Source organism: Miniopterus schreibersii (genome assembly GCF_964146895.1).
Source record: "Miniopterus schreibersii genome assembly, chromosome: 12".
NCBI classification, from domain to species: domain Eukaryota; kingdom Metazoa; phylum Chordata; class Mammalia; order Chiroptera; family Miniopteridae; genus Miniopterus; species Miniopterus schreibersii.
In genome coordinates, this window is record NC_138112.1 from 70377306 (window position 1) to 70478264 (window position 100959).

Genomic DNA, 100959 nt, shown 5'->3' on the forward strand with positions numbered 1-100959 from the left:
ACTGAAGGGACTGACTGGGGCGGTTGCAGGGGAACCGAGCGCTTCTCCCCACTGCTGGGGGGTTGTTTGCTTTGTGGGGGGTCGGGGGTCACCACCCTCCCAGGAGAGGTGGGGGAGGGCCGCCGGCACAGCTGGCCGGCGAGAGGCGGGGTCACAGAGACGAAGTGTACGTGTGTGAGTGAGTGTGTTCGAACAAGGGCGCGGGGCGGGGGGGGACGCGCGCGGAGGAGGAACCTTGGCCTGCGCGCAGGCGCGAGCAGCGGGCCGGGCCGGAGCTCTGGAAGGAAGCCCGCGGGGAGTGGGGGCGGAGGGCCTGCGGGAGGGCCAGCAGCTTGACGCGAGGGGGGGCGGGGAGCCGCGTCGGCGTCGCCGGGCGCGGGCGTTTCGAGGCCGACGCTTCCTCGCGTGCGCGCGCCGGCGGAGTGTCCGCGTTGAGGCAAGTGACGCGTGCGCGTTCACGTGCGACCGGGAGAGCGGTAAGAAGCATAGGGAGGCCTGAAGGGGAGTGGGGGGTGGATAGGCGAGCCGGAGGAGGGGTGGGGAGGCGGCGCCTGCGCAGTGCGCCGCGGAGGAGCTGTGTGTATGTGAGAGTCTGACGGGTTCAAAATGGCGGCGGCTGCTTCAGCGGCTCCTCCTGTGTGAGGGAAACAACACCCCTCCCCGGCAGCGGCGGCGGCAGCGGCGGCTGCGGCTCTCAGAGCACCTTCCCAGCGGCTGGGCCTGTCGCCGCTCTGTCTATTCTGGGCAGGGGGCGCTCTGGGAGGAGGGGCAACGCCAGGGGGCCCATCCTCCGGAATCCCTCCTCTGCGACTGGGGAGTAGCCGGGGGCTCGTCCCGCAGCGCGGAGCCCGGGCTGAGGGGGAGACGCGAGGGGAGCCCGGGCCCCCATCCCGGCGCGCCGCGCCGCTCCCGCCCTCTCTGCCCCCCGGGGCCGGGGCCCGCGTTCCGGGGGGCCGGGGCGGCGCGGGGATCCTCGGGCCGGCCGGTCTCAGCTGATCGGCCGCCGATCTCGGGTTCCAGAGGCGGCCGGGCGACTGCTGGCCGAGGGCACGGCGAGGAGGGCGCTCCCCGCGGCCGGGGCTGGCCCGGGGTTCGGGCTCGGGCTGCTGACCGCTGGCCCGGGGGAGGCGGGGGCGCCCCGGGCTCGGCGCCGAGGGGTCGCGCTCCCCTCTCCTGACGCCTCCGACTCCCGGTCTCCAAAGCCAGAAGAGGAGATTTTGATTCAGCAACTGTTTCCTCTTTCCCGGGTCGCTCTGACCCTCTCTGGATACTGGGTTGATCCACGGAAAAACCCGAAGACGTTTGGGATTTAATTTTTCCTCTCAGTTTTGGGAGTCTTTTACTTCTCACTTGGTCAAGAACTCAGGAGCAAAATCCCCGGTGAGATTTCCCCCTCTACCCTCCCCCCCTTTGGAAGTTTGGTTCGCGGCGTTATCTAAAGACTTAATGTAAAGTTTCTATTTCTTTTTCCGATGGGCGAACCATTGAAACTCCGTTCCCAGGGGGAGCCCGGCTCGACTTGCGGTTCTCGCTCTCCGGCCCTGGCTGTTCTCAAGCCCGGGCCGTCCTCGCCGGCGAGGGCTTCCTTCAGGAGGGCTCTGCCGCGAACTGTTCTTGAAAACTGTGTCATGGGGTCCTCTGGTCTCGTAGCAGTTCTGAAAGGATGCTATTAACGTGGCGGTAGTGTAGTTAGAAAAAAGGAAAACAAATCTGCATTTCCTATGGAAGCCACTATCTATAAAAATATTTAGAAAAAAAGAAAAACCTTTCTTGGGATTATGGATCCGTCGCGCAAAGCTGTCTTTATTTAATTTTTGGAAAATACGTATTTTACTTATATCTATAGGTAGAACCGTTTATTTTTTTAAAAATTTACCCAGAAGGATCTCGTGGAATTTTTGTCCCTGATTTGCAACTCTCTCGAATTTGTTTCAGAGTTGTACACATCTTGGGTTGGGGTGGAGGGTTGGTTTGGGAATGAAAAGATCCCGGGAGTCTAGGAAGGAAGGAGACCATTGTCGCCTTCTAGAGGGGTATGGGAAATTGTCTTGAAGTCTCTCTTCAAATCCAAATTTCTTGTCCTCTTACTGTATGGTTAGTCTGCCCTTTCCTTTAGTTTCTAATTACCAGTGTGAGAGATCTAATTTGGTTAGGATCTGAATTACCTCAGGGCCTTCCTCACCTGGTCAGGACCCACCCCCCCAATTATTTATTTATTTATTTACTTACTTACTTACTTATTTGCTAATGCTGCCATGAAGGGGATCCTTGCTATTTGTATCCTGTGGGGAGAAACAAGTGGTGTGGCTCCACCACGGGGAACTGAAACTAGCATCTCCTTTGGTTTAGGCCTGGGACTGTTGTAATGCGATTAATGTTGGTCATGACATTGCCCAAGAGCAGAAAGGTCCCAAACTGATGAAGAGGAACCAGATTTCTCAAAGAGCCTTTAACTTACACATATTTTAAACACTTTTTCCCCCCCGTGAAAGGAAAGCTTGAGTTTGAGTTCTTATCTCTGCTCATATCATTCATTATCCTTTAGTGTTGCAATCAGTCTGGTTCCTAAGGAAGAAGAAGGCAGCCCTGGAGTGGTTTCTTGACAGTAATTTCAACAGAAGAGTGAGAGATGGAACCCGAAGAAGAAAGGATTCGTTACAGTCAGAGATTGGTTAGTATTTTCTTGTTTGTTTGTCGTTGTCCCCCCCCCCCAGTTTTGAAGTAGAATAACTGTACTATTTCCATTTGTGAACATACTGTGATTATAACTTTCCAGGTGGCTTTTCTGTGCACCAGGGGAGGAGAAGGTGTATCTCGATATTTCATTTGGGTTTTATGCCAAGTGGTTAGAGCCTTATTCTTCCTGTTTGGAAATGGAGTTATTATGTAGCCTTTAACTTCTATAAAACCATTGTAAATCCAGGGATTTTGTGGATTACAACGTGACGAGGATTCCTAATTTTGCAATACTGACATTGTAATAATTCAAATTAAGTTAGATTAGAATGTAAATCTCAGAGGCAAAACTGTTTGAGGAAGGATAGTTTGATATAATTTTGTTAAAGATTATGGTGTGCCAGGATTTGTGGCCTTGAGCTGGGGAGTAGAACTATGGAGCCTTTTTTTTTTTTTTTTAAACAAATTAATGCTTTGATAGGTTTGGAAGGTAGGTTGGGGGGGCAGTTGATTGAGAAAAGGTAGAATACTGGATGTTGATGAAATTCTGTATTTTATATTTTGGGAGGAATGTATGACATCTTGTTGAAAGAAATTTTTACTTAGTAATGATTTGGAGGGAATTAGCTTGTATGTGCATATGAATACATGTTCCTTTTAGGCCCTGCCTTCCTCTCAAGGTTTCCCTATTGCAGTTAAGAACTTGATTTTGTTTCCCTAGTCAAAGAGAGCATTATTAATATTCTCACCATATATTTATTTCAGAAATTTGAATTTGTGTTTGTAGAGTGGGGTATGAGGAAAGCCACAAACTTGTATGTATGATGTGAAATTTGGTGAACTGAAAGACCTAGAAAATCACTGAAGGAATTTATGGTGGTTTATTTGGCTCTGCATTTTTTAGACTTAGTTTGGAGGGAAAAAATAGTAATTCTTTAACCCGTTTTCTGATCATCTCCACTCCCCCTTGATGCGACTGGTAAAAAGGTGTGGAGTGTATTGGCAAGTATATCGAGCAGGCATGTGTTCTGGCAAGCCTTATTTCAGAGACTTGCTTCTTGTCTCCCAATCCAGGTGTTGAGATTATAATTCTTTATATCTGACTTTTAGGAATAAAGTGTATCAGTAGTGTGGAATTTTGTACATTGAGGAATTATTTTGTTTTGACCGTTCTTGATTAAACTTTGGGATAAAAGAAAGATTACGCTTACATGTCAAGTTTGTAGAATTGTTGACCTGTTACATTAATATCTGAGGGATCTTGGGATCCAGTCTTTCAAAGGAAGAGCCTTTCATCAAACAAAAGTTTTCACATTTTTTAACAAGGTAGTTGTGGGAAGATACAAGGAATCTGATTTTTGTCCTGGTAAGATTTTTTTGTTGTTGTTAATTACAGTGATTGCTACCTGTTGCACACCTTAACCCTTTCCTTATCTAACCTGTTTTTCTCTTGGTTCATGTTCAGTTGTAGCCATGTTATGTAAGAAGGAATATCAGATATTTGGGGGGATCATTCTTAGAATTTTGGATAATTGGAAGTTTAGGGTGACTGACATTTGTTTTCCTAAGATTATATGATAAAGTTCTATCTGAAGTGTAAATCCCTTCCATAGCATAACTTTTGATATGAGAGCATATTGGTGGCTTATTTATGTGGCAGTTTGCTTACTAAATAAACTTTTTAATATCTCTTCAGTGAGTACTCATATTACAGAATTCTCTACTGATTAAGTTAGATCTTACTTGAACAATTTTAAGACTAACATAAAGGTATAAAGGCTAATCTTTATAGTAGTTTATATATATTTTTTTAACACCTTGACTATATTTAAAGTAGGTCATAGTATAGAACTTAGGTTTGTTTTGCAGTAATTGGACATGGAACACAAAGTTTGAAAGACAAAATGAGAGGTTTACCAATTTGGCTTAGTGATGAAAGTGTACGTTGGTCTCATATGGTATATGTTTGTCAAATTGAATTGAATCATGTAGTACATTTACTATATTGGTATTTACTGTTACTTCATGTTATTTTGGGGGACAGAACCTAAATGCTCATCCCTCTTTAAAATACCTTCAAAATAGCCTCTTGGGAAAGAAAAATAGTACTATTAAAACTATTAAAAGTCTTGAGTCTAAACTCGTTTTGGAACTAGAATGGCTTTTGTATTCAAGATCCTTTACCTATCTTTATTTTATGTTATTTTTTATTTTAGAGAGGGAGGAAGAAAGAGAAACATTGATGTGAGAGAGACACATCAATTGGTTGCCTCCCCTATGCCCTCCCCATCCCCTAGGGGATCGAACCCACAATCCAAGTATGTGCCCTGACTGGGAATCAAACTTGTGACCTTCCAGTACTTGGGACAATGCTCCAACCAACTGAGCCACACCGCCTGGGGCGACCTTTTACCTATCTTTAAAAAAACCGTCTATTCGTACTAATAAGAATGCTATACTATAGTCATGATTGAATAGTTCCTTTTAATGCCTTTTACTGACATAGTAAATTTTGATAAGTTTATATCATCTTTATGACAAGTCATTTTTTTAAATATCAGAAATAGCTAATTTTAAAAAATTGGTTTGTCATTTACCAAACTATTATTTATTACATGTGGAAGAGAATTGTACCTTTGAAGATGATGTGTATGTGTAGATTTGAGCATAAACTCTACTTTCTGGAACCAGAAAACATTTTGCAGTATAGGAAATTACATGGGAGGGTAAATACTGTGTGGCTTTTTTAAAGCAAAGCATAGATTTTTTTTTTTTAATGAAAAGGTTAGTAGTAGCCAGGTAGATCTCCAAGTCAAATTGATATACCTGAGGAGAGGAACAGAAGCTTCAGTTTTGGTGATGGGTGTATCTTTGGTTGTCTGGAGGTAATGATTTATTTTTGTATTTTAATAAATTTAGATGTAGGACCTTATTGAAAAACATTGACAGGTACTAAAGATGGAACCTTTTTTTCCTTCATTTGATTTCAGAAGCCAAAGTATTGGAGTAGTTTTGGATGTTTGTGACTCTCCATTTATATTTAAGTATTCATTTATAGGGAATGTTTAGCGTAATATCTTACAGTTTCTTAATCTGAAATGTAGTTAAATCCTTAGCAATTACAATTGATGATCTTTTAGAGTCTTGAAGTCACACCAATTCTGAGTTATCCTTATTGCATAGAAAATCAAGGACAAAATAATGTGTGTTTAAAGTAAATACTTAACATTTCTATGCTATGTAATATGATGACCTTCACTTTAACTTGAGACTTTTTTCATTTTTATTGGAAAAGATGACCTTTGTTATACAGGATTATAATACCTGCCATCAACCTGTATAGTATAATTCCCTAGCCCCTGCCAAAGGCAATTGTAGAAACAAATGAACATCTAAGTCAGTGTCAAAGAACATGAAGATAGTGTATTTCAGTGTAAAAGAAGTTATATAATCTGAATAATTTTTTCTCTTGAATTCATTTAAGCCTGTGGTATTATCTGAAGGGGAGATGTTGATTTACATGAGAATTCATTTTACTTTTCAGTTTTGATGATGAGATTAAGAGATTTTTCTAAAGGATGTTATTACACCATTGGATGTTCACTCCTGTTAATATGTCGTACATATGATTTCTCTGAAATAGTTAAATCATTATCTTTGCAAGAAACGGGGGACACTGAAGCCATGATGATATTTTCCTTTCTTTGGGTTACCCTTGAAATTGTCTCTCTGTATTCAGCGATTACCAGATTATCCCTTTTACAAACAGTCCCACTTTGAATGACCCCACTCCAAGGTCTTTTTTTTATTATTATTATTGATTTGAGAGAGAGAGAGAGAAACATCAGATTATTGTTCCACTTATGCATTTTTTGGTTGATTTTTGTATGTGCCCAGACGGGGATCAAACCCGCAACATTGGCGTGTCAGGACGATGCTCTAACTAACTGTGGGCTACCTGGCAGTGCCCCCACTCTAAGGTCTTTTGACCAGGACTGGACTAGGCAAAATAAAATCCTAATTTTAAGGCATTTTTTTTACCTAGCATGAAAGTGTCATATTGTTAACAACTAGAGAAAAAATCATAGATGGTCTGAAATGTTGAATTTGCTTATTTATAATTACTTAATTATAAAATTATAATTATTTTTCAGTCTGTTTGTGGAGGACTACGTTGTTCTGAAAGTGTCAGCCTCCTTCTTGATGATACAGGAAAAACTTGTCCATTTTCGGGTGATTCGAAATGAGGGAGCTAATTATTTATTCTTATGTATAAGTCTTCCACAGTGAGCTGTATTTTGGGGATCCGGAGTAAGGACTATATTTAAGCTCTGTCATTTTCTCATGTTTTATTTTGCTGAGCATTGATCACTCCCTACCATTCTTAAATTTGTGCACATCTCTCCATTAGTGTAAGCTCCTTGAGAGTTGAGACTTTGTTTTTATGTTGTATATTGAATGCTTTGAATAGTGCCTGACACACAGAAAGTGTTCAATAAGTAGCCTTAAAGCCCGGCTGGGCGTGGCTCAGCGGTTGAGCATTGACCTCTAGGATCCAGGTGATCTGGCTTCGATTCCCGGTCAGGGCACATGCCCGGGTTGCCTGCTCGATCCCCAGTCGGGGCATTGCAGGAGGCAGCCAATCAATGACTCTCTCATCATTGATGTTTCTATCTTTCTCTCTCTCTCTCCTTTCCTCTCTCTGAAATCAATAAAGATTTTTTTTTTTTTAAAAAAAGGTACTCAGTCTACAACATAGAAAGTGCTCAATAAGTATTTGTTTATGTTGTTGGAAGCCTTAATACTTTTTTGTACTACCAGTTTTCTTGAGTGCTAGGAATAGGCCACTAGAATTGAGGAGAGTTTGGTGCACAGGGATGAGCAAAATCTCTGAGTAGTGGGTCTTGTAGTGTACGTAAGAACCAGAAGGTCTAAGCTGTAGCAGATAAAGACTTACGCATGATACACATGCCAGATGAACACATTTATAATGTTTGGGTCATTAGAACAAGTAAGAAAATGTCTAGTTAAACTTTAAAAGCTCAGTCTGAATTTAAGTTCTCCTGCCTCTAATCCTGTCCTAAGCTCTGTGTGTCAAAAGCCTTTGCTGACTTTTAGACAACCTTAAAGTTGTGAGGTTGCAAGTGATGGAGTTTGTGTTATTTTCAAGTGTTGATTTTGGCCATTATGTCAGGGAATTGATACATTTACTGTATACCATGCTGAGGGACTTACATTCTTTATTTTATATCCTTAAAATTTTTTTTTCTTGGGAAATAGACATCCTTAATCAGGTTTCATTAATTTGCTCTGTTTATCTTATTTTTGTAATAATACTGTATTTTTGCATTGTGCTTTCACATTAACAAAAGTTAAAATTCAATAAATGCTTATCACCTGCCAAGTACTAGATTAGGTTCTTTCATATACATTATCTTATTTAACCCTCAAAGCAAACCTGTAAGGTAGACTGTATAGTTTTAAACCTTAATTTGTCTTATTATGGAAATGGAGGCTTGGGGGAACCTTGCTTGACTTGCCCAAGATCATGGTTGGAAGTAGAACCAGACCTTGAACCCCGTGTTTCTTTTTTTTTTTTTAATCCTCACCAGAGGATATTTTTTTCCATTGCTTTTCAGAGACAGAGAGGGGGAGAGAGGGAAATATCGATGTGGCAAAACACATCAACTGGTTGCCTCCCGCATGAACCCCGACCGGGGCCAGGGATCGAGCCTGCAACCGACGTAGTGCCCTTGGCTGGAATCTAACTGGGACCCTTCAGTCCGCAGGCCGATGCTCTATCCACTGAGCAAAACCGGCCAGGGCTCATATTCCTTCTCTCACACCATTTCATACAGAAAACAAATGATACCCACTTTTTTTTTGTTACTCTTCACCCAAGGAGTGAGGATATTTTTTCCATTGATTTTCAGAGAGAGTGGAAGGGAGGGGGGAGGGAATAAGGGGGAGAGAGAGGAGAGAGAGAGAAACATTGATGTGAGAGGGACACATCAGTTGGTTGCCTTCTGCATGCACCCCAACCATACCTGGACCAGGGTGGGGATCAGACCTGCAACCCAGGTACGTGCCCTTGCCCGGGAATCAAACTCGAGACCCTTCAGTGAGCCACACTGGCCAGGACAATACCTACTTCTGTTGTAGGAAGTTGTAGACTAAGTACTTTCTCTACTTTAAAATTTTCTTCTCTAACAGATGCTTGCTAATATTCTAAATGAAATAGCTGTAAATATTTGACAGCCAGTGTTTAATCATATGTGAAAAAAGATTGGCACATTCTTTTTGTGAACTTTGCATTTATTGCACTTAATCTCTTAAAACACCAGTATTTGTATAGTTTGTGTGTATGTCAGGCCTTTTATTTATGCATGTCACTCATATCATTGTTTTCTGTTTTAAATTTTAGGTTCTTGGGGGTTTTCTCTATCTGTGAGTACTTGGTAAAAACTTAAAACCATAAAGATAAAGGCAGCAGATAGTGACCAAACGTGGTTTTGACAAAGACAGTGGTGAAGGCCTCCTTCAGGTAGGTAGAGAGGAGGAGGGGAGAGGGTGGCCTTGTAGGAGGTAAAGACAGCATAAAGCTGTACTATGAGTGGGAAGCCTATAAGGTGTATTCCGAAGACATCCATTAGATTAGTAGGATTAAAGTGGAAGATTTGTTTTGGGAGGGAAGCACTGTTGATAACGTTGGGCACACATTTTAAACAATTATGAAAGCCAGGTATGGAAAATAGAGAGCCGTAAGTTGTGGTATATTTTGAATAGAACAGTAATTTGATCACAGCTTTAGAAATAATAGTTTTGTGGTTATGGGGCTGGGAGGTGTCTGGAAGAATACTGAAATAAGTTACCTCTTAAAGTGAAAGGTACCCGAACTCTAGGCCAGTGGTTCTCAAAGTGTTGTCCTCTCACCATCAGCATAAGCATTATCTGGGTATCTGGGAACATGTTAGCAGTGCATATTTTTGGGCCCTGCCTCATTCTTACTAAGTCAGAATCGCTGGGCTTAGGGTCCAGCAAAATGTGTTTTAACAAGCGAGGTGATTCTGATGCATGCAGAAGTTTAAGAACCACTGCTCTGGGGTATAAATAGTAGAATTGGAAAGTAAGGGATGTAAGCAAGACATGTTGGCAGAGAAGGACTGCTAAAACTTGGTGACTGATGAATAGCAATGTGTTATGATGGAAAAGAGTGCTTGATTAGGATCATGAACCCTGAGTACTAGTATCAGCTCTATCACCAGCTATGGTTTTGAATAACAGAACTGACATGGAGGAAGTTCTAATTGAGGGAGTTCTAATAATTGATTTCTGAAGATTTTGTAGGTGAAGGCAATTGAAGAATTGAGGTAGACTTGGGTTAAATCTGGGTTACCAGGAAGATCAGAAGGAGGGAGTTTTGAAAGGGGGAAGAGAGAACTTGGGTCCTTATCTGGGTGTGATTTTTGTTCAGTCAAAAGAGTTTGGCAATATGTGGAGACATTTAAAAAATTTTTTTTTAGTCCTCACCCAAGGATGTTTTTACCATTGCTTTTCAGAGAGAGTAGAAAGGGGTTGGGGAGGAGAGAGAAACATTGATGTGAGAGAGAGACATCCTCACATTGATTGATTGGTTGCCTCCCGCATGACCAGGGCCGGAATCAAGCCTGCAACCAAGGTACGTGGTGCCCTTGGTCGGAATTGAACCCGTGACCCTTCAGTCCATGGGCCAACCCTCTAACAACTGAGCCAAACCGGCGAGGGCTGGAGACATTTTTGATTGTCAGATTAGGGGAGCACTACTGGTATTTTAGTGAATAGAGTCTAGGGATGCTGTTAATACATCCTAAATGCATAGGTTAGCTACCCACAACAATGGATTATCTGACTCAAAATGCCAATAGTGTAAAGACTGAGAATCAGTAGATAGGTTTTATGTATGTTATCCTGATTAGTTGCTGTTCATTTTAGAATTTTAAGTCTTATCACAAAACATCTTGAAAGCGCTCTCAGATTGTTTCTCAGGGCTTTGCCAAAGTAAGCATGAAGCATTTTTATTTGTTGAATTTTCACAAAACTTACTTCATGGTTAGTTTTTTCTAAGATCAACCTATTTGGGTAACTAAAGTAAGTATTCACTGTCTTGAGATCAATAATTAAGTTTCAACAGCCTGGCCAGGCATGGCTCAGCGGTTGAGCATCGACCTAGGATCCAGGAGATTGTGGTTCGGTTCCCAGTCAGGGCACATACCCGGGTGGTGGGCTCGATCCCCAGTGTGGGATTTGTAGGAGGCAGCTGATCAGTGACTACTCTCTCATCTTTGCTGTTTCTGTCTCTCCCTCTCTCTGAAATCAATAAAGATATATATATTTTTTAAAAAATTAAGTTTCAAGAAGAAATTTCCTTTTGATATTCTCTTTGAAGGATAGAAAAATGAGATAAGAGCTGCAGTGTTGATGTAAGCAAATATTGACATATTATGAATTTCCCTACAGCTGAATACCCCATGACCATTTCTGAAAAACAACCTCAAGGTAGTTGTAGTCCTCAGTGTGAATTCTAGGTAGCCTGACCGTTATTCCATCTCTTTATATCCCTGGATCACAGAGCAGTAATCTGGCCAACCTTTCTTACAGTGATCTTAAGAGAATGTAGATTCGTAAATATAGTGATCATTTTATAGTCTTTTTTTTTTTTTTTTTTTTTGCTTGGAAATTTTGCTTTATTTACAAATGTCCTATAAACAAAGATGTCATTCCACCCCTTTTAAAATATTATAACTGATAATTTTCAGAAAAACCATTTACGTAGTTTTAATCTTTCTGCATTACAGTACTTTTTAAGTTTCCAAAGTGCTTCCCTGTTTCTTGTGCCTTTTGATCATCTTAACCTTTAGATCATCACAAGCGGTTGCTAGAACTTGGAGATGGTGCTACCATGCCGCACAATACCAGAAGGTGCCCTTCACATACCTTAATCTATGTGAAAGATGCCCTTGGAATTGCTCCGTGTACAAAAATAATGGTGGCCCTTTTAGGGTGGGAGAGATAAAGGAAAAGTCACCCTGTGCATTTGAAACATTTGGAGGAAAAGCCTGATCTGATGGGTAATAGTACACATTGAATGTATACTATGTGCTTGGTACTGGCACTTTAATGTATTAACTAATTTAATTCTCAGCAACCCTTTGAGGTAGATTCTAATTCCCATTTTACTCGTTTAGAAACAGGTATAGTAAGTAACTTGTCCAAGGTTTTCCAGTTAATAAGGGAAAGAGCCAGGATTCAAAATAGGCAGTCAGGCTTTCAAGCCTGCTGAGCTATACTGCCACTTTTTCAACTTTGTTGGAGCAGCTTTTAAATGTTTTGCTGATGAATTTGGGGTGTTCCCATGTCATCTTTTTTCATTCAGGAGATTCAGTCACTTAAGTGTTTGTTGAATGCTTACGCTGTGTCAGGCACTTGCTTGGGTCTTGCTTTGTTAGATTTCTAAATGCTGTACTGTGGTTTCAGATGTGCTGACTGCTTTGAAGAAATTAAGAGGGTGGTGAAATTGTTGTATGATGGGAATAACTTCTTGAGATTGGGTGATCAGTAAAGGCTTCCTTTGAAGATGGCATTTTATAACTGAGACTGGAGTGAGGAGGAGCCAATTTTGTGAAGTTCAAGGACTTAGGGGACCAGATTTGGGTCAGTAGAGCTCTAGGTAGAGGGACCAGCATTAAAGCTCTATGGTAGGGATGAGAAAACGTTGCAAGCACTTAACCATGTGTCAGATGCCATGCAAGGCTCTTGGGATATAGTGATGAGCAAAACAGGCATGGTCCCTCTGTCATGAAGCTTACAGTCTGGTGGGGAAGTCAGACATTAAATAACTTACACTAATAATGTTAATTATAGTTAAACAAAGGACAGCAAATGTAAATACAGGATGCAGTGAGTGTGTAATAGGGTAACCTAATCTAAACTTTAGGAGTGGGAGAAGGCATCAGAGAACACTTTTCCTGAGAAAGCCTTTAAAGCTGAGACCTGAAGGGTAAGAGGTAACCAGCTTTAAAAGAGAAGTGACTAGCATATGCAAGAACCCTGAGGTTGGAAGGAATCTGATATATTTGAAGAACCTACCAACAAAACGAAACCAAAAAGTCCAGTGTAACTGGAGAGAAGAGAGTGGAGGAAAGAGTTAAAGGCTTGACAAGGTTGTTAGGGGTCAGTCCAGGTAGGGCTTTATCGTGAAGGCAGCAGGGAAGGTGAATGTTCAGCAGAGGAATAATATGCTTGGACTAATATCAACTGGCTGCAGTATAAAGGATCAGGGAGAGCGTAAGAATGGATTTGGTGAAACCAATTAGGAAGCTACTGCAGAGGTTCAGCTAAGATACGATGGTGTGGTTGAGAGTACTGACAGTAAAATTAGAGAGGTTTTGAGAAATATTTAGGAACTAGAATCATGGGATTTTGGTTCATTGGATGTGTGGAGGGTGAGGTTAAAGGGGTACATGTAAGCACAACTCCCAGATTATTTTCATGTTGGTGACTTGTGGTGCAGTCCTTTTATTGAGATAGTGCACACTGAAGGAAGAGTAGGTTTAGAGATTGAGGAAAATAGCATAAATCCATTTTGAGTAAGTTTGGGCAGGTTGAATATGAGGTGCCTGTAGAATTGTTGAGTAGGTAACTATGATTCTGGGCCTAAGGAAGGACTTAGTGGGATAGAGCTGGGTCTCATTGGCATATGTATGGTAACTGAAGTTGGGTAGATATGGAATGGCTTACTAAAGGAATGAGAAGGAGGGGCCAGAGAGGTATGAGTAAAATCAAGGTAGTTGCATTTTAGGTAGTTGTTTGTCTGGCTCCAATTTATATTCTTTTTTAAATATATCTTTATTGATTTCAGAGAGAGGAAAGGAGAGAGAGAGAGAGAGAGAGAGAGAGAAACATCAATGATGAGAGAGTCATTGATCGGCTGCCTCCTGCATGCCCCCGACTGGGGAGGGATGGAGCCCGCAACCCAGGCATGTGCCCTGACCGGGAATTGAACCCCGACCCCCTGGATCCTAGGTCAATGCTCAACCACTGGGCCATGCCCGGCCGGGCTCCAATTTATATTCTTAAACATCACTTTATACTGATAGTGTTTCAAAGAGGAGGGAGTGGTCAGCTGCTCAGACACTGAGTATATTGAAGACTGAGATTGCCATGGATGTGGTAACATAGAGGTTATTGGTGACTTTAAATAGGAGTTTTAGTGGCATTTAGGGGCAGAAGACGTTCTTCAAAATAAATGTGAGGTTACACAGAGACAGTAAATGAAGAGAAGTTTAGCCAAGTTTGGCTGTGAAGAGAGAAGCAGTACAAATCGTGTTCAGATGCAGAATCCAGAGAAGGTTCTCTTGGGTTTTTGTTCGTTTTGTTTTGTTTTAAGATGGGAGTGACTACGACATTTTTTTGTTAATGGCTTACTTCTTTCTGTTATCCTCCATTTAATCAGTTGCTAAGACCTGCTGGATTTTCATATGCAACTCTTTGTAATTCCCGCTACCAGTCCTAGTTCTGACTCAGTCTGCACTCTTGTAGTAGCTTCCTTCTTAGATTTTTTTCTGGGTATCTTTACCATCATTTCTTACTTTGTGCATCCAGGGTTCTAATTAGGTGGTTCCCATCCTCTGTGACATTCCCACTCTTAAGTCATCGTGGTGTGGGATGGACACTGGACTTTGGTTCATGAGATGTGGCTTTGAATTTTACCTTATATTCTGTGTAGTCTTGGGCAAGTTACTTAACCTTGATGAACTTTAATTTTTCACAAGTGGAATAGTGAAAACAAAATTTACCTTTTGAAAATCATTTATAAGTGCTTGGTTAGCTTTAAGGTTTTGCCATTGTAGGCATAAACTCCTTAGACTGGTATTCAGGCCCCAGTTGACTGTTAGTTTTATTATCTACTCTTTTATTATTTATTTTTAATCCTTACCTGAGGATATATTTGTTGATTTTTAGAGAAAGAAACATCGACGTGAGAGAGAAACATCACTTGGTTGCCTCTTGTATGAACCCTGACCTCCGACTGAACCTGCAAACTAGGTACATGACGATGCTCCAACCACTGAGCCCCCGGCCAGGGCTTATCTACTCTTAACTTACATATGTTCCAGCCAAACCAAGCTACCTGCTTTCTTGCGATATCCTGTCTCCCTGCCCCTGCCTTGTTTTTTATCCCCTAAAGCCCATTTGCAATACTGTTTACTAATCTCGTGTACTGAAGAAAACCTCTTTCCTGAATCCTCATAATTTTTTCTCTCTACCCCTCATGATATCTAAATGGATACAAGATAGAAAGTTTAATTATGTCAGATTATACGCTCCTTGAGGAAAAATTATGACTTCCTTGGCATATACATAGCACAGTACCATGTATATGTTTGAGACTAACGTTACTGGTTGGTTAACTTTGTCATGAAGACAGAGAGACTGTGCTCTGACAGGTGTGGCTCCATTGGCTGAGCATCATCCTGTACATTGAAAGGTTGCCAGTTCACTTCCGGACAGGGCACACGCCCAGGTTGTGGATTTGGTCCAGTCTCGGTGTGTATGATGTTTCTCTCTCTCTCTTCCTCAGCCTTCCTCTCTCTCTTAAAAAAATTAATAGAAACATATTCTTTTTAAAAATTGCCTTATTATAGTTCACTCCCACAAACAAGGATCTGTCTTTCAAAATGAATAGTAAAGCCCTGGCCAGTTTGGCTCAGTGGTTAGAGTCCCATGTACCAAACGGTCTCGGGTTTGATTCCTGGTCGAGGGCACATACCTGGGTTGCAGGTTTCATCCCCTGCCTGGTTGGGCATGGGCGCAAGGCAGCCAGTCGATGTGTGTCTCAAATGTTGATATTTCTTTCTCTCTCCCTCTCTTTCCCTTCCTCTCTTCCTTCCCCTCCCTTTCACTCTCTAAAAATCAATGGAAAAAATATCCTCAGGTGAGGATTAACAACAACAACAAAATTAATAATTTAAAAGGATAAAGCAGAGCGTAATAAAAGTACTCCATTCTCTGGTGAAGTGCTGACAGTTATCAGGGTGGTGGTGGTCAGAACACAGTCAAAGAAGGGGAGCCAAAGAACAAGAATTTGCCATATCTGATCGCCCCACTTGTTCTAGTCATAAGAGAAAGGAGAAACAGGCTGCTCATGTTCTGAGACCGACCAGTTACCTTTGCTCTTACACTGTGCTCATCAGGCTTCTCTCACGATTAGTTTGGTTCCCCTATTCCTTGATCTGGGAAATGGGTTCCTTGGATAGTGGGCATAAGTATTCAGTCAGTAATAGGCATTGTGAGAAGTTAACTGACAGTTCTTTTGTCTTCTAGAATTGACTATTAGCCTACCAAGATTTCTTCTTTGAACTTTAAAGGAGACAAAAATATTCCTCACCCACATGGCTCGGTTGGGCGTTGTCCTGGGCACCAAGGGGTTGCTGGTTCAGTTCTCCAGGGCACATGTCCTGGTTTCTGGCTTGATCCCTGATTTTAGGCTTAATTCTCCTTGGGGGGTGTGCCTGAGGCAGCTGATGATGTGTCGCTCTGATAACTGATGTTTCTCTTTCTCTCCCCTCCTCTCTCTAAAAATCAGTTTAAAACTTTAAAATAAAGGAAGCAAAGATATCTACTTAACAGTAGTATCTACAAACACTGTTTATGTGCAAAGGTTTGAACATGGTGTGTAGAATGTTAAGATACCATCTTCATACCTTAGCTTAGACCCTTTTCTCAGAGAAGTATTTCTTTGACTAAGTTCTCATGGTATAGAATATCTCTTATGCATAGCACTTATCAAAATTGCCACTTTATATTTACTTCGGTTATTATTTGATTGTTTTTCTTTTAGAGTGTAAGCATCATTAAAGCCTGCTACAATGCCTTTTTCACCAGTTTATCCCATGCTTGGTATAATGCCTGGTCCACAGTAGGTGCTTGATGGATATTTTTTCTGTGAATGTGTATATCTAAAATGCTCTCCATCCCACCCCATTCTGTCTTCTTGGCATGCTCCTAATAGGTATCCTCCAAGGCCCCCAGGTGTTCTTCTCTAGAGTCCTCTTCAGTTATATTCCCAAGGCACTTTATATACACTTCTTTTGTGGAACCAGTCACTTTGTGTTGTAATTATTTGACTGCGAGTCTCTTTCCACATAGGTAGAGTAGTCCCCCCCCCCTTCTTCTTCTAATATGTCTTTATTGACTTCAGAGAGAGGAAAGGGGAGAGAGAGAGAGAGAGAGAGAAACATCAATGATGAGAGAGTCACTGATCAGGGCACATGCACTGGGGATGTGCAGGAGGCAGCTGATCAATGACTCTCTCTCATCTTTGATGTTTCTGTCTCTCCTCCCTTCCTCTCTCTGAAATCAATAAAGACATATAAAAAATTTTTTAAAAACTCTTGTAAAAGTTATGCTGTGATTTCCTATAGTTTGCCCATTTCTCTGGTACTAAACATTAGGTTGTATCCACTTGGGGGGGCATTAAAAATAAAAATGCAGTGAGCTTAGTTATGTATTTATTTTTCTGTGTTTCCATGTATATTCTTATTATTCCTAGAAGTGCAGCAATTGAAGTTACAAACATTTAAAAACTTAGACTGTGGAAAAATTTAAACATATACAAAGTAAACAATAGTGCAGTGAACTCCCTATACCCATCACCAGCTGCAACAATCATCAATACATGGAACTCTTCTTTCATATATATCCTCTACTTTCTCTCTGTTATATTGAAAATAAATTTCAGTGTTTTTTGTGGGGTTTTTTTTTCACCCGAGGATATTTTTTTCATTGCTTTTTCAGAGAGAATGGGGGTGTGGAGAGAAACATCGATGCAAGAGAGAGACATTGATTGGTTGCCTCCCGCACGCACCCTCACCAGGGCCAACCGAGGTACGTGCCCTTGGCTGGAATTGAACCTGGGATCCTTCAGTCTCAGTTTTATTTATTTTATCTGTATATACTTCAGATATATATAGCTAAGTTTGTAGTAAAACTTATATTTGTAAAGTATACTGCACATGCAGAAAGGAATGTAAAACATAAATTTATAGTTCAGTGAATGTAACTACCACTCAATCAAGATTTCGAATTACCACCACAGATACTTCCTCATGCTCCTCCCAATCACCAGTTCATTTTTCTTCCCCAATGGAGATATCTAGCAGTATCACTTAGTTTTACTTGATTTTGAACTTTTAAAAAAATGGAATAATACAGCATGTATCCTTCTTTGTCTGGCTTGTTTTACCTAACATTGTGAGATTCATTCATGTTGCCTTGTAATACAAAGACTTTTTAAAAGCATAACCACATTACTGGTATCACAGGAAAACAATGAACATTTTCCTAATATCTTCATTGTTCTAATTTCCCTAATTTTCTGATTTTTTTTTTAATGGTTGATTGGCTTGAATCATGAGTCAGACAAGGTTCATGCACATGTTGTATCTAGTTGGTATTCGTCTGAAGTCTCTCTTAACCTGTAGGTCACTTCTCCCCTTTTTTGTTTTCTTGTGGAAAAATCTGGTCACTTGTCCCGTACAATTTCCTACTTTATAGATTTTGCTGATTGTATATTCATGGTGTCATTTAAAAGAAAAATTGAGATATATGTTACATACCGTAAAATGCACAGATCTTGTATTTGGGGAGTTTTGACAGTATAATCACTTTCAAAACAAGATACTATAGAGAGCATTTCCATCTCTATGGAAACTTCCCTTGTGCCCCTTTGCGGTTAGTGTCCCTACTTCATCTTTGTATCTGGCTTCTATTGCTATAGATAAGTTGGCCTGTTTGGTTTTCATATATATAAAGAATCACAGCATGTGCTCTTCTATGGGTGCTCCTTTTACTTAATTAACATTACATTTTTGAGATTTGTCTTTGTGTTTCCATAGTTAGTTCCTTTTTATTGTTGAATATATTCCATGTGTACATTCATCACAATTAGTTTATATTTAATTTATTTTTAATCCTCACCCGAGGATATTTTCTAGGGAGAGTAGAAGAGGGGGGAGAGAAACATCTATGTGAAAGAGACATGTCCATTGGTTGCCTCCCGAATGCGCTCCACCCAGGGCTGGGGATTGAACTTGCAACCCAGGAATGTGCCCTTGACTGGGAATTGAACCCAGTCCCTGACCCTTTGGTGCTCAGGCTGACACTCTAATCACAGAGCAACACCAGCGAGGGTATTGTTTGTTCTCTTTTTGATGGACATTTAGCTTGTTTTTAGTTTTTGGCTATTATGAATAAGGCTGTGGTAAATAATTCTTTTTTAAATTTTTTAAAAAAGATTTTTTAATTGATATTTAGAGAGAGAGGAAAGGAGAGGGGGAGGGAGAGAGCAACATCGATATGAGAGCAAAACATTGATCAGCACTGGGAATCGAACCAGCAATCTTTCAATGCAGGGGACGATGCCCAACCAACTGAGCTACACTGGCCAGGGCTGATAAATACTCTTGTACAAGTTTTAAAATTAAAAAGAAATTATTGCCCTGCTGGCATGGCTCAGAGGTTGAGCATGACCTATGATCCAGGAGATCATGGTTCGATTCCGGTCAGGGCACATGCCCAGGTTGTGGGCTTGATCCCCAGTAGGGGGCATGCACGAGGCAGCTGGTCAATGACTCTCTCATCATTGATGTTTCTCTCTCTCTCCCTTTCCCTTCCTTTCTCCGAAATCAATAAATATATATTTAAAAAAGAAACTCCAAAACATTTATTAAAAATAAGATATTATTTATTGATTGATTTTAGAAAGAGAGGAGAGGGGTGGAGAGAGAATGAGAGAGGCACTGATTTTTGTTGTTTCATTTGTTGTGCATTCATTGGTTGATTCTTGTATGTACCCTGATCCAGGGATAGAACCCACAACCTTGGTGTACAGGGGCAGTACTCAAACCAACTGAGCAACCCAGCCAGGGCATCTTGTACAAGTCTTGATGTGTGCATGTTTTTATTTCCCTTGAGAAAATACAAAGGAGTAATTGCTAGGTCATGTGGTAAATGTATGTATAATGTTGTAAGAAATTGCTAAACTATTTAAAAAGGGCTCTATTTTATATTCTCACCAGTGATGTGTGAGAGCTGTTCTTACTCCATATCACTGCCAACATTTGGTTTTGAGATTAGCCATTTTGGTGAGTGTGAAATAGTATCTCACGATTTTAATTTGTATTTCTCTGATGATTAATGATGTTGAGCACCTTTTCATGTGCTTATAGGTCATTTGTATGTCTTTTTTGATGAAGTGCCTGTTCAAGTCTTTTGTCTCTTTTTTTTTATTGGTTTGTTCATCTTTTAATTGTTGGTTTGTAATTCTTAATGTATTTGGATAAAAGTTCTTCATTAGAATATGTGCTGCATATACTTTTCCCCAGTCTGTGACTTTTCACTTTATTTTCTTAATGGTATATTTTAATAAGCAGAGTTTTTAAAATCATTTTTTTATTTTATGGTTTGTTACATGCTTTTAAGAATTTGATCCTTGAGACAACCTTTTGAGGGGGAATATGGTAGTGCCCCCATTTTGCTTATTAGGGAATAGGGACTCAGAGACATAAAATGACTTGTCCTAAACTTACAACAGCTAATATGTGGTGGAGCAAAGCCTAGAAATCAGGTCTTTTAACTTCAGGTTGAATTTCTTTCCATTACATTGTATTCTCCCTTTCTCTTTTCCCACTGCCTGAGAACAGTATTGTACTCACTTTCTCTTTTTTTAAGTTCTATGCTCTTTTTTACTTTGGGGCCTTTGCATATGCATTTCTTTCTGAACTGAACACTTTCCCTCCTCTCTTTATTTTTTAAAGGAAATTTACAGCTTTTTAAAATTTTATTAATATGTTTTTATTGATTTTAAAGAGAGGAAGGAAGAGGGATAGAGAGAGAAAAACATCGATTGGCTGCTTCCTGCATGCCCCCTATTGGGGATTGAGCCAGAAACCTGGACATGTGCCCTGACCCAGAATCAAACCGGTGACCTCTTGGGTCATGGGTCAATGCTCAGTCACTGAGCCACTCTGGCTGGGCTCCCTTCTCTCTTTATTCTATTTATCTTCAGGTTTCAGCTTAGATGTTATATCCTTTGGGAAATTTTTGACATCTCCCTCCTTTTCTGCTAGATAAGGTGCCTCTTCTCCCCATTTCTTTGACATTATATTTTTTCCTGCTCTCATAGGAAATAGCACCCTGATTGCCTTTCTGCTTTATTATCTCTAGATTCTGAGGGCAAGAACCATGACAGTCTTATTTACCAGAATGTTAACACTGTCTGGCACATGGTAGATACTAAAAAATATAATAAATTCAGTTGAATAGAATTCTCTTCCTATCTATTTGTGACAGATTCTTTTTTGTCCTGTGTTCTTAAACCCTGCAGTGTATATGTATTTACTGCTTTTGTAAACTTTATTTTTAAATTTTTTTTCAATTACACTTGACATTCATATTATTTTATATTAGTTTTGGGTGTGGTGTATTGAATTTATTATTTTTGTGTAGCATCATGAAGTTCCATTTGTGATTATTGAATTCCCGAAAGGATTGTAACATATTTCAAAGTGAGGGTTATAAAAATTTATTTTATAGTCCCTGCATACTTAGGAAGTATTAAAAATTATTGAATTGAATATTTTACTGCCTTTCAGAAGTTTTCTTACCCATTTACTTTATTTTTATCCATTTACTTTTACTGTTGATGGTGTCTTAAACTTTAAACTATATAATTGCCTGAAAGATATATCTGAAAAACTAATTTATAATTTTCTTAGCTGCTGTCTTTGATTTGAACAGCAGACTTTAATTCCATCTTTCATTCATAAAGAGTAGGTAGGTAGCCCAGCCGGTGTGGCTCAGAGAGTTTGAGCATCAATCTGTGATCCAGGAGATCGAGGTTTAATTCTGAGTCAGGGTACATGCCTGGGTTGCAGGCTCGATCCCCACCGGGGGGTTGTCAGGAGGCAGCCAATCAATGACTCTCTCTCATCATTGATGTTTCTCCCTCTCCCTTCCTCTTCTCTCTGAAATCAATAAAAATATATATATATGTGTGTGTGTATATATATAAAAAAGTAGATAGGTTCTTAAAAAGTAAGTTACAGAATTTACTAAAGTTGACAACTTTTGTGGTTAGGTTAAAATCCTTATCCTTGCCCAGACGGTGTGGCTCAGTGGTTGAGCGTCGACCTAGGATCCAGGAGATTGTGGTTTGATTCCTGGCCAGGGCACATGCCGGGGTTGCAGGCTCGATCCCCAGTCAGGGCGTGCAGGAGGTAGCCGATCAGTGACTCTTTCATCATTGATGTTTCTCTCTCTTTCTCTCCCTCTCTGTGAAATCAATAAAGATATATTAAATTAAAAAAAATCCTTATCCTTAAGAAATACACTGTTAAGTATTTAGAAGTAAAGAGCCATCATATATGCAACTTGCTCTCAGATGGTTTGGGGGTAAGTGGGAAAAAATACATACATACATACACACGCACACTGGTATATAGCTATATATATATGCAAAGGCAGTTCTCAGTTTGCATGGTAGTGTGGGACTGTAAAAATGACTGCAGACTGAAATCATGCATGATGATCAATGGGAAAAATTATGATGTGATCTTCAAAATATTAAAATCGATTTCATTGGTTATATGTACGAGGAAATTAAAAAAATAAAACATATTTATTTGGTATACTGTAATTTAAAGCATTTGAAACCTTGAATATTAAAGTGTTTTATTTCTTTGTTAAAAACTTACCAAGGGGCCCTGGCGGGGTGGCTCAGTTGGAGCATCATCCCATACACCAAAAGTTTCGGGTTCGATTCTCAGGCAAGGGTTTGATCTCATATTGATATTTCTCTTTCTCTAGAAAACAATAAAAACATACCCTCAAGTGAGGATTAAAAATCCTATCAAAGGTAGTTTCAGAAGTGCTTGCCTTCTTGTCGTATAACTTAAGATACAGAGTAAACGTCTTTTGAGTGCCTTGGCTTCTAAGGCACTATCCTTTGCACTTCCAGTGTTGTGAAATGTCTTTGGGAGTTTCTGTAGGTTTTGCTGGTGGTCCTTCTTTATCCTTCACCCTTTTCCTCATTTATGTTGATAAGCTTGTTCCTCTTTTCTAAGTTCCTCTGATGCATATAATCCCATTTATTTCTCTATTCAGATTTCATTTCCAGTATTATCACTTTTTATTTCTTTGCTTCATTTTTATCTTTGTAGGCCAGTTCCCTCTTTTGGGTATCCATTTTTATAAAATGCCATGTGTTTTATCGCTGGGATACTAGGAGGAAACACCTATGCCTTGCTGTTTGTGAACTGAGTAACATGCCCAGTGACTTGTCACCAACAGGCTTTGAAAGAAGTAATATGATTGGTCACTGATCATGATGCACACCTGTTATTTACAGGGTGATTTGTGGACCAAAAACTAATAGTAAAGTTTGTACTTTGTGGGACTACTCACAGTTCATATACAATGGTAACTGAAATTTGAACTATGTTGTTAGGGGATTGATGTTATTTAAACAAATGTGTGCACATTGGGACCATGCAAAGCAAGTTCTACCAGTGTAAAGAGAGTGTACGAATGAACACAAATGCTTTGATTTTATAATGTTAGAAGATTAATTCCTTGCAGGAAGATTAATGTCACTATATTTTTACTGACTTGTAGCTGTGGTTTATAGGGAGGATCAGATGACGAGATACTGTATGTAAATAAAAGCCCATTGTTAGCCATGACACTTATAGAGAACAAATATGTAGTATGATAGGACGACTAACATGGACAGCTCTAATATGCCAGGTAGTATTTTATTTTGTTTTTTTAAAATACGTTTTTATTTTATTTTGTTTTTAGTTTTTACTGATTTTAGAGAGTGGAAGAGAGAGAGACACACATACACCCCCCCCCCCCCCCCCAATGTGAGAAACATTGATCAGTTGCCTTCCAACCTGACTGGAGACTGAACCTGCAACCTGGGCATGTGCCCTGCCCCGGAATCAAACCAGTGACGTTTTGGTGCACAGGACATCATTCAAATCATTCAACCAACTGAGCCATACTGGCAGTATTATATTTTATGTACAGTAGATATGTCATTTGATCCTTTTGACAATCTCTGAAATTGGTGGTACTTTATACAACCTAATTTTATAGATGAGGAAACTGAGGCTCACGGTTTATGTATGCATAGTAAGTAGCTGATCCAGGATTCCTACTTAGGTCTGTCTGGTTCCAAACCCATACTCATTCTACTGCTATATTTTTTTATAATGGTTGTTGGGGGTCCTCCCAGAAGCCCTTTGATAGTGGCTAAATTGAAATTAAAACGAGAAAGGAGCATTTTAGATATATTTGAGAGTATGGAGCTTTAGATGATTAGATTCAGGTTTAACATTTTGGCAAAAATACTACATAGGTCACCATCTATGCATATTTATTGCATCATACCAGGAGAGAGTGTTAGGTTGTCTTACTCTTGGTGATGCTGGGCTTGGTCGTTTTATTAAGGGTGTGACTGTCAGATCTTTCCTGTAAAAATATTTTTTTGTTTTGTAATTAGAAAGTAATTTGTGGGATAGTACTTTGAGATTCCCCCAACAACTTTTCACTAATCATCTATTTATTTTTCTTGCTCTGATTATACTTTTATCTTTAAAAATTTATTACCAAAAATTTTTTTTTTAATAATATATTTTTTACTGTAGAAAAGAGAATAGGTGATCTTAAAAGCAAAGGTCTAGCCCTGGCTGGGTGACTCAGTTGGTTGGGCGTTGTCCTGGCACCAAAATGATGCAGGTTTGATTCCTGGCAGAGTACATACCTAGGTTGCAGGTTTGATCCCTGGTGTGGGCATGTGAGGGAAGCGGCCAATCATTGTTTCTCTCTCACATCGATGTTTCTCATTCTCTCTCTCTCTCTCTCTCTCTCCCTCTCTCTCTCCCCCTCTCTCTCCCCTCCTCTCTCTAAAGTCAAAAAACATATTCTCGGGTGAAGAGTAAAAAATAAATAAAAAAGAAAAAATCCAAAGGCACCATTGAGCTTTTATTATTTTATAACAACTTTGCAATTCCTAAATTATTTTAGAACTATGTACTCTATGAAGTATGTCAGAGGCATTGTTCTGTATTCTAATTGTTGCATAGCATAACACACACACATTTGTCCTGTTAAAATTTTCTGAGTTTTCTTTTAAAATTGACATCAGTAAGCAGATATATAGCACTCAATTGCAGAAACTTTCAAGAGGACACAGAATTTGGGATCTACTTGGTTGGTCTATATAGTGGCAGAGAGAAGAGAAGAGTTAGTTCGTGGTTATAAGTTCATGGGTATAAACCTGGGTGGATTGTGATGATAGGAATCAGGATTAAGGAATGGCTTCTCTGGAAATGGTGGGTTTTGAACTGGTAAGGGTAAGAAAGCCAAAGAAATCATAATTTTTTTAAAGGAAAGAGGGTTTAGTTGTCTGAGTGAATTTACTGAGACCCAGTGAAAGGGTGAGAAGGTAGCTTGATAATAGGGGTAGGATAAAGAAGAAGGGGATGGCCCAATGTGCTGAGGAAGAAAAACTATAATTCGTAGCTTTTAAGGTTTTCATGTTTTGTATAGAGTGAGTTATAAGGTCATCATTTGTAAGGAGAGGTAGAACTGGGAATAGAGTTTTGGAAAGGAACTTGATACCACATGTGTAGTGTGAACTGAACCCATCAAATACAAAATGAGCAATATTGAAACTGGATGAAAATAACCATTCTCAATTTTTGCTGCAGAAAACTTTTCAGTTTAATATTGGTTATAAATTATAATGCCATGGTCCCCTCCTCCTCATTTGTGTGTTTTATGTAGTTATTCCTTAACTGCAGGATAAAAGTGTTTTATAAAAGTTTTCAAAGCTACATAGCTTTCTGATCTCATTTGGGATCATGTTAATATGTTTGAAACTCCCTCAGAACTGGAGGACTAAAGTTAATTTGTATACTAACAGTAAAGATTTCCTGAACGCAGATATAAATAGCCAAAAAAGCTATGCAAGATGGAAGTTGAAACAGAACTAAGATTTATGAGTGTCTGCTATGTAAGTCCAGAGTGTGTAATTGACTTAAAAACAATGTTGTTGTGGAAGATTTGATATATGAGAGTAGAAACAAGCCTTGTTTGTATTTCATTCAGGCTTAACCACCTCTCTTGTACCATCCTGGGAAAGGTTAGGTTAAAAGATATTCCTTTCACTGGATTTCAGGAGTCAGTGAACCTAGCTAACCCTTATTAAAGAAAGAAGGAAAGAGAATTTCAAGGATCAAGGGCTTCCTCAGAGACTGTGTAGTTCCCAGACATTAGAGATTCTTGTAGCAAGACTTCTAGGAGTAATATAAACTGACTTAGTACATGCATATCTGTTGATTAACTTAGAGTCTTTACTAGATCACTTATAGTTGGTAGAAGTAATTGTCACTATTGCTGTCTTTTCTAATATGGAAAAGTATAATGGACATCTTTATATTCTTTACCTAGAGACTCCACTTGTTGTTTTTCAAATATATCTCTATTGATTTCAGAGAGAGGAAGGGGGAGGGAGAGAGAGAAATATCAATGATGGGAGAGATGCATTGATCAGCTGCCTCCTGAATGCCCCCAACTGGGGATCGAGTCTGCAACCCAGGCATGTGCCCTGACTGTGAATTGAACCATGATCTCCTGGATCCTAGGTCGATGCTCAACTGCTGAACCATGCCCAGCCGGGCGAGACTCCACTTGTTTAAAAAAAAAAAAAAAAGGCCACATTTCTTTATTTCTCTATATACTTTTTTGGGGCTGAATTATATGAAAGTAATTTGCACATCATGACACATTATCCCCTAAATATTTCAGCATGCTTCTCCTAAGAATGAGGACATGACCTTACTGTCTTACCTAAGAAAATGACAATAATTCCATGATACCTAATATTCACATTTCCCCCAAGTGTTATAAATAGCTTTTTTTCCTCACTTTTTCAACCTTGGATTCAATCCAGGTTTATGCATTGCATGTAACTGTGACTCTTTAGTCTTTTTTAATTTGGAATAGAGGTTGGTGTACTACAATCAATGTGCCAAATCTGGCTAGCCAGCTGTTTTTATACAGCCCACCAGATAAGAATAGTTTTTACATTTTTCCCCCTATGTCTGTGGCTGCTTTCATGCTGCAGTGGCAGAATTGAGTAGTTGTGATAGAGACCATATGTCCCACAAAGCTTAAAATACTTATTCTCTGGCCCTGTACAGTAAAAGTTTGCTGGCTCTGAACAGTTCCTCTATCTTTTTGTGACATTGACTTTTTTTTTTAAACTAATAGACTTTATTTTTAAAGCAGCTTAGATTTGCAGAAAAATCAAACAAAATACAGAGAATTCCCTCATCTCTTTCTCTGCCCCCCAGTTTCCCCTGTTTTTAACATCTTGCATTAGTGTGGTAAATTTGTTACAATTAATGAACCAATATTGACACAACATTATCACCCAAAGTCCATACCTTACATTAGGGTTCACTCTTTGTGTTTACAGTTCTGTGGGTCTGACAAATGCATAATGTCATGTATCCACCATTACAGTGTCATACAGAATAGTCTCACTGCCCTGAAAATCTGTGCTTCACTTAGTTTTTCTTTTTTTTCTTTTTTCCCCCCTCACTTAGTTATTCTTCTCCCCCGGCCTCCAGTATAGTTTGCCTGTGTAGCCTTTCAGGGAAACAAACCATTGTTGAGATCTTTGGGTGTCCTGGATTGGGCCCAGGCTGTGGGTGGAGCTTCAGCTGTTGGTGCAGACAGGCTCTGCCTTTCACTATGTGCTCTTTCCATTTGTTACAGTTTGCCAGGTGCAGGCCTGGCTTTGCCAGGATATGGAGAGAGTTCTACAACTTGAATCATTGTTTGAATGTTGCCATTTCAATCCAAGAAATCTTATAGATTCATGATGAGAGCAGTAATTATAATGTTAGCAGCAAAGAGATTGTTGACCAGTTTGCTGTGAAGGCAGGCCCTTCATTTAGGAAGTGAATCCTGTGATTAAGACCAGGAGCTCTATTTAGAGGGAAGGAAAGAACACCTTTATTTGTGGCTGATGGAGCTCGGATAACTTTTGCCTTTCCTTTTTGCCTGAATTGACTGTGGAAGAGAAGGTGGTAGGAAAAGCGTTAATGTGAATGTAGCAACAGCATGATATCATGGTAAGGTGAACTGTGACTTTCTTTAATCTATAGAAATTTTATCCATGTGGAACCTTTAATTGCCTTCATGCTGGAGAATATCCAGTTTATCACAGATTCTGTTTTCAGTCTATATATGTGTGTATAGCCTTTGCTTTGGCAGTAGAATAGAAAATTAATATGTTGTAGAACAGTGTTTTTCAGAGTTTTAATGCAGTAGTAATACATTTTATGTTCTGACCTGTAGTACTATCATACACATGGATATATATAACTATAACAAAACTTTCAGGAATTGGTACTTATCCATACTGTGTTTTCTGATATTTCCCATTTCATTTTATTCTGTCGTCATTATTTTCTAAAATATATAAGCCCTAGTGCAGTGTGGCTTAGTTGTTTGGGGCATCATCCCGTACACTGAAGGGTCGAGGGTTCAATTTTCCTGGTCAGGGCACATACCCAGGCTACGGTTCGATCCACCTCAGGGTGCATATGGAAGGCAGCTGATTGATGTTTCTCTCCCACATTGATGCTTCTCTGTCTGTCTCTCTCCCCCTCTCCCTTCCTCCTTCTCTTAAAAAACAACAACAAAAAATCCACAATAAACAAAATGTATATATGACCTAAATTGATTTTTTATGCCCCAGGGTTTAAAGAAGATCGGTATAGAACTGTGATTCTCAAAATATGGTATATACCCAGGGTTCTTTGATAGGAGTGTCTGTGCAGTCAAAACTATTTTCGTAGTAACACTAAGATATTATCCTTTTCTCTCATTCTCTACTAAGTGAAAATTTTCCAGAAATACAGTAGAATTTTCCAAAACCATATGATGTGTGATAGCATCATTATTAGAGATAATGAAATGTGTATTTGTGTATTCTTGTGATTCCTAGAATTTCCTAAAGTAGTGGGATATAAATTTTGGGGTTCCCCCCCCAGAAATTAACTCAGTTTTTAATACTCATTGTGCTCATGCCAGCTACTTTGCTTATACCCGCTATGACTTCTGTAACTTCATTGTGGTCTAAGGAATCATTATTTTGAAATCCTGAAGTTTTCCTTGAGCCTCTGTAGAAATAACTAGTACAGTAAGTCCTCACTTAACGTAATTGGTAGGTTTTTGGAAACTGCGACTAAGCAACACGACGTATAATGAAACCCATTATACCATAGCCTAGTTGACATAAATAAAAGTTAAGTTCCTACAACGTATTTCTGGTCACAGAAATACTACCAAATGTCTAAATAAAGACCAAAACACTTCTAATATTAAACATTGAAATAAATGTGGGCTATACATACATTTAAGAAAGATGAATAAAGACAAGAAAGATAATTATTTTCCAACCTACTTATTCCATTTCAGAGTTTCAGGTGTCCAGAGCCCATCTCAGTAGCTCAGGGCACAAGGAAGAAATGAAGGAACCAACCCTAGACCAGATGCTCTTCCATCACAGGACGTACACACTCACACTCACACTGAGACAATGTAGACACTTCAGGGTGCACATCTTTGGGATGCAGGAGGAAACGAGTACCCGTAGAAAATCCACTCAAGCGTGAGGAGAACGTGCAAACTTCACACATCTTGGCTGGGAATTGACTTTTTATTCCTCATCAATGTTATAATGAAACGACTTTATTCAAAGGCATGCTGTACAGTTTGTTGTCTTATTTTGCAGTTATATATTAGAAAATTCCTGTTTTTAATTTTTAATGAATAAATATGTATATATATGTATATACACACACACACACACACACATATACAGGTGTATGTATATATATAACTCAAATATACAAAAGCTGGGGTCCTCAGTAATTTTTTGAGTGTAAGGGATTCCTGAGACCAAAAAGTTTGAGAACTTCTGGTGTAGAGGTTAAGAATGTAGACTTATGTTTGTTTGTTTTTGTAGGGAGGATATCACACTCTCTTTAGTGGTAAAAATGTGTGTGTGTGTGTGTGTGTGTGTGTGTGTAGCATGAGATCTATAACAAATTTTTAAGTGTGTTAACTATAAACACAATGTTGTACAGCAGATCTCTAGAACTTTTTCATCTTGTATAACTGAAAGTTTCTACACATTGAACAATAACTCCCCATTTTCTCTACCCCTCGGTCCCTAGCAGCCACCATTTTACTGCCTGCTTCTTTGAGTTTGATTAGAATGTAGGCTTTTTTATAACAATTGGGTCTGGATTTGAATCCCAGCTTGGCCACTGGCTCAAGTTATCCAACCTTTTTGTTTTTTACTTTCTTCATAACTAAAATTGGCATTTACTATCTTACTTTATAGGATTGTTGTGAGGATTAAATGAACTGGAAAAATAGACTTGAAAATTTTTAGCACATTGGAAGCATTCATATGTTAGCTATTATTATAATAGAAGATGTAGAAACATTTAGTCACATTGATAATTAGCTGTAGCATTTCTTAGCAATACTCACCTGTGTGAAACTGGATTGTCTAAACCTTCTATAAGTTCTTATTCTCATTTGCTCTTGTCTATGCCTCTTGACTTTTCTTAATTAAGTGGGCTTTGTTTTCCAAACAAATTGTGAGCTTTTTGAAACTAGTAGCTTGCTTTTATTTCTTTCTGTTGTGTCTTAGACAGTACTCAGCCTATAGGAAGCACTCAAGACTTGTAACTCCTAGTACAAAGGCATGGGACACACAAGCTTGTAATCCCCATGAGGATGATGGTGGAAAAAGAGCTTTTTAGGTCCCTGTTCTTCTGATTCTTTACTCTGTCTCTCTTATGAATTTTCTTTCACTACTGAATATACTTCCTAAGAAGTATAGTGAAGGATGAATTATAATTTATTAAATCAACTTCATTATCTTTGGTTAATCCCATTTCTCTTGACAGTATGAAATTGTAACATAATTGGCATACTTTTCACCAGGGTTTCTCTCATTACATCCCAACAGTACAAGAGAATTGTAGCAACAGCTGCCAAATAATTCATATTAGGACTTTTAATTCTTATTGTCTGTAATTGTATATAATGGTGATTTCTCCTATAGAACCTTCTGAGATTTAGAGAAACACAGGCAAGCAGGTGTGAATATTTTTTAAAGTTAGGAATTGAACTCTGCTTAAACCTATTTTTGTTGGTCATTCTCTCTTTGTGTCTGTCTTCAGCCTTCTGCTCTAGTCTGTTTTAATGTCCAGAATCTTGTCTTTGTAATAAGCACATTGCTACTCTTCTGGGCTCTATACTTCCCAGAAGTTCACGTGGGACTGTTCTTTTAAGCTCCCTCTACCCAGAAATGAACAATAGTAGAATCGACTCTGCCACTTAGAGCAGGGGCTTCTCTCAAGTAACACCTTCTAGAAATGACCCTTCGTATTATGTTGCTGCACTGTGACAGTGGAGAAGATACAGTTACTAGATTTAATCCCTAGAATTAGACATTTGGTGTGAGGAGAGTTAGAGATAGTGGAGTCCTAAGACAAATCCTGAAAGGGATGGACTTGGGAAACTCACCAGAAGCCTACCATTTGGGATGATAAGGAAGGAGAAAATCTTATCTGACGTTTAAGGCTATTGGAGATGAGGCATGCAAAGTGGGACTTGGCTCTGGCCACATAGACCATTCTTTTTGGGAAAGATAGTTGGTTTCCCAATTTGATGTTGATTCATGTTCAAAACCATAATTGCTAATAGTTTTGAGCATGTGCTGGCTACTTTTCATCTTTTATCACATTTAATCCTCATAGAGCCCTGTGCAATGGCTTCTATTATAATCAGTGGTTAAGTAGCTCACTATAGTGGTTAATATAGTGAGAGGATGAACCAGGATTTGAACCCTGGAAACCTGGTCTAGACTCTGCCATTACTTTATACTGCCTCCCTTTTTATGTATAGTGCACTTCACAGTTTGCAGAGTACTTATGCATATATTCTTTTAAAAAATATATATCTTTATTGATTTCAGAGAGAGGAAGGGAGAAGGAGAAATAGAAACATTAATGATGAGAGAGAATCCCCCATTGGCTGCCCCCTACATATCCCCCTTTATCCCCCTTCTGGGAATCAAGCTCGAAACCCAGGCATGTGCCCTGACTGGAATTGAACCATGACCTCCTGGCTCATGGGTTGATGCTGAACCACTGAGCCACACAGACTGGGCTGTACATATGTTCTTATATAAACCTCACAACAATCATTTTCATTAGGTGAAATTCTTCACATTTTCACATGAGAAAATGGAAGCTTAAGGACTATGAAGCTCAAAGGGCAGTACTTAGACTCAGGCCCACATCCACTTCTGACTCCAACTCCTTCTCATTATGTAGTTTTGTTAAAGATAACAAATAATAAATACTGAGAGTCATACCTGTAGGTGAATCTTCTAAAAATTTTAACTTGGTTGAAGGTGATTGGAAATGGTTTAGAGGTGATAATTAAGTCTGGAGAAATGTAGCAATGATGTGGTCATCAACTTGCATTCTTGGTTTCTCTGGTAACTTGACTATAACTGCTCTATTTATTTTAAATATATCTATTGATTTCAGAGAGAGGAAAGGAGAGAGAGAGAGAGAGAAACATCAGTGATGAGAGAGTCATTGATCGGCTGCCTCCTGCACGCCCTAACCGGGGATCAGGCCTGCAACCCGGACATGTGCCCTGACCAGGAATCGAACCACAATCTCCTGGATCCTAGGTGGACACTCAACCGCTGAGCCACACCCGGCCAGGCCTATAACTGCTTTATTAAGTATTCCTTTTGCTATTGGACTTTTTTAAAATTCTCACCCAAGGATTTCCACTGCTTTTCAGGGAGAGTGGAAGGTGGGAGTGGGGGGAAGAGAGGAAGAGGAGAGAGGAGAAAAGAGAAGAGACGAGACATCGATGTGAGAGACACACATTGATTGGTTGCCTCCCGTATGCACCCTGAGTCAGGGCCGGGGATCGGGCCTGCAACTGAGATAGGTGCCCTTGGCCGGAATCGAACCCAGGACCCCTCAGTCCATGGGCTCTAACCAGTGAGCAAAATGGGCCAGGGTGCTATTGGACTTTTTAATGCTGTGGGTCAGTTTACTACTCTTATGCTAATGTTCCTAGTAAATTGAGAAGTGAAGACATAGTTTTGTCTGCTTTAACTTGGCACAGATGGTTGACAGAAAGCTTACAAGAAGAGATCTTACTGGGTTATAATATAGTAATGGTAGTGGAGATAGGAGTAATATATGTGTTTGTGGGGGACAATTTAAAATACCAGCTCTTGATCTTTTGCCAGTTCCTTTTAGAGCTTCTGTTCCTAAATACAAAATTTCATGACTCCTCTCTATCTCAAGTTTGAAAAAGAGGTCATAGTTGATTAAAAGATTGACCTTTGTTTGTGAATCAATACATTAAACACAGAGGTCATGAAGGAAAGGATGTAACAAGGCTGCAGAGAGGTGCATTTAAATAATGTCTTCTAGCTTTGAGTGACTACTTTGCCTTCTCCCTACTCACCTAAGACTCAGGTGAAGCAGCATTTGGTACACATTTCATGGTTTATATCATTTACTGAGCAGATGTCTAGAGTTAGTGTTTTTTAGACAAGCTATGCTTTAAGGTTCACAGTACCTTTCTCAGTGGCAGAAAGGTCACTCTTTCCCTTTAGATTTAAGATAAACTTATAGGGTTTTTTCCTTTTTCTATAAATTGTTCTTGCTTAACAAATGTACTAATCTTTACCTTCTAGAAACTGAAATAGCATGGCTTGCACCGTTGCATCAGTTACAGAAGATGGTGAAAAAACTAGGCATTATCTTTGCTTCTGTGTTCTGTGTCTCTGTTGCTATAGAAACAAACCAAGCAGTAAACAGAAGTGTTCAGGGAGTATTTGAATCTCATTGGATGGATGTACATTGGCTAATGAAAATAAAGTTAAGAAATTGGTTGAGTTGAGGGAGAAACAGTATTTCGGAGTTTATTTTCATTTTTGGTGGGTAGTATTTTTGTTGTGTGTGGGTAATTAAAAAATTATTTCCTAGTGATTAGATCTTCTAAAATTCCGTCTTTTCTGTTGTAAGAGGTAAATAATTAGAAAAAGCAAGCGTTTTATATTCCTTTGGGTTATGATTTCACTACTTTTTAAAGGTGGGAAGATTTGAAAGAGTGGGACAAAAGGTAAAGTGAGGAATTACATACCTCTTTATTTCATAGTTAAGTAGAAGAGTATTTGTATATTTCTAATAAAAACCTTTATTAGAGGAAGAAAATGTGCTTTTGGTATAACATCTGAACTCAGATTTTTTTTCTCTTCAAGATGGTGTTGATATGCTTATCTTCATGAATTTCAGAGAGTAATTTGCCACTTGTAGCCACCTTTTTCCCTTTGCAGAATTGTGGTGATATCATGGTTAAATGTGCAGCGAGCACGCTGAACAGTTGATTATACCAAATGGTTTGTAGAAAAGCAGGCAATGTGCGGGAAAAGATCCGACGCTTGAACTCATTTCTCAGTTGATTGGTTTTGTGGGGGTCACATTTGTGGTTGGGGTAGGTGCATCCTGACTCAGAAATTTTATGGTCATTCTGTATATAGTAGGCATTTTGCACAAGTTTTGAGGGAACTTTTAGGGGAAAGTTTACTTTGTGTTGTATAGTCTTCTTTTGAGCTTTCTGCCTTCTTAGATGCCTTTTTTTTAAATTAAAAAAAAATCAGACTTAGATGTGAATAACCTTACCAAATTTTGTAGATGATGCCTTCCTTTTATGGATTACTCTGTCTTGTTGAAATTACTGTGATCTGCTAAAGAAATGCAAGCTTTTTCAGTTGTGTCAGTTGATCAGAACACATTGTTTATAATGTGTTAAAGCAGTTATGTTAAAACTAAGCATGTATTCTTCCTTTATCTTTGTGCTCAGGTCTCTCATTACTCTAGGGGCAATAAGAGATCAAGAGATAAAAACTTGGGCCTGCCCGGCCGGGCATGGCTCAACAGTTGAGCCTCAACCTGGGATCCAGGCTATCGGGATTCAATTCCCGGTCAGGGCACATGCTCGGGTTGTGGGCTCGATTGATGACTCTCTCATCATTGATGTTTCTATCTCTCTCTCTCCCTCTCCTTTCCTCTCTCTGAAATCAATAAAGATATATTTAAAATAAAATAAAATAAAAACTTGGGCCTGCCCTAGCCAGTTTTGCTCAGTGATTAGAGTGTCGGCCTGTGGACTGAAGTGTCTTGGGTTTGATTCCAGCCAAGGGCACGTACCTCTGTTGCAGGCTCGATCCCCACCCAACGGGTCACATACAGGAAGCAACCAATCAATGTGTCTCTTTCACATTGATGTTTCTCTCCCCTCCCCCCCAAAGCAATGGAAAAAAAATATCTTCAGCTGAGGATTAAAAAAAAACACACAAAAAACCCTCGGGCCCAAGTTCCAATCCCTGTAAGGCACTGATTCCCACTGTTTTTATACCACATTAGGGTGTTCCCATTAAAATCCCTCATGAGGTGTAAGGAAATTATAAAATTTTCTAAACCAAGATCATAAACTTTGTTGTATTATTATTTTTTTAATCCTTACTCGAGGATATTTTTTCCATTGCCTTTCAGAGAGAGTGGAAGGGAAGGGGGGGGGAGAGAGAGAGAGAGAGAGAAAGAGAAAGAGAAAGAGAAATCATCGATGTGAGAGAGAGACATGGATTGGTTGCCTCCCCTACATGCCCTGACCAGGAGTGGGGATTGAGCCTGCAACTGAGGTACGTGCCCTTGGCTGGAATCAAACCCAGGACCTTTCCGTCTGTGGGCCAGTGCTCTAACCATTGAGCAACTGGCCAAGGCTATAACCTTTAATTTTTGAAAAGAGTTGTTTCTCTGTCTCTGTGTCTGTCTGTCTTGTCTGTCTGTGTGTGTGTCTCTCTCATTTATAAGGAGATACGGAGAAATCCAATAAGGGCGAAGGGGGTGCCCAAAAATATTTGAAGAGGTCCACTGCTGTAGAGGAACAACATAGTCTTTATCCATAGTCCTTAGAACTTAAGTGTTCAGTAAAGTTATATTGAATGAACAAACATTTCTTCTTGTGTCACTTCTGTGGAGTGTTTGCCAATTCCTCTGTGTTAGTTTTTCTTCCTCCTGGACTTCCATGACATTTGTCTCTTCTTGTCTTAATGACACAGTGAATTACAATACTATAATTTATTTGCATGTCTGTCTCCCCCTACTGGCCAGAGATATCCTGGAGGGCTAGAACTGTGCCCTTTTATCTTTGTGTGCAGAGCATCTGGCTTTTAATTCCATATTCAGCTTGTCTCTGTTTTATGAATAAGTGTTCAACTAATAATTTTTATAGTACATACACATGGGAGGTGGTAGACAGATATATATGTCTGCCCCAGTGTGTGACCTTGTGGTAATGTTGGGTTTTCAAAAACATGGAAAGAAACATGGAAACACTTCAAAGTTCAGTTGATTAAGGAGATATATATATGTTCATGTTTGTGAAAGGGGCAGGATGAGAGCCTGAGCTTGTTTGTTTTTTAAAGTGTGTATAAATGCGTATTAGTGCTATAAGGTGGGGATTTGGTATATGTTGCAAAGATTCAGATTTAATCCATATAGCTTTATACATTTATAAAAAGATACCCCCAAACTTATTTCTCCATGATGTGGGACATGAAAATCTAGTTGTTACTTGGCTTCTTATCCCATTACCACCAGAGAGGCTCTGTAATTAAAACTTTTCTCTCAGGTAGTGGAATAAGATCAGAATCTTAGAGAAAATTAGAGATGAAATTAATATTGGTAAAAAATATTGACAATTTCATCTTTATAGAAGATTGGTAATGTCAGTTTGATTACAACTATAGAGAATGAGAACAAATTTTAATAGCATACACAATAAATGTATTAATTTCAAAACACTCTAATGTAAAATTATCTCTGGTTAGAAATAGCAGTATTTTTATTTCAGCCAAAATAGCTGAATGACTAGTAAAACAATTTGTCAAATAAAAGTTGGAATTAGAGCCGGGCCAGTATTGGCTCAGTGGTTGACCCACGGACCAGGCAATCACAGTTTGATTCCCCGTCAGGGCTCATGCCCAGGTTGTGGAGCTCCACCCCCAGTAGGGGGCGTGCAAGAGGCAGCTGATGGATGATTCTCTCATCATTTGATGTTTCTCTCTCCCTCTCCCTTCTTCTCTGAAAAATCAATAAAAACATAGTTTTTAAAAAGTTAGAATTAGAAACCGGGAATGGTGGAATGTTAAGTAAACAGTGGCATACTGTCCCTTAGCAAACCTCATAAACTTCCTGCCCTGGGGAAGAGTCTTTGCTAGCTATCTACCTACCAAGCACAGTTTTCTGATTTATAGACAGTCTCCTTTGTTGCCAGCGGGTCCCACCACTTCACCTCCTGTCTGCCAGAGTCATTTCAGCTGTGTGGGGGTCACCTTCCTTTGATAATTACTTCCATCTGCCTCAAGCTACTAGAAGGCTGAAGTTTCACCCTAAAAGGATTTCAGTAGAATAGAGCAGTGGTTAAGACCCTTGGCTATATGAACCAAAGTGCCTGGGTTCCAGTCCCTGTTGTATCAATTAGTAGCTTTCTAATTGGGCATGTTACTTATGTCCTTCATTTTCCTCATTTGTAATGTAGAATAAGAATCTTATAGGGATGTTGGATTTAATGCATTCAGAGTGGTTATTACAGTACATGGCGCATGGTAAGCACTCCGAACGTTAGCTGCTATTAGTACTGTTTTTTTGCCTTGGCATCATACATAGTTCAGAGCAGTAGCTTTTCTGGCTGTCATTAATAAAAACAGTAACAGTCTTTTCATATTTTATACAACTTCTTCATTCTCTGACTCCTTTATGTCCCTGGGAGAACGGGAATTGCCTCAACTCTCCAGAAAGAACTGCCCCTAACATCTGGTTGATCATATACATGGAGATTTGTTTACTGTGGGGGTTGGGGGTGGGAGTATAGCAGGAAGATGTGGAAGTCTCTGTGTGGGCTACCCTGCTGACCTACTGTCAGATCTTTCTCCCAGTGTCTGGTTAGGACAGAGAGGGCTGGGTCTGGAGTTAGATATTCTTTCAGTAAGGACAGACTGACCTGGGGGGCTGGTATGTAGCAAATCTTCAACATGGTATAATGTAAATGGGAGCAAGGCTGAGATTTTACTTGGAATCAGATTGTAGAGAACTTATTTTAGAACACAAATGGACCTTAAATTATTTACATCCAAGGGAAAAATCAGGATCTAGAGAGGTTAGGTGATTCATTTAACTGCCTAAGATCACACAGCGAAGTAGTAATAATAGAATTGACACTAGATAAGTTGTCCATATAGACACTTTTGCTTTCTTGTTTTTCTGCTATTATCTAAAAGGGTTATTTAATATAGGTTAGTTTTACCTATCTTTTTTTTCATTTGTAAAATAATACCATATTTCCTGATTAAGTGCACGGTTCAGTGGCAATAATTATATTTATAATGATATGCACCCTTCACCACTAATTCCAGAACTTTTTAAAAAATATATTTATATTGATTTCAGAGAGAGGAAGGGAGAGAAAGAGGAACATCAATGATGAATCATTGATTGGCTGCCTCTTGCATGTGTCCCCTGTTGGGAATTGAGCTCACAACTCGGGCATGTGCCCTGACTGATACTCAACTACTGAGCCACGCTGGCTGGACATTCCAAAACTTTTTCATTACCCCAAATGGAAATTCTGTAACCATCAATCAGTAACTTCCTATTCTTCCTACCCCCAGCCCCCGGTAAACTCTAATCTACTTATTTTCTCTATGAATTTTCCTATTCTAGGTACCTTATGTAAGTGGAATCATCCAGTATTTATTCTTTTGTTTCTGGCCTATTTCACTTGACGTAATATCTTCAAGGTTATCCATGCTGCAGTGTGTAAGGGACTCCATTCCTTTTTATGGGTGAATATTATTTCAGAGTGTGTGTGTGTGTGTGTGTGTGTGTGTAAATAAGTAGATTAGAGTTTATTTATCCATATATCAGTCACTAGACATTTGAGACTGTTTCTACTTTTTGACTATTATGAATAATGCTGTTATAAAAGTTTCTGTTTGAGTTCCTGCTTTCAGTTCTTTTGGGTGTATACCTAGAATTGGAATTGCTGGATATATGGCAATTCCATTTTTAATTTTTTGAGGAATTGCTGTACTGTTTTCCACGCAGACTGCATCCTTTTACATTCCCACTAGCAGTGCATAGGGTTCCAAATTCTTCACTTCCTTGTTAACACTTGTTATTTTGGCTTTTTGATAATAATGCCTATTATCAAAATGGATGTGAAATAGTATTTCATTGTGATTTTGATTTGCATTTCCCTAATGACTGGTGATGTTGAGCATTTTCACATGTGCTTATTGACCGTTTGTCTATCTTTGGAGAAATGTCTATTTAAGTCTTTGCCTATTTTTGAGTTGGGTTGTTAATTTTGTTGTTGAGTTGTAAAAGTTCTTTATAGTGTATTCTAGATATTTATCCCTTATCAGATATACAGTTTGCAAATATTTTCTACCTCTCTCTATGGTTTGTCTTTTTACTCTCTTGAATAGTGCCCTTTGCACAAATTTTAAAATTTTGATGAAGTTTAAAATTGGACTTTGAAGTCCAAAATTGTTTTTTTCTTTTGCTTTTGATGTCATGTTCAAGAAATCTTTGCTAGATCCAATGCTGTGAAGATTTTCCCCTTGTTCTAAGAATTTTATCATTTTAGTTTTTATGTTTAGGTCTTCAGTTAATTTTTGTATGTGGTGTAAGGTAAGGGTCCAGCTTCATTCTTTTGCATGTAGATATCTAGTTTTCCCTGCATCATTTGCTGAAGATGTATTTAATCTTAATTTCAGTCTTATAGCCACATGTGACTAGTAGCTACCGTACCATATAAGACAGCACAGATCTAGATCATGTGGTTTTTCTCCTTTAATCTGTTGATTTGATGAATTATATCAATAGATGGAGTGGAAAATTTCAGAACTAACAGTGCCTTTGCATTTGTGGCATGGCATATCATAGTAGTTTATTAAATATTTAACTTTTTTAGTCACTTGTCCATGCTTTTCATATAAAATCAACTAAATGACTGTGGAAATTATGTAGAAAAAATATATTGTGCTTTCTGAAAAAAAATGTTATTAAGCAGCCCTAGCCAGGTAGCTTGATTGGTTGCAGCATTGTTCCATACATCAAAAGGTTGGGAGTTCAATTCCTTGTCAGGGAACATGCCTAAATTGCAGGTTTGATCCCCAGTTGGGGCATGTACTGGAGGTAACTGATCGACGTTTTTCACATCAGTGTTTCTCTCTCTTCCTCTCTCTTTAAAATCAATAGAAACATATCTTCAGGTGATGATTTTTAAAAAAGTGTGCCTGGCTAGAGCGGCTCAGTTGGTTGAGCATCATCCTGTGCACTGAAAGGTTGCTGGTTTGATTCCCAGTCGGTACATATGGAAGACAACGGATCGATGTTTCTCTCTCTCTCTCTCTCTCTCTCTCCCTCCCTCTCTCCCTCTCTCTCTCTCTCTTCCTTTCTCCAAGCATATCCTCAGGTGAGGATTTAAAAATAAATAAAATTTTAAAAAATTTTAATGTTATTAAGCAGTGTTTGGTTACACTATATCCATTCATTAGTTGATGGACCTTTGGGTTGTTTCTTTCTTTTGGCTATAATTAATAATGTTGCTATGAATGTTTGTGTACAAGATTTTGTGTGGACATATGTTTTCATTCTCTTGGGTAGATACCTAGGAATGGAATTGCTGGGTTATATGGTAAATCTGTTAAACCACACCGTGGGTTGTACTATTCTACATTGCCACCAGCTGTATGAGGATTTCATTTTCTCTATATCCTCACCAACACTTACTATCTGACTAGTAGGTATGCAGTGGTATTTCATTATGGTTTTTATTTGCATTCTCTTAATGACTAATGCTGAGCTAATGACTAATGATGTTTCATGTATTTATTGGCCAGTTGTATATTTTGAGAAATACTCATTCAAATCCTTTGCCTGTTTTTAAGTTGTAAGAGTTCTTTATATATTCTAGATACTAGACCCTTATGAGATACATGATTTGCAAATATTTCTTGTATTGCATAGGTGCCTTTTATCTTTTTAAAAAAAATATATCTATTGATTTCAGAGAGAGGAAGGGAGAGGGAGAGAAAGAAACATCAATGATGAGAGAGTTGTCATTGATTGGCTGCCTCCCGCACGCCCCTGACTGGGGATCAAGCCTGCAACCTGGGCATGTGCCCTGACTGGGAATCAAACTGTGATCTCCTGGATCCTAGGTCTATGCTCAACTGCTGAGCCACACCTGGCTGGGAGTTTTACCTTTCTTGATGGTGTTTTTTAAAGCACAAAAAGTTTTAATTTTGAGGAAGTCCAGTTAATCTGTTGTTGGTACTTATGCTTTTGGTATCTAAGAAACCACTGCCTAATCCAAAGTCATGAATATTTATACCATGTTTTCTTCTAAGAATTATATAGCTTTAGCCTTTACATTTAAGTCTTTGATCCATTTTAAGTTAGTTTGTTGGTATAAGGTAGAGGTCCACCTTCATTCTTTTACATGTAAATATCCAGTTGTCCCAGTACCATTTCTTTTCTTTTTTTTAAATCCTCACTTGAGGATATTTTTTCCATTGCTTTTCAGAGAAAAGAAAGGAGAGGGGGAGAGAGAGAGAAAGAGAGAGACATTGATGTGAGAGAGAGACATCAATTTGTTGCCTCCCGAACATGCCCCGACCAGGCCTAAGCCTGCAACCCAGGTACATGCCCTTGCCCAGAATTGAACCTGGGACCCTTCAGTCCATGGGCCTGTGCTATAACCACTGAGCAAAACTGGCTAGGGGACCCCTCACCATTTCCTGAAGACTCTTCCCGTTGCATTATGTGGGCATCCTTACTGAAAACCAATTGACCATAAATGTAAAGGTTTATTTCTGGATTCTCAATTCTGTTCTACTGATCTACAGTCTTGATTACTGTACCCTTATAGTAAGTTTGAAATCAGGAAGTATGAGTCCTCCAACTTTGCTCTTCTTTTTCATGGTCATTTTGGTTATTCTGGTTCCCTTGCATTTTCATGCGATTTTAAGATAATTTGCTAATTTCTTAAGAAAAAATGCAGCTATGCCATGGCTGGGTAGCTCAGTTGGTTAACACATTGTCCTGTTACGTCAAGGTTTGTTAATACTGTGTTGAATTTGTAGGCCAATTTAGGGTGTACTGCCATCTTCTATAATGTCTTGTAGTCTATGAACATGGGATGTCTTTCCATTTACTTAAATTTTCTTACTTTCAACAATAGTATGTATTTTTTTAGTATACAGGTCTTGGGCCTCTTTTGTTAAATTTATTTCTTAGTATTATTTTTTTTGTGCTATTGTAAATGGAATTGTTAATTTAATTTTTAGATTTTTTCATTGCTAGTATAGAAATGCAACTGGTTTTATTAGCTCTAAAAGTTTTTTTGTGTGGATTGCTTATAATTTTCTATGTAGAAGATCATGTCATTGTGAATAAAGTTCTATTTTTTCCTTTAAAAAAAATTTTTTTTTAATCCTCACCCGAGGATATTTTTTTCATTGCTTTTCAGAGAGAGTGGAAGGGAGGGAGGGAGGGAGAGATCTGAGAGAGAGACATCAATGTGAGAGATACACATCAATTGATTGCCTTCCACATGTGCCCCGACCGGGGCCAGAGCCTACAACGAAGGTACATGCCCTTGGCTAGAATTGAAGTCAGGACCCTTCAGTCCTTGGGCTGACACTTTAACCACTGAGCCAGAAGGGCCAGGGTTACTTTTTCCTTTTTAAACTTGCACTGTATTTATTTATTTTTGCCTAATTGCCTTAGCCTGCACCTCCAACACAATGTTGAATAGAAGTTAGGAGAGCAGATAACCTTGCCTTGTTTCTGATCTTAGGGAGAAAGCTTTCAGTCTTCTACCATTAAATATGATAATAACTGGGGTTGTGGTAGATTCCCTTTATCAGCTAGAGGAATTTCCCTTCTATTCCTATTTAGTTGAATATCTTTCATCATGAAAGGTGGCTGATTTTTGTCAAATGTTTCTGCATCCTTTGAGATGATTGTATGGTTTTTGTTCTTTATTCTGTTACATTACTTTTAAAATTAAAGAAATGTTAGGTATTGGAAAAAAGCATAATATGAGGAACCTGAAGACCCTTTACCTATCATTGAAAGTTAACAAATATGCCCAGCCAGCTTGGTTCAGTAGTTGAGCTTCCGCCATGATCCAGGAGATAGCGGTTTGATTCCTGGACAGGGCACATGCCCAGGTTCCACACTCCATCCCCTCTAGAGGGCGTGCAGGAGGCAACCAGTCAATGACTCTCTCATCATTGATGTTTCTATCTGTCTCCCTTCTTCTCTCTGAAATCAATAAAGACATATTTTCCTCTCTCTGAAATCAATAAAGACATATTTTTAAAAAATAAAGTTAACAAATATAAACGGTTCTTCTTCCATGTCTTCCAGTGTTTCTTTTCTATGCATGCTTTTTTTTTTTTTTTTAAATCTTCACCTGAGGATATGTTTTTATTGATTTTAGAGAGAGAGGAAGGGAGAGAGAGAAACATCAATTTGTTGCCCTTGTATGTGCCCCAGCCAGGGATGGACCCTGCAACCTGGATATATGCCCTGACCAGAAATCAAACCAGCAACCTTTCGGTGCACAGGATGATGGTCAACCAACTGAGCCACACTGGCCAGGGCCCCGTCATTCTTTTTTACCACATGTTTAAAACAGAGAGTGCCAGAAGTTTTTATGTAATAATTGATAACTCTTTGCATCTAGTCTTGCATCATTGTCCTTTCTTCAGCTAACCATGTAGAAGAGTAATAGTGTAACTAGTATCTATATCCTTCAGCTTGATTTATCTATCAGTACTTAATACTTTAAATATTCCATTTATGTGGCCATTATTACCATTTAATATAGTTAATTACCATTCCACCAGGAGTGGTGATTTTTTTTAAAGACAGTTTAAAATTTCTTTTTATTATTTGGATTCTGGAAAACATGAGTTTGCCATATAGTTTGGTCATCTAAATGGAATAAGCTAGTGATTGGTTATTCAAGAGTACAGGTCATTAACCCTGGAAAGGACAAATTACTTTTGAGTGAAAACATGGTTGGAATAGATTTCAGTATTCAGTTTGTGCTTGCTATTTATTATGATGCTGAGGTTAAGTGAGGGCTTGTATCTGTGGGAGGCGAAAAACATCCTTTAGGCTGCCTAAAATCACCTGTATGAAAAACACCTAGACTAAACAAGCACAGCACACTAGCAAACCATTTGGAATTATTTGTGGGCTGGAGGACATTGGTGATTGTTTTCCTTAGTGTTAAAGCGGGTCTGCCTTTAGGGTTTCACCTGTAATAGATTGTGTCATTGCCTACTGATTTCCAGGTTATTGTGAGGATTGAGTATGGTGGTTTTTTTTTAAAGTATTTTTTTTATTGATTTCAGAAAGAGGAAGGGAGAGGGAGAGAGAGAAACATCAGTGATGAGAGAGAGTCATCAGTTGGCTGCCTCCTTCACGCCCCCTGCTAGGGATCCAGCCCACAATTCTGGCATGTGCCCCGACTGGGAATCAAACCATGACCTTCAGGTTTATGGGTCAGTGCTCAGCCACTGAACCACACCAGCTTGGCAAGGATTGAGTGTTTTTAAAGCACCTAGAGATTTGCTATAGATACTTATTTTTACCAGGGTTACATTAAGATAGATGGGGAGGGGGGCCTTATCCTTAACAGTGTTAAAACTGACACGAATAATTTTCACTTAAGTACTAACTTCCCAATTGCAACAAAAAGAAAACAAGAATTCAAATTCATTTTTCTGTTGTCTTTAAGAAATGGGCATAGTGTGGCTGGGAAAAGAGCCTTCCCTATATCGTTATACTCTACAAATTGAAAGTGCAAATAGAGGGAGGATTCTTCTTGATATAAGATGAAGAAAATCATGTAAAAAAGAAGGAAGGACGGGAACTTCTGGCTACCATGTTAGAAATGTTAGTATAATCAGGAGACTGAAGAAGAATCAGTAGTTGTAAACCTAGGAAAGTTTGAAGTTTGAAAACATGACGGATTTTTTTTTTTGACAAGCATATTACAACTTACAGTGCAAATAACACTGAAAAATATTATTTGAAAAATAAACTAATTGTAAAACAAAATAAAAAAGGGAACTTATAGTGTAAATGAATGCTTTCTAAAAGTGATTATTTTGGGAAACTACATTTATTTTGATGGTATTGCCCTTGCTGTGTGATGTCCTTGGAAATCATCTTTTGGAGTTCTCTTCAGAGGTACATATATGGAATAAGGTGAGGAAGGGAACTGAGTGTTATCTTTCCAAAAAAAACAAACCCATGTAAGAAATTGTCAGTGAAAATAAACTCCCTTCACCTCCCAATAAATAGACCTAAAAGTATTTTGAGCAGTGATGGCATTATTGAAGTAAGTGAAAGGTCTGTTAAAATTAGTCCTTTTTTTGGCTTTTGAGCTGTGGCTTATGGAAAAGATAACAGGTATTCCTCAGTGTTTCTGTCTAAAACAGGTAAGTTGAATCTTTCTCTTCTCTTGTGTGTAACAATTTTATTTCCTTTAATTTTTATTTCTTGTGACCCATTTCTGCCCATTCATTAAGAGACCTGTCTCCACTGTCTCATTTTTGTACGTGTTTATGTAAATTCAGGTGCTATGTAATCAATTTCAGATAATCAATATCTAACTTTAAACCAGTTTTGGTTGTTCTTAGCACTTAGTAGGTTGTGGCTACCTTATCTTGCACCTACCACTCCTACACCAATTATTCCATGTGTATATTTTCAAGAAATACCAGCAAATTTCAACACTGGCTAAGGTAAAATATACCAAAAGGTAAATTTGCAGCATAAGCAACATGTTATCCTTTAAAAGAAACCAAAACAACAAACAGCTAATGAGATATAATTCACATACCATAAAATTCACCAATTTAAAATGTATAATTGACTGGTTTTTAGTATATTCATAGAGTTGTGTAAATATCACCATTACCTAATTTCAGAACATTTTCATAACTCTTGAAAGAAACCCATACCATTAATTGTCACTTCTTTTTTTTTTGTATTTATAGAATGATGTTATCCTATAAATAAGAAAGCCATCTAACAAATTCTGATTCAAAATACTGTTTACCAAAAAACTTCAGGGAGTTTCAGAGAAGGAAAAGTGATTAAAAGAGCTGTAAAAGCCCTTGCTGGTATGGCTCAGTTGGTTGGAGCATTGTCTCATGCACCAAAAGGTCACTGATTTGATTCCTGGTCAGGGCACATACCCAGGTTGTGGGTTCTGTCCCGTCGGGGTACATATGTGAGGCAACTTATCAGTGTTCTCACAGCGATGTTTCTCTCTCTCTCCCTCCCTCCCCCTCTTCCTCTCTCTCAGTTCAATTTTTATAAAAACTTTAAAAAAAAAATCTTTATTGATTTTAGAGAGAGGAAGGGAGAAGGAGAGAGAGAGATAGAAACATCAGTGATGAGAGAGTCATTGATTGGCTGCCTCCTGCACGCCCCCGACTGGGAATCGAACCCACAACCCAGACATATGCCCTTACCAGGAATCAAACCGTGATCTCCTGGAATCTCCTGGATCCTAGGTCGATGCTCAACTTCTGAGCCATGCCTGGCCGGGCTTTATAAAAACTTTAAAAAAAAGAGTTGTAAAAAGAAAATGAAAGAAAATATGGGAAAGCATAATTAATCTTAAGTTTCCCTTAGAACTCTTTCAAGTGAAATGTAATTGTTCTAATAAATGCTGAATGACCGTTATTGCAACCACATAGATTACCATATGATACTTAAATAATTATAAAGAAAACTCCTTTAAGACAATAATTAGAAAATATTTTACAGTGAAAGTTAAGTAAAAGGTTTTGGAAATTATTAGAATGGTTCACTTAAAAAACTAACTCAGGCCCAGCTGGCATGGCTCAGCGGTTGAACATCTGGAAGATCGAGGTTTGATTCCCAGTCTGGGCACATACCTGGGTCGTGGGCTCGATCCCCGGTGGGGGGGGGGGGGTGCAGGAGGCAGCTGATCAATGACTCTCATCATTGATGTTTCTATCTCTCCCTCTTCCCTTCCTCTCTCTGAAATCAATTAAAAAAAAAAAACAAAAAAAACCCCCACTCAACTAATTTAGCAGTTCTGAATTACGTAATTACAGGTTGGTTTTATCTGTGAAAACCACACACAATATTAAGTATTGGTACGTAACCAACAATTATATAGACTGCTATACCAAAGGAAGATGCCTTTCTCAATGGCAAAATAACAGAGAAATGTAAACTGAAATTGCAGAGCACTGAAAGGGAGCCCACCATTATTTCCTCTTATTTAAATCAACTGTCAAAAAGAAAATCTTTTTTCTTTCTATTTTATTTTACTTTAAAAAATTTTTAATTAAATTTTTGGGAGTAACATTGGTTAATAAAATTATATAGGTTTTAAGTGTACCAAGGCTATAATATATCATCAAGAAGAAAATCTTATTGGTCACTTCCTATCCCTCCCTCTCCTCAGCCCCTGGCAATCATTAATCTACTTTCTATCTCTATGGATTTGCCTGTTGTGGACATTTCATGTAAATAAAATTATTCAATATGTGGTCTTTTGTGTTTGGCTTCTTTCGCTTAGCATAGTGTTTTCAAGATTCTTCTGTGTTGTAACACTTACCAACACTTCATTTGTTTCTATGTTTGAATAATATTCCATTATGTAACTATACCATATTTTGTTAATCCATTCATCATTGATTGACATTTGGCTTGCTACCTTTTAGCTATTATGAATGCTGCCATGAACATCTGTACAATTTTTTGTATGGATTTTTTTTTTTAAGCCTCACCTGAGGATATTTTTTCCATTGATTTCTAGAGAGAATGGAAGGGGGGTGGGGGAGAAACATCAGTTTTGTCTCACACGCACCCTGACCACGGATGGGGAACCTGCAACTGAGGTATGCGCCCTTGACCGGGAATCAAACCCACAACCCTTTGGTCCATAGGCCAATGCTTTAACCAGAGAGCTAAACCAGCCAGGGTTTTTTATGGATTTTGTTTAATTTTTTTTATATATATACCTCAAAGTGGAATTATTGGAACCTCCAAACTGTTTTCAAAAGTGGCTGCACCATTTTATATTCAATTAACCAATGTATGAGGGTTTCAGTTTCTCCACATTGTTGCCAACACTTGTTTTTGTTCATCTTTTTCACAATAGCCATCCTAGTGAGTGTAAAGTGGTATCTCATTGTGGTTTTAATTTGCATTTCCCCTAATGACTAATGATATTGAGCATTTTCATGTGCTCATTGGCCATTTGTATATCTTCTTTGGTTAGACATCCTTAAAGCTCAGTAATGGTGGATACTGTTTGGAATGCTATTGTTCCGATTAACTTTCTTCTTTTATCTGATATTAAAGAGTTTTTGCTTCATTAATTAAAATGTTTTAACCTATTCTTGAAGGTTGTTTTAGAAAGCTAATCTAGATACAGTTTTCTTCTATGAAAAAATTATATTTTGTATCCTGATTTGAAATGTCCATAAAGACAGTTTGTCCCCACTCTGATAAGCAATGAAAGACAAGTAAAATGTTTAGTAGACCCTTTTTGGTCCAATTTTTATTGTAAGTTTATATCTCTAGGCTGAAAGAGTTAGCAGAGGGAACAAATCACAAGTAGGGAACGCAATGGCTCATTAAAGCTTTGTTTTGTTCCATACATTTTCTGAAAACACTCACTGACCCTTAGTTAAGAGAAAGGTCTTAAGGAATATTGATCCTTGACATAGCAACTAAAGTTGAAAGCACTTTGCACATACATGTAGGGGAAACTATGACATAGGCATGAAAAAGTACATGATTTCATCCTTAATGTCCTTCTCTCCCCAGCGTGGTACCATGCGACGACGCTATGAAGATGATGGCATTTCAGATGATGAAATTGAAGGGAAAAGAACTTTTGACTTGGAAGAGAAACTTCACACCAACAAATATAATGCAAATTTTGTTACTTTTATGGAGGGAAAAGGTCAGTATTGTTTTAGTTCAGACCTGTAGTCCCTTGATGTAGGAAGTTTGGACTCTGGGAACTAGTCAGCATCTATGAAGCCAGAATATTGCCTGTTGATGCTATGATGCTATTTGTCTTTATTTTCTCTTATTACACAGTGCCACTCACACCACCACTCCCAAATCCTCCCACCCTGTGAATCATTCTCTGCTATATTAGAAGAAGTAAGCATTTATTAGGGCAGGAATGTTGTTGGAATTTTTCCCTAAAGGTCTCTTTTTCTCCTTTCCCTTGGTTTTGGTTTAATTATGAATAGTACAATAAAAGTCCTTTTATGCATGTACCCACCCAACCAAAACTGAGGTGTGTGATTCCCTATGTACCATTGCAGCTTTGCTCGTTGGCAAACTGACAGGGATATCATGGTATGTATTGTAGTGGATGGAATTACATTTTTTGGCTATTAAGAGGGTGATGATAATTTCCACCTAAGATTTATGAGATGACTCGTTAACCCCCTATTGGTTAAATTATGAATTTACTGTGGAAATATAGACTTAGCAAACCCCTGAACCCAGCTTCTCAGTTCTTTTTCCAGCTATACCTCTTGCCTTTCTAACGACTGTTTTCCTTTCATGACAGATTTTAACGTAGAATATATCCAGCGGGGCGGCTTAAGAGACCCTCTTATTTTCAAGAATTCTGATGGACTTGGAATAAAGTAAGTGTTCTTGGCCTTATTAGATATGGTTGTGAAATGACCATGTTACACCGAGGCTGTAGACAATGCAGTATTGTTAATTGATATTGATAATTGAAAATAATTTCCTGCCCAGCTGGGAAATCTCTGGCAGGTGAGCATCGACCTAGGATCCAGGAGATTGAGGTTTGATTCCCAGTCGGGGCATGTGCCTAGGTTGTGGGCTCAATCCCCAGTGGGGGGGGCATGCAGGAGGCAGCCAATCAGTGACTCTCTCATCACTGATGTTTCCAGCTCTCTCCCTCTCCCTTCTTCTCTCTGAAATCAATAAAGATATATTTAAAAAATAATAATAATTTCCCATTTAGTTTTAAAAGGGCATATATTCCTTTTTTCAGCCCAAATAAGATTGATATGTGTCAACTGGGGAGTTCTTAGTACTTTAAGAAAAACTCACACTACCCTGGCTGGTGTGGCTAAGTTGGTTGGGCATCATCCCGTGCACCAAAAGGTTGCTCTTTCAGTTCCCAGTCAGGGCACATGCCCAGGTTGCAGGCTCTATCCCCAGTAGGGCACATTCAGGAGGCAGCCAATCGATGTTTTGTTCTCACATCAATGTTTCTTTCCCCCTCTCCCTTCCTCTCTCTCTCAAAAAAAAAAAATTAAATAAATAAATATATATATATACACACACACACACACACACATATATATAAATTTAAAAAAAAATTACACCAGCCTTGGGCATACATATCTCTCCTCCACATCAAAAATCTCTTTTAGCCTGGCTGGCATGGCTCAGTGGTTGAGCATCAACCTATGATCCAGGAGATCGCAGTTCTATTCCCGGTCAGGGCACATGCCTGAGTTGCAGGCTTGATCCTCAATAGGGGGCCGGCAGGAGGCAGCCGATCATTTACTGTCTCATCATTGATGTTTCTATCTCTCCCTCTCCCTCTCTCAGAAATCAATAAAAACGTATTTTTTTAAAGAAAATCTCTTTAAGAAAAAAACAAAACCTCACACTTACTAGAGAAGTTGTGCTTCTAAATTGTGCTTGTTGGTGTTTGTTTCATAGGATGCCAGATCCAGACTTCACTGTGAATGATGTCAAAATGTGTGTGGGTAAGTATTAAGCTTGTGGCCTTTGTATCTTTGAGGCAGAGATTTTAGACTTAGGACTAAGTCTTAAATTTCTTAGATTTGAGAAGGCTTAGGAACATTGAAGTATATATTTAATCGAAGTAGTTTATTGCTTAGAAACTATTCAGCAACTGAGAATTTTCTCAGAGGGAGTTACAGAGTTGCTTTGTTTAGCACTCATTAAACTGTAGGACATTTGAACCTCTACTTTCCTACCTACGTACCATTTTTATTTCTGTGTGCACACGCACGTGTGTACCCCACACACACCCTTTTCCTCCATGAAGAGCCTGCCTTCCAGGGCAACCTCCCCAGGAAAGTGAAATTTTATATCTTTGAGCCAAGAATGAAGCTTCATATCTGTGATTCTTTTCCCCTGCCTAAAAGCATTAGAGAAATTTCCAGGAAATTTTTTATCAATGCTACATGTGGTAACTAGGCCAAGGTTTGAAAACTTTGTAAACTGAGTAAATACATTATCTTTAATCTGATTAAATTTTATTGTATTCAGAATTAGTAAAAGAAAGCAAATTAGAAGAGTCTAGTTAAAGAAGAAAACTTCCTGTGGTGAGTAAAGGTTCAGGTCAATTTTCCACAGACCATTGTTGAGTGAGACGTGCCAGTGTCCTTAGGAATCCAGAAATGGTCACTCTCTGATACATGATAAGGCAGTAAAATAGATTGGAATCTTTTGGAAATGTTTCCAACAGGACATGAAACAAAAGTTTTCTGATGCTGTCCTACCAATACAGCATTTCCTCTGTGCTGAAACTGCACTGCAGTCTCTCGCTTTACAAATTAAATATTGCAGTACTATCTCTTGGCCACTTGAGGGCCCTTTTTAGACAGCTGGATAACTCCTGTTTATCCAAGAGGTGAAAGCCACAGATAGCCCAGGTAGAGGAAAGTTCTCTTATTCCCTGTATTTTTTACTCCCTTACTGTTTCTATATTAGATTCCAGGTATCTTCCTGTTGCTCTGTATTTTCTAGTACCTAGCATATTATCTGGAGTGTAGTAGATGCTCAGTTAATCTGTTGAGTAATTAAAATGCTTTTCTATTCTACTCTTTCCAAGATAGAGCTCTCTAGGGAGCCTCAGAAAGACCTACTTGAATACTTACCAGTCCATCACTTGACTTCTTTTCCTAATGGACCTCCAGAACAGTAGTTCCTTGGATCTCTAAGTTAATGGACCACCACAGCTTTTCTCTGTTGGTCAAGCATTCTTAAGGGTTTGTGGTCCACAGATGACCTGCATCAGAATCACCTGTGATACTTGTTATAAATACATACTTCTGGATCTCACCGTAGACTTATCCAAATGTCTGAGCTATAAAAATGCAAGGACTCACTAGTCTCCTTTTGGATTTCTTATCACTTTACCATTTTTCATTTCCTCAATAATATATTTACTGCTAATAATGATCTTTGGAAGCCTTTAGTAACTTTGTATTTTCCAACTAGACCTGTGAATAAACATAGATATCTTTGCTGTGATTTAAAATAAAGCCATGCCCGGCCGGGCGTGGCTCAGCAGTTGAGCATTGCTAAGGATCCAGGAGATCGCGGTTCGATTCCCAGTCAGGGCACATGCCCGGGTTGCAGGCTCGATCCCCAGTCGGGGGCATGTGGGAGGCAGCCGATCAATGACTCTCTCATCATTGATGTTTCTATCTCTCTCTCTTCCCCTCTCCCTTCCTCTCTCTGAAATCAATAAAGATATATGTTTAAAAAATAAAATAAATAAAGCTGTGATGCCCTGGCCAGTTGCTCAGTTGGCTGGAGTGTTATCCCATATACCAAAAAGGTTGCAGGTTCAATTCCCAGTCAGGGGCACGTACCTAAGTTTCAGGCTTGATCCCCAGTCAGGGCCCCTACGGAAGGCAACCTGTCAATGATGTTGCTCTCTCCCTTTCTTGCTCTCTAAAAATCAATAAAAGCATATCCTTGGGTGAGGATTAAAAATAAAGTAGTGATTAATCTAACAGACTTACCAGAAATTTCAGCTGATGCCTAACTTTATGTCCAGATTGAAGTCTAGGTGGTTGGGGTTTTTTGTGTGTTTGTTTTGTTTTTTATAGTTTAATATATTTTAATAACAACTTACTGGAACAGCACAGAAGGCAGACAACATTAAAAACATTTATATGCATGTGGGACAACTGAGTTAGAAAGTATAGTGAATGGATGGAATCTGCTGTATGACAAAAACACTGCAAACACCATTTAGTTGCAATCAGTAAGAAATTTACTTGTTTTTTAAAAATCCAAATGCTGGTATTATCCAGCAAAATCAAGCAGGTTTATTTATAATTGTTACAAAGTTGAACTGCTGACACTTGTTTACTAAAACATTTTGACTTGTGTGAATGCTTTATATCCCCACATTTATATTTTTAAAATTTACACACGAATGAAAGTGGGAGAACTGCCAATACCTGATTTCTGTCTCCTATTTTCCACTTGCAATCATATACTTAGGAGGATGGTTGGGGTTTTTTTCCCCTCTTAGATAACTGATTGTCAAACTGCAGTGAATAAACTATTGGTGATTACAGTAAATCCATTATCACTGTATATACTGTGGGTAATCCAGTCTTCTCTACTTAAAGTGGGATGTTACACCTCCAGTGTCAGTTTATGTCCCAAAAAGAAGAAAACCATTCTATTGTGTAAATTTTATTTGATGGGATATATTGGTTGAGAGTATGGATTTGAACAAAACTGTCCAGGTTCAAATCTCAGCTCTACTCATTACTAGCTGTGTAACCTTGGACAACATTATTTAAGTGTAAAGTGCTTAGAATACTGTCTGGCACATAGCACATGCTCAATAAATGTTAGCTATTACTATGTCATTTTATCTTAAGTGCTCTGGTACATACACAGAGTACTAAGTGCTCTGGTGGCATTGGCAGAGTGGAACTGCTTTTGCTTTGATCTACATTCTTGAAGGAAAGCATTCAATTTTATTTTTAATTTTTTATTGTAAAATACAGATAATATAAAAGGTACCTTTGTGATAACTTTAAAGTATACAACTTAGTGACATTAAATATATTCACAATGTGCAACCATCACTAATACTTAGTTCCAGAACTTTTTTATCACCCCATACGGGAACTCCTTACCTATTAAGTAGTCAGTCTTCGTTTCTTCCTTCCTTCGGACCCTGGCAACCAGTACTCTGCTTCCTGTCTCTGGATTTGCCTGCTCTGGACATTTCATATAATGAAATGTTGTAGTATAATGTTTTCGAGGGTTATCTGTGTTGTGGCAAGTAGCAGTACTTAATTCCTTTTTATGATGGACTAATATTCCACCGTGTTGGGTGTACCACATTTGTTAACCCGCTCATCTACTGATGAGCATTATTTTCACCTGTTGGCTATTGCCACTAGAGCTCCTGTGAACATTCATATAGACATTTTTGAACACCCAAGTTCGATTCTGTTGATACCTTGCAGTAGAATTGCTGGGTTATCTGGTCATTCTGTGTTTAATTTATTGAGGAACCACAAACTTTTTCATGGCAGCTGCACCATTTTACATTCCTACCAGCAAAGCCTGAGAGTCCGGTTTCTCTGCATCATGGCCAGCACTTCTTTTCCTTTTTATTACTACAGCCGTCCCATTGGGTGTGAAGCAGTATTTCAAGGCATTTGGATATGATTTAGCATTTGCTTTGTCTTGTAAAATATGAAGGGTAGTTTGGTCCATTGCCTCGCGTTATATTTTTAGGTGTATTCTGTCATGTCTACTTCATTGTGCCCATATTCTTGGTCTCTTGCCTGTTATCTTGTATCTGTAACCAGACTGGAAACTCCCTGAAGGCAGGGGACGGACGAGGTCTTAATACTATTTTATATCTGCCAAGGCCAGGTATGTAGTAGGTATTTGTTAGTTTCTTGCAAGTTGAAAAATATTCTTAATATTCCAACAGCAGCTTTTCATTCTCTCTCCCTTCATTGACCACCGTTTTCTTAACTTTTTTGGCAGTGCTGCCTTTTCAATATCTTCTCTGTCAGAATTCTCTATCGCCTACCTCTATTTGGAATTCTCTCTGTTGAACCTTTCTTGCTGAAATTCTATTATTCTTCATGGCCAAACTCAATGAGTCTCCTTCCCTCTCTTTTCCTCTCTGCTCAGTCTAGGTTTTTTTGTGGGTTTTTGTTTTTGAAGATATTTTCCTTTAGTTTTAACTGTTTAATTGAGCGCGCCTACTTAAACATTTTACTTCATTGACTTAATTCTCACAGTGGCCCACAAGATGATATTTCTAAGTTATAGAAGAGTATATTAAGTTTCAGAGCAGTTAAATAACTTGCCCAAGTAGTATTAGAGCTGAGATTTACAATTAGGTCTCTTTGGCTCAAAAACCGTTGTTTCCTCCCCCTTACTATTTTGTGCTACCTCTTGTAGCATTCTACCTTTTGTTGTAGTTGTTATGGTTGGTTGAGAATCTGATACAGGTATTTGTGTCCCTTATGGTATCTTTTTCATTTAGTAATTGTGGAATATATGAAAAGGGAGTTTTATATTAGAAATACTTGACAGGTTTGGGAAATAACCCTTTTAAACAAAAGAGCAGACAGGTTGAAATTTAATCTAGTACTCACTAAACAGTGGGTCTTTTCCTCAGTGTGTGGGATAGATTAAGTTCAGTTTCAGACCTGTGTTGCTCAGTGGATAAGCACATTGACTCTAGGATTGGGCTATCTGCATTCTTGTCCTGCTTTTTCCTGCAAGTTACCTATCACCTATTTCCTCATCTGTGAAATGGAGATTACTACTTAGCATTTAGAATTGTTAGAACTGAGTGAGACATTGAATATAAGATTCACCACCCAGCCATGTAATAAACATGACATAGGGAGTGATTGTTGTTTTTAATATTACCCATTGTCTTTCCTATTTTCTGTGATTTGATTTTCTGTTGATTATCCATCTGAAGTTACAGTTGTTTCTTTGTCTATTGTTGAGTACCCTAATTAAGAAAGAGTAGTTTGTTTCCTTTCACTTGTATTTTATAGTCTTAATATATATACGGATATCAGTGGTTCAGTAGAGATGATCAATGCATCTTTCATGGCAGGGAGTCGTCGCATGGTGGACGTCATGGATGTGAACACGCAGAAAGGCATTGAAATGACAATGGCTCAGTGGACACGCTACTATGAGACCCCAGAGGAGGAGCGAGAGAAACTCTATAATGTCATCAGCCTAGAGTTTAGCCACACCAGGCTGGAGAACATGGTGCAGAGGCCCTCCACGGTTAGTCTAACCATTTTTTCCACGTTGTCATTGTCACCAAGAGGGTTGTATATTTACTAGGAGAATTTATTTTTGTACATACCAAGATGAAGATGAAGATAAGACAGTCTGATAAGAATAACTTGTATTTTTAGATGGTTCATCATTTTCCAAAATAATTTAATTTTCTATAGAGAGGGGCCATTCTGATTTACATCACCAATAACTTAATTTAGGAACATTGGCCTTTGCACACATAAAGAACGGTCTTAAAATTCACTCTTGTAAGTGCTGTCAGTAGGAAGTTTGCCATATAAATTTTTGTCCTATAGGTTTAAATTTGCTGAGAAGTTTGGGAGAAAACTGGTTTAGAGCCAGTTGATTATTTTATGAAATGATTTCTTGAATAGATTATACTGGATGACTAGAAGCAATAAATTTACACTCCATACTAAAGGAAAGTTAGTTTTTGATCCTTAGCTCTCCTGAAGGTAGATGCTGATTTTACCCAGCATCCTCCTCGGCAAAGTAGTGGCTATCTACAGGACATTGAGAGAACTTATTTTTCTGATGGGGACTGCTTTCACTTTTGAAATATATCTGGTCATTTTCAGACCAATTTTATTCGTTTAACTCCTGACTCAGAACTCACTTTCGTCAAGTATTCCACCTGGAACAGCAGAACTTGGTGTGTACTAATTATTATTTTAAGTCAAGGTCTCAGTGTTTTATCCATCTCCATTTAAGTTATCTTAATTATACCCTTTGACTTTCAAAGTTGAAATATGGTAATTGCTTATAATATTGCGTGCGTGTGTATTTATATACACACCTTTACTTACTAGTAAGTTACATTGTTATTACATTATTGTTATACTAATACATTGGTATGTGTAGACCAACAGGCAAATGTTCACAGTATTTCACTGTTATCAGAAGAAGTTATTTTTTGTCATTGCTTCTTATTACTGGAGATGCTACAACTAAACACAGAATTTCTCATTAAGAAAACATTTCCCTACTAGAATGAGAAAAGTCCTTTTTACAGTAATTATTGTTTTTTTGGTCATGTAGAAGTACAGGAAGACAGGAAATATAGGTGCATTTAGCCTTGTTATTAGCCAAACATGGTCTACTTAATAGGTAAAGAATTCAGTTAAGTGAGGGATGTAATAATTACAATAACATATTTTTATAAATGTGTTCCTTAATATTTTTAGAATTTCAATTTAGCCCAGCCGGGCGTGGCTCAGCGGTTGAGCGTCGACCTAGGATCCAGGAGATCGGGGTTCGATTCCTGGTCAGGGCACGTGCCTGGGTTGCAGGCTTCAGCCGATCAATGACTCTCTCATCATTGATCTTTCTATCTCCTCCCTTCCTCTCTCTGAAATTAATAAAGATATATTTTTAAAAAAAAGTAATATGGTTGTATTTATAAAATTAAAACTTAAGCCTGGCCGGCGTGGCTCAGTGGTTGAGCATCAACCTATGATCCAGGAGATCGAGGTTCGATTCCCAGTCAGGGCACATGCCCCAGTTTCGGGCTTGATCCCCAATAGGGGGCAGGCAGGAGGCAGCCAATCAATGACTCTCTCAGCATTGATGTTTTTCTCTCTCTCTCCCCCTCTCCCTTCTACTCTTAAGTCAGTAAAAATATTTAAAAAACAAAAATATGATCTGGATCATACTTTTTCATTTTTTTAATTTAGAAATGTGTTACACATGAAGCCACCTTTGTAACATCCTTAATTGATTCATTATGTCCCTAGTTTTAATGATAAAAAGTGTTGATAAAAAAATCATTTTATAGCCCTAGCTGGTTTGGCTCAGTGATTAGACCAGAGGCGCGGGTCCCGGGTTTGATTCCAGCCAAGGGCACATACCTTGGTTGCAGGCTCAATTTCCAGCCCCAGTCCAAGTGTGTGTGGGAGGCAACCAGTCAGTCTCTCACATTGATATCTGCCTGCCTGCCTGCCTGTCTGTCTCTCTCCACCACCCCCCCACCTCTGAAAAGCAATGGAAAAAATATCCTCAGGTGAAGATTTTAAAAAAAAATCATTTTATAAAAATTAGAAAAATACTGTACCATTAAAAGGAGGAGTAGAATCTGTGGAAGGGCTCAGAAGTAGAAATTTTTCTAGAGGACAATGCATAGATATCTTTTAGGTACCTAAAACATGGCCAGAAAGATTGAGCTATTACCAAGGTCACTTCCTAAAAGCAAGCAAGCTTTCTATGACCTTGCTATATGTAAACAGCAACATGCTTATTCTGCTGGGGTGCTACTTATTTATTTACTGTTTTTGGTGTGTGTGTTTTTGCCCACAGTGTACCTCTCCATTTATCTAGATCTTTTCTAATATATCTTAATAATGCTTCTTAAAAAATCAATTTTATTGAGGTACAGTAGACATACAATAAAATGTACCCATTTTAAGTGTACATTTCAATGATTTTGTGTGTGTGTGTGTTTTTAATGTCTTTTGATTTCAGAGAGAGGAAGGGGGGGGGAGAGAGAGAAAAAAACATCAATGATGAGTCATTGATCAGCTGCTTCCTGCATGCCCCCAACTGGGGATCGAGCCCACAACCCGGGCATGTGCCCTGATTGGGAATCAAACCACGATCTCCTGGATCATAGGTCAATGCTCAACTGCTGAGCCACGCCGGCCGGACTCAGTGAATTTTAACAGGTGTATTCATTCATGTAATAATGTACATAAGCTGTATAATCTCTTGTTCACTATGATCTTCACACTTTTAGCTTATTAGTACAGGTGCCTGCCAAATGCTAAGCACTGTGCTAGGTGCTAGAGGTACTGTGGAAAATAAGACCATCCTTATCCTCAAAATGCTCAGAGTCTCATGGTGAGAAAAACCAGAAAATAGGCATTTATATAAACTTCAATATGGAAGTGCTTCAAAAATAAATAAATACAGAATATGAGAGCCAGTAGGAAGGACCCATCTAACGTAAACTGGAGGAGAATTGGGGAAGCTCTTAGGAGGAAGTGATACCTAAACTTGACATGAAGGAAAAATGATGTAAAAGAGAAGGAAGACTAGAATTCCAGGCAGAAGGAATAGAATGTGTAAAAGTAGGTGCAGGGAGGGTAACGTGAGCAACTTTCAAGTGCCCATTGTGGGTGCTAGCATAAAGTGGGGTTCTCTGGTGAGACGAGAGAGATCCTTTACTGCTGTCATTCCAGCAATAACTGAGGAGTAGATAAAAATTAGATACAATGTGCAGATTTGTTTGGTGATGGGGAAATTAGTTTATGGAAGGCCATGAGCTGTTTTGCATAGTGTATGAATAGATTAGGTCCTAGGTTATTGGACCTCTTGCCAATCGGGCCTTGTATTGGTGCAGAACAGGTAAAAACTGGTGATTATCCCTACTGGAGACTTGCTCTCAAATGGGTGAGGGCATTTAACAAAAAGCCTATCTGGAGCCTAAAGGTTAACCTAAGAAAAAAAGTACGAACCCTTTACCACAGTATTCTCTTGGAAGTCAGACAATACCTAATAATACAAAATAAAGGGAGGCCAAGATGAGTGACTTCTTGCTGCAGGTAAGAAATTCTGACCAGAGTAATTCAACTTTCTCTGAATGAACACTTGATAAAAGAATACTCATGTGTTGCTTAATTTTCCTCTCCCCCATCTGGACATAAGAACTTACAGTGTAGTGAGCAAGTACAATTATTCATTATTTTGTTAAAAGACTTTCCAAAGGATAATACCAGGAGATGGGAGATGCTGGTCACTACATTAAGAGAACAGAAAGTAGATTTTGATTGAGGGAAAGAAAGGAATCTGGTTTTCATTCAGTGTTCTAGGCCCAGCGAATGCTTGGTTAATTAGAACTGGTGGCTCCCCAAGCAGAGCTTTGAAATGCAGCAGCGAATTAACCTTCGTAATTGTTCTTCGTCTTGCTTGTTTCAGCTTGCATGTCATTGATGATCCCTTCCAAACACTCTCCCACAGTTTACATCTGGGTGTCCACTGGACACCTGCCTCACATCAATATGCACAAATGGTATGCATTTGTCTAGATGTGTATTGTATATCAAATATATAGATGTTGTTATAAAGCTTACTAGCTACATGTTTTTTACAGTCATAAGTTAGATAGTTACAACATCAGTGCTACATTGGATTCATGGTTGTTTGCCTCACACTTTATCCAGCTGAAACTGTTTCTTAGAGATCAGTGCTTGGGTGCAGACAGTTGAAGGTCCAGGATATGTCACATTTTAGTGGAAAGTGTTCAAATAAGTTCATACTTTTGTTTCTCATTTCCTTCAGCACATAATATCTCCAACAGATCCTAAACTCTGATAATATTATTTCAAAAAATTTTAATATGTAGTTACATGTATTTCTCACAATATCCCTTTCAGGTAATTATTCTTATTTTACAGATGAGTTCCAGGAGTTTGCATATGATTTTGAGAAAACATGACAACTTCTGATTCCTAACCATGTAGATTCATGTAAAGCTCAAATCCCTGATAGATTTCCCCCTCTCCTCCTCTCCCCTCCTCTTCCCTCCTCTTCTTTCTTTCTTGTTTTTGTTTGTTTGGTTGGTTTTTTAACTTTCAGTATCTTAGTTGCTCTAACAGTGTTCCAGCTTTCTGAAAGTTTATAAAGTACTTTCCAGGTAGTGCCTCTCCTTGGATCAAAAAAAATGCAGTTGATTATACCAGTACCAATACAGAAGAGAGGGCTTGGCTGGATACCACTCTGTTATTTAGTCACTTCATTTTGATTAGTGCTATTTTTATAATCATGTTGATGGAAGCATTAGTCTTTATTTTCATTAAATAATAATTTCTAGAATGTTTTCCTACTGATGCTAAGATTCAGCAACAGATTGTTTTAGTTCGCTTATAATTAATTTGTAGTCCTTCAGTGTGTCTTTTGAGAAATTCTATTTTTCTTGACTTTAAAATTCTCCTTAATCCCAATCCTACCTTTGAAACCTAAATGTTTCCTCTTCCTTTTTAAAGGTGGATTTCATTGACTGGGTAGACAACATGTGGCCAAGGCATTTGAAGGAAAGTCAGACTGAATCAACTAATGCCATCTTGGAAATGCAGTACCCTAAAGTGCAGAAGTAAGTGGCTTACCCTGCATTTTCTTCAGTGTGCTAGGGGAAACCAAGGTGATGGCAAGAAATGGTTCTCCCTCAGGAGCCATGCTCTGTGTCCTAAATGATCAAAAACATGAATTCTTTATTAAAGAGTAGCCTTTACAGTTCCAAAGGGCAGAGTGTATGTAAGAGTATTATAGCCCATGATCACATGGTTAAAGAAAAAAACTTATCCTGGTAATGAGATGACTTGCAATTGCATTCCTCTCACTGACTGGGAGTAGATTAGGTGGAAGGTAGAGGGAGCACACAAGGGGAGAGTGTCACATTGTGGTGGGGCAAGTCCTCTTTTTCTCATCAGTGAACTAACGCTGCTCCTTTTTTGGGGGGTCAGGTACTGTCTGATGAGTGTTCGAGGCTGCTATACGGACTTCCATGTCGACTTTGGTGGTACCTCTGTCTGGTATCACATCCATCAAGGGGGAAAGGTACGGTCATAGTTGTGATGGGGGTTGGAATCTGACACTGGTTATATGACTTTGCTTCAGTTCATGGGTGCTTAATATACCCTGGAGATTAATCTATTAGGAGATTGTCCCCGCTCGTATCTAGAGAGAATTGTAGATTAAGTTGATCTTCTTGGCTAGAGTTCAGTAGAAATTAGTACTCATCTAGGCCACTGTGATCATGCCAATATTTGCACAGCACTTAGTAAACCTCAACAGTCCTGTTTGTAGATTCCCAAAGCAGAATTCTCCAAGTGAAGGCAAGGAAGTAGTTTTCAGAGGACAAGATAATTTCTTTACATGGAAGCATAAGATAGTAGAAGGATACACAAATTTTGGATAGAGTCACAATGAAATCAGCAAATTGGAATCCAAACCACTTTTCCTTATATGAAGGTATTGATCTGAAATGGGGCTAAAGGAAGCCTTTAAGTCGTTTCAAGAGATGTAAATAGATTTTGAAAGATTATCCTCATTTATAAAGAACTATATTCCAGCTTGTTGGAGTGTTTCTGAATGGTGTGAGAATTAAATGGTAGAATTAATATCAGAGGTTTGTAGTATTATAGTCTTATGTTACCCCTTCTCCTCTTAGAAGTGAATGCATTTGTGAAAGAAAAGTAAAACTGGGATGAAAACAGATGAAGCTTTAAAGCTGTGTGTGTGTGTGTATTAATCCTCACATGAGGATATTTTTTCCATCGCTTTTCAGAGAGAGTGGAAGAGTGAGGGAGAGAAAGAAAAAGAGAAAGAGAAATATTGATACGAGAGAGAGACATTGATTGGTTGCCTCCTGCAGCACCCCCACTGGGGCTGGGGATCGAGCCTACAACCGAGTTACATGCCCTTGGCTGGAATCAAACCCTTCAGCCCTTGGGCCTACACTCTACCACTGAGCCAAATCGGCCAGGGCAAGCTTTAAAGTTTTTAAAATGTGAGGTTTTCTAATCTAGAACAACTGTTTTTCTAAATCCATTTTATTTACTTTGGATCCATTTAAGTGGTATCTTAATTTTTGGTCTTGGTTGCTACTTTGGAACAAAGCAACCCAGGCCTGTCTCTTGAATATTTTGTACCTGACTAATAGGCCAGCCAGCCGGGGGTGAATAAGGGACTGCCTAGGTAACAAGCCGGATGCCCCAGTTCTCTCTGAGGCTTGAGTAGGCTCCTCATTCTATGTTCAAACCTCAGGGAAACCCTAATGCTGTTTGATCAAGTGGAGATGAAAAAATATCTGCTTCTTTGGGGCTCTTAGAATTTCCCAGTGTTCAAGTTCTGTTGTGTGGGAGAATTTCTGGCCTGTTTTCTACATGTTGGTCTTAACTTTGTATCTGTTTATCAGTTGAGGGGGAGCAACTGGGTCATGTCAATGGCTGTTAACAGACTGAAGTTTTTTAACTCACAGGTCTTCTGGCTCATCCCCCCTACAGCCCACAACCTGGAGCTGTACGAGAATTGGCTGCTGTCAGGGAAACAGGGAGACATCTTTCTGGGTGACCGGGTGTCAGATTGCCAGCGCATTGAGCTCAAGCAGGGCTATACCTTCGTCATTCCCTCAGGTAAGCAAGATGGGAAAGTGGATTATCTACTCTAGCCACTTGTTTTTTCTTAAATCAAAATGAATTGATGGATTACTACCAAGAATGATTATGATGCTGGGGTACGCAGAAAACAAAAGTGTCATTTTCTGTCATTATGGAGTGGATGCTGAGATTTATTTATTTTTAAGGCAGTGATTTTCCACTAAAGGTGTATATCAGAATTGTCAATAATGCTTTTTAGATCTACATGTTTGAGCCCCACATTAGCCCTAGAAATTTAGAATTTCTAGGGACAAAACCTGTTCTGCAGATGATATACAACCCCTGGTTAAGAACTACCTATCCTCTAAAGGATGGCTGTAAAGGCGAGCGAGAGTGCTGAATCTGTGATAATTTTGATCAGGTCACTAGTTCCAAAATAAGTACTCAGAGCACAGCTTTTAGAGTCACAGATATGTATTAGAATTCTATGCATTTACCTGCTAAAACCACTTTCGTCAAGTATTTAAATTCCTGTCTTATTTTATTGTGAGAAGGAAGTGAAAACACGTGTCAACTCTTGTACTGAGCCTGGTTCGTAGTAGGTGCTCCAATAAATAGAAGCAGCATTTATTAAAAGTTTGTTGTATGCTAAACACTTCACATTCATTTTTCTCAAATATTTAACAACCTGTTTCCCTTACCAACAACTATGTAAAGTATAATTTATGTTTCATAGAGGATAGTGAGGCTGCAAGAGATTAAATAACTTGACCAACCACTAAGAGAGAGAATCAGTAAAAATGTGGTGTAGAAGTCTTGTACTAGTTCTCTGAGAGAGCCATTTTATAATGTGTGTTTACAGCCACCACCCTTCATTCCCTTTCTTCTAGGCTGGATTCATGCTGTGTATACTCCTACAGACACGTTAGTGTTTGGAGGCAATTTTTTGCATAGCTTCAATATCCCTATGCAGTTAAAAATATACAACATTGAAGATCGGACACGGGTAAGTAATTCTGTTTAACAGTTGATGTGAGCAAGTTTACTTCAGTTAAGACAGATGTTAGATTCATTGATAGTTTGTCTCAAAACTTCAGTATTTCTTTGGGTTAAAATTCAGTGTTCACATTTTGGGAACACTGAAAGAAAAGTTTTAACAAGATCTACATGCTTGGTTTGGGGAACTCCATTTCCTTGAGGTTCTTGGTATCTTGGATTTTTATGGGGCTTTTCAGATGAACTTTTGATAGTCTCTTGAGCCATGTTTTTCCTTTTTATGCTTTTAGAATAACTTGTAATGGGATTTATCAACTCAAGATTCACAATGTTTAAGTTCATGTATCTTTCTTTATTAACATTCAAATTATTGTACTTTAAAATATAAATGTGGCCCAGCCGGGTGTGGCTCAGCGGTTGAGCATCGACCTAGGATCCAGGTGATCAGGGTTCGATTCCGGGTCCGGGCACATGCCCAGGTTGCGGGCTCGATCCCCAGGTAGGGGCATGTAGGAGGCAGCCGATCAATGACTCTCATCATTGATGTTTCTATCTCTCTCCCTCTCCTTTCCTCTCTCTGAAATCAATAAAAATATATTTAAAATATATATATATATGTGTATACTGCCTTTCTCAACTGAGAGAAATTCTATAAGAGAATTAAGCACTATAGAAATGATTTGTGTGCCTTGTTTTCTGTTTTCCCTAGGATGGTACACAGCTGATACCATTCTAGATGTATAGGAAAAAAGTTAGTTCACTACATGCAATGGATGCCTTAAGGCAAGATTTAGCAAACTTTTTCTGTAAAGGAGCAGATAGTAATATAGGCTTTGTGGGCCATACAACATCTGTCCAAGTATTTAACTCTGCCTTGTAGAATGAAATACTTAAATGCATGAGCATGGCTCAAATAAAACAAAATTTTATTTATGGACACTGAAATTTGTTTTCATATAATTTTTTTGTGTCACAAATGCTCTTTTAGTTTTTTTTTTGTTTCCAACCATTTAAAATGTGAAAAACGCTCTTAGCTCACAGGCCTTACGAAATAGGCAGCTGACCAAATCCATATCAGCTGCCTGCTGGCTGACCCATGCCTTAGGGGTAAATAGGGCTTAATTCTTTAGCAGACCCTGTTGGTATGGGCTGAATTATGTCTGTATATGATTGAAGTATAAATGGCATTGACGTTAAACAGCAATTAGAGTACAGAATATTTAGGGTTTGTGATGTTCACAACTTGCTCTCAAGTAGTTCAGCAAATAACAGCATATATGAATAGAGATTAACAAGTATGGGGAAATGTTAACAATTGATGAATCTTGGAGAAGCTAGAAAAGTGTTCATGGTACTGCACTTGAAACTTTTTGGTGGACTTGAAAGTTTCCAAAATTAAAAATTAAAAAATAACAATTAGTGAAGAATTGATACTTTTTAGAAGGAATGGGTATTGTCCTGTGTACTGTGAACATGATCAGTTAGTTAACTGTTTTGGTACCTATTTTGAAACATTTATTTTGGGTAGGAGCTACTTATTATCTTATACACAAGATAGGTAGTGTTGGAGTTATAGGGATTGCCCTATTAGTAGAATTAAGAGAGGATGCGGTGCTTTTAAAATAAATTTTTTAAAAGTGAATTTCTGCTTGTTTGTTAAGCACACTAAAACTACAAAAGATAATGAGTTTAGTAAGTTTGAAGTTGTAATAATAGTTAAAATGTTTCAAAAGAGAAAAATTACATAGTGTCATATTAAAATACTCTTACTTAATTCAGAATCATTCTAAGAGGTAATACCACCCAGCTGCTGTCAGTGTCAATCTGAAAATTAGTTTTTAGGAAGCATTCCCCTTTTTAGGCTAAAAATTACTATTATACCCATGGCTTAATTGCTTGCTCAGTTTGAGGGAACAGAGAGAGAACATGTTTTCAATAGCATTGATAAAAGGAGCATTTTATTTCTGCATGAAAGGATTCCTACAGACTGTTAAACTGGTAATAACTGATCTCTATCTAGTTATTTATCAGAAATTGTCAAATTTCAGTATCTAGCCAACATATTATTTCATTTTTCCTAAGTATGGCTTAATTATTTTATTCCAAATAAGGAGCCCTTTTATGTTTCTATAAAATGAAACAGTGTTTTATGTTGTTTTTTTTACTTGCTTTCCACACCCACCTTTTATATGCCAAATACCAACCTGGCATATGTTTAATATATTACTAATCTCTATAAACTTTCAAAGTTTAATTTAAAAGAGAATGTGAAGAGATGTTTTTATGAAAGAAATATAAAGTGTGTTATAAACTTAAGGCAATGCTTTGGTTACTTTTGCCGTGCCAGTGTAGAAATACACTATTTAAATTTGAGTGTTGGTAATTATTCTACTGACAGTGCTTAAAAAAGACTCAATAATGAGGATTTAAAATTTTTTTTGCAAAAATTTGAACCCAGTCTCAGAAATTGATACCTCTCTGGTATCTGGCTGCACAGGTAAAATCTAATGGGGCAGGTTGGGTGTGTGATATCTTGACTACTATTAATACAGTCTACTGAGTTCCAAGTAAAAATCAAAAGTTTCGTGTCCTGTTTTATATTTTCTTTATTTTTACTTAGCAATATTAGTTCTGAACAGAGTCCCAAAGGGCTTTAGAATTTGGAATTGTTCTGAACTTTTAATGAAGACCCTTATAGAAAAGTGTTAACAGTTTTGCTTTTTTTTAAATGTCTTTATTTCAGAGAGAGGAAGGGAGAGGGAGAGAGAGAAACATCAATGATGAGAGAGATACATTGGTCGGCTGCCTCCTGCATGCCCCCTACTGGGGGTCAAGCCCGCAACCCGGGCGTGTGCCCTGACCAGGAATTGAACCGCGATCTCCTGGATCCTAGGTTGATGCTCAACCACTGAGCCACGCCAGGCAGTGTTAATACTCTTCAAAGGTGAGCAGAGAAGCTCAGTGTGTTATATTTAATTTGGGGGGACCAACTATTTATCAATTCTTGTGACTCATCCCCCCACTTTACCAGAAGTAAATTAATTTGACTTTTAAATAAGAGAGGAGAAACTTCGTCTAGTTGTTAAAGTTGTAACCACATAAGAGACCCAGACCCAAAGCCTGGCTTCCCTATTTTGGAAGCTGATGAAAAGTATATGCCTCTCCTGCCTTGTGATGAGGAAAGTGATCTCATTCCACGGTGATGCCTTGTGACCTGTTGAAGGGTTTTGCAGTCAAATGTTCTACCACTGAGCTGTACCCTTTCTTGGTGAAGGGTTTTGAAAAGGGACTCGCATCCAGATCTCCTCGATTTAGGAAGAAACCTAACATGGAGCTTGCAAAGGAGACGGGGAAACTCAGGAGTTGTACACCCAGAACTGTCTTTAAAATGTTGTTTCGCTTATTCTTCTGAAAGGTAGCCTCTCCAAACCAACACAGTAGACTATACTTAGAACAGTCCTGTCACTGGTTTTCCTCACTGATTAATCCAGGATGATCTGCCTTTCCTTGGCTTTCATAGATCTGAAGGGCAGTTCTTCTTATTCAGCTGGAATAATTTCATGCTACTTTTGGAGAGAATGGAAAGAAAACTGAAGACTGGCTGATGAGGCCATGCGAATCAGTAATCTTGATTTCTGGACATAGAGTCCTGGCAAACTACAAAGTATGAGACAGGCAAGCTGAGAGTTGATGGTAGGGAAAATATTCAGTCTCGTGTCCTGGACTGGACATAGCTAGAAAATGAGTCTCTAATTATACTTTCAGAGATGTAAGGAAATAATAAAAACCACGTAACTTCTTCTCATGTTCTGTTTTTCCATTAGATTCTTTATTCCATGACCGCCTTATTCAGGGTAGAACTGTAGTAAAAGGCAAGAGTGGTTGGCATGCTTTTGTGTTTTGAGAACCCTAAAACATTTTTCTCAGTTACGTATATTGTGTCTTACTCTAACATGTTACTTGTCCCAGAACTGCTTTTAGATGCTTTCCTACTCAACGAAGACAGCTTTTTGGTGGTTCTGAATGGTCTTTCCAAGTACCTTTTATCTTTAGTGCTTGTTTCCCAAGATCAACATTTTCTAGGTTGCCAGATCCTCTTAAATTCTTACTCTAAACACCAGCCTGGGTTTGTAGGTTGACTGGAGAGTTTTCCTAGATTAAATATTGTAGTGATTCTGTTGTCTGACTCTCTTTGAAAATTGATACCAGCTTGCTTTTCTCATTATTTTGCTCCTGTAGGTTCCAAATAAGTTTCGCTATCCATTCTACTATGAGATGTGTTGGTACGTGTTGGAGCGCTATGTGTACTGCATAACCAACCGCTCCCACCTAACTAAGGAATTTCAGAAAGAGTCCCTCAGCATGGGTAAGTGTTCTACCTACACGAACTTTCAAGACACCCTGCAGGACTCAGGGCGAGGCCAAGAATATTCAGCAGGCTGTTGCTTAATAGTTTTGTTTTTATTTTCTGTTTGTTTGTTTTTTACTTATCCACCTGGAAGTATCAAATTTATTTGTTGGAGTTGAACACTGGTTAATAGCTGATCTCCTATGCAGATGTGAATTACTAGGCTAAATGAAATACTCTGGATCTCATCTTTGTCTGAGTTTGTTAGTACTTCACTCCTCAAGAAAGGAATTAATTGTGTAGTATGTTTCTTCTTCTTTTAAATTTTATTAAATTTCTTGGGGTGACATTGGTTAATAGGGTCATAGGTTTCAATTGTACATTTCTGTGATACATGATCTGTATATTACATTGTGTGCCCATCACCCAAAGTCAAATCATCTTCCATTACCATATATTTGGCCCCCTTTACCCTTTACTACCTGCCCCTCTGGTAATTGCCATGCCGTTGTCTATTTGTGTTTATGAGTTCCAGTTTGATATCCCACATATGAGTGAAATTATATGATTCTTAGCTTTTTATTACCGACTTATTCCACTTAGCACAATATTCTCGAGGTCCATCCATGTCACACATGGCAGTATTTCATCTTTTCTTATGACTGAGTAGTATTCCATAGTATACATGTACCATATTTTCTTTTCTAGTTATGTTTCATTGTGTAAAGAACAGTCTTTGACACAACAAAAACTAGGAATATATCATCATAACACTATATTCTAGCACTATAATAAGCACTTTGCATACATTAAGTTACATACTGCCAGGCAAGTATTATTTTCATTTTACAAATGGGCACATTAAGGTTGAAGAAGATGTAAAAACTTGTCCATGATCTTGTAAATAAATGGGAAAGCTGCATTTTGAACCCGGTTGGTAAGACTAAAATCTATATTTTTAACTTCTGTTTCTTCAATTTTCATCAAGAGAAATATTTTATTGGATGTCAGGATAGTTTCAGTTATGCATTTTTAGGCTGTCCCATAGAGAGGAACACTGTAATTGCCTGTGGTAACATGTTCCATGGAATGTTTGATCCAAGCAAGATGCTTTTTGCTCTAGCATAGTTTATTTTAAAAAAAGAAAAAGAAAAATTTTTATTGACTTTTAGAGAGAGGGAAAAAGAGGAGAGAGAGAAACATCAACAAGAGAGAAACATCAGTCAGCTGCTTCCCTCACACCCCCTACTGGGGATCAAGCCTGCATCCTGGGCATGTGCCCTGACCAGGAATTGAACCGGCAATCTTTAGGTATATGGGACTATGCCCAAACTGAGCCACACCGGCCAGAGCACTTTAGCATAGTTTATCATTCTCATTGAAAATTAAAAATGGTCACCTAGTATGTGAAAGCAGGATACAGAATTGTCATATACAGCATGATCCCAGTTTTGTTTAAAAATACATCTAATCGTAATCATAGTACGTATGCCTAAAAAAGATGGGAAGAAAATACACCATACTTTTGAGTTGTTATCCAGTGTTGAAGGGATGAAGGATGGCTTGCTTACTTCTTTGTACCTTCCTGTATTTTTAAATTATTAATAGTAAACCTGTATTGCTTTCATAATAAAACCAGTGAACATTTAAAAATTCTCCTTTCATTAAAACGTTTATTTTAACTTTGTTTTGTTGGCTGTGTTGCTAGGATTTCAATTCCAAAACTTAATATTATGACCAAAACTTTGAATAAAACTCCTTTTTATTTTTTACTTTTATTTATTTATCTGTTTATCCTCCCCCAAGGATATGTTTATTGATTTTAGAGAGAGAAACATCAATGTGAGAAAGAAACATCTATCAGTTGCCTCACATACATGCCCCAACCGGGGATCGAACCAGCAACCTGGGCATGTGCCCTGACTGGGAGTCGAACCTGCAGCCTTTCTGTGTATGGGACGGTGCTCCGACCAACTGAGCCGCTCTGGCCAGGGCTAGGTTTTACTTTTTAGATTAAATTTACTGGGACATTGATTAATGACATCATCTGAGTTTCAGGTGCACAGTTCTGTAACACATCATCTGTACATTGCATGCTGTGCTCACCACCCGAAGTCTAGTCTCCTGGCCCCGTGAATTTGACCCTCCCCTGCCCTCCCCTGGTAACCACTGCCCTGCTGTCCATGCTGGAGCCTGTTCAAGCTGCTTGTTCGCTTGCTGCTTTCAGGTTTAGATCCCATATACACCCGAAGTCAGCGGTTCTTGTCCTTTTCCATCCGACTTACTGCACTTAACGTGATGGCCTCAAGAACCATCCCTGCTGCTGCAAATGGCAGCACTTTACCCTTCCTTTTGCCTGAGTAGCCCATCTGTGTGTACCACGCCTTTACCCTATCATCCATCAAAGGACACCTGGGTTGTTTCCATGTCTTGACCACCATGAATAATGCTGCAGTGAGCACAGGGGCACAAATATATTTATGAATAAATATTTACAAATTTTTCAGGTAGATACCCAGAAGATGGATTGATGGGTCATATGGTAGCTCAATTCTTAATTTACAAGACTACTTTTTAAATATATGTGCTTCATACAGTCTACTTTTTCAAAAGATAATTAAATCATCACCCCAAATATGAGTTTGAACTTGAAACTAATTAAGCCATTTTCTTTTATTAATAAATTAATTGGTATGACAATGGTTAATATGAATATATAGGTTTCTGGTGTGAGTTTCTCTGTTACAAGATCTGTATATTGCACTGTGTGCCCCCCACCTAAAGTCATATCTTCTCCTGTCACCATATATTAGGACTCCCTCACCCCTACTCTCTTCCCTCTGGCAACTATCACACGGCTATTTGTGTTCATGAATTTCAGTTTTATATCCCATATATGCATGAAATCATATGGTTCTTAGCTTTTTCTATCTTATTTCTAGCCCATAAAACTGGACTCTTCTCAATCTTTTGAAAATCCAGTTGACCATTACCTCAGTTGTCTTACCAGCTCAGGATTCTATTTTACATATAGCCGTGATTTTCAGCAACAGACATATGGATGTTGGAATAAGGAGAGACCATTTTATTTTATTTTATTATTTTATTTTATTATTATTTTATTTTATTTTATTTATTTTATTTTATTTTATTTTATTATTTTATTTTATTTTATTTTATTTTATTTTAAATATATCCTTATTGATATCAGAGAGAGGAAAGGAGAGGGAGAGAGAGAGAGAGATAGAAACATCGATGATGAGAGAGTCATTGATGAGATGATCAGCCACCTCCTGCAAACCCCCGACTGGGGGTCGAGCCCACAACCCCGGCATGTGCCCTGACCGGAAATCGAACCCCGATCGCCTGGATCCTAGGTCCATGCTCAACTGCTGAGCCACGCCTGGCCGGACAAGAGACCATTTTAAACACTTTACAACTTCATCATTTATAACTTGAAGGCCTCTCCCATGCTGCCTATTTCAAATCTCATTGATCACATGGCCAAGTGGCACATTCTTACTGCATTTTTTCTTCATACCGGCAGATTTGGAGTTAAATGGGTTGGAATCCGGAAATGGGGATGAGGAAGCAGGGGATCGAGAACCCCGGCGCTTGAGCAGTAGGCGTTCTGTCCTCACTAGCCCTGTGGCCAATGGGGTCAACTTGGATTATGATGGACTGGGCAAAACCTGCCGAAGTCTTCCAAGTCTGAAGAAAAGCTTGTCTGGAGACTCATCATCTGACTCTAGCCGGGGCTCCCACAATGGCCAAGTGTGGGATCCCCAGTGTAGTCCCCGAAAGGACAGGCAGGTGCATCTGACCCATTTTGAGCTCGAAGGCCTTCGCTGCCTTGTAGATAAGTTGGAGTCTCTGCCACTGCACAAGAAATGTGTCCCTACAGGGATAGAAGACGAAGATGCTCTCATTGCTGACGTAAAGGTAAGAGTTGGTTATGTTGCATGACAGCTATTGATCTGGCTAGAACAGTAAATTTCTGGATTCCGAGAAAGAAAGTGCAGGAATTTTGCATAATTTTCTGGTTTAACCAGAAGGAAGTTTAATACATGCATGTGTATGTTTGTGCTGTGCGTAGTGCTTCAATTCCTAGAAAGAGGGGCCTGTTATGAAAATACTAACATTTGTATTTTTAGTTAGGACTTAAATTTAGTCTTAAAAACACAAATTTCAGGCTGATCCTAAAAATGAGAGCCTGAGAAAGTGTTTGTATTAAAAAATATTACTTTAAACTTAAGTTACCCTCAGATGAAGAGTCAATTTCAGAGCAAAAGTGGCCAATTGCAATGTCTAACAGTCTTACCTCAAGCAGAAGAGAATAAATTTTATTAAGTAGGTTTAGCATATTTAGTTTCAAATTTATCTAGTATGTTTTAAATGTTTTCTCATATGTAACCATTAATATAAACACCGAAAAGTATAAAGCTGAGAATAACAATTTCCTTTTTAAATCAGTGTTTGGAACTATGTCTTGGGTACAGGGCATGGGTATGTGTGTTAGAAAGCTAGCTCACATATTTGTAATGAGTGTTATTTTTAAAACTTGTCATATAGATTATTTTAAGCCTCAGAAGAAGATATAGAGAATAATTTTATGTCACCTTAAGAAAGATGGGCTTGCCCTAGCCGGTCTGGCTCAGTAGTTAGAGCGTTGGCCCATGGACTGAAAGGTCTCGGGTTTGATTCTGGTCAAGGGCTGCAGTCTCGATCCCAGGTTGGAGCATGTGCAGGAGGCAACTAATCTATGCACCTCTCACATTGATGCCCTCCCCCCCCGAAAAAAAAAAACAGTGGAAAAAATATCCTTGGGTGAGGATTGACAAAAAAAAAAAAAAAGAAAGATGGGCTAAATATCTCATAGTCGGTTTTTTCCATCCCTGATTCTTTTTTTTCTTTTTTTCTTTTTTAATATCTTTATTGATTTCAGAGAAAGGAAGGGAGAGGGAGAAAGAGAGTTGAAACATCAATGATGAGAGAATCATCATCATTGATCAGCTGCCTCCTGCACACCCCCGACTGGGGATTGAGCCCGCAACCCAGGCATATGCCCTGACGGGTAATCAAACCACGATCTCCTGGATCCTAGGTCGATGCTCAACTGCTGAGCCACACCCGGCAGGGCCATCCCTGATTCCTGATTCAAGTTTTTCCTTAGTCACCACTAACCAGCTGAGGTGCTTCCTACCTTTTGCAGCCATCTCAGGGAAGAATTCCAAAGACTGGAATAGGATCTGAACTTTTTTCTCTTTTTCTTTTTACGATTGACGTTTTCATTATATCTTACTGTTTTTGCATCAGTGAAAAGGTAAAAACTAGAGAAGCTCAAAGGAGTCTAACTTGGTGCAGTTGATCCTCTCCCTGGACAATGGGTTTTATAGTTTGGTTTTATAAGGTTTGTTCTGGAAGAGGTAGGTAGTATCACTGTGACTTGTATTAGGGGAGGAAATGACAAAGTTCGAGGTAGGTGCGGTCCTGTTTCTATAGTGATTAATGCACAGCAAAACAAACGTAGCCATACTTTTCCAGACTCACAAACTAGATCCCAGATTCACTTCCCATCCTTGAATAAGCAAAGGACACTTAGTTGTTTTTCTTTTTTCATTGTGATAGGACACATATAATTACATTTTCCTGAGAATTTGAGTGTAACATCTTTTTTTCTACAGAAGTTTCTTTTTTTTATGTAGCCATTCCATCATGGATACATGTGAGAAACATAAAATTATGACTTTGGGGACTTACTAACTTATATAATGCTTTTAAAAACCCTAAGAAGAAAGGATTCTAAGTTTGTATCACACTAACATTGTTTTGGCCTGGTTATCTGTATTTCTAATTCATGAAAAAGAAAAATATCTTTTCAGTCCTAAGGGATGTCTGTAGATGGATTTGACTCCAAAATCCAGTTGTAGGAAGCCATATTGTAATCCATTAATCATTTACACAAGGGCAAGTGTCATGATTGAAATAGGCAAACTCCTTTCACTATAGTAGTTAAATAAGAATTTCTGAGGTGGCAGAGTGAGTAGTAGGGGGAAATGTAGAAAGATTTGGTTCCAACATAAAGCAGTGAAGAGGAGGCTGCTAGCAACGGAACGAGTTCAGAAGAGACACCTAAAAAGGACTCTTAGCGTTATGAAAGTGTCTGGAGAGCATCCTTGTGTTTATCAGGAGTCATGAAAAACATGGCTGTCATTGCTGGCTAGACAGAGTGGCATAGAGAGACCAGAGCATGAGGACCAAGTGCTGGTAGGATGACTGCTAGGCTTGAATTCTCCCTGCAGAGGCTTTTCCACCCCTTCTCTTACTTACCCAATACCATAGTTAGAATGCAGCTGATGCCAGCAGACAGCAGATTTAGATCCCAGCTTTGCAGGTACTTTCACTTAAGATTAAATGGATTAATCATTCCTACATTTGACTAGTTATGTTTAATCTGAGCTTCAGATAATAGTGAGTTTAGAGCTTAAATCCTTTGAAAATCTGGAGAGAGAAAAGCATTGGACTGGGTAGGTGCTGAATCACTGCACAACTGGAGACTGCAGTGCTAAAGAACTTGGTGTTTGTAGCAAAGAACGCTGCAGTGGAGGGCAAAAGCAAGCTTCATCCACCCTTCCTGCAGAGAAGGGAATTGTTTCTTGCAGCCTCTATGGCTCTCACAAATAACTAGCAGAAGAGATGAGAGGAAAGGTGGTGAGATGAGATGTTCATAAACATATTCTCTTGAAGAAAAGTCTGTTTTACTGATGTAGTAAAGGGGCTTTGAAGGTTCCAAAATGTTAGGTCCTACAGCGATGAAGAGCGAATCATAGAATATAGAGCTGGAAGGGGATTAAATGAAAATGGGGCATTAAAAATTGTTGACTTATTGGTGCAGTTCAAGGGAAAGTAATTAGTATGTATAAAGTCCTGGTTAGGAGGGATGTGGGTAACCTTGAATCCTAAAACTAGACTAAAGATAGAATGGAGTTCTCTCCTACTGTGAGATATTCTCACATTTCTAAAACTGAGAAGTTGTGTCCTTGATAGATGTTGAATAAAGAGGCAGGACCTGGAGCAGAATGTATAGTACAATCCCATTAATGTTAGAAAAAGAGTCTCTTTCTTTGTATGTGCATTGTGGGGGGTGCCGGAAGAGGGTGCATAAGCTGCTGACAGTGGGTCACGGCAAGGTGTGGTGGGAGTCAGCTGGAAGACTGAGTTTTAATCAGACTTTATTGTTTTGTTTGTGTTTACTTTGGTAATAAAGGAGCTCTTAATATATGTACATAAGTAATAAGAAGCTTTCAATATATCAACGTATTTGGCTGCCTAACTCACCTAATGAAAAATTCAGTGTTGTTAACTATTTTTCTATTTTCCTGTTTGCTCTAAAACATTTAGATAAGCATGGCAACCTTGTGACTTTGGGGCAAGCCTGTTTTTCCTCTACAAATAAAATCTACCTCAGTGGGGTTGTTGTGAAAATGAAGTTAGTGAAGTAGTTAACAAATAAGTATTATTACAGAAAAAAATTAGATATTATAAATCTACGAAATTCATTTATTTTGCTACTTTAAATGATGCCTGCCTACTCAGTTCCAGGAATGAGACTTAGTGTTGGAGTAAATATGCAAACATGCCAGGGACCCAGCCCTCAAGGGGCTTACAGTCCAGTGGTGGAACAGGCATTTAAGTGGGTTAAGAAAGTAAGTGCATTCTGGTTCACAAGTGCTGTTCATGACGGGACGCTGAGCACCCACTGAGGGTCCAGTGGTAGATTCTTTCCTGGGGGAAGGAGGTGCCAGCCTTTTTAATTCACCAGTTAATAAACTTGCCTGTTAGATGACACAAATTGATTACTACAATATTATATAAATGGCAGAAGCTCTCAATTTGAAAATTGTACTTTGTAATGCAATAGGCTACTGCTGCTCTGACCTAAGATTCTAACATTTCATTTTGTAATTATGATCTAAAAATTTACCCTAGACTCCATCCCAGGAGTATGATGAGACTGAAACCAGAGTTACAGTTATAAATAAATATAGAAGCACTGACCAGAAATTTTCTTTTATCTGACACTAATAAAGAGAATAACTGGTAGAGGGCCCAGTATAATTAGATCTTAATCCATTAAGCTAGATTAGAAGGAGGAAAGAGCAACCTGTGTAAGTAAAACTTCATTTACAATTTTTACTGACAATATAGTTGTAATAATTCACACATTCTTACTGAGTAGAAAGTTTTGTTTTTTAAAATATATGTCTTTATTGATTTCAGAGAGAGGAAGGGAGAGGGAGAGAGAGATAGAAACGTCAATGATGAGAGAGTCATTGATCAGCTGCCTCCTGCACGTCCCCCAGTGGGGATCGAGCCCGCAACCCAGGCATGTGTCCTGAGCGAGAATCGAACCTCTATCTCCTAGATCCTAGGTTGATGCTCAACCTCTGAGCCACGCCCAGCTGGGCTGAGTAGAAAGCTTTAAATAATTTAGCTCAGTTACAAGGCATTTAGGTTAGCTCTGGCTGGTGTGGCTCTGTTGTTTGGGCATCATTCTTTGCACCGAAAGGTTGCCAGTTTGGTTCCCAGTCAGGGCATATGCCCAATTGCAGGCTCTGTTCCCAGTAGGGGGTGTGCAGGAGGCAGCCAATGGATGTTTCATTCTCACATCAAGGTTTTTTCTCTCTCTCTCCCTTCCTCTCCAAAAATCAATTAAAAAATCTTTTAAAATGTATATATATTTTTAAAAAGGCAAATAGGTTAGGTTAAAATAGATTTAATTCTTTAAAATGTTTTCATTATGTTTCTATATTGCATAATGTCATGTTCTTACTAATTCTGATCTTTGTTGCCTATCTTTCATTCTGAATTAATAGGAGGGGGGAAATAGGTCTGTTTGATTTGTGATTTGGAAACTTACTTGGAGTGTTTCCTCGGCGCCCTGTTTTGTTCTTTCCTGATGGCCTCTAGAATTTGTACTTGCTACAACTTGAACTTGTACTTTGTTTCAGAGTAACATGTTTCTCTTAAGTATTTGTATTTTATCATCCCTCTAGGTTAGATAGCACTAAGACCAAAATAAGCATTTACCGCCCCAGTTGGTTAGAGCAATATCCCAGTACATCAGAGTTGCAGTTTCGATCCCCAGTCAGGGCACATACAAGAAGCAACCAATGATGCATAAATAAGTGGAACAACAAATCTATTTCTCTCTCTTTCTCTCAAATCAATATATAATATTTTTTTTAAGTAAACATTTTCCAAGACTTCTCACATTGTTAAGGAAAATTTTTCACACATAATAGGCTTATTGAGTCTTTGAATCTTAAGAATAAGTGCGGCCCAGCCAGGCGTCGCTCAGCAGTTGAGCGTCAACCTAGGAGATGGGGGTTCGATTCCCGGTCAGGGCACATGCCCAGGTTGCAGGCTGCAGCCTATCAATGACTCTCTCATCATTGATGTTTCTATCTCTCTCCCTCTCCCTTTCTCTCTCTGAAATCAATAGAGATATATTTTAAAAAAAAAAAAAAGAATAAGTGCGAAGGAGAGATTTAGGATAGAATGACCATATAAATATTTCCAGGAAGAGCTCCACCTAAGAGCACAAAAGTCCCTCCTTTCTTTGGTAAACTTCTGTAAAATTAAAATATGCAGCCCCTGGCAGCAAAGGCCCAGGCCCCAGAAAGACTACTGACTGCACTAGAAACTCACTGAAACAGCTGTCCTGGAAATAAGTAAGAATGTTCCCAATGGTAAGAGCTAGGTTCTTAGTGGCCTGAAATGTTTATTTCAAAGCAGCTTCTGTAATTTCCAAAAAACTCAGATTACATTTTCGAGAGCGTAAAAATTGCATTTAAAAAAATTAAGAATTACATGAATCTGGACCCACAGTGTGGTTCCCTGTAGCCTGAGAGAGCCCTGTTCAGAGCTTCACCCTGCCTGTGGATCTGTGTAAGGACAGTGGGTAATACCCATCACTCCAGTGGCTGTCAAGTCACATCGAGGCATGATAGGGTGCAGGGCTGCTTCATCTAGGGAATCAAGAACGAGGCAGTCGGGACAAACCACTAGCTTAGGAAGTGCTGGTGTTCTGAGGGTGGGACAATCAGGGGCAGAATCATAAGTTCAGGTCCCAGGCGACTGGCAGATGCACATTTGCTGGCTCCCTGAGCCTGGTTCCAAGGCAGGAGAGTAGAGTGCCCTAACCTGAGGTTGCACCTCAGCTAGTTTGACTTGGTCACCACGGAACTGCTAGAACAGCTGCGTAGGCACGTCTCTTACATGGTGGCTCCCAGTCCCAACTGGACGCAGGCATCTGTTGTAGACTGGTTGCTGTTAAACAGACACATTGTTTTGAATATCTCAATATTGGTTGGAATGTGTCATTCCTGAAGGTTTTTCTGGAAACCTGTATGCTGGTTCTATATTCTGGGCTGGGAGAGTGGCAGCGAGGGCAGTTGAAGCAGGTTGTGCACAGGAGAAAAGGTACCTCTAGAGGGGCTCATCTTTTGCCTGGCTCTTCCCCAGGGGCCGAACTTTGGGCCACTCACTGTGTGCCTGAGAGGGAGCTGGGAGAGTCGTGTGTGTGCAGTCTGGAGACTGCTGGCTAACTAACAATAAGAGGTGACCCTGAAGGAAGGGTGTGGACTGGTACGGGGACTAATGCAGGACCAGATGCCGAACGGGTTAAAGCGTTCCCTCCCTCTGGCTGGCGCCCGTCGAAGTCGGCCAGCAGCGCCCTCGGGCCACCCCAGGTTCTCCTATTGCAGTGGCGGTGGGAGGGAGCAGGCGGGCGGGGCTCGGCCGAGCTCCTCGGGCAGGCTCTCCTCCAATGGCTGGGGAGGGAGGCTTGAAGAGCACACCCTCCCGACTCTGCAGCAGGCCGCCTGGGCCCTCTGCCGGCGAGCCCGGGTCCCCCCCCTGCCATCTTCCGTTGCAAAGCATTTCTGGGAGCTGCATGTGGGTGACGCAGCAGCATTGTTCGCAGGCTGAGGAAGCCGCGGGGAGCTGAAGGTCTCGCGAAGGAGCTCCGAGCGCCGCACACCGCTCCCTCTGGGTAGCCTGGACTGCCCTACCTTATGTACTCTGGGAGATTCCAGAATTTTCAAGTAAATCGGATTTTCCTAGAGGCAGAAAGCCTAACTCCTTCAGCACAACTTCCAATACAGAAAACAAAACAAAGACGCTGGGGAAACTTCAACCAAAAGCCTCAGCAGCTCCAGAGGGACGAGAAACACAAGGTCAGGCGGGCGGGCGGGCGGCAACCCCTTCCTGGTTCGGGGTGTGTTTAACTGTGGGGACTTTGTCTGGCGGAAAGGCAGAAGGATTGCCTGTCGGGCGAGTCCAGGACTAGGCTTGGGTTACTTCGTGTTGGTGGAGCCGTCACTGCACTTGTTCCCTCGCCTGGTGAGATGTGCTTCTGAATTGGGTCTCTTGGCTTTTGGGAGCCCTTTCCCCTTCTCTGCCCAGACGCCGCTGTTCTCTCCCACTTCCTGTGCTGTGTGGGGTGTAGGCTCGTGTTTGAACGTTCTCCCTTCTAGATAGGCGTTAGCCTTCCTGCGCTCCACCCCCGCTCACTGTCCCAAACCCCCTCTGGTGAAGGTTGGTGGCTTCTTTATATGGTTTCTTGAAGGGCCTCAGCGGGAGTCTGCCTTTTTTGATGAAAACAGGGCGTGCTTGGTGGTATGGCCCCAGCAAAATAAGGCTTGGAAGGCAATCTGCATTTCCCTCCACACCCACACAGACCCCAGGAACTGAGTCTGTAGGTGTGAACAGTCCCCTTTCCCCCCCACACAGTTTGTCCACCTACCCTATTCCCCACAAAAATCTTGCCGGTAGCACTAGATTGCTTTGGTGAACAGCTAGGTTCCTTTTCTACTCTTAAACAATCGCAGATCTCTCTCTGCAGTCTGTTTTGCTGAAAGTGGAAAGTCCCTGTTTGTGGACGGCTCTGTGCTCTCTGGGAGAGGAAATGGGCAGAGTCCTACTCCTCGGCTGTGCGAGGTGGGGGAGGGGAGCTGTGCATTCTCTAGCACACATTTTGAATGGACCTGAATTTTTCACCCTAGGGAGGCTAGAACCCATACCAGAGCCTTGTCCCACGAGGCACCGCACCCTGCCTCCTTACCCCCACGCAGCGTGGTGCTAACAGGAGGCTCCAGGATAGGATGCCATAGCAACTCAAAGTAAATAAAACTGCTGGAAATGAAATCAGTTTGGGGGAGGGTGAGAGGCATCTGGAGGCTTGGCAAAGGGGGATCTTCCTAGAGAAGCGCTTCATGGGTGAGAGTTAAAGGGTCTTTCTGAGTCCCAGTTCTGGGACTTGGAGCATGATCCTTAGGCTCAGGAGGAAAATGTTTGGTAGGGAAGTGCCTCGTGCTTCAAAAAGTCCTGGTCTCTAGAGCCCACAGGATCGTGGGAGTGATTATTGAAGAGGGCCCAGCATGCTGACTTGTCCAGGATCAAAGTTTAGTTTTCTCTGAAACAGTTAATATTCTATACTTACCTAAGGAATCGTGTGACTTGTCTTCTGGATTTGTGTTCTTTTGCTATGTCATTACTTTAAGGCTCACGGGGTCAGAGGAAGAAGGATTTCATTCTGCTAGGTTTGGAATTCAGAAATTTCTATCTAAAACTTAAAAGGTTTGTTTCAAAATGACAATCAGAGTGATCCATTTAAGTGGCAGTTTCTTACTGTGGTATTATTCCTTAAGTCATTCAAACTAGATTGGTTAAAGCCATGAGAGAATTATTGCCCCTAAGATTGTTCCTGCCCTGTTTATAGGAATAAAGGCAAATAATTGACTGTGTGTGTGTATGTGTGTAAGAGAGAGATTTGAGATTGAGATTTCTGTAATCAGCTTTAGAAGAGCAGAGCCCTGGGATGAACCAGACATTAAGACTCTGTTGTTCGTATTATTTATTCAGTATTAGCCAATCTTTTTTTTTTTTTTGCCTATTTGCTGACATCTGCAAAATGAAGGCAGTACTTACTACCAGGTAGCATTCATTAACTGGTATAGAAAAGTAAAGGGGCGAAGTAAAGTTTTATTGTCATGTGTAGAACTGTGTGACAAGTAACACTTGTCGCCTTGGTAGCGAGTTGCTTCAGCGAAAGTGTCAACAGTACAGTGCATACACAAGTACCAGGTTGGGAGCAAAGGTAAATTCAAAGTCTTGACAGTACTGCACTAGTTGGTAAGTTTCCTCTTTCGTTTCAATTTACATGTTTTGCAGTGAGTCTATATGAAGTGAAAATAGAGCCAGCTGTTTCCCTGGCCTTCCCCTTGGTGCTTGTGGGGACTGAGGCTAAGTCTGGATGCCGTTGGGAGTGATTGGCTCTTTGTTCACTGTGCCTTGCTTTTCCCCCCTCTTTTCTCCTATCCTACCCTTAGGTTCTGCTGGAGGAGCTTGCCAACAGCGATCCTAAGTTAGCCCTCACTGGAGTCCCTATAGTTCAGTGGCCAAAAAGGGATAAGGTAAGAAACTATTCTTCTTGACCTTCAGGTTCTAAAGCATTTAGCTGTCTGACAGTTATCATTCCAGGAAGAAAAAGCACACTAGAAGCAGATAGCTTTTGGTGCATTAATATAAAGGGACAGAAAGTCATTCCTCAGATCAGGGTAATTGGCTATCTTTGGAGGTGAGTCTCTTAACAAAACATCAAACTAGAAGACCTGTCTCCAGGTTCAGATGCCAAGGTATGCATTTGTTCACCAGATGGGTCAGTTCCTATCCTCTGGCCCAGTGATACAGTTATTTTCACAGAATGATTTAAAACTAGTTAAAATAATTACATATATATTTAAAAGGCCAGAGTGTTTCTATGTTGGATTGAGACCACATTCTCAGAGTTTTCCCTTAATTTGAACTTTTCATTATCAAACTGAAAAGAGAAGAAAGGAATTACCCATTAGCTAATAAATTGTCAGTTATGAATTTTTATGATTCTTCAGTTAGGTCCTTTATAATTTTCCCCCCATATCGCCCTTTGTCAATGTTATTGAATAAAAGTAAGTGATAGCATTCTGATCCTGATGGTGAGTCCTGATGGCAGATAAATTAGGCCCTTCTTTGGTGTTCCCCAGCTGAAATTGCCGGGCCATCACATTTCAGGAGTGTTTAGGCAGAATACAAAGATGTGTAGCTGAAAGATGTCTTTAAAGAACTGCCTCCTCCTTCCTAGACTCAGGGGTCCCCTTTGGCCTCTGCTTGGCCACATGGGATTGCCTCAAAACAATTTAGTCATATCTGGATTATTGGAGTGTCTGCTGTGTACCAGGCTGTATGTTTGAGCTTGGACTCAGAGTAATACAGAAATGAACAAGACACGTCTCACCCTCAAGTAGTTTACTGCCTCCTTTAGGAGTATGTTCTGAGTAATGATACTCAGGATAAGGAAATGTTGGAGGGCCCCTGGAGTGACTAGTACCTAGAAAGCTCAGCAGAGTGAGAGGGATGTGGCTGAAGGAATAACCTGAAGGAATTAGCAATCTTTTTCTGTAAAGGTATAATATGTAGATAATGAAGATAATAAATATTTTAGGTTTCTCAGGCCATATAGTCTCTGTCAAAACTTCTCAATTCTGCCAGGGCACATAAAAGCAGCCATGGACAATACATAAGCAAATGAGCATGGTTGTTTCAGTCAAACTAATTTACAGAAAAATAGGCAGCAGGCAGATTTGCCCATGGGCCATAGTTTGCCAGGTCATGTAATCTTCTACCTTCTCCAGTCCTTAAAGTTACCTGATATATTTGACCTCACTGCTTTCTCTTCCAGCTTAAATTCCCTACCCGGCCAAAGGTGCGGGTTCCTACCATCCCCATCACAAAGCCTCACACTATGAAACCAGCTCCACGGTTAACACCTGTGAGGCCAGCTGCTGCATCCCCCATAGTGTCTGGAGCCAGGCGGAGACGAGTACGATGTCGAAAGTGCAAAGCCTGTGTGCAAGGAGAGTGTGGTGTTTGCCACTATTGCAGGGACATGAAGAAGTTTGGAGGGCCTGGTCGCATGAAGCAGTCCTGTGTCCTCCGGCAGTGCTTGGCAGTGAGTGATCTGCTGGGTAAAGAATTTGGGGGAGGGGTGGTGGTGCCAAGGGGACTGAAATACACATTATATAAAGTTATAGAGACTTCAGAGTTGGAAAGAAAAAGTTAGTCTCTCTTTTTAGCTTTGTTTTGTCCCTTTTCTCCCTGGGTTGTAAAGGAACATATCTAGTACTAAAAATTAGCTAGTATAATCATCCGGCCTTACCCAATTTTCAAATGAGAGACCAGCATTTGAAGGGCAAATCACTGCTATCTGTCCCCTCTCTCTTTAAGTGGAAAGAAAGGACCTCGAGACCAAGGACAGGCTGACTGAAAATAAACTGATCTCTGTTGGTCTCTAGCTAGTTGATTTTCCCTATCTTCTTCCTCAGCCACTTTTCTACCGGTCTCCATGCTCCCTACATGTTTACTAGAGAATTATAGGAACCAAATCACCCATCTCAGTTAAAGGGAAGCTGAAATTATAAGGATCTAAGTCTGCTCTTTTCTTGGTTTCTATCTTTGTTGTCTTATAGCCCAGACTGCCTCACTCAGTCACGTGCTCCCTCTGTGGAGAAGTGGATCAAAATGAGGAGACACAGGACTTTGAGAAGAAACTCATGGAATGCTGTATCTGCAATGAGATTGTACATCCTGGCTGCCTCCAGGTGAGTTAGAGGCCTAAGAAGCCCCTGAGGTCTCAGCGGATAGAGTGTCTAAAGATACTGAATGGAGCAGAGGAGACTTGGATATATGTCACAAGAGACTGCCAGCATCTGTTCTGTGGGCCATCAGCTGTTGGTCATATAGTGATGTAACATCTGCCCTGATCCAAATGTCTATAGTGTGTGTCAGGCACTGTGCTAGGCCTTGAGGATAGACCAGTACACCAAAAAAGTCCAGGTTTCTGCCCTCATGGAGCTTACATTCTGGCCTGTAAAGAATGTGTGTGGAGTCTCCAGGCCATCATGGTACTGCCAGTCTATTTTGGAATGCTTCATGGCTGTAATCATCTCTGCTGCATACTGCATCCTATCTCTGGGTATTAGTTCCTGAAAGACAGTGAGAGAAGTAATATTAGCTAACATATAATGAATGCTTAGTCTGTAGCAGGCTCTGCACATCTGAGGAGCTTTTAAAAAAGTTATAAGGAAGTTGAGACCCCAATGTCAGAGATAGGATCAACTCTTCTAGCCTGGACCCTGGGCTGAGGTGTGTTCAAAAGCTCCTACATCATTCTCATGTGCAGCTGAGGCAGAGAGCTGCTGGTGTCCATGCATTCCCTTGTTTAATCTTTAAGAACCCTATGACGTTGGGTCTACCCCATCTCTTCATATTTCTTTAAATCTAAAAGGCATTGGTACTGGTACTCTCTGGTCTTCCCAGAGATGTCAACTTTGTCATGACCAACTGGATGACAATGATTATAAGACACTGTTAATTGTGAGAAGCAGCGCAATTTCAGAAAGATTCAAATGTGAAAAATATGCACCCTAAAATTGATAAAATAGGGTATTATCTCCCTGATAATGGTAATGGTTAATACGAAGCACTTATTATATGCTGGACATTTTTCTAAACACCTCACACAATACATAATTCACTTAATCTTCACCACAGATGGGTATTGGTATTTATCCCCACTTTACATTGAGAACACTGAGTCACAGAGACTAGGTCCCTGGTCTCTGAACCCACATAGTCATAACTATGCCCCACTGTCAAGATTAGGGCTGGCACCATTCCTGTGTATTCAGCTCCTTTTGCAAAGTGGCATGAGAACTTCTGAAGTATATGTGTCAGGAGAAAAGACCCCAGACTCTTAGGAATTTCCTCACGGAGCCTAACTCTGATTAGGTAACCAAGAGTGAGGGTAGCCAGTTTCCCATTAGCTAAAGTGAGAGTAAATAGCACTTGTTTTTTCTCTTGTATGGACCAATGTATTAAGGAATGGGTAACTCTTCCCGGTTCTTCCCAACCATGGCGATTATTGTCTAATAAAGGAGGCTTAAGAGACAGGGTTGTTTGGGGGGGCTGGTTAATGAGACAAATTTTTAACATCCTTGTCTACCTATAGATGGATGGAGAGGGGTTGCTTAATGAGGAATTGCCAAATTGCTGGGAGTGTCCGAAGTGCTACCAGGAGGACAGCTCAGAGAAAGCCCAGGTAAGGGAACTTGATCCATATTTCCATTGTGAGAAGAAAGGAATCGTCAAGCTTAGGAGGTAGCTTGCTATATGATTTGCCTTTCGAGCTTACTCACATGGCTTTCCTGACCCAGGAATATTTTTATATTTTTCCTTTGGTTGTTTTTTTCTTTCGTTTTGAGTTTTTAATGTTTGGTTTTTGTGTTATTGAACATTGTTCCACTTGGGGTCTGCAAATGGCTGAGGTCCTTATATACTCTGGGGCCCTAAAAAAACCAAACCACAGTTGGGCTGTTTGAGAAGGAAAATGAGGTGAGCAGGGTTGCTCCTGTGGAGTGAAGCTTTTGAGGGGAGGCAGTGATTGGGGCAGCTGGTAAATACAGCGGTGTGCTGGAGTTTCCAGTTAGGCAGGTTCACATTTTTGCCATTTTCACCTTTGCGCTTCACAGAAAGCCTGCCCATAGGCCCAAATGTGTCCTGCAGAGGCCCCTCCCCTGGAGAAAACCAGTCCCATGACCTTGGCCTTGAGCAGCTGTGGTTGCTGGCCCAGTGGTCGCCAGTAATGTCAAAGGGCCAAAAGGACTCTGGTTACTGGGGCGGGCAAGACAAGACCTGTTAGGGTGCATGCAGAGGAGGAAGCTGGCCTAGTGTCAGTCATCCAGGCTCTGGTGGTCTCCAGGTGCACTGTGCAGGAGTAGGGACAAGTGTCCTTGTCTTCTTTCTATTTCTTTCCCCCTGGGCAGTGAGTTAAGTTTTTAATCTAAATATCTTTGAGGACAAAGATTTTTAGAGTTGACTAGTGCTAGAGTTCTCCTTACTGCAAGTTCTTATACTAGGAGCAAGGGTTTTTGTTTTGTTAATTTTATTTATTGATGAGAAAGAGTAACATCCATTTGTTGTTCCACTTGTTTATGCATTCATTCGTTAATTCTTGTATGTGCCCTGACCTGGGATTGAACTTGCAACCTTGGTGCGTGGGTATGACGCTCTCACCAACTGAGCTACCCAGCCAGGGCTAGGAGCAAGTTCTTACACCAGCAGATTTTACATTTGTCTTCACTGTAGTGGTCGGCGCTGGCTTCCCTCCTGTAGCAGACTGATGTCAGCAGGTGTTGTATTTTAGTTTTATCTTGTAATGCATTGTAAAAGCCAACATCCAAAAGATGGTCATTCTCTTCCAACCGTAGTGCGTTGAGAATGTAAGGGTAAATAAAAGGGAGGGTTATTCTGAGGGACAGAAAATGTTGCCTCCTTCACGAAAATCAACTACTACTATGAAACTTGGTGGGACACGTTAATTAGGCTTCATTGCAACATACCCAAGGTGGACTCCAGGAAGGGACAATCTACTGGGGAACAGAAGTGGCATAGGATGAGGTTAGTCTCTAGGAATCGGGTGGTGGGCTGAGTGAAAGAAGCGGCCCAGTAGAGAGGCGAGCTCAGACACGAACTGAAGGCCTATGGTATTTACTGCTCTCGGGTTCTGCATCCTAATCTGACTGATGTATGGAGGCCTCTTCACCACTAGCATCTCTTTCTTCTATCACAGGCATCTCTTGATGCTTTTCTCCATAGAAAAGCAGTGACCTGTCTTCTCTCAGGTCCCCTAACAACAGGGAGGCACTGATGTGGCTTTTTTGGACCTGTTTTACAGAAGCGGAAGATGGAAGAGAGTGATGAAGAAGCCGTGCAAGCCAAAGTCCTGCGGCCCCTGCGGAGCTGCGACGAGCCCCTCACGCCCCCGCCTCACTCACCCACCTCCATGCTTCAGCTCATTCATGACCCGGTTTCCCCCCGGGGTATGGTGACTCGGTCATCCCCTGGGGCTGGCCCCAGCGACCACCACAGTGCCAGCCGCGATGAGCGCTTCAAACGGCGGCAGTTGCTGCGGCTGCAGGCCACAGAGCGCACCATGGTACGGGAAAAGGAGAACAACCCCAGCGGCAAAAAGGAGCTGTCTGAAGTTGAGAAAGCCAAGATCCGGGGATCGTACCTCACTGTCACGCTGCAGAGGCCCACCAAAGAGCTCCACGGGACATCCATTGTGCCCAAGCTGCAGGCCATCACGGCCTCCTCTGCCAACCTTCGCCATTCCCCCCGTGTGCTAGTGCAGCACTGCCCAGCCCGAACCCCCCAGCGTGGGGATGAGGAGGGGCTGGGGGGAGAGGAGGAGGACGAGGAGGAGGAGGAGGAGGAAGATGACAGTGCAGAGGAGGGGGGTGCGGCCAGGCTGAATGGCCGGGGCAGTTGGGCTCAGGATGGAGACGAAAGCTGGATGCAGCGGGAGGTCTGGATGTCTGTCTTCCGCTACCTCAGCCGCAGAGAACTTTGTGAATGTATGCGAGTGTGCAAGACGTGGTATAAATGGTGAGCAGGGATGCAGGGGCAGGAGTAGGGGTATGGGAGTAGGTGGCAGGTTTTTCATATGAGACAAGCATGCGTCTTGGCATCTGGAGGCTTGTCAGGTCCTAAAGGATTGAATCAACCCAGCCTGTTCCCCAGACTGGGGTCCTGTTAAAGATGTGGCCACTTGTGCCTGCAAGTTTCACAAGGGAAATTTGGCCCTTTGCCCCCTCTCCCTGCTCCATACTTTGTCTCTCTTTATTGGGCATAGGAAACTGGTTTGGGGGATGGATTTGTATAGTTCATGCAAAAACTTCAGTCATGAGATTGTCTGAAAGTCAGTGAAACTTGTCACTCATTTGTTGAGAGCCTGTGATGAAAAAGGAGACTGACTCTCCTGTTGCTGGAGACAGATGATGTCCAGTAGTCCCTGCCTCAGTTACCTCTTCATCTAATGGGAGAGGTGGACGTGCTTTTCAAACAATTTGAAGGTTCTCAAAATTTTTTAGTTTTAATTCTTATTCCCCAAACCTGGACCAGAATTGCTTTCTCCAGCAAACAGGGTTCAGTTTTGAAGCTTCCTAAGATTTAGCTGTCCCTAATGACACCAACAGTTTCTTCTCAAGTTAAACATTGGGGGGGGCGGATCCCTAGTGATAATGAACAAAGATTTCCATAGGGCACTGATTTTCCTTAAGCTCCTGGACCCTAGGGCATACCTTTTATATCTGGGTCAGATCCTATTTACAATAGGTCTCAAAGGTGATGCCCAGACCAGTGGCATCACCTGGGACCTTGTTAGAAATGCAGGTTCTCGGGCTTGTCTCAGACCTCCTGACAACCTCTGGGGGCAGGGCCAGGCAATCTGTTCTTAACAAATTCTCCAGGGCTTCTGATACACGCCAAAGTCTGAGATCCACTATATGGTAAGCTGCTTGTTTCTGCCATAGAAGTTCCATGTCCCAGTGGCGAAATTTTTTCAGTCTTGAAATAAAGACCCCATTCTTCACAAACACGAGTTTATTTCCCAATCTGAATTAGTATGTGAGCTACCCAAATTCTCCTAATATTTCTCTTTGTAGGGCTAGCGGGCCTGCCTGGCTCTGTCCCTCGGTTTCCAGGCTGAACCACATAAGACTCCCATTATGTGTCGTCTCCCCTTCTCCTGCCAGCCAGACTCTGAGCTGGGCTGGGGGAGCAGGCACTAAAATATTAAACAGAAGCCTGCATGTGGTAGCATTACTTGTGGCCTATGGACTTGTAGGTTGCAGTGGAAAGGCAGGCCTCTCCCTTTCAGTTCTGGCCTGGACTGGCTAGAAAATGTAGAAGTAGCACTGAGGCAGAAACTCAGGGTGGGAAAGGACTTCAGGCCTGGTCATAAAAAGCCGCTTTTGGCTTGATACAGTAGTGGACTCTTTAGAGCTTAAGGCAGGATGAACCGTGGATGTGCCAAGTAGCAACCTGCATCTATTTCTAGGCTGCTGGGAGTGACTGACAAGGGAGAGAATGGAGGCAAGCCTAGCTTCAGGCATTAAGAAGTCAAGAAATTTTGTAATGCTCCCTTCTGTGCACTTTGGTAGGAGCCATCCCATTTTAATGCAAATGAGGGGTTATTGTTTGCTGTGTGTCCCTAACAATTGTGCTGTGTTCTCAGCCCATCCAGAGTAAATCAAGGTGAACTGGTCAGGTTACCCACCACTTAACCTTGTAGGATTGCCATAGAGGACAAGCCTTCTTCTTGAAGGCAGAAAAACAACAGGCGTGATCCTTATACGCCTTTAGAAAAACCCAGGGAGAGTGACCCTCCAGGTGCTCTGCTTTTTCCAGAAGCCTCCAGCAGCCTGTGATGGGAGTTCCTCTAACAAGGGATATCTGGTTATTCACAGCTACTTCTCTTTCCTTCTGTCACAGGTGCTGCGACAAGAGACTTTGGACAAAAATTGACTTGAGTAGGTGTAAGGCTATTGTACCCCAGGCTCTCAGTGGCATCATCAAGAGGCAGCCAGTTAGCCTCGACCTCAGTTGGACCAACATCTCTAAAAAACAACTAACATGGCTCGTCAATAGGCTGCCAGGTGAGCAGCCCTGCAACTGTCCTTCCAGGGCCTTGGGAACAGGCAGGGAAAGCTGCTTCGTTGGCAGCAGTGTTTTAGGGCAAGAGCCCATACCATAGTTGCCTTTCTGCTTAGCAAGAGATTTACCTGGGGCCACCTTAACTGCCAGTCCCCAAGGCACCACTCAGCTGGCCAACCAATCACTGCACCAGACGAGGAAAAGAAGGGGATTCCGTGCTGCTGCCAGCCTGCGGGTCTTCTCCATGGCTACTGAAGAAGGGGTTTGAGTAAGATGTTGCTTTGATCAACCCCTTGTAAGGCCTGTTCCTTTTAGCATTTTGAAGTCTTAGAAAGACAGGAAGTCACATCTGCATTGCTCTGGTAGGAACTAAGGAATTGGTTTTACCACCAAAGCTGGAAGATTTAATATAGGATAATGCTCATGGGAATCTTTGAGCTAGATTACTAGAATAAGATAAGGACATAGTCCCTCTTTCCCATTAGACTGGGAATCCATTTCCCTTAGATCAGCTGCTCGTTAAGGCTTTGGATGTGCCGATAGAGTATTTATTATTGCATATCTATTTCCTTCCGTTGCAGGACTGAAAGACCTCCTCCTAGCCGGCTGTTCCTGGTCTGCAGTCTCTGCCCTCAGCACCTCCAGCTGCCCCCTTCTCAGGACCCTTGATCTTCGGTGGGCAGTAGGAATCAAGGACCCTCAAATTCGGGACTTGCTGACTCCACCGGCTGATAAACCAGGTATGCTCTGTGCCTGACTTCTCTGTGCTCGTCCTTCAACATACTTTGTGTGTAGCTTTGTCTTTCAATCCTCAAAAGCAAAAGTCTCAGAAATGACGCTGTGCAGTTTGAGAACAGCATGATGGAGTGTGTACAAGTACCGGTTAACAGTTTACAACCAAATAACTGCCTACAAACAAAGGAGTAAGTCCATTTTGTGGGCCAGTGGCATTTGGGGTCCAGAGAGTATAAAGCCTAAGGAACCTGGGAAGGCTTCCTGGTTGAGGTGGATCATTAAGGGCTGTTTGCATGTGATGGCCTAGAAAAGTGTAGGAGTATGGGAAGAGTAGCGGCATTCCGCGCATACTCTCTTGCTGTATGAGGCATACTGCAGCAGCTGGGAAGAAAAAACGTCTGGTTTCCTAGAGACTACCCCCACACACTGCTCTCTGAAGGCAGGCCTGGTGTGGGCAGTTGTGCTTAACCCCTGCAAGGGGGCCTGGCCAGTGAGAGCCGAGGCTGCTTGCAGTTTTGGAGCTAGAATAAAGTTAAGAGTTTTGATCTAGGCTTTTTTCTTGCTTGCCCAGGTCAGGACAATCGCAGCAAGCTCCGGAACATGACTGACTTCCGGCTCGCAGGCCTTGACATCACTGATGCCACGCTTCGCCTCATCATTCGTCACATGCCCCTCCTGTCTCGGCTCGACCTCAGTCACTGCAGCCACCTGACAGATCAGTCCTCCAATCTACTCACTGCTGTCGGGTCTTCCACTCGTTACTCCCTCACAGAGCTCAATATGGCAGGTATGCTGCTGCAGTGTTTCGTGGCAAACAGTGCCCCATGCCTCCTAGGGTTCCAGCCCTCCCCGGAGTTTGGCCAGTAGAACTGAAAGAACTTGGGTCTGTTGACTGAACTGTTAACTTGTTTCCTCACATCTGGACAAGGAGATGGATTTCTGTCCCTTTTTCAACTGATGGGGGACCAAGGCCTGGAGTGATTGTCAGGTGCCTAAGAGCATGGCCACCACTCAGCTGCAGTTTGGTCAGCCTTGCGTGCAGGGAGCGAGGTGGCAGGGGGCCTTCAGAGGCCAGAGTGCTGAGCCAGGTAGTAATGGGACAAAGAGGGCTTTGGTTTAGCATTTTGAGGAAAAGAGCTAGGGAATTGAGCTACAGAGGCAAGCTTCTATGACTGTACACATAGCATTGTCCTCGTGGTCACTTTCCCCGCAGGTTGCAATAAGTTGACAGACCAGACCCTGATCTACCTACGGCGCATCGCCAATGTCACCTTGATCGACCTTCGAGGATGCAAGCAGATCACTCGAAAAGCCTGCGAGCACTTCATCTCAGACTTGTCCATCAACAGTCTCTACTGCCTGTCTGACGAGAAGCTGATACAGAAGATCAGCTAAGACACACCTGGCCCAGACTGAACAGGAAACCGATCTTCCCCTGACTCCCCAGCCAGGAGAGCTTCTCTCCCCGACCCTGCACAGGCTCTGAAGCCAACGTCACACTCCCTCTCTGCTCTCCTGTCCCTTGAGCCCTTCCCTTACAGGAGGGGCAGAGAGTGTGGTAGACACCAGGCTTACCTGCCTGCTCCTCTCCCTCCTAAGGAAAAGGGAGTAGCAAATTGATCCAAGGGGAAAGCATAGGCTGTGTGCTATCGAGGTGCCTGCTCGCCCGCACGCTCGCCACCTACCTGCCAGGAGGCCAGGTTCTAAGTTTGGGTTGTCTGTGCAACTGTCTGCAATAGGCACTGGGGCCTTCCTCCCCATCCATGGTCCCCACCAGTGCCTGGTTCTGAGAAAACTCCCAGGGCGGAAAGCGGCCCTGTTTCCGTGGCCAGGTTCTCTTTGTGGTGCCCAGTGTCTCTCCTCCGTCACACTCTCCCGGCTAATGCAGGAGGGGCCAGCAGCCCCAGGAATGCCAGACCCATACAGATCACACTGGTGCTGTTGAGGTGTTTAAGACCTCATCCGTGTCTGTGTTCTCCCCTCTCCACTTGTTAGCTTGATCCTGTCCGATGCACCGTGGTAGTTCACATAATGAGGCTACCCCACCCTAGATGTCCCGCTAGTCTCTGTGAGGTCCTGAGGTCCTTGTTGCACTTATTGGGGTTGAGGCTCTTCAGAGGAGCTGGAACTGTATCCCAGAGACACCCCTATTTTATTGCTTCCTAAGCAGATTCTGAGACAGGCACCATCTCCTTGTTCCCACTCCCTCTTTAACCTCCCACTGCCCTTTTCCACATCTTTATTCCTACCTGAATAGGGCTTTCCCAGGATGCGTGTCCTCAGAGGGAGCAGCCTATCTCCCCCAACGGGGGCGGGGGGGGGCAGAGACCTGGGCCAAGACCCCACCTGCCTCCCAGCAGGTACCAGGCCTCCAGTGTAGTGTATCCCCCAGAGCCCATACCTGTGTTCAGTACCAGTGGCTCGCTGATCTGGCACCATTTGGGGGAAGAGGGAGTTCCTGCTTTGAAGCCAGTCACCTGCCCTCTGCCTGCAGCCCTGGAAGGGGGTGTGCATGTGCCTCTGTGTGTGTGGCTGAGTGTATTACGCGTGTGTGTGGGGAGGGAAGGGGGGAGCATGGTGTCTCCCACTTTACCACCCTGTGTCAAGCCCCATCAGCTGCCCCCTTTTTCTTTGCATTGAACGGCCTGTCCAAAGATCCTCTCTCTAGGGCAGCAGAGAGCTTTTTGCACTTTAAAAAAAAAAAAAAAAGAAGAAAGGTCGGAATTTCTTTTGGGTCAATATTGAAATGTGTGAGGAGATGCTCAATAGCAGCAGCCTGTGGCAAGAGCTTAGAAGTGATAGACTCATTTGCACTCTGCTCTCCCTCCGGAAGGACAGTGATAGCACAACCCTGCCCTGCCGCCTCGTCCTCCAGCCCCACCCCTCCCTGGCCCCTTTCCTGCAGCTCAGTCTCAGGCTCTTCTCCTGAAGCTCTACAGGGGAGGGCAAGGAGCCCAGGCGCCCCGAGGAGAGCACCCTCGCCACTTCCAAAGCAATAGAGGCAGAGGGGCCCCTCTTTGCCATCTAGCCCAGCTTTGACCCTGGCATTGACTGGCATCCTAAGAGAAAATTGGGTCCTGGTAGGAGGGGAAGGCATTGTGTCTGTTTCTTCCAATCTGCTGATTCTCTTAGCTGCACCTTAAAAGCAGCAGTCTGCTCCTGTGACCCTCTGCCCCTTCCATTGGTCTCCAGGCCCAGTGACCCGGGACTGAAACTTTGAGGAAACGCCAGTGACTTATTCCAGAGTGCCTCAGTTAGGGGAACTTCTCTGTAAAGAACCCTGGGTATTGAGCAAAAACCTTATTAATATTGTTAATGATCTATAATTGGAAGCTTCCTGCCTTTTTTTGGTTGCTCCTGTGGAAAATACTGAAAAGATTGTTTTGTGTTGTCTTTTTATAAAAGGGGAGGTGGAGAGACCCCTTCAGAGCAGGGATTGTGCCGGGAGAGTGCCTCTGACTTTGGGACATTTCATCCACAGAAATTTCCAAGCTGATGGTTTGTTTTGGGTTTTGGTTTTTGTTTCTTTTGGGTTTGGAAAAACAAGCATTTTTACCGTGCACGTAATTGGTCAGCAGAAAAGGGAACCCAGGAGAGGTGGCAGATGGACCTATGCCCTTGTTGGGTTTTCCCTTTCTCTGGGACTATGAGGGGGGAAATGGTTTTTAGAGGTGAGGGATGGTCCATGTTGAGGAAAGAAATGTCTCTGTTTGGGGACTGAGGAACCCGGGAGTTCCATCGCATTTCCTGCAATCTGCTCTTAGATACGGCCTTGCCAGGAGAGCCTGCCCTCCTCAGACCACAGGACCACACACCCTGCCTCCATCTTTCCAAGCACCGGGGCGAAAAACCACAAAGGAAAGGAAGAAAATTTATATATATATAATATAAAATCACTTGGTGATTAAAAAAATAACTGCTCCATAAATAAAACTCCTAAAGTCACTATGTTTAAAGGGTTTGGTTGTGTTTTTTGTTTTTTTGGGTTTTTTTTCGGAGAAATATTGTAAATATATATATATTTTTTGTTGCTGATTTAGAGTCAATCTCCAATGTTGTGCTAAAAAATTTAAATTAAATGTAAGCATTAAGGGGACAAGTCATGCTATCTCAGTTGACACATCGGGGTTATTTTGGGCCAGGGAAGGAGGGAAGCTAGTTGGATTTCCGTTTTCTAAACGTTCTCCACTATTGGTTTTAGAGAAAGCAAGGACATCTTTCCTCTGACACGTGGGAATGGGAGATATTTGTGTAATAAAATTTTTAAAAAACAAAAAAAGATACAGCTTCCAATGGGAAATATTTTGATTTGGGTTTGGTTTTTTTATAATAAAAGGCTTTAAAAACAAAACTTTTTCTGCCGTGTGTGTGTGTGTGTGTGTGTGTGTGTGTGTGTGTGTGTGCGCGCGCGCGCGCGCATGTGCGCGCACAGTATGCACAAGAGAGAGAATGAGTCAGGTTTTCACGCTAGAGGTGAAGGCCAGGGGTTGCCTGCTTCATTCTCTGAGCAGAAGCAGCTTCTGGAAACCACATTTTATTTCATCAAACTTTTAAATGGATGTGAAAATTTACGAAAATACCTGATCCCCTACATTCACGCACACACCCTGCCCAAGGTGGTGCTTGGAGTGGTTCTGGAGAGTCACGGCGGAGAGCCACCCCTGTGGGGCTCACCTGAGAAGGGAAACTCGGAGACTTCTAATCTTGGCATCTCCGGAGAGCCGTTAGCCAAGGCCAGCCTCCACTGACGCTGCCGAGCAGCCCCAAGGACAGTGCCTCTCCAGGTAACTGAGCAAGGTCTGGGCCAAACAGGCTCTCGTTGGCGTTTGTCCCACCATATCCCCACTAGTTCTCATCACTTGGCTTGTTGGGTACAAGCTTCCAGCCTTTAGACAAGTGTGAGAGGTGCTACCAGCAGGCCGTCGCCTCATCCTGACTGCAGCATCTCAGGAGAGCTGGGATCCCATTTGGGGGTCCTGAGTAGTCTTTGACCACCACCTTCAGGAGAGCTGGGGGTTCCTGCCCACCTACTCCCCAAGCTGACGCTTAAGGACCACCTTCAGTTCTGCACATTCTATAAAAGATGGGGTCTTGGACAATGGGCCGACTTCATGTTGGTTTCCTGAGGATGGGTAGGATGTGGCCATGTTTAGCCAGGAAAGGAAGCGTGTCAATTTTGCCTCCTAAATATCTCAGAAACCATCTGTCTCTAACCTCATCCCTGTCACCCTAGTTGAAGCCACCATTGTTTAGAACCCTGACCACAGCAAGAGCCCTGAGTCCTCCCAGCCTCAGTTCAACCCCCTGTCCTCCATGTTGGCAGCCAGAACATTTCTCTTTAAAAAAACAGATTTTACTACCCTGCTTAAAACCGATCAAAGGGGTCTCAGGATAAAGTCCTCAAGCTTCCCGCTCATTATTTGCCCCTTTCACTCCTCTCCACCCTAGCTTTTTTCAGTCCCACCACCTCTGGGCCTTCACACATGCTGTTCTTTCTGCTGGTACACCTTCAGTTTACATGTTACTTCCTCCAGGAGGCCATCTCCCACCCTGCTCAAGACCGGACCACATGTTTCCATAGTACCCTACTGGTTATCAGGACACCCATAAGTCCATCTCCCAGCTAGCCATAATCTCCATGAGGACACAGATCAGTCTGTGTTGCTCACCATGTCATATCACAGCAGCTAATGCAGAGCTTGGCACATAATAGATGCCCAAGAAATACCTGAGAGTGTTCCCAGTAGCTCAGATACCCAGAGCCCATCCCTCCCCGATATAGCCAACCTGTTGCCACATTTTCCAAATTCACTTTTCCACTACTTCATACATCCCCTCCTTTCTTGTGCCAATGCTACCAGCCCAGCCTCTCTTTTTGGGGGTAGTTCCAAGCTAACCTGGATTCAGCTTTGAATTAATTTCCTAAGGCACACAAAAATGTTCAGTAACCCTCCAGGGTCATGTCTAAACAGAAAAATTTCATCCTGCCACTGACATCTGTAAAATGGGAAGCACTATGGCTGGCACCTGGTAGGTGCTACTGTCTAAGAGGCTGAACTGGCACCTCTGTGGTCCCCAGACTTGCTGTGTTTAGGGTGTGGTGTGCTATCTTCACCACAGCTCTGAAAATGTATCCTTCAAACACCGCTTTCTCCAGAAGCCCCTTCCATTTCCCCTCCAGGCAGAAGGGATTAACGGACATTCTGCGCTTTTCAGAGGCAAAACATAGAGGGAAAAAAAGCTGGTGCCCCACCAGCGTGGCTCAGCAGTGGAGCATCGACCTAGGATCCAGGAGATCACGGTTTGATTCCCGGTCAGGGCACATGCCCAGGTTGTGGGCTTGATCCCTGGTCGGGGTTGTGCAGGAGGCAGCCGATCAATGACTCTCTCCCATCATTGATGTTTCTCTCTCTCCCTTCCTCTCTCTGAAATCAATAAAGATATATATATTTAAACAAAGCAAAGAAAGAAAAAAAGCTGGCATCTATCTAACGGGCCTTACTATGTGTTGGCCACTGTTCTAAGAACTTGCATATAATCCTCACAGCAGCCCTACTATTATTCTCATTTTAAAGGTGAGAAACTGAATTATGGACACTGACCATTTGCCCAAAGTGTCTTGGCTTGTAAAACCTGAAGACTGACTTGAGTGTTGGTCCTATCCACCGCTCCCAAGCCTCGGGTGTGTGTGCGCGTGATCGCATTTCATTCTCACGCCCCACCCTGGGGAGGTGCCTTCATTCTATAGATGACAAGCCAAGACACTCAGGTGAAGTGACAACGGTCCTAGAGTCCGTGGCAGAGTTGGAACATATGTGAACACTGGGCCTGGGACTCTGGAACTAGAGACTGTCCCAGCTCCCTCGTGCCCTCCTGAGCATCGAAGCTGGGTCTGTGCCCACACTCCTCTCCAGTGGCACTTTGGAATTCTTGAGGGTGGGACTAGCCTTAGCTACCTCTACCTCTCCCTTCATCTGTCCCAGGAGTGGAGGGATAAGGAAATTTACTGAGCATAATGAAAGGTGGGTGTGTGACCCGTGCAGCCACACAGGGCCCTGCACTCAGAAGGACCTCACACTTGGTTTAATGCTCTGCTGTCACCATCTTGAAATTCTTAATTTTTAAACAAGAGGCCCCACATTTCTCCTGCAATGGGCCCTGCAAATGATGTAGCCAGTCCTGGGGGGAGGGACAACCCCAGCTTTCCCCTGCCTTCCTAGGCCAACTCTGTGCTAAGTGGCAGCAGCAGAGCGGGCCTGGCACTTCCCAGCTGGGGAGACCTGTCCTACCACCACCTTTCCAGGTGCCCAGGCCCAGAAGGGAACTTAAGGGCTGAACACTCATGTGTGGGCAGGAAACAGAGCAGACACCCAAGGTCTGGGAGGGAGCACCTGGTTTTGCCCTTGGCCTTGCACTGTCACCCAGTTTCTGCCTCCCCCACCAGCCCCACTCCAGAGACAGCCACAGGGGGCAGAAAGGTCCCACTGCAATTCCCCAGAGTGTAACATGACAGTGCTAGAAAGGCAAGACAGAGGGACAGACACAGAGACACACACAGAGAGAAAACACACTGAAAAACCCAGAAAATGAAAGACAAAAAAAGAAGTAGAGAAAGGGGTTGGGGATAAGATAAATGAGAGAAAAGAGGCCATGGAGGACACCTACAGGGAGACACACAGGAGGCTGAGATACTCCACGTGTCACTCAGAAAGCCGTTTCCCCCAGCCCAACACTGCACACACATCTCCTTTAATCCTCAAAGCAATCCAGTGAGGCCAGGTTGGAGGCTCCCCATGTACAGATGAGAAAGGCAAGGCTCAGAGAGGTTAAGTAACTTGCCTGGGGAAACCAGCCAGGACAACAGGAGGTGGCACTAGCATTTGACCGTGGGTCTTCTCCACACACATAGTCCCGCCCCCCAACACGGCAAGTACCAGTGACCACAGTATGGAGCCGGTGGGGGCTACGATACCATGCCTCGGACACTCACAGGCTGGAAGGTCAAGACGGAACCCCGCGTGATGCGAACACACCAGGTTCCAGAGCCCGGGGGAGCCCAGGGAGGCGGTGCGCATGCGCGCTGGAGGAGGCTCCGGGCGGGTGCCAGGGGTGCGGCGCTGCCAAGGCCGGAATCCCGGCGAGGCCCTGGCCAGGGGCGGGGTCTGAGCTAGGGGCGGGGCCAGGGGCGGGGCGGGGCGGGGCCAGGGGTCGAAGCCGGGGCCAGGGGCGGGGTTAGAGCCAGAAATGGGGCGGGGCCGTGGGCGGGGCCGTGGGCGGGGCGGGGACAGAGCCAGGTTGAGAATCTGGCCATAGCCCTGGAGGGGTTGGCAGCAGGTTGGGGCCACGTCCCGGCTAAGATTTCGAAGTGGAAAAGGAGACGGGTCCTGGGCAGTGTGGGGACTGTCTAACCTTCTGGAGGGTTCCAGGAAGGGGTGCTGCTCCGGGGAAGCAGTTTGGGTGATGCCAGCGGGAAGCAGGCCCAGGGTTACGGGCCTTGCCTGTGTGCTGACGTTCACCCCGAAGGTTCTTGGACTGTCCTGGAGATGTGGAAGCCTCCTAGATAACCAAGGTCTCTGCACTTGCTGTGCCACATGCCTGGAAAGCTCTTCCCTGCCCCTAATAAAGCTACTTCCCTCCTGTCCTTATGGCTATGGCAAAAAAAAGGTCCTTCCTCAGAGGTTTCCCTGACTTTCCTAGAGGAGGCTCCTGGCTTTCATGGTAACTTGTCACCTGCCTCGTAAGGGTGTTTTCAGTAAAAAATGAAATCATCAGGGCTCTAGGAACAGCGCGCTGCACATAGTGAGAACCCAATAAATGTCAGTGGTTATTATTATGTGTAGTTTGCCCATAAGTTCACTGTCTCTCTCCCTTTGTTCGATCCTCAAGGCTAAGCACCATCACCACAGTATGTAGCAGAAGCTCAACAAATATTGTCAGATGAATAAATGAGTGAATAAAATGAGCTTCCAGCATCCCAGGCAGAGCCTGGCACTGTCTGGTTCCCAGGCATCAGAGAGATGGGTGTCGTTGGGCAGGAGTTCCTCCTGGTAACCTGTACACCCCTGGTGAGGTCAGGAAAGCTTCCAAGTTCACCCTCCTAGCTCTCTTCAAAGCCCAGGGTGGAGATGGAGAGGTGCACTCCTGGGCCTTGGCACGTTCCAGTCCTCACCCCCAACCTCATTCACATTTGCGTGGACACAATGTCAAGTTCACGACCTTTCCCATTTCTCCCTTGTCCTCCCCAACCCTTCCCATGACTCTCCTGATCATCTCCCTCCTGGAATTATAGCTCTTGCCGGGTTTATTGTAGGTATGCATTCAGGGGGTCTGCTTTCCCCCCAGACTGGGCCACCACTGAACCCTGTTTCTCTCTGTGGCTCTAACTTTGGGCTGGGAGCCATGATGGGTGTGGGGCATGCAGCACTGACCACAACAAACAGGTACCAAAGGAGAGCCTCCTGAGCAGGAACCTTCCAGCCCACGAGATGCAGGGTGAACAGGAGCCCGGCTGGCCAGAAAGCAGGGGAAGGGCACTTCAAGTCGAGACCCCTGACGTAGAAATAAACTTGGCTTGTTGTAGTGACAGAACGAAGACCAGAGAGACTGGAGACTGAAGGATAAGGGGAAGGGTGATAGAGCTGAATTGGAGAGGAGGGCAGGGACCAAAATGTGCAGGTCTTACAGACCACAGGAGAGGGGGTGCGTTCGCCCCCAGTGCAGGGACAGTTGGAGGTAGGGTTCGATCTAGGCCTGTAAAAGCTCTGGCTAGAGAAGAGGCAGGGAGCCTGCGGAGAGCCTGACGCAGGCAGCAGCACCAGGTCGACGGTGATAGGACTCGGATAGAGTTCAGCAGGGCACAGCAGAAGGATCAGGTATTTTTTGGAGACAGACACACGGGGTAGTCCACAGAATGGACGACAGCACGTATATACATGGAGGGGGTGGCACTAAAGGAAGAAAGGAATCCGGGTGACTCCTAGGTTTCTGGAAGATGGAGGAGCCATGACTGAAATGGGGAGGCAGGAGTGGAACAGGTTGGACAGGGGCTGAGCGG

General features: G+C 41.1%; 1 protein-coding gene across 1 annotated transcript; it reads left to right on the plus strand.

Annotated features, from left to right (window-relative positions):
* Positions 1-334: 334 nt before the first annotated feature.
* Positions 335-93598, plus strand: KDM2A (lysine demethylase 2A). The gene is made up of 21 exons (XM_081152994.1): positions 335-476; positions 2546-2671; positions 48888-49026; positions 49651-49729; positions 50787-50833; positions 55948-56126; positions 61118-61224; positions 61595-61688; positions 63112-63265; positions 64120-64235; positions 68465-68591; positions 72121-72515; positions 81968-82051; positions 83356-83625; positions 84143-84274; positions 85684-85773; positions 87409-88121; positions 90009-90172; positions 90752-90910; positions 91477-91692; positions 92119-93598. The coding sequence occupies exons 2-21, from the start codon at positions 2630-2632 to the stop codon at positions 92298-92300; spliced, it is 3489 nt and encodes a 1162-aa protein (XP_081009120.1). The 5' UTR covers positions 335-476; positions 2546-2629; the 3' UTR covers positions 92301-93598.
* Positions 93599-100959: the final 7361 nt, after the last annotated feature.

What these genes read in the sequence shown, in the direction of transcription:
- KDM2A (XM_081152994.1), top strand. Translation starts at nt 2,630, where the DNA reads ATGGAACCCGAAGAAGAAAGGATTCGTTACAGTCAGAGATTG. An exon ending in GAAAGAGTCCCTCAGCATGG is followed by an intron (nt 68,592 to 72,120) that starts GTAAGTGTTCTA and finishes TCATACCGGCAG; the next exon opens with ATTTGGAGTTAAATGGGTTG. An exon ending in TACATCCTGGCTGCCTCCAG is followed by an intron (nt 84,275 to 85,683) that starts GTGAGTTAGAGG and finishes GTCTACCTATAG; the next exon opens with ATGGATGGAGAGGGGTTGCT.